General features: G+C 32.6%; 3 protein-coding genes across 6 annotated transcripts; all 3 read right to left on the reverse strand.

The window, feature by feature from the left end:
• Positions 1–1,522: 1,522 nt before the first annotated feature.
• On the reverse strand, positions 1,523–92,573 carry LOC108905346 (TGF-beta-activated kinase 1 and MAP3K7-binding protein 2). Of its 3 annotated transcripts, XM_018708175.1 has the most exons (6): positions 92,316–92,573; positions 63,981–65,272; positions 12,937–13,158; positions 8,840–9,070; positions 6,916–6,972; positions 1,523–2,015 (listed from the first exon to the last, which is right to left on the reverse strand). In XM_018708175.1, the coding sequence occupies exons 2-6, from the start codon at positions 65,251–65,253 to the stop codon at positions 1,990–1,992; spliced, it is 1,809 nt and encodes a 602-aa protein (XP_018563691.1). In that variant the 5' UTR covers positions 65,254–65,272; positions 92,316–92,573; the 3' UTR covers positions 1,523–1,989. The 3 variants fall into 3 exon arrangements, with proteins under 3 accessions (XP_018563691.1, XP_018563689.1, XP_018563687.1); XM_018708173.1 differs by lacking the exons at positions 1,523–2,015; positions 6,916–6,972 and having other exon boundaries at positions 8,132–9,070; positions 92,387–92,573; XM_018708171.1 differs by lacking the exons at positions 1,523–2,015; positions 6,916–6,972 and having other exon boundaries at positions 8,132–9,070.
• A 4,709-nt stretch (positions 92,574–97,282) lies between these two features.
• Positions 97,283–117,734, reverse strand: LOC108905348 (brefeldin A-inhibited guanine nucleotide-exchange protein 3). Of its 2 annotated transcripts, none has more exons than XM_018708178.1 (18): positions 117,518–117,734; positions 117,325–117,458; positions 110,199–110,499; positions 109,932–110,088; positions 109,676–109,882; positions 109,004–109,228; positions 108,720–108,950; positions 108,446–108,668; positions 108,271–108,390; positions 108,027–108,200; positions 107,794–107,977; positions 107,445–107,737; positions 105,027–105,168; positions 104,647–104,872; positions 104,203–104,452; positions 103,777–104,145; positions 101,131–103,722; positions 97,283–98,468 (listed from the first exon to the last, which is right to left on the reverse strand). In XM_018708178.1, the coding sequence occupies exons 1-18, from the start codon at positions 117,600–117,602 to the stop codon at positions 98,253–98,255; spliced, it is 6,129 nt and encodes a 2,042-aa protein (XP_018563694.1). In that variant the 5' UTR covers positions 117,603–117,734; the 3' UTR covers positions 97,283–98,252. The 2 variants fall into 2 exon arrangements, with proteins under 2 accessions (XP_018563694.1, XP_018563693.1); XM_018708177.1 differs by having other exon boundaries at positions 104,203–104,467.
• A 9,014-nt stretch (positions 117,735–126,748) lies between these two features.
• On the reverse strand, positions 126,749–144,075 carry LOC108905333 (TBC1 domain family member 16). Its single transcript, XM_023454639.1, has 8 exons — positions 143,504–144,075; positions 140,338–140,508; positions 139,527–139,696; positions 132,658–132,947; positions 132,394–132,596; positions 129,626–129,877; positions 129,391–129,572; positions 126,749–126,948 (listed from the first exon to the last, which is right to left on the reverse strand). Exons 1-8 carry the CDS (start codon positions 144,073–144,075, stop codon positions 126,749–126,751), a joined length of 2,040 nt encoding a protein of 679 aa, XP_023310407.1.
• Between the last annotated feature and the right edge of the window lie 104 nt (positions 144,076–144,179).

Raw genomic sequence — 144,179 nt, forward strand, 5'->3', positions numbered from 1 at the left:
ACATCTGAAATGAATTGTGCAAGCAGCAAACTTGGGTTCATTCTTAGGAACTCCAGGGGTTTTACATGCACATACTAGTATATTGTTCCTACTTTTTTATGCCTTCGTACAATCCAAACCTGAATATTGATATGGAATCCTGTCTATACCCAGAAAATTTTCATAGGTGTTTTTTAAAACATATTTCTCATTGAATCGACAGATATTTTCTCATCGGCTATAAATAATACCTAACAATTGTATATTGTATAATTTATAATTGTCTTTAATATATGTTTATAGATTTTATATTTTAATGTCGATGTATTAATTGTATTTAAAGTTGTTCAAACTATTTTTTTTTTTGTATTTAGCATTGTGTAATGTATTGTAACTATGTTGTTTGGTACCTACATTTCTAAAATAAAAAATAAAGTTGAAGTTTTTTATTTTGTTACTATTTCAGTATTAAAAAATGGGTGCCATATAGAAACAGTATTTCAAATTCAAAAAAGCCCCATAATTAATTAGTTAGATTTTCCTCCAATCGAACAAAATCTTTTCTTATAGGTATTTATGAAAAGTAGTTTTTTCATGCTCAACATTGAAAAAAATACGAAACAAGAAATTTATCTACACATTCTTATAAATTATTAATATAATATACAGAGTGTCCAGTAAGTAATGGATAACCTTTTAACCGTGGATGGGGGACCCTAAGGTAAATTGACTTTTGTTTTATTACAAAGTCCCTTAGTTTTTCAGTTTTTTCATTTTTTTTTTCAAAATTTCCGCCATAGGTATTTTATTGGTCACTACGGCCACAAGAGAATGTATTATCTTTCAGTTATTTTGCGTAATATTCTTGAATTGTGTCATTATCAGATGCTTATCAGAATTTTTAACTAGCAATAGTAGTTCCTGTTTAAAAAAATCTTCAACTTAAATTTTACGTTAGTCAGCGAAGATACAAACGAAAGCTCCGAAGGGCATTCATATAAGAAGGTGCAGAGCCTGCATCAGGGAAGGCAGCAGACAATTTGAACATTTACTGTAATTTTTAAATAAATTAAATAATTGAAAGATAATATGTTCTCTTGTGGCCGAATAGTGACCAATAAAGTAACCTATGGCGGAAATTTTGAAAAAAAAAAAAACTAAATAACTGAAAAACGAAGGGACTTTGTACTAAGACAAAAGTCGATTCTCTGAACGACCTTAGGATCACCCATCCATGGTTAAAAGGTTATCCATTATTTAACGGACACCCGATGTAGGTATCAACCAGGTTAAATGATCTTTTTTTTTAATAAATCTAGATATCTGTGATTGAAAATTTTAAACTTCTGAGGTCTGTAATTACTATTTTTCTATTTGAAATGAATTAAATGGATAATGGAGATGTTTTTTATGCTTAAATGAATGTTTAAAAAAGCACCAGAAAAATCAAACCCTCTGTAATCGAAAATAACTTCTAGTGATGTACAATTCCATCGTTTGGGTTGTAAAAGGAAATTGTGTAATAAATAAAGCAACAAGGTCCTTAAAGAAGCACTCAAGGTTTATTTGTGTACATTTTCTTGAATAATGCATAACGGTACAGCAACCTTAAGGAGGAATATTTTATTTTATAACTTTTATTTAAAAAATATATTTTAAAACAGTTAATGCAATGTTTTAATCAGCCAATTGGAATATGTGTTTTAATATTAAATTTCTCTAATCAACCTGTCAACAATTTTTCTAAATTAACACCTAATAAAAAATATAACGATCTCCCTACAAACGTAGGATTTTTCTTCATATGTATAAAATACTAATTTTCTATCAAAATAAGCACTTTTCTCTTTTATTATAAATTAAAGAAAATATATTTACAATCAATTTCTTAAGAATAAAAGTTTGGCCTGTACACAGTAGTGTGAGCAATTATAATGACTTAACAAATTTATAAATAAAATATAAAATTCAGCAGTTCAAGAATTTTCTATCAGTTTATATTCCTTCTACTTATAATACCCAAGAGTGTGTTATTCCTGAAAAACAAAAAAAGTATATTAAATAATATCAATTCAGTAAAATATTAAATTCTAGAATATAGGTGCTTACACAACTTATTCGGAAAATTTTAACCTGCTGTACAAATTTAACTAAGAAGTTGACTTCTTAAAAATACAACAGAAAACGAGAAAAAAATTATTAGTTACAATAATTCAAAATTATAAGGTAGAATAACCTGGTATGTAAGATAAAAACTGCTTAAAATACGTGAAAAAATGGAAAAAATAGCAGGCGCTGTCATAAGACTGCCAGTATAAGTTTTATTTCTGTCTGTAATGACCTGAAAGTACCATTAAGCACTACTGCATACAGACTGTCTCTTAAGACAAATGGTTCTTGCAAAATGATGATCAAACTGCCCAATTTACAACAGATGACTTGCGGTTAAGGATGAAGCGATTTTTATATTATTATATAATTGAATAACTAATCTTCATAATATGCACGTTTGGGCCTTTGAGAATTCTCACGCTACAGTTGGGGACCACTTCCAGCATCGTTTCTCTTGTTAATAAATGCCGTTCATCATGTCAAATAGAATGGATGATCACCAATATTTCTTCATCACCATTTGCCTATTCTTCTGGAAGGTGTGTCATTATCGGTGTGATTATGAATGTGGCTTTTACACAATAGTTCACCCCCACATTTTCATGTTTGTTAATTTTTAAATCAGATACAAAGAGATATGTTGGATTGAACTGGATTGGCCACCACAGGTCTAAATCCTCCAGATTTTTTGTAAAAATATTTCAAAAATGAAGTATATCATACTAAAGTACAAAATATTGACGAATTACGAGAATGCATCACAACAGTTGTTGATATGTCCGTCTCTTGAAACAATAGGAAAGTGGCATAAATGGAGAGCTGGTGTAACGAAATTGGACTTGACATGCTTGCAAGTCAATATACAAAATTGAATAGCTCCTGTAGAAAGTAATAATATGGTAATTCTGATAGATATAGAAGAGTACTAATTTTTCTAGTCTTCAATTATTGTAATCTTTAATTATTTTTGCCTTGTTTTGTGTTGGACTTTTATTATAATTTTTTTTACATGGTTAAAATTTTTGAGATCAGTTGTGATACACCTCGTATAAGAAATTTATCACATATTTCCACTTTTGAATGTTTGCTACATAATTATTTTAAACTATTACCAGTGGACTTGACCAACTCATGACTTGCAGATATAGAAACTAGTTTTGGGATTAGTTTCTAAATGCAAATGCAGTCATACTAATCTGAACAAAAGTCAGTATGCTAATGTTTTACGACTGAACAACTTGAATATAAAGTAGCTTGAACCAGATGAGAAAAATTATTTCAAGAGCTATGGATATACCGTTGACTATTGCTTTGGTATATACAAGGTATTCAGAAACGAATGTTCCATACTTATAAGCATATAAGGGTGATTCCTTAGGCGAAAATAAATCGATTTAAGTTAATATTTTGCTTTCTTAAAAAGTTAAGCGCCTTCAAAGATTTTTTATTTTTTTTTATAACAAGTCATTGTCCTGTTAATGTGGATTTATAACATAATTCAGAGATCTGCATCTCGTAGACGATAATTTTCAAGTAAATACCAGTTTATCTGTAAATCATAAAAAATATTTAATAAATCCTGATTTAGCAAAAAGGTAAGATTTAACTCTGGAATTTAGTCTCTGGAAGACTCCAAGTACTCAGTAAATGTGGAGGCTCACCATTTAAAGATGGAATGTGCCGAGGTAACTGGACTTGCTTTATTTTTGCTTAAAGATGCTTCTGAAGACCCTATATATTATGTTTTGGAATATGACTAAATTGTAAATTACACCAATTTTTCTCAGTTTTGTTACAAGGCGATTCATTTTTGAAATACTCAAAGAAATATGAACATATAAGCGAGGGTAGCGGTACTCATCGGATTTGCGTCGAAATAAAATGAGTATCAAAACAATACATTCAAAGTACTTCGAACTGATGTCTATAGTGTTAGGCAGTATGAGTTTTTTAATTAATGTGAACAATTTAATTAAGTATGCAGGCGAAGAACATTGACAGTACGAGGAAGGAGTACGGGTGATGAATGTAAATTATTTGATGTTTTACGGAACATCTTCGGAGAAAACAAATGAAGTGCAACTCCTCATTTGTGTATAAAATCTACTGACATTTATGGTTTTCCTCACAAAGTAAAAGTGACAATTTCTGTTCAACAACTGGCAATCTGTGAAATGTGCTGTCATCGTTGCCACTTTATTTGCACAGCTATTAACGCTGCATTTGTATATTCTTTTTTTATATATTCATTTTCACTACACATAACTATTTTGCATTCGTAATTTACAAATAAGTAATTGTATCTATTTTGATACTCTTTTATTTCGATGCAAATCCGCTGAATAATGGTCCTACCCATCACTTAACCCTCGATTAAGACTTTCTAAATACCAAATTGTTGAATATATGATAATACTTTTACTGATAACATTGTTTTTTATGTTCATTTATTATCTAATCACATCATTTTTGTTAGTTACAAAACCTGTTAAGTATGTAAAACGTTGAAATAAAAACTTGCGTTAAGATTATAGCAAAGAAAAAAATAAAAGAACAGCATTATACGTACCTTTTGAACAAGAATTTCACGTTGCATGCAAAAATTCTTAGTAATTTGAAGAAATTTACATTTTGAGCTGAATAAATTAAAATTAATTATAATTCAATTTCTTAGATTTAAGTAGCTTTTTTTATTCTTCAGGATTTTTGCCTATTGAAACTAAAGTGGATACTTTTTTAACAATTTTGCTTAAAAAATGGTATATATTTTGTTATACAGGGTGTTTCATAATGATGTGCAAATATTTTAAGCAGGGGCTTAAAAAATAATTTTAGTGGGGGTACTTCCAATACATTTACCATTCAACTAGTTGTTAACGTGCCAAAATTCAAATTTCTAAGTTTAACCGTTTTCTTGAAAAAAAATAGTATGACAATTTTTTTGGCCATTTTTAGATTTGAATATTTTCTAAGGGGAGGCTCAAATGAAAAAAATATATTTGAAGTACCTCCCCTAAGATTACTTTCTAAACACCTCCTAAAAATATTTGTACATCATTATGAAACACCCTGTATATCATTCACTCATTAATAATGAAAAAAAAAAGTGAGATTCTAATTAAATTACAGTTTAACTTTAACTTTTCATTACTATTTTTGCAATTTGCAAATAGTCCAGACAGTATCTGTTTCAAAAAGTCCATCATATTTGGGTGAATCGTATATCCACGGAGATTTTTGGCTTTTTGGCTTTCAAATATCACTAGAAATGAAAATTTTTCTATACGCATAAAAAAAACGGGCTTAACTTTTGACGGCACAATATGTTCAAAAAATTCGAAAAATGTCATATTTATTTATGTATCTTTTCAAGAGTTGATTTTAGGCGAAAATGGAAGAGGAAAAAAATGTTTGTAATTAAATTTTGTACAAAATATGACTAGTTACAAATCGAACGAATCATGATTATTATTGTAAAAATCGAAGAAATCGCCAAAAATGGGGTTAAAAAGCATTACTCTTTGGAGAATTTTTTTGGGGCCTTTAAATTGGGTATAGCACCTTCATACCTGGCTCAAGAAAACTTCATGTTATGTAGAATCATCACACCAAATTTCATCAAAATAAGTTTGATAGATTTTGCATAATAATTTTGCAATCCAAATTTTGAGAAAAAATTTGCAAAATTTCAAAATTTTGCACAGCAAAAACCAAGGCCCTTAGATACTTGAAAATTTAATCAGATATAGAATGGGTCTCAAGCTTTCAAACGCTTTTTGAAAATTCGAATCCGTCAATTAGGAGAGCTCTGGCGCTTGTTTAAACATTGGTCGAATTTTTGTACTTATAAACAATTAGAATAACTTTGTGAATATTCAATCAAATCAAATTTTTTAAGAATGGTTTTAAATGTTCTTGGGAACACGCTTCTTTAAAAAAAAAACAGATCGATTGGTCAATTAGTTACGTAGTTATAGCCGATCAAAGTTAACCGTCATTTACCTAAACGTACTGGGACATCCGGGAAAATTTTTCGAAAACTAGGTACCTTTGGTATTCCGAGTACTTACCAGGTCTAAGTTTGCAATACTTTTCTTCATTGGCAACCTTCTTTAAAACGTGTTTAAAGTTATTTATGCAATTGAGAAATTCAAGAAAATCGTACAGGTGGTGGTGGTGGGGGAAGCAGGGAGCGCGGCCGCTTCGGCCCGCTCGAAATTGAATCGGCGAGTTCAAAACCGTGACGCGCTTAAAAATTAATATCTCACAATCAGCTTCTAGAGGTCCGATTTTGATCTTTTTTAAATTGATGTCTCGCGATTTAAAAAAAAACAATTAGCGTATTTTCAAATGCCTATCGTTAATAAATATTGGTCTTTCAACAGTACGATAATTATCTATCTTTAAACTTCCTTTAATTATCAACTTTATATTTTTATTGTATCAGAGGTAAGTGCATAAACTTATATACTGTTTATCAAAGATCAAAAACAAATTTATTTAAATATTCTAAAATTGTCTAAAAACAATTATTTTTAAAATATGTCGAAAATTAGTAGTATAATGAGTTAATTTCTCATTTGCTTATATTTTAAACAACAAATAATATTTGAATTAGAAAAAATTTCAGTTCTAGTGATATTTGAAAGCCAAAAAGCCAAAAATCTCCGTGGATATACGATTCACCTAAACCAAAACAGATGCCGCCTAGTCTAAAAAGAAAAAAAAACACATGCAATGTTAATGACAATGGCAATTTATGATATCACGGTTTTAGTAAAAGGGAAAACACGGAATCACAACATTGAGCAAACAATATCTTACGTCTTGATAATCTGGGTGTAACATGAATGTGAATATTATCTCCTGGAGACGCAGAAACTACAAAAATAAAAAATATAAGGTTAATTTGGTAACGTTTATTTAAAACAAACTCAACAACACATACATAGTATAAATCCATGTAAATTTAATTTTCATTTGTAAATAATTTAAGGTCTGCCAGATTCTAAGATTAATTTGCAGATTCACAATTTGTTAGCTGTAGGCAGCTTAATACAAATGAGACTCCTAGCTTGAAAATAACAAATAGAATCTAGCTTGTTTCCTGTTGGAAATCTTTTGATGCATATTTATACAAATTGGGTTTAATTTCTTTTATTTTTGTTATCACAGACATTTTTTTTAAGGAAATTTTATATTTGTGTCAATTTATAAAAAGTTTTATCAAAATATAATTTCAAAACCTGTTAATTATTGCTTTTTAATTTTTATTACAAATGACTGTAAAATATTGTCATCAAAAATCTGTTTTTTGGAAATATGTCTACGTTTAAAACTATGGAATACTTTGGACTATTCATATTTTTATTATCATAATAAGGCATAGTTCTAGTCTTATAAGAAAGTATGCTGTAAGTGTTTATATTACCATATTTCAGTTTCATATTGTAGGTATTTTTTTTATACAGGGTGTTTGTAAATAAGTGCGAAATATTTTAGGGAGTGGTTGCTGAAGTTATTTTGTAAAAAAAGTTCATATAAACGTAGATCGAAATATGCTTATTCGTTTCCGAGATACAGTGTTTAAATTTTAATTTTCTATTTATTTTTATTAATTATTTCAAAGAGTTGTAAAGATATTGACTTGAAATTTAACGCGTTGGAAGGATAAATGTGCATTTTTTTGGGGTGTAAAAAAATGGTACACCACTGACTTTTTCCCGTTTTGATATTTTTTTAGAAATCCACAATCAATTTTGAATGAAATTGGTCTCTTCAATTTTTTTCGTAGGATGCACCGTTTTTTGGGAAAAAAATAAAACATATTTTATTGTAGGTTTTGTTTAAATGCACATTTATCCCTCCAAAGCGTTTTTCAAATTTCGAGTTAATATCTTTATGTCACAAATAATTAAAAAGAAGAAATAAAAAAATAAAATTTAAACTGTATCTCGGAAAAAAGCATATTTCAACCTATGTTTATATGAACTTTTTTTTACAAAGTAACTTCAGCAACCACACCTAAAATATTTCGCACTTATTTACAAACACCCTATATATCATATTTGTTTTGTAAACATGTGTTCAAAAACAATCTATAATAAAAATAATAAACTCTCTATCTAGTACAAAACTGTTACATAAGCACTTAATCATTTATAGTATTTTACCTTTATAAATATATCAATTCCAAATTTAGATGATCAGGGTTATGTTTCATACCCTGAACATCGTTACGGTCTTATGTAATTTTACTAATTTTTATTCGTGAATGAGCAACATTTCACCGCTCCAATTGTCCATTTGTGATCCCTAGATATAATAGAAATCCACAAATACACAAGTTTTCTGTCAACGTAATCTCTACAGAATAGAGACTGAGACAGTATAATTGTTTAGAACTCTATTTAAAAAGTAACTATTATTTATCGGTGTGTTTGTCTATTAATCACTGTATTGCTAATTAAATTTTGATTAGCATTTCCTAGGTATTCATTTAATCTATTGGGGGCCGAATGGCTATTAACTACATGCCCGGGCAAACTCAAGGGATGCCCGGAATGGTCCAAAACAAATCCTAGGGGTCTAGTTAGCGACAAGCCGGCATTGCTAATGTTATTACTGACGTTATTAGGAACACTGTAGCTCAGAGATCTAGCTGCTTGATTAAAGTCAAAGTTGTTATTGTTAAGCATTCGGATGGTGTCAAAACTGAGGTTACGGTTAAAAGCCTCGTGTTTCGTACCGTGTACTATTCGGGGCATTTCGCACTGCTCACATTTATCCAAATCTGGATGGTTCAGGAATGTACATACACCGCAATTCCACTTGGGGCCCTCTATTTCCGGATGGGGGAGCAATGTGGGTCCCTGGTAGTACAGTCTTCTTCTGGTGGGTTGCCTCGTTCGCACTATTGGCACGTCTGCGGTCAAAGGTCCTTGCTGACCTGTGTATATGTTTTGATAGAACTCTTCCTCTAAAAAAATGTTAATTTTTAATAATCATGTTCAAAACAGTGGCAAATGTTCTGCTTTGCAGGTATTGGCGTTATTTTGTGACAATACTGACAATAGGGAGTTTTTGCATAAGATATTAGGGAGATTTTAAGCCACTTATTTGAACAACGTTAAACGTTATCCGTTATACTGATCATGCGCAGTAGTTCGAAAATAAACGATAACTTTAATAACCGATAACGTTGTCCCTAATTTAAGTTGGAATTACGCTAATACGCGTACCGGTATACACACCATTGCCAAATGTAACAGTTATCTTATTTACAGGGAAGATATGCTTATTAATTTTGTTAATTATTAATTAATATATTCTATACATACATTATAAGTACACGCTTTCTGTTTGCGACTGTAGGTTGTATATTACGTTTTATATATAAGATATCCGACAAAATTTTCTCAATAAAGTATATAACTTGGCAACGCCAAATTTTTACGTCTAATTACTATTTCAATATTATTTTCCAGAGCAGCCATAATATGTACATGTAATCAAATACTTGATGTAATTAAAGTGGTAGCGTGTATCGATAACATAAAAGTGAGGTTCTATGCCTTGAATAATATTAATAATACAGGTTATATGTTACGTTTACGGTTAACGGAATTGTCAAGGTAAATCCTGGTATAAAAACTGAATTAACGAAATATTTGGGCCCTTATTTTTCATTAACTGCGCATGATCAGTATTACGTTTAACGAATAACGTTCCATACATTTTAGGTGGCCTAAAATCTCCCTATTTACGAATACGATAAACGTTAAAAACACGTGACTGAATACCGTATTGACAAATAGCGTGTACTGAATGCTTCCAGTTTTTGCATATCGTGTCGTTTATTCGCAATGGTAAAGCGTGTCCTAACCTCAATTCTGACGGTTATGCTTTCATTTGATACTTTTGCGGTAAAAGGCAGTCGGCAAGTGAAAGAAAAATGGATGGATTATTATTCGTACACAAAATTACTATCCTAAATGCACGGTAAACTAATACCGTAATCTGGGTTGGATATCGGAATAACGTAACGATAAACGCCAACGGTAACTGTCGCACATGCGCAATGCCCTCTCACGTGACTTTATCGTTTACGGTATTCTTAAAACCGATATGCAAAAACTCCCTAGTGAATTGATCGTAGTTAAACCGCAGATAGGCGAGGAAAAGCGAGTTCAATACTCGTAAAACCACAGATAAATGAGTTAAACCTCAGATAGACGGAGGAAAGCGAGCTCAATACTCGTAAAACCACAGAAAAGCGATTTAGGCGGGGAAAGCGAATTCAGCTTGCTTGTGGTTTAACGAGTATAGGAAATTGAACCAAGTCTCAAAAATAACTATAAAATATTATATTTTGGTAGAGAAGGCATGATTTTGTATAAAATAAATTTTGTTTGATAAAAAAAGAAATAAGCTACAAAACAAGATACTTCAACACAACGGCTTATACCTTGTAAACATCGTTCTTTGGGCTAATAAATTTTCAGAGCCTGTACTTAAAAAGTTGTAAGTGTACCAGAAAACAAGCACTACTTATTTTGCATAGACGCTGCTTTGTATAGACAAGCCTTAAAAGTTTATTGTTCAAAAGAACGATGTTTATGTGTTTAAGCCAACATGTGTAAGCGTATTGTTTTGGTGTGTATTTAAACAATTTAAAACATAAATGAATTTTTTTAACAAAAAACTTTTTATAAAACCGGATATTCGTTAAGGTTCTGCTCGGGACGCCACTGGATTTAACAAATCTAATCAAGTTAGGATTAAATTAGCCTCTTAACACTATAAGTAACACTGCAAAATTACTACAAAATTGGGTAAAGGGTGTTTAAGATATTTACGAAATAGTAAATTATTTTTTTACAAAAGTTTCTTGAAAACGAAGCATCTGCGGACCAATGTTTATATGGTCTTTTTGTCTTAAAATCACTCAAATAATTGTCTGTTGAATTTATTGTACATACTTAATTAACACCCTGTATAATAAAATTTTGCGGTTACTGATAAATTGAACGAGTTACACAAAACAAAGTGCCCAAAGCAGCCAATGTTTGAATAATGTAAAAAATATATTAAAATGTGACAAAAAACAAATAAAATTAGAAGACTCAAACTTTTTGTTTTTTTTTTAATGTTAGACATATTGAATAACCACTGTTTATCTTAATGAATGTCATAAATCATCACAAAGTAGGTAATCTAATTTTACCACATTTTTCTTGTGAATTGGGTTTTAGCTTTTTTGTGTAAATTTATATTTAGTTATGACATTTACATCTACCAAAGATAAGTTATCTCATAACTATAATACATTTATCTTTATTACGTACAAAAATAAATACATTTATGCTCACTCTGAGGGAATAAGCAGAATCCTGATAGGAAATAGATAATACACTTTGTTGATAATTTGAATATTTCATCTCAAAATGCATGAAATGTGATATTAACAAATATGAATCTATCTGGTTTATATTTTCTTCTGCACAAAGGCAGGTAAGTTAGGCACTATTTTTTTCTTCTACTGTAGTTTTTTACTAATGAAATACATATACAAAACGATTTTAAAATATGAGCCCAAAAGAAATCAAGTGACATAAAAAGTAGTTATCTGTAATTATCTATTTATGTGACATACTTTTGTTACTTTTTTATTTAAAATATCTTTTTCTTTTTAGCTTGACAAGAATTAAAAACTCAATTAAATTACAGTTTTATTGATACTGCCAAAAACAAATATTTTTTTAAGTGAGTAACTGCAAAACGACTTACAAGATCCAAATGTAATTCGGCATAGAAAAACAGTTTTTTTTTTCCACATCGGCAGAGATGCAAAGTTAACTGATTGTTTATTTTATCTAAAAAACTTGTTCGTAACTTTTTTGGAAAAATATTTCTTTATGAAGGATTATGAGGTTGTGGGTACACATGTTCGCATGTGACCCATTTTTAAGTACAACATCAAGAGTGCCAGCGAGACGCCGGCGCCGCCCGGACGCACCAGGTTTCCGGAAGACGACCTCGGCAGATTGGCGCCAAAATCCAGGTACTTCTGCGAGCGACTCCAGCCAAGAGGGACTCTCCAGCAAAAATTCGAACCGACAACACCTCTTTTTCCACAAGTTTAGTTTTCAATAAAAATACTTGTACATTTGTACCGTTGAGAAAGCGTTTTATTTATGCTGTACAGCGAAAGCAACCCTCAAGGTACACAAACAATATGTTTTTTTGTGATATTTGAAATGCTATTTTAGAAAAATTTTTACTTTGCGACAAAATTGGCCATATGTTTTCAAGCTTATTAAAAAAAAACACGTGCTTCGAAAATCGTAAGTATCATATGGAATGCATTCAAATTATGTTGATATTATATCGATTAAAATAAGATGATAAATTATTGATAAGAATGTTGTCGCTAAACTCAATTGACTTCGGGTTAGGAATGAACATATTTCTTTATTAACTCAAATTCTTCAAGTTCTTAAATATGACATAAGATAGACCTAGCTCTACTTTTCTTACAATCTATTGCCTTATATTTTAATTGCTTTCATGTACCTATCAACAGAATTTAAAAATCTATAGTAGGTATTTTTCGAAATCTAATTTATCACAAGAAAACATTTTTCTAAAAATGACGAGTACTTTTTAAACTTAATTATCTCATGCATCTCCACCACTGTATAAAAGAGAAATACTACAGTTGTATGAGATTACTGCAACTTATTTCTATCTAACGAAATGTAGGTACCGAATTTTATTTGGAATTATATCTTGTGTTAAAGAATAGGTGTTTGGCTTTAGGTTCTATTTCTAAATTAAACTTACCACCCTTATCTGCTAGAGCCAGTTGTTCACATTGACATCTGAGATGTTTGATTTCCATCAAAAGTTGCTTCTCCACTTCAGCGTCAATCGTGCGTTCCCTTTTTAGTCTATTTTTCTCTAAATCAGCAATTTCTTGCTTCATAATCACCAATTTGGCTTTTTCAGTTTTCAGTTCTATTCTCAACCTCTCTATACGAGCTTGTTGTTTTAATATCACAGGCGCTGAAAAAAAAAACAACTTTAAATTTTGGGTTAGGGCAAATTTTTACCTGAAATTATATATATGTAAGTATTACGTCATATACGTTATATGGTGAAGAAATCTAAATTGAAATCCTAAAATTTGTTTACGGAGGTCTTCCGTTGTGTTCCTCTTAATTAAAATATCACTGTTGTGCAGGAAGTGACTGTCGGTTTCATAAACTAAATCTTATATATCCCCAGAGAAGAAAATCTAGAGCACTGTATTTCCAGATAGGTTTAGTTTTATTTGGTTTACAAATTTGAATCAGTTTAATTACTCTTCATAATTTGATAAGCTTGTAACTTCAGAAGAATAAAGTCGGCCAACCACTGGTTAGTTTTTTAGTCTTAGACCTGATTGTGAGTCTGTTTCCAAAATGTTACACTATGGAACACCTTGTATAGTATAAAAATTGAGTTATTAAATTAAAAATTTTATAGATGTCAATGTTTTATAAACTAAACGTAGTTTATTAATCCTTTGAAAACAAGATGATTGATATTTTAGATTAAAAAATATTTTAAAAAACAACTAGGTATCTTGATATTTACTTCATATACATCTTTTTTATAAATATTTTCAACCTTGTAATATTAGTGGCACAAACTGGAAGAAATCATTAGGTAATACAGCGAATACGAAGAGAATAAAAATTTTATTATCCATGTTAAAAGCAATCGAGAATGCCGTCATCATAATTAAGACACAGAAAATTGTTTTGGCCAAAGGCAACAACACCTGTTTTTACCAATTTTATAGACCGTATATTATTGCCTGTATTATGCGATTTAGTAATCAGTATTTTAGCTATTTCATTTCATTGCATAACACCCTAGGACACGTTAGAGGGCACGGCAAAAGAAAATAAATAAACAATAATAAAAACAAATTAAACATTTTGATGGAATCCAAACGTCGAACCCAAACGTTTATTTATAAACCCTTGACCTTGATCCGGGATAGTTCAGTTTATAATAGCAGAAATACAGTAAATAACATGAGCAGTACCTTGATTACAATTCTGAGATCGCATTTTTTTTTGTATTCCAATTGTTTCACTAATAACAGCAACAGCGATACTATTTACACTGTACCGCCTATAACACACGTCTTTTATTAGCTCCGATTTAAAAAATACTCCGTGTTAAAAGATAGACCGTAAATTGTTGGGAACTAATGATAAAACTGATAAAACTGATAACCGCGCGTCTTACTGATAATAAAATCTTTTCGTGATCAAATCACAACACCTATATGCGTTATTTAAATTTTTTAACTGGATTAGGGTTTTCGTGTTAATTAACGATAATTTTATTTACTGTTGGAAAAGTGGAGCTGAATTTCAATAATAATTTTATAGTCAAAATCATAAGATCCACTTCTTATTTGTGGAAGGGCGAAATGGGCGTTGACTATTAGACGCCTTCATTATAGCCATCCTTGTCTATCACATGGATTTCTATGGCTTACTTTATCGCTCTCACGTAACTTCTGATAGACTATCTGTACTTTCCTACACTGTATATTTAAATTATTTTGTAGGTTTATCTAATATAAGCAAGACATTAAAATATATTATTTTCTGAATTCCAAACTGGAAAAATGAATCTTTGTCATAAGTGTAAAAATATTGCTTAATTCGGACCTGTCCAAAGTATGCGCGGTCAGATTACCTCGCACACTCCACTTCCCCGCAATTTGCATTCACTCGTACCCGTTGGAATTAGATACAGCCAGTCTAGGTGGTCTATGGTCAAAATACTTCTTCTGTATTATTGTGGTCTTACTGTATAACATTTTTATAATTTAGCTGGATTCTCTTTTGTGTTAATGACATTTTCTTCAATAACATGACAAAAGTTCCACCATCGAATGCATGAATATTTTCACAAATTCAATATCTAGTATTATATTTTTCAGACGTAAATAACTCTTAAATAAATCATTATTTAGAAATTTATAAAAAGAAAGTCAAATTATCCAATCTAGTCTCTAAGTGGAAATGACACAACTGGTTAATTTAACATATTTTAAAAAATTCATATTCAAAAGTTAGTTTTCAACTAGTAATAATTAAAACGTAGCGCGGGAAAACACAAGAAGCCATGTTGTGACGTCATACCACATATTAGTGGCTAGTCCACATACTTCATTGATCTCGCGTACATCATATCGTTCCCTTTCTTACATAATGAACATAACTGATTATTGCTATTTTTTGCTAGATATATACTACCGTATACAGGGTCATTCAGTCTAATATTATTAGTTTTAACCATGTATTCGGAAGGTCAAATAAAGATCGAAAAAAAATTACTTGACCTTTTAAAAAATAAAGAAATAATCAACAGGGAACGTGTCGGCCGGCGGATTACAAAGCGTTCGACCGTTGAAGCGAAACAGCTGATTGTCGTCTTGAACTTTGTAATTGATTTCAAAATCAAAGTGCTGCAGATCCCAATTTTATTAACAAATTGCTATGGACAAATGAGCGAGTGTTTTTTTAGCCATGCCTAAATTGGTAGGTAGCAGCAATAAGCAAGAAGTCACTAGGTATACGTACTACAAACTGAATAATTAATTGAACATAATACTAAAAACTCATATTCAATTGTAAAATGGTGAAAATTATTTTCGTTGTCATTCACTACGGATTAAAAACATGTTAAAAGCTAGGTTAATGACCGAATATTACGGTAGATCAAGATTCACTCCATAAACCTTTATGGGTCAGCGGTCAACAGCGGGCCGGATAATGATTTGAAAAATGTTTTTATCTGCAATTATTATTATTTTTTATCTCATATTCATATTCTCCCCTATCTTCCTTTAAACGTTTTGTCTGAATCACCATGTATGAGAACATGTAAAGGCGTAACTGAGTTTTGTCATTTCTATTAAATACGTCTGTACCTGAGAAAGGGTACAATATGATATATGTATCTAAATAAACAAAATAAATATAAATTAACGAACGTAATTAAAAAATAAACGTCAAAAAAAGATTGATTTTTCGAAACGTTAAATAGAATTGTTGACCATAGAAGGGGACAAGCGTCAATATGTGATTTGTTCGGAAGAGGAAACAGATTTTGACAACTTAGTGTTTGATCAGAACTTCAGAACGAATCGCATACGTGATGCAGAAAGGGAATAAGTGGCGTGTAACTTGTCCCGTTCATCTATTGTTCTTCATAAATGATTACAAGCCACGGAACCAGTAATTTAATTTCCTTCGCGTTGGCAAATAAATTTCGGTAGAAATAGAACAATAAGATCAAGATTACATTAAAACACAATATACCTGTTTCAACGGCTATGATTGGTGTAATTTTTCACGAGATTCCATTCAACCAACTAGCGATCCCATTATCTCGAGCATAGACATAAAGGTTTATCATTGTTCATTGGAAACGAATCATTAATATTGGTGCCGCCAAAATTTGGGGAATTTTCGTTACCAATACCAATCATGCATTGTTGGGTTGCCTGAGCTCGGAGGTCACGTGGCTTGCAAACATTTTTGAAGGCTCTGTATAAGTGTGTATACTACATGATAAGTGCTTTATCTTATAGTTCAGTTACATTAATCCTACAGATTCCATATTTGCAACCATAGGAGTGATTTTTAAACCTTATTTGCAGGAATATAATTTTTCAGTAAAATTGACTTGTATTGTGTGATATAGTGATGCGTATTTTTTACTTATTTACTATTTTCAGTGTACGATATTTAGTTAAGTAAAAATTTGAATAAAACAACCCTTAACTGATTCTTTTGGCACAAAGGTCGCATATATGCGTCGGCGTCGCGTCGAGCCATTCCAGTGGTGTGGTCGTTACAAATATTGGATGAACTAATCATTATTTATCACACTTAATATTCAAGATATCGACCTGATTTTTTTCACCTCATATTTCAGGTTTACGAAAAAAGTAAAAACAAGTTATAAATTGCTAGGAGGATGCTGCACATGTCCACTGAAAAATAGACCGTAGGTCTAATATTAGTTAAGTATTTCACATTTTATTCACGCTTTAGGTCCAATACTTTGTTGTCAGTATTTCACTAATGATTATAATCTTATAGATAAATGCCAATATTCTGAGTTAGGACTTAGTTAACTAATCCGTCTTATAAAATACAATACAGACTGTTCATAATCATCATCATCTGATTACCGATACTCAAAATATTAGCCCCAAATACTGAAATAAACATAAGTGTTATTTAATCGATGACTCACATTCGGTTTCTTGTACCAAATTTGCCTAAGTAGTTCTTATAACTGATAATACTTATATCTTAACAATTCATCTCTATTATTGTCTTGAGATTGATTTAACGTTTGACACTACCTGTTGTGACTCATTCTGTTGTGCCAGTAGTATTTTATTATACTTAAAAAACATATTTAATTCACAGAGTACATTCCTCTCAGTAGTATATGTCGGCATTACTCTTGCAACCACTTATAAACACCGGCGCTACTTCGTAGCCACTAGAGGAACTATTACGTCGATGGAATGTTGAAGGTATTTAGGTATTTAGGTATTTAGTTTTAGCCTGTGTGTGAAAGACCATTATTTTCTAACTTTTGTAAACACTTTCTTATATGGTCATGTCTGGTAAAAAGTAAACTGATAGGATAGAGGAACCCACAAGGGAACACCCTTGTGAACGGAACAAAACTGAAAACTCGGAAAGCAACCGCATCATTCAATTGATGAAACAACCATAGCCGTGTGGTTTTTATTATTATTATTATTGTTTTAACAGAAAAGTAGTGAACAGGTTGCTAGGGCTAATAGTGGCGGACCGTTAGTTCCCATTTTATAACTTGTGTAACTGCTCCCATATTTTGTAATAACTAATGTCAGGTCACCCGTTCATTATTGGCAATGGAGCATACCAATCCCCATGACCAGCACGTGTCTCCGACATATGTACAGTGTAGGAAAGTACCGATGGTCTATCAGAAGTTACGTGAGAGCGATAAAGTAAGCCATAGAAATCCATGCGATAGAGAAGGATGGCTATAATGAAGGCCTCTCATAGTCACCGCCCGTTTCGCCCTTCCGCAAATAAGATCCACTTCTTATTTGTGGAAGGGCGAAATGGGCGTTGACTATTAGACGCCTTCATTATAGCCATCCTTGTTTATCACATGGATTTCTTTGGCTTACTTTATCGCTCTCACGTAACTTCTGATAGACCCTCGGTACTTTCCTACACTGTATATATGGTGACCATTTTCTACAGTTAATTTAATTTCAGAGATCCAGTAATGGCTTACTTACATTAACAATGTTACGCAGAATTTTGTAGGTTCACATTTTATAATTTCCAGCTCCTTAAATTATCCTTACATAATGAAATTTTTTAGCACAGATTTCCGAGGCTTTTCCAACTAGTGAAAACTGGGATTGTATATTGGATAATTTTTCACAGAATGTGTAAATTATATGTTGCCAATTATAGATGACCTGAAGAAAATACATATATGTATAACTATTAAAAAAAAACTGAGAATTCTTTACATCTGAAGCATATAGTACGATATAGGGTTACTACTTTTGTTTCATTAAAAAGTTAAGGGCCTCTAATTTTTTTATTCCATTCCTTCTCAGATAATTGTGTTACTTTTTTGATATCTCTTTAAAATTTTGAATAGGAAAGTTTTAATTCTTACCTATAGTGTTGATGTCGTTAAGAGAACCTGAAACAATCTTTTGTTTTTTTTTATCATATGGGTAGTGACTTTATTGTCTTGTAGCGTTACTTCAGTTACTATAAAAAATGTTTACTCGTTATTAAAGTGCATCATTTCAAAGAAAAGTCTATTTCAATTGTCTGCCATAGTTGTCAGTTATGCTTTAAGTAACAGTATTTGAAGACTTCTAATTTAAATGCGTTATCCGTTTGTTAAAGGACCCCCACTGTCTTTATGAAAATGTGGGCTTCGTCAAATTGGCTGAAATTGTGGCAGCAAATATATTTCTCTGGAAGAATGCATTTTGTTATCATGCAACAAATATACCTCTTTCACAGTAAATTAAAAGAGGTTTCACAAAACACTTCTGTTTTCTCAAAATTTGTCTCATTTTCAGCCGCCTAAGAAACCCCTGTAAACCGAATTTCAGTTTTTTTTTGAAGGGCCATATTTTTTTGTTGAAGCAAAATAGCACTTGAGTAACTTGAATTCCGGACACTTTGTGTAAACAATTTGTGATGAGGATTTTAATATCTTCAAATAAATTAAGCTACATACCATTGTGTGCATTTTCTATAAGATGTTTGTAAAATAAGTTATTTTATAAGGTATATGGTTAGAAAAATCAGAGTGGCTTATATATTAGACGAAAATTGTACCAAACTGACAAAGTTAATATAGACAATAACATTTACCAATTTAGGTCAACAAGTTCAATTGATTTAAGCAATTTAACTTAGTAAAAACTTATTAAACTGTAATTTTTTTAGATTTTATTTTATTTCTAAAATTCACTAATCACTTTATAGCGCGTTTTGCTAAAATTTCACTACATGAGTCAAACTACAAAATTACATGATTGATGTCATCACAAAACAATGAATTAACTTTATTTCATTCGTTTTGTTTGTTTGAAAAACACAGTTTCACAAATTCCGTTCATTCTAGCTAGACGTATCAATATTTTAAGGTTACAACCGAGATAAATTTATTTTGATAACAGATAATTACTTAAGTACTTTACTCTATAAGAATTAAGTTGATAAACCTGCATCGACGACCTGCCGAATTTATTTCTCTTTAGCAATAAAATTATTATATCTAGTTATATCTAGTATCACAATATCACGAATAATAATCATTGTATTATAAAGTTTAAACTGCGTTATAACTTTTGATTAATTTTTTGTAAATAGCTCTAGAAAGTAGCATAAATAGTACTGACGCCTAATTCATACCACAAGATATTCGTTTCTGCTCATCCATATCTATCCGCATAGTGACTTACATTAGTGATATTTTTTTCAAAAACCAACCTTTCAGACAAGATGCTAACTGATGATATGGCGAGAACAAATACTCTATGATTTACACGCCTCAACAAATATTGGATTACACTACCCTAATAGCAGGTAAACAATTACTAACAAATAATTATCCAAAATGAAATATGAACATGATATGTCTAAATGAAAACGAAACAGTCATTTTCAGGAACTGAGATTTTAGATTAAAGGGGGACATTCTTAGCTGGTATTTTTGACTCCGCCACTTTCACCCCCAAGCAACGGTAAGCATCACCCCAAAATATTTAAATGGCATTGGGGGTTGAGTAATATTTCTTTTGAAAGCTCTTACAATTCTCTTTACAACAGACTTTAAATTTTATAATTCCGCCCAATACTTTGAAAAAAAATTACATTTTAATATTTAAATTATATTTAGTTGCTTACTTACTACTTAGTTGATTAAATGTTCAAACTGATGACCGCCCGCTTCCATACAAGAATAAAGATATTGTTCGAAACGTTCGCGCACATTCCGAAGAATTTCCGGAATGATTCGACGGCATTCGTCGACAATTCTTTGGCACAAATCTTCCAGCGAAGCTGGCTGTGTTTTATAGATTTTACTTTTTAGGTATCCCCACAAAAAGAAACCAAGGGGCGAAAAATCCGGTGATTGTGGAGGCCACTCAATGCTGCCTCTTCTTTCAATCCAATTCCGTAGAAAACGTTGGTCCACATACTCACGGACAATTAACGCATAATGCGGAAGAGCACCGTCCTGTTGAAAAGTCAAATAATCTTCATCATACTCTGGAACATTTTCAATAATATCAGTCAAGGCAGGGTCAATAGCGTCTTCCAGTAATTGCAAATACATTTGGCCAGTCAAATTACCAGGTAGAAAAAAAGGACCCACCAGCCGGTCACCGAAAATTCCAGCCCATACATTTAATTTTTCCGGTTGCTGTGTATGCACCTCGTGAAAAACTCTTGGGTTTGAATCGGACCAATAGCGGCAATTGTGACGATTTACCGTCCCGTTCAAGAAAAAACTGCATTCATCAGAAAAACAGATGTTAAAAAGGAACTGTGGATCGTTCCCTGCTCGCTCACTCATTATTTCGCAAAATTGCAAACGGCGGTCATAATCATCCTCATGAAGTTCCTGGACTAAATGTATTTTGTATGGATGGAATTTATTCTTCTTCAAAATGGTTTGTATGCTAGTTCGATTGATCCCAGACACAGATGCCAGCTGCCTCGTACTTAATGTAGGATCAAGATGAACTTGTCCCAAAACTGCAACTTCACTAGCTTCATTAACTATAGGTTTTTCAATTTCTCGTTTTTTATTGGCTACGTTCCCTGTCTCTTGAAATTTTTTTACTAACTCTAGAACATACTTCCTCCTGACATGTCGATCTTGATGTTGTTCATTAAATAGCTGAGCTGTTCTATTCGCACATTTATTGTTCATAAAGTAAAGCGAAATGATATCTACCCTTTCCGCAATGGAATAAACCATAGTGTTTAATTTTCAAAAACACAATTAAATAAACTACCAACCAACGCTTCCAAATAATACTAGAAAATAATTTGGAATCCACTAATTTTACGTTCATTGTGTGTGTATAGCATTCATTTCTGTTTTTTACAATTGTTTTTTTTTACGAAAGTGATAACAAATCGCCAAAAACCAATGAAACGCAAGAAATACTAAATTTATACCATTGGCGTACTGAACTCGAATGACTGTCATTTTTACCGTTACTAATTGTTTGTACATAAGTTTCAACTTTAAAATCAAAATTCTTAATAAGTATTGGACGGAATTATAAAATTTAAAGTCTGCTGTACAGAGAATTGTAAGAGCTTTCAAAAGAAATATTACTCAACCCCCATTACCATTTAAATATTTTGTGCTGATGTTTACTCTTGCTTGGGGGTGAAAGTGGCGGAGTCAAAAATACCAGCAAAGAATGTCCCCCTTTAATCTAATATCGACGGGTCTGAGCGTTTTTCTACAATCTTGACGCAGTTCCTGAAAATGGCTCTGTTTCGTTTTCATTTGGCCACCCTGTATAATTAATTCAAAAACACATGTACCTACTTGATATACCTACTGAAATCGTTAAATAATACAATCTCTCAAAGAAACATCCAATATTCTTGCTATCACCTTTGACAAAGATTATTCACATAAAAAACAGCTCTTACAAAGATATCTTTTGTTTCCACATATTTCTTAAGATTATTTTATCAGCCAGCTTCCCTTCTCGTTACAAATATTAACAGAAAAAAATATATAAAAATCGAACTTTAAGAAAAAGATGATACTTTTAACGGACAATGTCAAAAGCTATGATTTTTTTTTTAAATTTATTTTTTGAATTATATTTAGAGACATCATCTTTAATTTTGATTTTGGATAATTATTTGTAACGTACTGTATCAGCAGTTAGTAGCTTGTCTGTGAGGATAGTCTTCTGGTATCGAATAACATTGTTTGATTTCATTTGATGAGACGTTTTAGAAATTATTCTTTTGAATTAGCTTGAATTAACTTAATTCTTTTAAAATAAAGTAAAACTAAATGTTGGTACATTGAAAATTTAACATACCAGTTCAAAGTTTTATGGTGAATTATTATTGAATGACATTGTCCATGTAATTTTTTCGAAATGTGTTGAGCATTGTGCATGTGCAAGTGTCTCACAATAATTTCTTGTCAATATCCCAAAAATGTTTCAAATTGTAGGAATTTTAAAAAAGATTCTGATTGGAGGCCCATATGTAGAATATATTCTATTCCAAGCAAAGTTTGCATATTTTTTTTGCTTATTTTTATCCCCTATGTACTTCTGTGTGGGACATCCTCTATAATTAATTATCCTCTTAGTTATCAAAAATAGCAAGGAAATGTAGAATTTAGCTTTCCGAATTTGGCAACGCTGTCCACCGGAGTGGGTGTACACCGTTCACCTTGAACTAAGCACAGAACATAGCTGGGAGGTGGGAACGATTACTCGTGGAATTATATCGGCTAAAAACATCGTTCTCGTAAAAGCCAATTGCGAAAATCAAATTAAACCCAGGTAAAATAATTGAGACGCAAAACACCTAAAAATTTTGATTAGACACTGCTGTCTATCAACGTCCTAAACTGATTAATAACCAAAGTAATTATTTTTCAGGCCAAAATTTAGGTTTTATTTAAATGGACGAGGATTGTTTCCAATGTTTCAATAAAGTTGCGAATGTGCGTCAAGCCTAATAATATTTTGAAAATTAACGTTTATAAAAGGAACATATCCAAATTTCTCAACGTAATATTTTTACTTACAGTATTCGGACTTTGCAAAATTCCACACGTCATACAGAGACATGCACATGGTTGTGAAATACATACATCCAGTGAAAATATTCTGCTAAATGTTGAACCGGTGTTGCTTACGCAGATATACTCGGCACATTGTATGAAGGCTAAGGTTATTTTACCACTGCTGGATATTAAGAGTAAATAATTATTAAATATTCACAAACAAGATTTGCCAGGGTCGGCTCTACAAAAATATTTGCAATATATGAATAAAATAATGTTTTCTTACGTGTCGCACTGGGAATTTTCATTATATAATCCTGCATTACAAGGATTGTTTGTTGATTAAATATAATATATATACACGACAAATACATTCCTCTATAAAAATACTACTGGTAAATACATATGTGTCTAATTGTTAATTTCATGTTGTTTAATTAAAGGTTTTTTCTTTAGGAAGTTTTCAAAAATATGATTCTGTCCAGGAAACACCGTTAAATTGTTTTACAATGTCGGTTTTTTTTTTCTAGAAAATTATAATACAATCTTATAGGTATCACGTATGGTTATGCAACGTCAGTGAATGTCGGAAAAACCCAGAATTTAGGTGCCACTCGTCAAGGTTTTCCTTATTTTTTATAAACACTTGGTAATATTTTTGATCCCATTAAATAACTTTACAACTTTCAGTATATGATTTATTTGCTTTATTGTTATAAGTATTAAAAGTATAGCATGTGAAGGTTATTCACATAAAATTTTGCCCTTCTTTTTTACTTTCGTAAAAATATGTGAATAACCCTCTACAGGGTTTCCTATCCAAGTTTTTCAGAAAAATTTTTGAAAAAAGAACAATTAAACGATGGCATATGCGACCTCTAGGGATAAATTATATTTTTGTAAATGATGCAGCCTATATTTTTAAATTCTATAATACAAATATATCATATACGAGTATTTGCTTTAGAAGTTTTTTTTGTAGATAAGACTTAATTAATATCGACACTATCGATATTCCAATCTACAAATGCAATATTAAATTGTAATCAAACGATAACAGTTAAATTCAAATACGTATTTAAAAAAATTATATACATTTCAGTTTGAAATACCTAGATAACTTCAGGCAGCCCTGTATTTGGGGCGGAAAGTGAATCTTTCCTCACAAGAAATTTAATAACTCCATATTTTGAAAAAAAAAAGATTACAATGAAGAGAAACTAAACAAAGTGTTATCAGTGGAACTAAATCTTTCAAAATACCATATATAGAACTTTTCCCAATGTCAAAAATAAAGAAATTACCGAGACGTCATTCTCGATGGGAAGTTTTGCATACATCTGGTGTCCCAAAAAAAAAACAAAATCCATCTAGATTGTTTTGATGTTAATTTTCTGCAAGATGCCGAATTAGATATACAGGGTGATCCATTAACGGTACGGAGCGGTATAAGAAACTAGACGTGCTACGTTTATGGGGAAAACATCTATTAACAAATACGGCCAAAAGAAATTGATTTAAAATATTTTCAAGTTTGTAACTTCACCGCTAGGGGGAGCAACTGCTATAGGGTTACAGAAAGTTATCGATTTTTCTAAATTTTGTTTATATAACCATAGCAACGCCAGTATGAAGGACGCCATCTTGAAATTTTTAAATTATCATAACTTCTAAATGCCTTAATCGATTTCAGGAAACGACGGCTCATTTTAACGAACTATTAATAAAATTTATTTTTATGATATGGAAATAAAAATATTATTTTCCTGCGCAACGGCAGATGACGGTAATTTGAAAAAGTTTGTAATTGTCTCGGTTTACTAAAAAAATTAAATGCAACGATATAGGTTTTTTTCATGGCTTGATAAACCATTACTAAGGAAAACAAATATACAAATCGAAGGTCGATATTTTTTTTCGTTTCCAAATTATTGCTAAAACAGTTGTGCTAAAACATCCTCCTTTATTAAGTTCTCTAAATAACATTGACATATTCCAAGCCAAAAAAAAAATTGTAAAACTATACCAAGCTTTAAAAAAGTACTTGCAATATTTAGATTTTTTTTTTTGATAACTGCATTGTTTCATTTTCTTTATTAATTCCAAATATCTGAGTAGTTATAAAGATTACTGTTTCCATAACGAGGCAGGCTATGCCCTATGACAATAGACAACTGAAAAATTATGTCAAATGTGACAGCTCTTGCTACGTGCAAAATTAGTGTTATTTGTGTTGGAAAAATATTTTAAATCCATTTCTTTTGGTCGTATTTAACAGATTTTTTACCCCATAATCGTAGCACGTCTAGTTTCCTATATACAGCCGCTTCGTACCGTTAATGCATCACCCTGTATTGTGAAGACGACATATACTTTTTATTAATTTACTAAATTATTTTAAATTTTTATTCATAGAATTTTTAATGTATTTTTCAGAATTTTTTGGTTCAAATTTAAGAAATACTTACGTCATTAGTAAAAAAGAATTTTAGAATTTTTAAATGGTTGTTACCTTTTCCATGTGACGTACATATTTAAAAAATATATATTTACTACCTTAAAACAAAAATGTATTTATTCCAAGTAGAAAAATAGGTACTAAAGACTTAGGATCCGATTTTTTCCGTATTATATTTCAAGCACAAGTACTGTATTTTTTCTGAAATGTTAACGAACCTAAATAAAAAATATATAGGTCATGCCTTATCAACAGATTTAATAACAAAGGGGAGCTTTATCTAAATTCTGATATATTTATTTTACCGATAAGTACATCAATATATCATTAAGATAAATATTATGTAGAACGCAATTCCTGGTATTCCATACATGAATGTTTTTTTTTAGGTAATATTTTTTAAAAGGTTCTACATAATATCTAGATATCGGAAACCTTGTGGCGATAATCAAATAAATAAACAGTAGTAATCTATATTATGCTGGTAAGCGGCAATACATGTTGTAGTAGCGGAAATAGGCTAAATCTATAGAGAAGCCGTGTGCCGCTCTATGCTCATAATACACAATGCTACTGACTGTCATAATAACACGGGAAATACACTCGACCAAGCATAGCGTCAAACTCACTCACGAACAAACGACAATGAAATGCTATGTCCCTCAGCAAAAAACCTGGATTGATCACCGGCCGCTAAATACGTATGGAATAAATTGATCGATGCGAAGCTTGTTTGAATAAAATTACGTAAAAGAGAATCCGGCCTACCGCCAACCCTGTACTATATTGCAACCTCCCTAACATTTCCGATCTCTAATAGTATCTAATGGTATCTCCAGCTAACCTCAACACTTTCTTATAATATATTATTTTTTAGATCTTTTTGTAAAATGCATTAGAATTTAGTTTTGATAATCAAATTTTCAAAAGTTTTACTTATAATAATTATCATATAATATCAGGTTTCAATTTTAAATTTTAACGCTCTTAACATCTACACGTAATTCCCCTAGAAAATCATGACCTTTGTGTTTTTTTTTTAACAATCATCAAATGAACGTGATCTACGTTACGAGAAATTGGGAACCCCTGATATAGTGTCAACATACTAGCAGCAATTGATATGAACAAATAACAACCACTATTAGGTATAATACTCTTACGTATTATTGGTTACCAGATCTTATACTTTTCCAAAAACAAGCTTTATTTTTCCAAAAATAATGAAACAGATAAATAAAACAATTTAATTAAGCGAAATAGTAAAATTGAAAAGTGAATTTTGTAGCAAATCTTTTATACAGTTGTGTATCTGCCAAATGGTATAAATTCAATAATAAATAAATGGGGGCGTGTATTTTTTTTCAACAAAATCTTTATATACCAACACCCTGCATATTATTCAACTTTTGGATTCTTCAGAAAATTCTATCATATTTCATGTACAATATCCTATACCTATCTTCAACTGTTTCTGAAATATTAAGTGTTTTCAAATTTATTTCAAAAATTAACATTAAAAAAAGAAAATTACTTGATTACAGAAATTCGCTACTTATTTCCCATTTAGCTCTTGATAATGAGAAAGTAAGTAAAAACCATTTCAGGGTTCCTTCTTACTGATATGAAATTAAAAAAAACTAAAAATAGTTTTGTTTACTTTTGTTTAAACACCTGGCCTTAGCAACGTGTTGTCTGCCTGCATGACAGTAGTTGTTAGTGTTATAGTCGTTTAAATTTCTTTAACTGCATACCAGAAAAATGGTTCATTTAATAGAAATGCACAAAATAACAATTCTACAGATGATTGATTATGGAGATAACACACAGACACAAATAGAAGTTGTTCGCTTATTTCATGAAAGATTTACAAATTTGCCGGCTATATCCTAAGGGACAATTAGTAAAATAGAAAAGTAGTTTTCTTGCTTTTTTACATTGTCAATAAATACGCAGTGTTACTTATTAGTTTTTGAGTGTGTCAAATAATTTTCTTTTTTTAATGTTAATTTTTGCAATAAATCTGAAAACACTTGAGATGTTTCCGAAACAGTTGAAGATAGATAATATATGACATTGTACTTACATGAAATATGTATAGAATTTTCTGAAGAATCCAAAAATTGAATAATATATATGTGGCATTTAAAATAAGAAAGTTGGTATTGACCACTGTTACATGACACACCCTGTATATTTTTATACAGGGTGTGTCATGGGTTTTTGTTGAAAAAATGCGCAACTAAAAATACCAATCGACGTGTCCGAGCGTTTTTTCGAACACGCTCCCATTTATTTATTATTGAATTTATTCCATTTGGCTGATACACACTGTATATTTGTAATATTTACAATTTAAAACTTTTGAAAAATGTATTCACAACTAATTATATACTATTTAAATTATTTTTGATTAACTAACTAGTCACAACAGCACCGTTTAATAATCATTCAATTTCGCTAATAGTAGTTCAGATGTAAATAAATAACAAACTGACCCCTGTCATAACATAACACAACACTGTAAATATTGCATTGTTGGTTGCATGATATTGCAACTCAATTTAAAAACAAATATTGTATCTCCGCCACTGCTATTTAGGCATGCAGGGTCACACACGTAGAAAATAATAAATATAAAAATAATTTTACTAACGCTTCAATTCGTGTGGTAATGACTATATGTGCACCTAATAATTTATTAGCTTATTTACCTATGTCGAAGCTCCAAGTCTCATACAAATTCATAAACATACTTGAAGGCAAAACTTTCGCGAATTCACTCGCGCTCACAGTGTCTCTACAAAACATGCGGTTCACTCTGCTGATTATTTTCAAGCCTTGCTGATAAACTATAAATTGCTAAACACAACCATACGCAATATGAGAAATTTAAAGTGTAGTTTGGTGTTACGTCCGATCAGTCTGGTTTTTCCTAGCAGCCATCAATGCGGTTGATGCCTAACATCAGTGCATAAATAAAAGATAAATAATGTAAAATTAACCCAACTTTGAATGTGAAATAAAAATGACTAAAAGCGAATAATACTTAATAAAATTGTTGTTGTTTTTCCAACAAATCACTTCTCGCCATTTTCTATAATCTCAGTCTATGCAATGTTCTTGTCTCTACAATATTTTGCTCCACAAACGATAAAATCAATAAACATTTTTGAATACTGTAAGATATACAGGGAAAGCAGGGAAACAGTCTCAGTATTTTCCACGGTGCATCCGATGGTAACCTTGACCTCGAGGTCAAGGTCAAGGTTCAAGTTCAGAGTCAATACAAGGTCAAATGTTGGTTTTTATTGATTTTTAACTACGGAATCAGAGGGAGTGACAGTCTTTGAGTAGATACCTGATCGTACTCCTTAGTGACTTTCATCTTGAAGTTAAGGTCGAAAGGACATGCCAGTCATATCGGTTTTTGGAGCAACCAATCCCTGTTTCGACGCTAGAATCGACGCTTGAAATACGAGAACGTAGAATTCTACATGTTATTATGATCTTAAACGTGACCTTAAGGTCAATGGTCAGGTAGAGGTCAAGTGATTATTCCGGCTGGCATTTTTTATTTTCGAAGATGAAATAGAACGGTCACAATTTTTTAGTGCTCGCAGATGGTCGAGTTAGCCTATGGGGAATGATTCGGCCATTCATGGCAAAATCGAAGATCAAGGTCACTAAGGAGTACCATCAGGTATCTACTCAAAGACTGTCACTTCTTCTGATTCCGTAGTTAAAAATAAAAAATTAAAGTAAAAATCAACATTTGACCTTGAACTAACCTTGATCATTGACCTTGACGTCACGGTCAATGTCATGTTCGGACGTAGAATTTTCTGCTCTTTCCATTTCCGTGGTCGAAAATGTGGGTCACCATTAAAAAAAGACTTGATCTTAATATGACCTTGAACTTTGAACTTGACCTCATGACCTCAAGGTCAAGGTTACCTTCGGATGCGCCGTGAAAAATGCTGTGACTTTTGTCCTCACGATTTATCCCAAAAATGCTTTCCCGCTTTTGACTAACCCTGTATAAAGTTTGTAATGGTAAAATTAATTGGTTTTTGTTATAAGCATCACAGTCACACTAGATACCAATAGTTTTATAGTAAAGTTACGGAACATGTGGCGCCATTTTATTTATAAAACTCGGAATGGCAATTATTGAAAGAATTAAATATTAGTGTTGGCAACTATCTTGTATTGACTACGTTCATAAGTTTCAAATTCAAATAGTTCAACGGATACTCTTTTAATACTAAAGATAATTTCAACAAAAATTATAAAACCTGGATATAGGGCTTTAAGTGATATTAGATCTCATTAGTTACATTTATAGATCCCTCAGTAATTATCACACCTCTTAGTAAATTTGTAATTTATGACAAAACAATCTTCAATTTTTGTTTATAGTGCTAGTCAAGGTATCGAAACTAAAGAATCTATCAACTGCAGTTCTAAACCGTCATTTGATTTTTTATCTCTGCAAAGGAAAAACATGAATAAAAATATACCTATGTAGAAGAAACTGCTGATCTGCTGTATAAAGTATGGATTATTTCTATAAATTTGATGGCTTCATTACAAAATTAAATTAGAAGATCGATGAATAAATCGAATGAAAAATTTGATACATGGTTAAGTTGAAAGCAGTTTTGTTTTCTACAACAAAAGAGGAACAATGAGAAACCTACGTTGACTGACGGATATTTGGTAGAATACAAGAAACAAATCGTTACTTCTCTTTTTCTACATTTGATGTGATAAAGGTGAAATTATAAAATAACATAGGAACAAAGGCATATACAGAAATGTAGTACATTATGCAATTGTTAGGTCAAATCTGAAGGACCCTAAACCAAATGGTGGGGGTCCTGACAGGCCATTACGGACTTAGGAGGCATTTAAGTCCTTGGGAGACATAGGGCCAAGTAGATTCGAGAGGGGTTAGAGGCAGACAGTAGCTAGATGATGGGTCGGTGGGGTAGGCAAAAAGGGTCCATTTGTGCCTTAATTGCCAGATTGGGGCTACTACTACATATGCAGCTGTAATCAATAGTAATATATCCGAAATTAAATTTTATTAGGTACATCTATACCATAAATTTTATAAAAGTTGTAGAAGTTCTTAACACTTTTTTAATTGAAACCGTAGGTAACAATGGGGACTAAAGAAGAAGTAATAAATTGATCGATTCAAAGGCTACAATCGTTTCATAATTCTATTCCCGCAGCTGTTCTATAAAATTTAATTGTTTTATAATAACGGCTACTTTTTCGAAATACTTATACCGGGTGATTCAGTTTGATTTTCGCGGCCTCGTATCCCTTTTGTTTTATCAAATAAACCCTATATATTTTTAAATCGCCGCTCAAACTCTATTAAATGACATTATTCGTCTCTATGGTAACATATGTCAAAATTGCTATAGTCAATTGTTTTTGTTCAAATGCCACACTATATTTTTTTATCAATTCTGGAAGATATCTTTTTTCTGCGTTCAGCTATATAAGGAAGTCTATAGTTTCATTAGAAATATTGTTAGAAAAACAGCAAAAAAGATGATCCCTATTTTCAGTAGCTTTATTCTGAAAAATGATAGCCAGCTGCGGAAACAATTGAATTTTGACGTTTCTAAATAACGGTGTGTCAAAATAATCCATCAGATAAAATTTTCGGAAAGTTAGCCATGAATTTGGCGGCAGGTGGAAGTTTTCAAAAGAAAATAAGAGTTTTTAAACCCAGAAGGGCAAGAGATGAAGAACATTCGATAAAGATGTTAAATGGCCTGTTAGATCTCTGGATCTCACTCTTTCTTTGCCCTTACGTAAATGATATTGACGACCTTAAAAACAGAATAAGAGTAGAGTGTAAAGAGGGAGTGATAAACAGAGCTATTCTGTGTTTGGAAGCAAATGTAGGTCATTTTGAACATTTGAAATAAGTATTGTTTTAAATTGTTATATTATTATCGTATTAAAAATAAAATATGATACTTTAAAAAACATAGTAGCTTGTTTCCGCAGCTGGCTATCATTTTTCAAAATAAAGATAAGAAATGTAGGGTTCATCTTTTTTGCTGTTTTTCTAACAATATTTCTAATGAAACTATAGAGTTCCTTATATAGCTGAACGCAGAAGAAAAATATCTTCCAGAATTGATAAAGAAATATATAGTGTACCATTTGAACAAAAACAGTTGACTATAGTAATTTTGACATATGTTACCATGGAGGCGATATAATAATGTCATTTAATAGAGTTTGAACGGCGATTTAAAAATATATAGGGTTTGTTATAGCTATTTGTTAAAATAAAAAAGATACAGGGCCGCGAATACCAAACTGAATCACCCGGTATGTATTCGGTATCGTCACATACTTGCGATAAACCTATACCAGTTTCATCTGTGTAGACAAAAGCGAAACGCTTTATATCTAGGTGTAATTAGAATATTGAAAAATTATATTATATATGAAGAAAATATATCTAATTTGATTAATTATTCAATAATTCCAAAGCATATACAGGGTATTCCACCTAAGAGGGATTCTTCTGTAACTACGTAACTGTAAATTTTATAAAAAAAATGGTTTTAATAAAAGTTGTCTGAAATCATCTGGGCCATGTAAAATTGATTGCCCTTTCAACTGATATAAGGTTGTCGATACTTATCTCTAAGAGTTTTCCAGAAAAATCATGTTGTTTTCTAATGTCCGAAAAAGTGGCTATGTAACAGCGCCAAGAAGATCTTGCAATTGTATTAGTACAACGTCGATACATAGGATTTTACAAAAGCACAGCACAGCACATTCTTATCGCATTCAATTACACCAAGAGTTACTAAAAGTAGACTTTAAGCGGAGACTGAAGTTTTGTTAGTGGGCAGTTGAGATGTTAAATCACGATGATGATTCTTTTAAACAGGTCATTTTCTCCGATAAGGCTACTTTTCATAAAAATGGTTTCGTTAATAGTCATAATTCCATTATTTTGACACAGTAAATCCTCACTAATTCCGGACATAGCCAACGATGGTATTTGAACGTGTGAGGAGCAATTTTGGACCATTCTTTTTTGAGAGATGAGAGAAGAATGTAGATGCAACATGATGGTGCTCCACCTCACAATACCGTTGCGGTTCGTCAGTTTTTACACGAAACGCAGTGAGTTGTCCTTCAAGGTGTCCAGATATGACAAGTTGCGACTTCTTTTTATGGGAATTTATAAAAAGCAAAGTTTACGTTACACCACCAACTACCACGGAAGATATATGGCAGCGCATTACAGTAGCATTTCAAGAAATTACGCTAGACATGCTGACCAATGTTGAAAACCGAATTCGTTTTTATATTAATCAAAATGGAGGACACTCGAGCAATTGATGTAAATCAGCGATTTAAGTATTCTTCTCCTTGTTGTGTTTCGAGTTTCAGTTTGTTTCGTTTTGCGTAAGTTTTTCAACTCGTAAGATTTTTTAATGTAGGTCTCAGTATTTCCGAGTCTGAATAACGTACACGTTTTGCTCACAGATGACAAGATTAGAGTAATTTATGCCAAAACGAACTATGAAAATTGCCGGTTTCTAACTCTTACTTTAGATGCTATCTAGCCTAGTGATCCCATAATTGATGACAAAACACTCTTAAAAAAATTTGTCGTTAACATAAACACAATCGGTGATCATTACTGATTACTAATCAGAGATTAGATATCACCTTACGAAATGACTGGAAAACTTTTATTTAATTGACGCTAAAAAACTGCTGAGTTGTGGTTGTTATGAACCGGTATAAACCCACTGCCTACGACTTGAAACTTATATGGATATTTCCGTTTTTTAGGTAGTAGTAAATTAACCACAAAGGAGCCAAGGACCACACGTCATAGCTAGTTTTCAACGCAAATATTAAAATAATTCATTACATATCCAAATCTCAAACTACTAGATTATATAACTGAAATATCTACCAAAATAAAAGCCTTTAACTTTTGGGATGACTTACCAAAAGCCTGAGTATGTATGTCTCACCTGGCACCAATATCATTAGAAATAGCCTAATCTTTATTAGAAACAAAGTAGCGACTGTAAAATTCTCGTTTCAATTTTTTAAATTGTTTATTTATATCATCTGTGACGTCAGTTACTTTTCAGCGGTTTTAAGGCTTATATAAAATTTATTAACCAGCACTGCATAAATATACAACGAAAAACCCATACGATACGCTTGGGTAACACATGTGGCTGCTTTAGTGGACAATATATTGTTTTGTATATTGTTTCTGTGGAGAGTAATTGGTATATTTGTTCTACAGGTAGCAGATGCCAAATCACAGTCCGAGCTACTGTTGTAACGGTTCAGTAAACCCTACCGCACAAACATGTTAATAATAAAAGAACGTTCAGTACATCAGGCAATGACTTGCTTGGCCCCTAGATAGATAAAATGATAAAGTGGATAATTATGAAATATCCGTCTCGGTTTATGTTTAAATACATTTAACTGTACGACGATCCCGAGTAAAAATAATATTCAGTAAAAAAATCAAGGTTCTATTTGAACAAGTCCAAACACGAAAAATAGTTCCAAGAGAGAAAACTTGGATTAAAAATATCTAGAACTGAAATACAAGGGGTAATTGAAGGGGTAAAAATTTTGTATAAGATGTATCTTAAGGATGGGACAAAGAAAGGTACACATAGTATAGTATACATATAGTTGGAGGAGAATTCAAAATTCATTCAAAAAGGAGAATACATGCCAACTTGGTTTGCAGGTTACAGTTGCCAATGGATGAACATTTTCTGGGCTGGTCTAGACGTTTCGTTTCGAGAGGCATATCTAAGTTCTATGATTGGTATTTATATTGTCTGTGTTCACTGATCCATGGCATCTCCGTGGATGGCTTGAAGTTTTATCAGTACATCCTCGTACAGATAAGTCATTGCCTGGTATTCCTTCTTTTCCTTAGTACTGAGGTATCCTTCTGATGACTCCTTAAATTTTCTGCCCGTGCATGTCCTTCAGAAGCAAATCGTAGACACTGTAGTTGCTTGCCAGTTGTTCTGGCTCTCAGTATGTTCGCCTTATAGACCTTTCGAAGGTAATAAATTGTTGTGGGTGTTGTTGAATTACCTAAAATAAGGTCCTTATTGAATGTGTTGGGTTCGATTCGTGCCTCTTTCTAATTTTTCTTAATTAGGTCGTTCTTGACATTGTAAACCAGGTGCTGTAGTAAGCCCACTTTGGATAAGTACTCCTCCAGAATAACAGTTGTCCAGAATAACAGTTGAATTTATATGTTTATATAAAATCACGTCATCACGTCTAGGATCTTACTATAGTAAGTAGTAGGGAGTAAGTGACTATAGTAAAGCATTCACAAAATATTCTAATATGCCTTTTGATTTTATTTTTGTCTTTTATCCTGTAGCTTGATTATCCAGAGTCCCAAAGCAGTGCGATCTATTCCGGGCTATTGTCATCTTGGTGTATGTTGACTCGATAAGTAGATTTATTCTTTGTAAAAACTTCAAATGCCCACTAGTTGAAATTCCCACACTTATTTCACATTACAGAGGTCATCATCATCATCATCATCATCATCATCATCATCATCATCATCATCGTTTCAAAATAATTTCAGATCACTTTTTGCAAGCTCATGTGCTTTTACATTTACTTCCAATGTCTTTATCTCTTGACACCCACGTCATCTTAACCGTATTGATGTTTAGCAATTGTAAACAACTCTAAACAGGTTTTGAGAGTACCTTTTTCCTCCATGACGCAAACTTAATGCCTTTACTGCAGCCTGATTATAAATATGTGGATAAGTATGCACTTATAGCGAAGATTTGCTCTTGGAAGTAAGTTTTGAGAAGTCAATTTACCACATTATCGGTTTTGACCGTGTGTAAACCATACTAGGCTCCATTTTTCTACTGTATATACTTCCTTTTACTTAATCGGAAGAATTTAGGATTTATAGGCTAACAAATAACAATAAAATAAATATGTATTATAACGTATTTTTTATATCTAAGGAAAGTAGACAAATCAAACAAATGATTTTATGATTAGCGTTTTGAGAACGAAACTATATTTTTTTTTAGAAAATTTAACTAATGCAATAGTATTAAATAATTAATATTGCAATGAGAAATAACTAATTACGACCCTAAAACTACTAAATTAAAAATTGTTTTCATTAAATCTGCACTACATATTTAAACAATCCCGATATACTCGTATATTTTTTCAAATGTAAATTCTAGTTGTAAACAGTTCTAAAAATACAATTTTTTCTAATTCGGTAGGTGAGTCCAAATCGAACGTGATCAAAGCAGGCTTTTATATTAAAACAAATATTTGGTGTATACCATTTGACCCGTTATGTATATGGATGGGAATAATAATAATAACAAACTGTGACTCACCGCCCATTTCATAATTAAAAATTCATCTAGCATCACCTGAGCAGTCAGGTGAAGGTAGGCCTGCGGTCGGTCAAAATCGCTGTACAGTGCCAACCAGTGGCGTCACACGACATCATTTAACTTTATCGAATTAAGGAATAAAACTTAGTAGCAAGATAGATTTTATTCAGCAGGCCTTGTTTGTTAAATACAAAGGTCAATATTTAAACCGAGGTTTTATTTCTAGAAGACGCATAAGATGATTTTGCAAAAATCCCCCTTAATAGATCTGGCAAGATAAAAGGTCCAACAAGAATAACGTTGCCTGCCTGCACATTTACCGACCATTTATCCAGAAATTTCGTTTGCCTATAAACAATCCCCATGCCTATATCAATTGACCAAAAATATGAATATTACGAAAGTGACTTAATTCGATTTCGAGCCTAAATGTAACAGCGCCCAACACCAAAATGTTTTTGCTAATGTTTTGGTTTATTCCATGTTGCTGTAAGAGCCACTAGCAAAACTTTGTGGGACTCGAAAATAAAATGGCAAAGAATTTGCCGCAATATTGTCCTAACTTCTTTTTGGCTCACAATCAGTTAAACTTGGCATTCTCTATTTTTTTTACAACCATGGAAGGTTGTAGCTTGCTTTTGAGTTATTTAGAAAATTGAATTTAAAAAATATTTTTATTTTGAGTGGTTCTACATACCGTTAAAAAAGAGCCCCTTCCCTAAGACCTCTATAGAAAGATTTTGTCATTTTAAAGAGATTTAAAACATTCGAGAAGGCATCCATAAAATGCACAAATAATTTTTGAAAGGACAAGATTGTATTTATAATAATCAGAGTCATCAACGCTAACCAAGCATAAACTTTCAACCTATTGCAGAACTTTTGGAAATGACCAACACGTATTACAAACTATTGCCAACTCCTAGTGGATCGAGATCTAACGAAATCGAACCTCACCACCAGCTTTAATGGTCTATATCCCATTAATCAGAAATGTCATCTCCCCCGCACAACTCCTTGACTTTGAGCTAGTCCTTGCGTTTGGAGGAGGCAATAAACATATTATTTTGTTTGTATTATTAGAAGACGACCGAATTAAAAAAATGGTGCAATGCATTCGGAAAATTTACAACGTGTCACCCAATTTTGAAAAGATTTATTTAAAAAAAATGGCGTGATTTAAATTTGTCAAAACAGACATAATAAATCACAGCAGGATTGCACCATGTGTTGCAATTGATAGGTAGATCTAAAAATATGTCCTTGCCTAAGGCGTCACACTCGGATTACTGTAAATAAGAATAAAAATTTGTTTTGCAATTTTTTTATACAAGGCAAGATAATTACAATCGGGAATGTCTAGAATCCAGAAATGATTTTGAAGAATGCAAACAAGATAAGATAAAGTAGATGTTTGTTTCTCGATATTGCCACACTGTCTGACTTCAATTAAAGTTTGTTGTTTTAATAACAATTAACATTTGTTGATATCAATCTGAATATAAATACATGGCATGAGAAGGCATTATCCCTCTTTTATAACAAGAATCAGTTTACAAAAATATTGAACAAAATTTACTTGACAAACTATATGTCGGCATCACCCTTGTAACCGCTTATGAATTCGTAGCCACTCGAGGAACTGTCGCCGTCGATGGAATTTTGAGGGCTTGTTTTTGTTTATGTTACAGAAATATTAGAGTACCAAATTGTTATTATCTCTTCAGGGTTAAGTTTTAGCCTGTGTATGAAAGATCATCATTATCTAACTTTTGTAAACACTTCCTTATATGGTCATGTTTGGTAAAAAGTAAACTGATAGGGTAGAAGAATGCACTGGGTAACGCCCCTGTGAACGGAACAAAACTGAAAGCCCGGGAAGCAACTGGATCATTTAATTGATGAAAACAACCATAGCGGTGTGGCTTTTATTATTATTATTATTATTATTATTGTTTTGATAGAAAAGTAGTGAACAGGATGCTAGGGCTGACAGTGGCGGACCGTTAGTTCCTATTTTATAACTTGTATAACAGCTCCCGTATTTGTAATAAATAGTGTCACGTCACCCCTATATTATTTCGATGGAGACAACGGAGTAAACTAATTTCCATGTCCACCAAGTGTCTCCGACATACGTTTGCATCTCCTTGAATTTTCTAGGCGTGTCAAAGGTTTTACTACTCCTTTTAGATTGTAGATGCTTTATAGTTTCTAAAATCATGAATGGTTCAGAAACTATTTGCAATTATCAAGAGCTTAATTGTGGTCAAGTAAATTAAATGTATTCAATGCAACGGTTTTTTTTTATTAACCAAGTCTACGTTCAATATATCACGTAAGAATAAAAATATTCAACAAGTTGTTGCAACAATTTAAGTAAGAGGAGCAGTTTTCTCCTTCTTATATTTTTTAATACACTGTTGTCCGCAACTAAAGCTAACAAATTACAATTCAACAAACAATTCGTCAAGTACTATTTCCTTGAAATTATGATAATGGTTAAAACTGAATGAGTTTGTCTTGTAAATGTGTTTTATCGAGCGTGACATAGGTGAGTAATGCCTTGAAGTGTTACGTGGTAAATAATTATTTAATCTACATATTTCTTTTCAGATAAGTGCAAAAAAGTTGATAATATGCGTGAAATATTTTACGAATGCCTCATTATTTTACGTTTTAAGTAAATTCATCTTTTATAACCCAAAAATAAAATAAAGTACAGACCGTTGGTAGCCACTGCATCTCTGTAAAAATATTTCATTGATTTAAGTATCAAAAACTAATTAGTGAACTTTCACTCCAAATAACTACGTAAACTACAAACAACTTATTGCATAATTCCTATGCGCAGTCTTAATGTAACAGGTACAATAATAAGTAGTAAATAAGTACCTATAGAATTAACAATGTGAATAGAGAACAATAGAGATTAATCACTCCATTTATTTACGAGTATTTGGCAATGAATCACCGCACTGTTGAGTGGAATGTACTCTTTAGGAAATGAAAATACATCGTTGACTGAGTTTTAGCAGAAAGGTATTTTTTGGAGCATTACAAGTTTTGGACAAGTTTTCATCAGAAATTGATCATCAGGTGAAAAGTAACATCAGCATACTTTTTCTGCAATATCAGGGAACGCTTGCCTAGGCATGTATAAAAATGTTTTATTTATTCCTAACTAATATATTTTTTAAATTATTTAAGTTACGTATCTCTTAATTGACTTAAGAATCTAATCATCCTTAGCTGTAATTCATTAAATATAATAAACATAGATTCTTTAAAAATTATTACAATTTAATAGTCATAAATATACAGGGTGTCCGGAACGGTCATGTCAAAAATGAAGGGGTATACAGGGGAGGTCAAAATAATAATTGTAGAATGTACTTCATAAAAAAAATTCCTATCGTGCTTCGTTGTGGAGTTATTCGCCTTCAAAGAAAGAAGTTTAAAAAACAAATTCCAAATATAATTATAGTCGTTACCATGACAACAATGAAATTTGGGCAATTAAAGTAACTAAAGTTTAAACTGATATTCAATATGCCTGCACAGGAGTAGGCGAAATTATAAATTTAAATATATACATCTTTGACAGTGTTGTTGTTGGTTGTAACCAATTTTTTTCGATAGTATTTGACCTTTTGATAAAAAGTTCTCACGGCCATAACGCCCAAAAAAGCCTCCTTGAAGGTCTGGTAATCGACGAGAGTTTGGATATATAAAAGATATGTCATTTCGCACAAGCTGTATCACCATACTTGATTATGGTAAACAAGGGTATTTGGGGGCGCTGATTACAAATCCAAGGTCAGCTAACCTCCATCATGTCATATTCAAGGTCATCTCAAAGTCAAATTGTGAAAAAACTATTAGAAAAATGGGAAAAGTAGGTACATAGGTTTTTTTTGAGGTCACTGAATACGAATATCGGGTTCGCTTTTACAAAAATGATAGTATCACATTTTTGACATGACCTTTCCGGTCATCCTGTATATAAAAACTACATATTTTCGATGAAGTAATGAATTTTATCAGCGTGATTTCGAAATCACCAATTTTAAGTAAAATTTCTATGGACTTTCTTTTAGAAAATAAACAATTTAAATAAAAAAAAACTACCTTTGATTGAGATGTCAAGAGATATCTGAATTTTAATTCTGATCATGGTACTAATATAATGAAAGACGTAAATTCAATATTTGTATGATAGAGCCAAATTGATTTCCTCGAAAGATTAAATTTTTAACAATGAACTGAAATTCATAAAAAAAATTATTAACTATAAATGATCATTATCCAGGGAATTTTGTTGATAGGGTTTTTAAGAATACCGAAAACGACACCACTACTGTAAACCAAAAAAAAAAAAAAAGAAAATTTCTTAAAACAATGAAAATTCCATTTGTATTGATGTATGATGAGATTAGATTTCAAATTTAATACTAGAACAACTTTCAGGCAGCTAGTATTTTACGGACTTTTTTGTCAAAACCACGCCCAAATAACTTTTCGAAAAACATTACAAATACGTATATATCTCAAAAGATGTTTGACGTAGATAAATGAAACTTGGTCTGGCCTTGGATTTATCTAAATAAAGATAAAAATTCACTGAGTTTGTATATAATTATACCAACCAAAGGCGGAGATACTGCGCGGTACCCTCATTAAGAAAATCCCAGTACTTCGACGCCACTGAGTAGTTCGAGTTATAATTGAAGAAGAAAATACCATTTTATTCATAAAATGAGTCATTTTCGAGTTCTTATTTCATAGACTAAAATAAGCTTACTATATAACTGAAAAAATAGATTCCTCTAAAATTATTCGTTTCATAAAAAATAACTGAAGGTAGATAGTACAAAAAACATTGGCGTAAAATTTTGAATTTTGTAAAAAGCGATTAGGAACAAATTTCGAAGCCACTGAATTTGTCCAAGTTTTAGTGAGTGCATTTTATTTGAAGGTGATAAAAAAGTTCTATAAGGTACATGTATTTGTGTAACGAGCAGTTTTAGAATTAATTTTAATTATTTCCACTGAGGGGAAAACTATAGGAATAATTTAGTCTACAAGCTTCGAATAATAGTGACTAATATTTAAATAGTACTTCCGAAATCAATTATAAAGATGAGTATTTTAGTGTACAAATTTTGGTTTTCCACTCACATTCAACGCATTTTAGATGAACAAAATAATAACCCGAAAATTGTTTTGTTTCTTGGTTTTTTAATGAAATGGAAGCGATATTTATTGAAATACAATTGTGAATCAAAGGAACTTACTGAACTTCTACCATAAGCAGTGATGTAAAATTCTGGCATTCTTATTAACGTTGTCTCCTAGTATCTCCGCCACTGGCTGTTATAACTGTATAAAAATCTGCCAGTCTGGGTTTTTCCGATCTACGTGAAACATTTTTCGAGATATTTGCGTATTTGTCTTATTTAAACAAGCTGCAACTTCCAAATGAAGCAACTCTACAGGGTGTTAGAAGTTTGACTGCCTTAATTTTAACAGACGATAGAATACATCAAAATAAACAAAAAAACCTTATACGACATGGGTCCTAAACTCAACCATTTCCGAGAAAAAAAATATCAGTCTCCAAATTGATGTACAAAAGATCGGTTCATTAAGGAATATTGACATAACTGCGTGTAGAGAATACCATAGAATATAATTCTAAAAAAATTATTAGCGTTGTAATAAATTTAAAATTCGATAAAATTCATATCGAGCAATGTGACAACGGCGCGGCGGTTTATTAACACGAGGTGTCCAGCATTACGCAATTCAGTGGGTATCTGGAATTGGACCGTGTCTGAGTGTTTTCTGCGAACCACTATTTCCTTCTTTTGAGGTGTTCTCCAGTGAAAACAGTGAAAATTGGATTCGAAAGTGTCGTGCGTGCATCGAAAATGGTGATGGATATTTTGAGCATATGTTGTAGTTTGTTTTGTACTTGTACATTTAAAAATTATCATATTTTGACCTTAACATTATTTGATAACATTTATGCTCCTTTATTTAAATACATTCTGTAACTGAGCGAAAACGTAATCAACGGGGATGTGAGTAATAAAGAATTTGCGAAAACACGCAAGAAAATAAAAATAGAGATTATATGATATTGAAAACAGATAAACCAACAAAATTTAAAATGTCAAACATGTTTTAAAAAAATTGGGATTGTTTAAAAGTTTGAGCGCTTTCGCTAGGTGAATCATAAACTTTTTGTTTTATTGAGCAATTTGCTCTTCATATTACGAATTTTCACTTTTATAATGCTGATAATGGTAAATTAACATTGTCAATAACAAATTTTGTGCATACTATAAGTTATTAAATAATAATATCGGAGTATTTACAAAGTAGTTTTTTTTTAAGATAGAGCTTATATTAGTAATCAATATTGTGACTTTGTGATGATGATTTAGTGATGTGTATTTTTTATTTCTCTACTTGTTTCAGTGTAAGGCTAGGCAAACAGTTTTATAAAATAACCCTTCACTGATCCTTTTGGCACAAGGGTTTATTTATTATTTAATTAACTTTTTTCCCCAGTAGCAAAGTATGCAAATAAACAGAGAAAGAATACAATACCTTGATCTATGTTCATACATGATCTTTGCATACAAAATTTTCCATCGAATGTGATTCTAAATATAATGACTACCGAAATTTCGGTCCTTTTCATATTTTTTTAGGAATTGTCGAAAATACAATGACAATATTTATAATTTGCAAGACACAGTAAATGTGAATGAACAATTCTGACAAGTAACAAGACGATCTCTAACTTCTACACCACCTTTATTCCGACAAGTTGACTATGACGTATCATATTCTTGTTAATTGAAATAGAAAAATTTTATTTTCGTTTCAGCCCACTAACCGACGACACCTATTAGTCCAGTTACTCAGGGTTTCTACCTCCGAATTCTTTATAACTGAACCAATTGACGTGAAATTTTGGCTGAATGTGGGGAATGCCTCAAGTAACAAAACTTATATAGTGCCGAAGTATGCTTTTGCCCTGGGGGTGGTTCCTACCCCTTCTTGGTGGTGGAAATTTTTACGCCCAAAATAACTACAGGAATCAATAGGGGAGTAAATTTTAAGTAACAAATGTCATATAAAGTAAAATACTTTCCGAGTAATTCGTCATTGAATATGTTGATTTTTTACTGAACAAGTGCTTGTTTTCGGACAGTTTCTTCCAAATAATTCTGAAACCATTGGATTTAACGAAAAAGTTGAAATGAACAAAAAAAAAAGGTAATAAAAAACAAATCTAATGGCATCATTTTGTTTTTCTCTAATTGCAATATGAACCGAGTTATGGATTTTTAAACATTATTATATGTTAACTAAAAACTAAATTGGAACCAGTTAACGTTAAATAACGCCAAAACCATAAATATTAGGAAAAAAACTATTTGAATCTTTTTTAAAGTACTTTGAAAAACCTTTAAAATGAGCTGTTTTAAAAATCTTTAGAATCAAAATTAACGGAAATAACATGTCTTATTTTTTTTAAGAAAAAAGTTATAAACAAATCAGTGCCTTTGGCGACATAATTAAAATTAAATGCAATCCATTTACAGATTTCTTCATTTATGTTCTAGGAATATGTTCTGGGTCTTTGGCTCACTTACAAAGCATGATTTCGAAAAAAGACTTAATTTTTGAAAATATTAATTTTTCAAATATTTTAAAAAACTTCGATTTTTACGCTGTAACTTAAAAATTAAAGGGTGTACGAAAAATATACAAGAGTAAAAAAATATAGCTTTATTTTTGCTGAAGATTTTGCTTTCTTTTTTATTCCTCTAAAATTAATATTAATCGAGATGTCGCCATTTTAAGTTAACATATGAATGAGAGAACCACCCTTTTCAAGCCCCTTAAACCCTTCAAACTTAAAAATGAAGGGCTTAAAAAAGATCAACTCAACAGTTCACGTAGCCCTTACAATTCCCTGCAAAATGAGAATTTGTGCGATTAAAAATCTTAAAAAGTAAGAAAGTTATCGTCAAAAAATAAACACGCGTATAGGTGATAATTTTATGAAAATTTAGGTCAAACAAGAATTTTGAAGCATTTAGATCTTTTTTTGTATATATACGTATTTAGTATGTGTATATTCGAATAAACCAGTACTATATTCTAATACACACTATACTACATACACGCGCACACACTACACACAATAATAATAATAAGAGAATAGCAGTGACGACGAATAATTATTTACATATAATTATAATGTTTTTTTTGTATTTATTAATATTAAAAAGGAAAATAAAAATTTATAAATGTAAGCGGTAATTTTTAAGGGTTGAAAAGTTGCAATCAATTCAAAAATATTTTATAAGAAGGGAATAAATGTTTATTTAATACGAATGCACATTTAAATTTTTCTACACTTTCAATAATATTTTTTCATTTTATTTTCGAAAGAAGGGGTATTTTTCAAGGGTTGAAAAGTTGCAATCGATAAAAAAGATTTTCTTAATCAAGAAATCAATTTTAATTTGCATTATTAAAACGTTTCAAGTTGACAAATTTTTTTATATTGGCCTTTAATAGCACGGTTCCAGCTAGTCTGCCCCCCAAAAAAAATCGTTCTTGGAGCCTCAAAGCCTAGGGCCTGCCACTCCCCTGCCACTGGCCCAAATCCTAAGTCCACAGGTATCCAAGCTGGCCAGGCGAACGCTGCGGATCAGGTGTTTTGGATTCCACCGGCTTCTAAAAATACACGCCACCTGCCCACGCATTGGCGAACCGTTATTTTCGATTCGACAAGGCCGTCGAGCGCTGCACATCTGAAACAATGTACGCGAATGTGTACCTCGAGGATCCGTACAGGAATGCTCGAACGTTGCATTCGATTATGCGGAACGATCCGTCAGAAATTTAATGGATCCCTCACGGTATTTAACTCACGCAACGGTGACATTTATGCTGGACTACTTAACGCCCCCGAGCGGCATAATGGAGCTGTCACGTTATTCAGATATGCAGTAAAATGTTATTGCTTTTATTGCATTCAGTTACCCTGTTGACCATTTAAATCCACGGTGGGTGTCCACACCAAATACCGCTAGCAGTGAGAAGTATCACCTGGTAGAAATCTAACGTCATCGATTATTATGTGGCACGGTATTTCGAAAACTGAGGACAAAGTTGATATTCTGAGTACAATCAATAAGATTTATTTATTTATTTATTTATTTGTCACCCAAAGGAATTATTACCTAATTACAGGGAAATACATATACATATACTAATGCTCGTTTCCACCAACTGCTTTAGGGATTCCTTAACGTTAGGGAAAGAATAAAAATGTCAGTGTTTCTAGGATTCAAGACGTCCAGAAGAAAATATATACAAAAAATTGCGCTGTTGTAAGCGTTGTCATTTCCTACTTACAAGTTTAAATTTTTTGGAAATCATTTCAGGATCTTATATATTTAAAATTTGGTAAATAATTTCTTCCAGAGTTGGTTGTAAGTGATAAATAATGCTGCTCCCATCCCGTCAGTAGGACGAAAACGTTCTGCATAACGGTACTATATTATCGTATCAAATTCGCCAATGTTTCTAATGCCAGCAATATTGCTACCAAAGAAGCGTATATGGCACAATTCCCGCAAAATAGGAATGTCAAGCACGGAAAACAGCTCCAATCGCATAAAAAAGAATTTCCAAACTTGCAAATTTCGCCGATCTTTCCAAGATCTCACACCAAACTCGCAGATGGCGCGATTGCCATCAGATCACTCCGGAACCATACTCCGAAAACGCAAAATTCGAAAAATCACTGATGTTTCGCTGTATCCATTGTCGAGCCATCCGAATAAGAAAATCAACGCCGAGAGTCATCCGTTCCATCCAACGAAGATGATAATATGTGCAATTCCTTTCTCCGAGGACATCGATGAGAACCAAGAGCGAAAAATTTATCGACACACTTTCGAAAAAAGATGAATAATTCTACATCCAAGGGATTTCAAATTGACACTCCCACAAGACCTTAGGGTCGGCATTGACACCACTAACAATAAGTTTCAGACCTGCAACTCCACAGGGTCGATTGTACTAATTAAAGGAGCGGTTTTTTCCAACCAGTTTGTGCTGACACTAAACCGGACGTACAACTGGCAACCAAGCGGGATCTACCCCAACGGTGATCGAACATCAACCCTAGGCTTTTACAGTTATTTAACCAGGACCCCGCGCCTGGCCAGAGCGTGCACTCGACAATAAAAAAGAATTAATAAATATCACATATCTGAAACCGCATTTACGAGTTATAATTTCTCTAAAAAAATTCCTAAACCGAGCACAACGCTCTCATACACAGCTATAAATCTCAAGCATCTAGAAAGCTTATCGTACCGGTGCTCCACGGCCACCGTACACAACAGCTCTTCTAAGCAGGTGCAAAGACAGTGATTTTTCAGTCCCTAGGGTGTCAGACTCGTAAGTGCTATACAGGGTACTAAAAAAAAACGTTAAACAAAAATAATTTCAGGTCAAATAAACTTTTACGCCAGGGTAAACTCAAAAAATTCTAACCGCAGGACACTTCCAAAGTAATATAAACTTTGATAAAAATAAGTTCCAGTGCTATCAGAGCTTCTTAGGTTGTACCAAGCACAAAATCACAATGACGAAGACCGTAAGCTTCCGTCTTTGACAATCACATACAAAGTATAGTCTTTCTGAAGTCAGTTGAACATGTATAAAAACGCCCAGCAATAAAATTTAATGAGTTTAATAGGCGTCCCTTATAAAATTTTCTGCTGCAGGTAAAAAATAATAATTTGTATATTATAATGTGTAGAAAAATTCTATTACTATGTTCATTTGGCCAACAACATATTTTAATTATTTATGTCCTCAAACATTTTTATATTGAAGGTAAATTTTGGTTATGATATCAAAAAACATTTACATTTCCATTAAAATATATTATTGCTAGGCATTGCTGCACTGCACTGCTAGGCAATTTGTCAACAACTGAAATTTATGGCCGAACGTCCAGTGCGGCTGTGTTTGTGCGCCGTTTGCCCGTCCGCGTTTTCTTCAACTGGCCGTATGCATTTCTACCGCCTCCACGTTTAGTTCGACCAGACCTGTATATGGGTATGGCTAAATAAATATGGGAACAATTTTTTCAATTACTTCAATTCCGAGTTGCTGCGTAGCGACCGAACCTGGTATATACTGCCTAGCTCTTTGGTCTTCAATTGAGATTGGATAGACTATACTTGAGAGAATCTTCACCAGCGAGCAGGTGTCTAACGCCTCGGCATCGAGGGTGAAAAAAAATATCTACGTCGATACGACCCTTGCAAAACCATTAAGCGAGTCTATGACCCTTTCATGACGGTGAAGGGAGTTGAATTCCACCGAGAACTACCTGAACAGAGCAAAATCCACGTCATGGCGCTCAGCGTGGGGCCATGACAGAAGAACGATAACCAACATATTTCAATCCGTGACATGGCACACAACGTGGGGTCATGGCGCTAGATGAACAAGAGACCTATTTAGAAACACGACAACAGTATCAGACCATTTTGTAATAACTGGTCACTAACTTATTCTAATTAAGAACATTTTAACACAATTTGTCACTAACACAGCAAAACTACACTTAGTTTTCAAACACTACTGACATCTCTCATAAAATTCCTATGTTGATACAGATTTATAATGAGTAATTATCGGCCTTAAAGGGTGTAATAATGTTCTTCAAAAAGTTTTACTGATTTTTTTTATTATTTATTTTTATACTCACAAATGCCAGATAAAACTATAACCCCACTTTCCATAACACTCTGTATAAGATTAGAACTTTACCTAGTTAACTGTTGTTGTCTATTGAAATAGCCTCATATACAGACTTCCGTTTTGGACCTAATCAACTGGTTTATGTATGATATTACTTTCTACATCACATAACTACTAGGTATATGACTCATAGAGTGTATTCAACTCTTAGATCAATGAAACCGATACTTTTGCGGTTATAAGAACATGCTAAGTACAATTCGCAGTGCTCTTAATCCAGAGAAAGAGACAACTTTGCTTCCTTTTTGCATCTTCCTGGTTGGATGTACATCAGAACTTTTCTAAGGAAAGAGACTTTAATTTTATTTCGGTACTATTTTAATATGGAGTTTAATATCTACTCATTTAATACACATCTTTAGAATCATCGTATCTTGGAACTTCATTCCATACTTTTCTCAGACTTGCACAGAATAAGGACTACAAAATATTACTTTTTAAAGAACTGTTAGTTGTTAAGAGCCACTAGACACATTAATGCATTATTCATATTTTTGCGTCCCACATAACATGTTTGCAAATTCCCAGTACTCAGTGTACAGAGCATTTCTTAATATCCAATCATTTAAATGTTAGGGAGTGTTGCGAACTTGAAAATTAACATTTCCTCTACCAAATAAAATCTAAAATTTGCAATGTGTATAAACATTGAGGATGACTCACATTGATTGTATACGCATACCTACTACATACATATGTTAATTTTCAGTTTTCGTTAAAATATATTTATTAATTTAATAATTTAAATTATATGCAAACAGAAAATATTTATTCGGTGAACGTATGTTTTTGAGGTAATCACCTATTACATTAGAAATTTATTTTCGTATTTACTATTTTCTTTTTTCATGATTGACGCTTGTTGCAGGGCATAGATTTGACAATTTGACAGAAAAGTATCCTGCTTTGCACCAATATTTATTTAATTTTTCCTAATCTGTAGTTTATAAGGTCTGTGCCTTAATTTGAAATATAACTGCTCCGTCGTCACTTTTTACTTCCTCCTCTATTCACGTGGTTACTAAATTTATAAAATTTTCTACATGATTTTATTATATTGGCCATAATATTAACACCAGTATTGAGATAATTTTAATTCTAAGCTTAACCATGTATTATTTATACACATCACATGTTTGTCACGACAAAAGTTCTGCAAAAGATAAAAGTTGAATCGATAAACAAACTCGTTGAATTTCTAATCGCAGAGTCGTAAAAGTTGCCACTCATTAGAGAACGTCCATAAAAATATGAGATAAATATTAAAGCATACAATATTTTCTAGGACGGTCAGAAAGTAACCCATAAAACTACATAAAACTGATTTACGATGAAGTCTTTATTACTACAGCTTAGTAAGGTTCGTCACCTTCGTCTTGGTTAAAAATTCTCATTTTGTTACAATGGTGTAAGAAAAGATTTAATATAATTTGCATTTCATCAACAATTATTTGACAAAAGTTATCAAAAAGAGTGTAAGACAAATTCTAAAATATAAAGAAGTAAGAAATATAAAGGTCAATCATTGACCTTATATACAGGGTGTCCCTAAAACTTTGGACAAAATTCTACCATATTATCCTGGGCCAAAATATGATGAATCCAAGTCGCCATAGTCCAAAATTTGATTAGACTTTTTTAGTTTTTCTTCATTAACTTCATTATTAATTAATTGTAGTAAGTACATAAAACTAGGTATGGGTGAGTTCTCTGGCATGAGAAATTGAAATCTGGTCTCAAATTTACTGTAAATTATTAGAGGGCGCCAACTGCAGTACTTTATATGCATTTAAATTGTCTTGGTGTATTGAATTTTTAATAAGAATTCAACGTTTGTTCTAAAAAAAAAGGTATAATTGGTAAATGTAGTTTTGAACAACCTTTTTTTTATATCTATATTTAAAGGTTTCATTTCCACTATATCCAGGCTTTGGATTAGTTCTAAAATTTTGTTTAGAAGCCAACGAGTCTACAACAATAAAAAATTTAAAGATTAATGTTCCAATAAAAAATAATTGTGAGGATGAGAAGAAAGAGAACTGGAGAAGAAAGTTATTTCATTTACTTAAGTAAATGTTCAAAGTGATCCTCGTTTTCATGGACATAAAGGAAACTATTCTCATAATCTCTCTTAAAATATGGACAGCGTTTTGTATTCGTCTCCACAACTCTTCCTTAGTTTTACTGAGTAAAGAGTATCATAGATTTTAAAGTTCCTCATTGAAAATAATCTAACTGTGTTAGGTCTAGTGAGCGTGGTGGTCAAGCGTCAAGAGCAAACTTAGGCATCTGGTGCTTGGCCTCAGATTTTCAAAACACGTTTCAAAATTTGTTCTTAAATTTCAGGAGTCCCAATCGTACGTCGACGTCCATAATTAGAAGTCACAGGAGCAAAGCTGCCAGTTTCTGGAAAACAGGGGTAAATGTCTCGTGACATAGTAAATAAATAAAAAGGTAAGGTAGATTTAATGAAATCTTTAAATCCAGATATCCAAAAAACGGCTGTTCAAAACGAGATTTACCAAGAATGTATACCTTTTTTTAGAAAAACGTCAAATAAGATTTTTTATTAAAAATTCAGTACAACGCACAAAAAAAGTTATTAAAATTCAAATGTACGTGAAGTACAGTAGGCGGAGCCATCTAATAATAATTTACATACATACTCGAAACCAGATTTCAATTTTTCGTGCCAGACAATTCCTCTATACTATGTTGTATTTATTTACTACAATAATGAAGTTACTGAAAAAACTAAGGCAAGTTGAATTAGATCATATTTTGGCCTAAGGAATACATGGCAGAATTTTTCTGAGTAAACTGAAATAAAACGTGATAGAAAACTAAAAAAATATACAAAAATCAAAACGAAACATTAAAAATTGACGTGGGTAGCTGTTATATTTTGGCCTCAATTTTTATGCGTTTTTGATGACCAAATACGCTTCGACAATTTTATTATATACACCACCTAAATAAAATTATATGACCGATGTAACTTTACATAAAGACGGACAAGCTGTCTTAAATACACCTGCCATCGCAAATAATTCAATGAAAAATCTTGGATTTATCCCAGTTTCCATATATATTGATTTTTTTCATTTAAGAACTCCACATTAAAAATCTGCAACACATGTTCGATTCTAAAAATGTTGAGAGCATGCCAAGAATTCTCAAAGTAGTTGAATAAATGCGATGGTACGGTAATTTGTCACTTTTCGCTCCCGCTGATAGCAGGATGGAGTAATTATTCTGATACGTCTTATTGGACGATATCCACCGCTATTCTCGTGGCTCTGTGCACGTAAAATATCTTGCGAAATCACGATGCACGTTTAATTTGTTCCGATATAATAAACATTTAATCATTTAATTGAAATTAAAGGACATCTTTAGCGAAGTGTTTTTTAAGAGATATATTGGCGAAAGATAAATAATTGATAGACCTTACACTATTACATCACTATTTAAGTATTACAATTATTTATGAACACATACAGGGTGTTTCATTAGGAGAGGCACAGCTTAACAGGTGATACGTAAAATCAAAATATGTCCAAACTTATTTAAAACGACCCCTAGAGGGTTGATTATATTATACAATATTACAATTGCATTGCCGAATACGAGGCCTGGTCAGAAAATAATCGAACTTTTTGAATTACGCGCTAATGGAGATATTTAGTGACATGCGGTTGGCAGCATTGCGTTGCGCATAACCTCCTCTATAGCGACATGTTCTTGGATTGTTGATATTTCATTCATTTTTCGTGATACGTGTTTCAGTGTTAACGGCGATTTTCAGGAACAACGATGCAAGGCAAAATTTTGCGTGAAATTAGGGAAAACTTTCACGGAAACGTTCCAACTTTTGAAACAACGTTACGGAGATGATGCTCTGGGTGGTTCGTATTGTTACGAATAGTTTTTACGATTTAAAAGAGGTCGTCTGTCAGTTGAAGATGATCCTCGACCAGGAAGGCTTTCGACTTCAACTGATGATTCCCGCATTCAGAAAGTCAAAGATCTGGTGCGTGCAAATCGCCAATTGACTGTCAAAGAAATTGCAGAAGAGGTTAGCATCTCGATTAAGTCAAGCCATGAAATTTTTACTGAAAAATTGAAAAGGTATTTTGAAAATGACTTGTGTGGTAACATCGGCGAGATATAAATCTACCATTGACACAAATTCAGCCTCGCATCTCGCTGCGTTCTGGTGATAATTGGTCAAATAGGCGCTAGAGCGGGTATTTTGCAAAATTGTTTTTTTCGAAAACTATTGCAGCTACCCTAGTGAAACAAAAACTGTTCGTTAGACAAAACATTAGTCTACATTATATATTTTTTATAGAATTTTTNAAAGGCACAGCTTAACAAGTGATACCTAAAATCAAAATATGTCCAAACTTATTTAAAACGACCCCTAGAGGGTTGATTATATTATACAATATTACAATTGCATTGCCGAATACGAGGCCTGGTCAGAAAATAATCGAACTTTTTGAATTACGCGCTAATGGAGATATTTAGTGACATGTGGTTGGCAGCATTGCGTTGCGCATAACCTCCTCTATAGCGACATGTTCTTGGATTATTGATATTTCATTCATTTTTCGTGATACGTGTTTCAGTGTTAACGGCGATTTTCTGGAACAACGATGCAACGCAAAATTTTGCGTGAAACTAGGGAAAACTTTCACGGAAACATTCCAACTTTTGAAACAACCTTACGGAGATGATGCTCTGGGTAGTTCGTATTGTTACGAATAGTTTTTACGATTTAAGAAAGGTCGTCAGTCAGTTGAAGATGATCCTCGATCAGGAAGACATTCGACTTCAACTGATGACTCCCGCATTCAGAGAGTCAAAGATCTAGTGCGTGCAAATCACCAATTGACTGTCAAAGAAATTGCAGAAGAGGTTAGCATCTCGATTAAGTCAAGCCATGAAATTTTGACTGAAAAATTGAACATGTATCGAGTTGCAGCAAAAGGGTCTAGCAGGATAAGATAAGGTCAGCGGCCCCAGAAAGGTATGTTGAAAATGACTTGTGTGGTAACGTCGGCGAGATATAAATCTACCATTGACACAAATTCAGCCCCGCATCCCGCTGCGTTCTGGTGATAATTGATCAAATAGGCGCTAGAGCGGGTATTTTGCAAAATTGTTTTTTTCGAAAACTATTGCAGCTACCCTAATGAAACAAAAACTGTTCGTTAGGCAAAACATTAGTCTACATTATATATTTTTTATAGAATTTTTCTGTCTTATTTACTATTAAAAAAAAATAAAAAAAAAATTTTCTAGATTTTATTCTTAGTTCACGCAGATGACCTGCTAATTTGTCTTTTTTTTAAATTCTATCATTTTTCGGATTACAATTAGGATTGAAATGAAACTAGTATACCATATGCATATGCTTTTCGGCTGTTAAATGTACTAAACATATCTTTATATTTTTAATTAAAAATGTTCTGTCATAAAGATGTTTTATAATAATCCTAGCCAAAGACATTCTTTTTCTCTCATAAAATGTCAATTTTGTATTCCACAAGAATTTCTGGTTTAACTGCCGTGCAATTCTTCCTAAGGGGAACTGAAATATAAACTGGACAAAGGACGATCTAATAATTTATAGGCCTAAGGACAAAAGTTAATGAGAAGTTAGTACTTATCATATGGATAATATAGAAAAACATAAAAACAACTTGGTTGGAATGTATGTATTTTAAAGTTTAATAGTGAAAAAGCATAAATATACACTGGTTAAGTTTGACTTAATCTATTGTGATGATCAGTAAATACATCAAAGTATTGTACAAACTGTCAAAAGTATAATTATATACATATAACAAGTATATATCTCTATAATACTTAGAAAAAGCTGTTTATATCTCCGAAGAGTAAATAAATATTATGTGAATGTTACAGAGGCCGTCATTATCCTATAACACCCTCGGTGCCTTCAAAATTTAAAGAACCCCACACCACATTAATGGAAAATCGGTCCAGTCGATTTTGCCGAAATTGCAGTATAGTTTTTGACTTTCTGATCAAAAGTTGTCATGGGCCCAAAGTGATCCTATGAATAGTTTAAGAGATAAAGAGGGGGGAAGTATGTGATTTTGGCCGTAGGACTGAGCAAGCTTCACGAAGTTTCAAGTTGATGGATTCAAAAACTGAGGCATGTAATGAATTTTGACCAGTAGGTACAATGCTTTTGGGATCGCTGAACCCGAATTCTTGGATAGCTTAGCTATTTAAGGTCACCTGGAAGTTAGGTAAAGGTTGTTTCAAGGTCAAACTGAAGAAAAGACGTATTGAATTTTGACCAGTGAGTGTATAGGTTTTTGGGTTCGCAAAATCTGAATATGGAGATGGCGTAACCCTAAAGGTCAACTTCAAATCAATTCAAGGTAATTTCAAGATCAAACTAAAGAAAAGGCTTGTATTGAATTTGAACCAGTGCGTTTTTTTTTGGGGGGGGGGCTTTTTTTTTGGGATTCGAGGATAGCTTAGCCATATAAGGTCACCTGGAAATCAAGTCAAGGTCATACATATGTATAGAAAATTTATAATGATTAATAAAGAAAAAAACTCGTGCTGTAATATTTTGTTATGTTCAGCTCCACGAAAATAACAAAAGTGTTGAATAAAAATTGATTATTTGAAATGAAACAGTACATCCATTCAAATTTTGGCCCTCACTCAACAAATCTGTCGGCAATAAACGACCTACACCTACAATAGATACTGTCATTATTGCAAAATGATGAAAAAGGAATCTGGCGAAGGTAATTAATTTTGACAGTAATGTAGTAGGAATATTTGGTGAAAATAGTTTTTTATAATGCGATCATTAAAAATATTGATTTGTTTGTTTATTGAAAATGGAATGTTTTCACTTAAGTTATTGAGAGTATGGTATTTTTTATGAGCGTGTGGCTTAAAAAATATGTTGAATATAAAAGAAAAGCAAACTGTCAAATTCGATGAATTCTGTTCGAAAAGCGAACTCGTTGTTTGCGAAACATCCAGTTGCCCATGATTTGTGTTTTTTAATTTTAGTAACGTAATTTATATTTATAACAGTCTCTCTTTACTTATACAGAATTCTGTTTGATATCGGTGACATCACGTGTCGAAGTAGAGGTACAATCAAATCTAGAATCAAACAGATATTTCTGCAGAATCCAAGCCAAGAAAATGTATGTTTTATTATTAACTTTATATAAATATTGGACTCATAAATTTTTATAAATCATAAATAAGCTATTAACATAAAGTAACACGGTCTTGGCAGTAGTAAGTAAAACTACGTCGTACGTTGAAAATGAGGTATTATTAAGAAAATTGTAACTACAAAAATGTTTAGTTTAGTAAAGAATTTTAATAGAGATCTCTAGATTAAACAGGGTGTTCCACATAAGAGGGATTCTTCTGTAACTCTGTAACTATAAAATTTATAAAAAAATGGTTTTAATAGAAGTTGTCTGGAATCATGTGGGCCATGTAAGGAAAATATTTTTAGCTTTACAGAGTGTTCCATTTCGCGTGGGCGCTACATAACTTTGTTATTTTAAATGGAACACCCTGTATGTTATTACTTTTTTGAATTTCTTGGTTAATATTAGCAAGAGGTTATTAAATGTACATGGTGTTTAAAACTTACCGTTTACGAGATAATCAGTTGTTTTTAAAAAAAAATCACTATTTCAGCTCTCTAAATGAGGTTAGATAGCGTCTAAACGGTAATAGTTAGAAACCTGCTACCCTATCTTGTCATCTGTGGGCAAAATGTGTACATTATTCAGACCCATATTAATTATCATGGGTGAATTCAAAATAGAATGCCCTTTCGACAGATATAAGGTTGTCCATACTTACCTCTATCAGTTTTCCAGAAAAATCATGAAGGTTCTTCTCTAAAGTCCGAAAAAGTAGCTATGTAACAGTGTTAAGTATGCCTTGCAATTAATTGTACAACGTCGATACAAAGGATTTTACAAAAGCACAGTACAGCACATCCTTATCGCATCCAATTACACTAAGAGTTACTAAAAGTAGACTTTCAGCGGAGACTGGAGCTTTGTCAGTGGGCATTTGAGATGTTAAATCACGATGATGATTTTTTTAAACGGGTCATATTCTCCGATGAGGCTACTTTTCATAAAAATGGTTTCGTTAATCACAATAATTGCCACAGTAAATGCTCACCAATTCCGGACAACTCATAGCCAACGATGGTCTTTGAACGTGTGGGGAGCAATTTTGGGAACCCATGTCATTGGACCATTTTTTTTGACTAGCATCTAACTGGAGCAGTTTATTTAAACTTTTTAACAAACACTGTGGAAGATTTGTTAGGCGATATTTCTTTAGCTACACTTCGAAGATGTGGAGGCAACATGATGGTGCTCCACGAAACTTTTCCCAACAGATGGATTGGGCGCGAGGAATCAGTTAGTTGGCCTTCAAGAATGATATGTGGCAGCGCATTACAGTAGCATTTCAAGAAATTACGCTAGACATGCTGACCAATGTTGCACACTCTTTTAAAAACCGAATTCGTTTGTGTATTAATCAAATTGGAGGATACTTCGAGCAATTGATGTAAATCAGCGGTGTAAGTATTCTTCTCCTTGTTGTGTTCCGAGTTTCAGTTTCGTTTTGCATTTTGTTTTAGTTGTTAGTGGTTTACTTTTGTTTGTCAAACCACTTTTTAAACATGCCAGTAAATATTAACACTGTCAGTCCCAGGTTTGATAAAATGTGAGAGAAAATTGGTTTTGCAAGGCCTTCTTGACGCTGTTACTTTTTCGTACTTCAAAAAAGAACCTGATATTTCTGGAAAACTGTTAAAGCTAAGTATGGACAACCTTATATCTGTCGAAAGGGCATTCAGTTTTGCATTCACCCATGACAATTAATATGGATCATTCCATTTGAAAAATAAAAGTTCTTCAACTCGTAAGATTATTAAATGTAGGTCTCAGTATTTTCGAGTCTGAAAAGATAAGTGTGTGCTAGAAACTTGTTCATCAAATGCTTATCTAACAGTTCCTGGGATCAAAACTAATTAACTGTAAGAACCAAAATTGTTGCGCATTAAAATTTGTGGATTATGATACCATTGACCCATCTCTTGAAAATTGAATTCAAGATCAAGAGAACTGATAAAACAATACACATTATCTACCAATCAGTCTACCAAGTTTGAATTTAAATTAAAAAGCCGTGGATGATTTTAAACAATTACCCGTAAATAAATTATTTTTAGCAAATTTGAGACGTCATTCCAACCTTTAATTATTCGGTTTAATGAAAATTGTAATGCGGATTAAAATTTTAGAGCAATGTACTATCCCATATGACGCAATATACTGCGCACAATTTTAAGTAGGAGGTTCAAAATATTCATGAAAGTAGTCATATGGTTTTTAATTCAGAGACAATTTATAATTTGTTTACATCTTCTCCTCCTTATAATTTTAGCTTCAAAATTGACAACGAAAATCTCCACTCACTCATTTCAAAACTCAAAAATTGTTCAGAAACCACTTTAAGCATAAAAAAATGAAAAACAGTTATCTTTAATGAAAAAAAAAGATAAAGGCATAAAAGGTAAGTGAAAAATAAATCCAGTCAAAATAGAAAAATTGTTATTGAAGTTTTACGTACGCACATCAGTATTACGTGATACTTTTCTGTTTCTAATCCATGCATAAATAAGTGCGTTGAAGTTTTATTATAAATGTAATAAACATCACTCGCTTATCAAACTCGCGCAAGTCCTACTATAATTTATGTTTAAATGCGTCTCGCAAATATGTAAATACAGACTCCTTTCTACAGAAATCTACTGGATTTTATAATGCAAATAAGTGAACATTCTCATCTTATCTTTATTCTGAAAAAATTATCGATGAATGAATGACAGCAAAGGAATAATATTTAATAAAGTTGAAGAACAGTTCTATTTAAGCAGGAGACAATGATTCTCTGAGTGTTTAGGTGTTTTAGAAATAGACCTGGCAACGAAAATGATGTCAAAAATAAGGCGACAGCTCCAATTTTTACATATCCAGCTCTTTATATTCATAACAAAGTACTCCTCTTAAAATTACTGTTCTCCGATATTTTAATCCAATTTAAAAATATCCACTTCGCGCTCGTTTTATCTGTGACATTAGACTTTGATATCATCAGGTGGTTTCAGAGAACGCAAGTTCCAAGAAATTTTTTTGGCACAAAGTGGCTTTAAAATAGCTACGAAATCGTGCTAAGGAGTTATTATTACTCTGAGAGTTATTTTTCTATTACACTACAAAAACAGTCCACGTTTCATAAAATAAATAATATGAATAAATTTACACAAACAAATTGTTTATCATCAATTTCCCTTGTTGTATTTCTTTGTATAATTTTTTTCCTAACATTAGGTTCTAATTAGGTATACCTAGATATTCCATTTTTATTTGTAATGGGGTCGTTTCCGTAAAAAAGTTTTATATTAAATGTTGTACTATATATGCCTCCATTTCATCAATTAATATCCATCTAGAGTTAGATTTAATGTCTGTAACCATAGTCTACATTTACCTGCAACATTGGAACATATTTTTTTACCTTTTAGAAAAACAGATTTTACAAGTAACTCTCTCATTTGTAGAAAAATGCATTCCTCCAAAATATTTTACTCACTGAATTTTTTTTACCTTTTTCTTAGTCTTATAAATTGTGAATATACATATTTTAGTTACCATGTTTGTTGATGCGTTCATGGGTTAATCCTATTTGTTTAAATAAATAAATATTTATAGTCACAAAAATAGTGAATTATGTGGAATTCACTATTTCATAGTTACTTTTTTAAAAAATTGTCGATTTTATAATATTATGTTGTTAAGTTGGCAGTGCTAACAACAGCCAATAATAGTGGCCAATCACTTAAGTGTAAATCTTCAGTACACTAAATTTAATCGCAAAGAAACGTTAAGGCAAATATCAATTCATTGACAAATCGAAAACTCAAACTGTTTACGTCTATCGGAATCATAGTGTTGATTGTATATTTACTGTTTTTGCAACTGTTAAAAAAGTATTATAATGCGTAAACACTCACAAATGTGTGACGCCGCACTATAATTCATTTGGACTTAGGTATGGACAAAATTAAGTAGCGCCTCGTAGAGAAAAGATAAAAAAAACAAAAAATATCGTTTTAAAGCTTAAGTGGAACAGAGTAAGGGAAAAATAATGACATTTCACCAGCACCGCATTTACACCCTCACAATTGAGCCCCAAAATTATAATTTTGGAAAAAATTTTTTTGCTCTCGTTTGAAAAAAAAATTCTCAAATGATACAATACATTTTTTTATAGTTTTTGAGATGAGGAATAAGTTGAAAACCCAATTTTTCAATTGAATATTTTAGTTTTCAATCGCAAATAACTCAAAAAGTATTGGTTTATCAAAAAATTGTATGACACATTTCTTGTTTCAAATTAGTTGCTCTATCGATTCCCGGGACTATTTTGACAAAATTTATTTTCTACCCTACAAAGGGGTAGAAACCACCCCCAGGGTAAAAATATAAATCAGCATGGGTGTATTTTGTTTCTTGAGCTATTCCCCACCTACTTTCCAAATTTCAAGCAAATCGATGCATAAGAGCGGAAATCAGAGTTAAAAACATCTTAAACTGAAATATTCGTAAATTTTTTTAGCTCAATTTAAACAATAGATGCTTATTCCTCATCTCAAAAACTATAAAAAAATGTTTATGTATCATTTAAAAAAAATTTTGCAAACGAGAGAGCAAAAAATGTAATTTTTTTTTCCAAAATTATAATTTTGGGGATCAATTTTGAGGGTGTAAATGGGGTGCTGGTGAAATGTGATTATTTTTCCCTTAATCTGTTCCACTTAAGCTTTAAAACGCCATTTTTGCGAGATTTCTTGTTTTTTTTTTTATCTTTTTTCTACGAGGCGCTACTTAATTTTGTCCATAACTAAGTCCAAATGAATTATAGTGCGCCGGAGGGATTTTTTTTTGTATGTATTTGAAAAATAATAGTTCCTTTGTGAACAAAATGATATACCGAATGATTCACAAATGGTGACCAAAAATGAAACCTCGTAGTCTTTGGTTCCTATAAAGTTTTTATCTAGGACGCTTCGTTAAAAAGATACAGGGTGTTAAACTTCAAAAATTATTTTTATTTTTTTTTAGTAATTTAAAAACTAGTACTTAGTTAAGTGAAATAATTTGAAATTGGGCACATGTATTTATGTAAACATTGATCAAAATCTGAGGGCTTTTCCTAAAATTTACATGCTCCAGTGGCGGAGATACAGGGTATCGGTGGCATATTTTTCTAAATAAAATAGTACGCCACTGCTGTACGGTAACAACCATATTTTCGGATTCGGCATTCAATTTTCTACAAATTACTACTTTAAAAAAAAAAACCTTGATTTTCGAGTAAAACTTAAAAAACGAACTGAGAACACACTTCGATATTCGAATATAATGCTTTTTGAAATTACATAGTGGGATGTATTAGCAACTTTGATATTCCTAGCCGTTTGAAGAAAGAATAAATAATGTTTTTCATCAGATTCAAGCAACAATAAATGGAGGTATTTTTGAGCATTTACTCAAATAAAATAATTAAAATGATGACTAATATTATTAATTTCTTTATTCGAATAAATAACTGAATGATTAGTGATTGTCATGTCATTTACGTAAAAGTGTTTTCAGTTGGTTTTTTATGTTTTACTCGAAAATAAGGCCTTTTTCGAAAAACATAAGAGTACAGTAATTTGTAGAAAATTGAAAGACGAATCCGAAAATATCATGGTTGTTGCCGTAAAGCAATGGCGTACTATTTTATTTATAAAAATATTTATTTATTTATTTATTTATTTTATTTATTTATGAAGTCCTTGCCACACAGGTATAAACCCAATTACAAAGCAAGATGAGAAGAAAATACAAGAAAAAGCACAAACACATCTTACATAAGTCAACAAAACAAGAAAATAGCAATAAAAAAGTTGAATAACACAGATTATGATGAAAAAAAAAAGAAAGAAAGAAAATGCCAGAGTTTTCAATGAATCAATGCTCTGCAAACAGCTGACAGAGTACTGCTAAAAATATCAAAATTTAATTGACTGTTACATACATCACACATTAAATATAACGGAGAGAATTTTAAAGCGTTCGTTCTCGGTGTAGGTAAATAAAAGACATTAAAATGCCTTTGAATTGTTCTGGGTACATACAAATTTAATCTTGATAAAATATCGGGACAATCAATAAGATTGTTAATTATCTTATACAATGTGATTAGCATAAAGTATTCTCTGCGATGTTTTAATGAAGAAAAGTTAAACCTCCTTAACAAGTAATCATGTGGAAAACCCTGCTCGGGATAAAAACCAACGCTTTTATATGTCAAATATTTCAAAAACTTCCGCTGTATTCCCTCCAATTTGGTATCGTAGACATCATAGCTCGGAGCCCAAACAACTGCCGCATATTCCAATTTAGATCTAACATATGATGTGTAAAGTATCTTAATTACATCACAATTTGAGAAATCACGTGTACATCGTACAATAAAACCAAATGATTTTAATGCCTCAGATATTACGGTATTTATGTGATGAGAAAAAGATAGTTTTGTGTCAAATAGGACACCTAGATCCCTAAACATATCTACCCTAGAAATACGATTGCCATTCAGTGAATAGTGATATGCAGTTGGCGCCTTTTTTTTAGTAAATGACATACTATTGCATTTGTTACTGTTTAATTGAAGCCCATTTGATATACACCATTCCCCAATCACCTCCAGATTTTTTTGAAGTTCAGTACAGTCCTGTATACATTCGACTCTTTTATACAATTTTACGTCGTCAGCGTACAACAAAAATTTTGCATTGAGTTTATGGACCTAACACGGAACCTTATGGCACGCCTGATACTGCAACATATCGAGTTGATTTAAAGCCACGAATCTCAACATATTGAGTACGACAATTAAGATAAGACTTAAACGACGCAATTAAGTCATTAGAGAGACCAAAACGTGAATGTTTATTGAGCAGAAGATGGTGATCTAAGCGGTCGAATACTTTAGTGAAATCAAGATATATAACATCAGTTTGATGACCATTATCTATTGATTCAGCAATGTCTTGCGTAACAGTCATGAGATTTGTTGCCGTAGACCTACCTTTGAAGAAACCATGCTGATACGGTGAGATTAGATTTTTTGTTAAAGAAAAAATGAATCATGAAGCAAAATCTCGAATACCTTGCAAAAATTACATATAATTGACACTGGTCGATAATTATTAACATCAGATCTGTCACCTTTTTTATATACATATAGGACTAAGTTTAGATGTTTTCCAAATATTAGGTAAGTATTGTTTTGGATTTTAGACAGAAATTAAACAACATTTGTAGAGGTTTGCTAAAAACAAACCTACAGTCGCGAATTAAAAACGAAGGCACAAGATCCGGTCCAGCTGTTAATTTGGGTTTCAACTTTTTCATAGCGCTTACTACTACTTGTTCTGAGAAAGACTGAATGTTAATAGTAGGCGTATAACAAACTTCATTTTGAAAAATCAAATTTATTGAGGTATCATGCGAAAACGACTGCATAAAAAAGTTCGCAAAATAATTTACAATTTCAGGTAGAGACGTGATTGTGTTAGTATTATAATTCATAGTAGTAGGTATGTTTGACAAATTCTTCTTTTTCTTTATAAATGCCCAGAATTGTTTTGGGTCATTTTTTATATCGCGTTCCGACTTTTTTATGAGTAAATTATAAGACTCCTTTATATCGGATTTTATTTTATTTCTCAACCTTTTAAAATTATCCAACTGCAAACCATCTCCAGTTATTTTAAATTTTGTATAGAAATTAGCTTTTTGTTTGATAGCACTAAATATATCACCGATGACCTGTATCTCCGCCACTGGAGCATGTAAATTTTAGGAAAAGACCTCAGATTTTGGACAATGTTTACATAAATACATGTGCCCAATTTCAAATTATTTCACTTACCTACCTACTAGTTTTTAAATTATTAAAAAAAAATTAAAAATAATTTTTGAAGTTTAACACCCTGTATCATTTTAACGAAGCGTCCTAGATAAAAACCTCATGGGAAAGCCTCCCCTTAAAATTCACCAAAGAATATGAGGTTTCATTTTTGGTCACCATTTGTGAATCACCCTGTATACTTTCGATTATTTCGGCGCTGGTTTTATTGTTGGGAATTATTACAAAAATCGTAAAATTCAATCAGTATGTTCCCCCTTGAGATATTACTTACATATTTGATCCTATGATGGTAGTTTTTCTGTATTTCGTACGCAATACAACAAATACATTTTCATTGATACTTGGTAGTTGCAAACGTCATGATATTCATACGAAGTGGTCTGATGAAAACAAAGTATTATGGTCGTATCAAAAATTTGTAAGAATTCGTAAGACCAGGACATAGACAGTGTACCGTACATATGTAAATATACCTACTTCTTTCTGGCGCTAAATTTTAAAATATAAATGTTAAACAGTATTTTGCCCAATTTACAGAACAAGTAAGTTTAATATCTAAATAAAAAATATTTGAGAGTACTTACGTTCTGAGGTTGCCGCCAAATCGTTCAAAGATCCAGCTCTCGTAGGCACGACTTCTTGCAGGGGCTCCTGAGGGTGGTAGCTCCTCGGCCTGGCCCTAACGGACGAAACGCTGCCCCCACCGGGTCCCACAGTGATTTGCAACCGGCTCTGAAGTCCCTTCTGCGAATCGAAACTACTCGTAGAATACGTTAGACTCGAATTCTGCGAGGTGATGTCTATGGGATCCTGTGGGGTGGAGGCCGGAGGCCTCAGGGTCAGATTGACGCTGGTGTAGCTCCTCGGCGACGTCGGTTGTTGCAGCCAGGGTTGCGTTGGCGTTAGCTGTGCCACAGAGGTGCGTTTGGACTGTGGTGGGCTCTGCACCAGCCCCACGGAACAATTCACGTTCAGGGAAAGGTTCACGTTGGGAGTGGGGCTTCCTAGCAGGGTGTCAGTCGTTTGGCTGGGTGTGGAGCACGTTTCCTTTTTCACTGCAGTCACTGAAGGACTCTCCTTTTTCAACTTTTCTTCCTGGCTTAACCGCCTTTGAGCGTCAGGGGATTTGATGTCCTCCTGCAACCGCTTTTGAGTGTCAGGAGACACCAGAGATGACCTTTCTAGCTTGGTAGGGGAGTTCTTTGAAAAACGCTTAGCACTTAGAGGCGATCGCGGGGGTTTATCACTCGTTAGGTTAGAGTTAAGCAATTTGTGAACGTCCTTGCACTTCTCGGAGAGTTGTATGTTGAACTTCCTCTTCTCCTCGTTGGCGTTCTCGAAGCTGTTGAAGGTTTCCGATTTGATGTCCAGGTGGTTGGGTCTCTTGGCGAGGCCGCCCTTTGGCGTTGGCGCACTAACTCCTTCGTTACAATTCGACACACTCGGTTTTACGATATTTCGGTTGAAATCACTTGCACTCTCGTTCATTTCGAATCGGTTTCGTTCGACGCGCGGTTGGTCAAGGTTTGCCTTTTCCGAAACTTTGCCAAAGGTAGATTGGGGGTGTGGGTGAACGTCTGCTCGGGTTGGGATGTCTTTCGGTTCTAGATTTTGGGTTAGGGAGGGTGATTCCAGCGGAGATTGAGGTCGTCCCATCTGCTCTTGGTTGTTCTCCGTTAAAGCGGCGTCTAGGAGGTCGATGATGTTGGACGTTTTGCCTTGCGCGTTGGACTGGATGTAGGAGGTGATGCAGGAGGTCACTATGTGATCGGGAATGGTTGGGAATTGTTGTTTCAGTTCATGGAAGAGCTGCATGACCTTCACAGACGACGACCTCCGTCTTCCTCCGGCGAACATGGCCGGCCATTATGGTTATCTGGAAGCCAAAAGTCAGTAAATCTTATTCCAATACAGACATGCAGGTTTCAAAACGTTATTCAGGATTGGTGCAACATAGTTCACAATGCAATTACAAATTTTAATGTTGGGAGTAAAACAAATTGTGGCAAAATATTCATTTCATGTTCTACAATAAAATTTCAAACATATAGTCTGTGCAACATGCAACAAGTCAGTATTTTCGTGGATCTTCAATAAATTCATTTTTTAAAAGTGTAACTAGCTCTACGCAATTTATAAAATAAATACTATTTTCATGTATATCATTAATAGAGTCCGCAAACCACTCGTACATTCCATGTCTTTATTTTGTTTCATATGCATAACAAAAATCATTTTTTCTAAAACAATTTTATTTAAGCAACTTGCCTTGATTGTAGTGTTTTGTTAACAATAGCCGCTGATCTGAGTTTATCCTATGTTTAGAAACTTGTTCTTCAAAATATATAATTCATATCAGATAAATCGACGCAGCTATATACTTCAGAAATTTGAAAAAAAAATGTTGTTAAATTGATAGGTAAAATGTCGGTTACCGTTTCCTTATACAGGGTGATTAAGTCATAATGTCATAATTTTGACCGCGTATTCGGAAGGCCTAATAGAGATAAAAAATCGAAAAAGAAATTTACTCTATCTTTTAAAAAATAAGCAAATTGCCCCTAACTTCCGTTAATTCGACGACACGGACTTAGACTTTTTACACAGAATCTTGCTATTGGTTTCAAAATTGAAGTGCAACGGATCCTAAATCTTTAATAACAAAGCTATGGATGAATGAGTGAGTGTTTTTTTTAGCCGTAGTGTCATTTTAAATAGGTAGATACCATACTCATTGAAAAGCAATAAGTCACACAATAAGTATACGTACTACAAACTGAATAATTAATTGAACATATGTAACAATCTTAAAATACTAAATTATATAACCTAACATTCGAAAACAATTATTATCCTAAGACACTTGTTTTTATTAACAAATAAATAATACTTGTTAATATTTTAAATATAAAAAAATATCTTATTCATTCCTGTGTCTAGCTAAAAAGCTGTCTTTATTGGATGTAGCTCAATAAGGATTAAAAAGGCATTAAAAGCTAGGTTAATGACCGCATATTATGGTAGGTCAAGATTCACTCTTCATAAATCTTTGTGGATCAGCAGTCAGAAACAGTCGGAAAAGGGGCTTAAACAATGATTTGAAAATATTTTTTTTCTGCGTAAATATGCATTTTAAATTTATTTTAATCGCGTATTTACATTCTACTCATTTTTCCCTATCTATAATGTTTAAAACTTGACCAAATTCATCTTGTCCTCAAGCTTCAGAAACGGTACCAGACTGGCACTGGAGTTAATTGTCTGCCTGAACGTGAAATCGATCATTAAATAGAATCATATACAGATAATCTATTATAGGAAAATCCCAAAAATATTTAAATATATGTATACTAAAACTTTCATTGAATAACTATATTTACCAGACCGAAGGATCCTGCTCTACTGTTAAAGTTTCTTGTCTTTGTCAGCGCTATTGACAAAGGACCCTGTTCTTGACCTACGCTCCTTACAGACAAGATGAATTTAGTCTATTTTTACGTTGTGTACAAAATATTCCCGCGCCTTAATCATTAATCACCTAAAGAAGAAATTTGCGACATTTATTGCGAAAGCTGTGTCTAGCAAAGAAATTATACTATTTAAAAAAATAATAAAGAAGACGGGTTATTTTTCTACTCTTAACATAATTTAATAAATAAGTAGTAAGTTTTTTTTATATATAACAAACTTTCAGGACTGACTTGTTTATCCAAATAAACATAAAACAGGAGTTTTTAATTAATTGCAATTAATTCAGAAGTAAAAGTCCAAAAGCTATAAAAAAGTTAGATGCTAAAGACAGGTGCAAAAAAGGTGAAAATCGATAAAGTTCTGCAAAAATTTATGTTCAAAGAAAACCTATAAGGGTAAAAAAGCTTTCGTCCAAATGTGTAAAAGAAGATTCATTGCTCAATCAATTTTTTTTTTTCGTTGACCCTCACACCCTCGTTATTCCGACTGTTTAGTTTTTATTCATATTTATACATAAATAAACGCACATTTTGTTAGTAATCGCTTTAGAAAGATACGTTACTTTTTATTCATTTATTTTTTATTTATTTTAACGAAAGTAATTTTAGAAGTTTGTCGCAATATCGCCCTTATACCGTGGATATTTTCCACAAGACAGAATGCGGTAAAAAATTTCAATAACGCACATAAAAATCATTACAGTTATTATATTTATCGGTACAGTATTTTTTCTGACATATTCTCAAATTGCTTTTAGGAAAACTTGCAGGCACACGCTTAATAGCAAAATATGTTCGCAATAAATGTCACAACTCTGTTACACATGCACATTCTCTCGAAATGTATCGGACAGGTACAAAAAATTTAATTTTCAGGAAAACAAATCTATTTTAAGTCGTGCAATAATGAAAATTTTATTCCATCCAAAATAAAAATGACTAAGGAAGTATTTGCGAAACGTGAAAAATGTTACATTAAAATGACGCTTGACAACATCGAGATAAATGTACAGTGGTAATGGAAAATGTTACGACCAGCGTACGTACATATTAATATATATTTAAATATTTCCTAAGGTATCTTTTTTAAGGAATTATCTCATAGAACTTGGCACGTTTGAAATTACAGCTGTGTTCTCACTGTTTCCAACATTTTATCTAATCCTGACAAAATTATAAATATTTGCACACACTTCTGCACGTAATGAATGTTCTTAGATATGTTTAACGTCCAAATAAACTTCCCCCATCTCGGTTTTTAGGGGATTTCATGATACTTGATAAAAATCGTGGTAGATACGGATAACAAATAAACTCTTAAATTCATAAAACTTGTACATAAATGATTACTTTGTTATATACGTGTGCTTTTTTAAGTACTACCTATGCTGAACTTCGTTTACATAAGTAATAACACTTAAACTCAATATTTTTTAAAGATGCAATTGAATATTTAGAAGACACGTGACCCTTGAGTTTAGGCAACCCAATATTGCATGTCTGGTACTGTCAACTAAAAATCTCTAAATCTACGCTCAAGATAATGCGATAGCTGATTGGTTGAATAGAATCTTGTGAAAATTACACCAATAATAAATACAATAACAATAAACCAAATGATTTATTATTGCTACATACGTAATTTTTTACTCAAGTCCCTTCCTGGAAAGTAACAAAATTGTTCGACCTTTATCTGTGGCGTAACAATTAGAGAGAACTTCTAGAATATCTTTTATAATAGATAATATTTTCAAATATTTTTAAGTGGCCAGGTGTGCCAAACAGATAAGGTAAAAAAATAAAATGACAGAATATTTAATGTTGTCTACTGTATTTGCCAAAATAGTATTTCAAACACTTTGATTTTATTTCATTGTCATAATTACATAAAAAATATTCTTAGAAATATTAGTTTTAGGGCTTTAGAATAATTAAGTATATTAGCATGTCATACGCGAAACATGCATTAAAAAAATTGAGTGCTTCGCGACCAAAACTAAGTCGTTGCCAACGTATAAAAATGGACACATATATTAATGCACTCTTTATATGAAACAGTAAAACACCTTCAAAAGAGACAATAATAAATGACATTTAACATCTTTTTTATTTCACCGACACAACGTAACTTTATTTGCAATCGTCGCTTTAATTTATATCCACGGCTATCTTTGCGGCTGATTTAAAATAATGAAACCTATTTTTACGTCCTTGTTGTATTTGTTATTTTCACATTATGTGTATTTATAGAACTGTTAATAAATCGAAAAAATATTTTTCGAGGATAAAATTTAAAACTGGGGTCACTCTCATCAATATATTTACCTGTGATTTAGTCCTGGTGCATAAACCAAAATATGATATTGCCTGAAATACAGAATTCATTTAGATTTTGGACAATATTCAACACGGGATTTTTTGAAATATTATGAAATCGTGTAAATATTCTCGGAATATCGTTGAATAACCCTTATTAGAACTTTTTAAAGCAAACTAGCCATATATTTTATGTAATCAACAAACTCCACTTAATAATAATTATTTAAATACAGAGATATATTTATTAATTTGGCGCCCAATTGAAAATTACACCATTTAGAGCAATAGGCAACTTATGATAATTTATTGTTTTATACAAACAACATAAATTTGTACAGCACTAACACTAACAGTGGCAAAAAAGTTAATTTCTTTAATGCTACAAATTAATTATAGATGTTTAATTAATTATGTACCTAAATATATAAATTTTGTCACGTGATCAAGAACGTATTGTGACGTCACTTAGTGCGACTCAAAACTGGCCGTCAGTCGTCAAGGCAGAGCGAATTCAACTGTTTCTAGACTATTGTTACTTATTATGTTAATGCACTGAAAAAAAGTATTTGGATCAAGTGAGCAGATAATTTTAAATGGAATTATTTGCCATAAATGTTATTTTGTTCTATTCAAATGTATATACTTTCGTCAACCTATGTGAAATATTTGCTGTAATCTATAATTTTTCTTGGAATGTATATTATTTGTAAATACATACGAAATATAATTTAATTCAAATCTTTTATAGTTTTGAAATTTATTATCTCGGACTTTAGCTACAATATCTCTTACAGTTCATCATAAACTACAAACATATTTGTTTCAAAACTACCAGTTCTTTAAAATATATATATTTAAAATTTAGTGTTAATGTAGGAATTATTCAAGACAAATGTTTCATTTTCTCGAATTTTTATCACACTAAATGACGTCACGAGTCACAAATTAGCGCGGCAGCAAACATCCGTTAATTAGTTATTAATTAATTAACAACATGTCAAGGGTTTCTAATATCTTCACTGCTTGAAACATTAAAAAAAATACATGTGCAAGTTGCCCAGGTAACTGTAGGTACATAATTGGATTGGAGACATTTCAACTGCAAATATTAAGAAAGGAGTAGGTATGAATAAATTATGATAATTTCTAATATTTTAACAAATTTTGGTCACTACTCCAGTACTACACAGACTAACAGAAAGTTGTCATGGTATAAAACTGGATATTTGTGGTTACTAGTGGATATACGAGGAAATTCAGAACACATTCGATTATTTATCAATTTGTTTCCTGGAAAGGAATCGATTTATTTCGCTTTTAAAAATAAAAGAGACACCTATAATATTTTCCCCAGTTTTTTGCTAGTATTAGTGGAATTATCAGCAAACTTCCAAGTTCCAAGTATTTTTGTAAATTATTTACTTATCTCTAAAAAAGTAATACCGTACTTTGTGCTGATTTTTCAAGTTCAACACAATATATTTCATTTGTTTTTCTTAATTATTTCGTTACTTTTATAGAGTCTCACCACCAAAATTGATACTGAATGTACACAGGTGTTCATTTAACAGCCGCTTTTGTTTCCAATACAGTAAGACGAAATTTGTTTTTTAAAATTGAACGTCCTATACACTTTCACATATTTCTATAAAATACTTTCTTATTTAGGGTTCTTACTAGGTTGACTTCTAGTAAGTCTATTTTTCTAATTAGGAAGATATTGCCAAAATTGCATGCGATTAGTATAAGAAGAATTAGTTCACTATACTCTGTTTGGAAATGAAAGATAGTAATAAAACCCCGAGATAAGAACCGGCCATGGGCGTGCTAATAAATAAAATAAAATTCGACTAACACCAACGCTAAACAAAATTTTAAGTGAACTTTCAGAGGACAACGATTTGCCAAAAATCAGTAGAAGCAAATTATGGGCCGTCTTACGAGAGTTGAATTTTTGCTGGGAAAAGCAGAACAGGAAGTCAGTTCTTATCGATAAAGATGAAATTATTTGTTGGCGAAGATCCTACTTAAGATCAATTAGAAAATTCCGTGACGAAGGGAGGAATATTTATTATCTAGACGAAACTTGGGTCAACGAGGGATATACTGTAACAAAAGTATGGCAAGATAAAAATGTAAAAAGTTTTCGACAAGCATTTTTGGATGGACTTTCAACAGGGTTCAAGGCACCTTCAGGTAAAGGGCGAAGATTAATAGTGACACATATAGGTAGTGCCAGTGGTTTTGTAGATGGCGGTTTACTTTTATTTGAATCTAAAAATACAGGTGACTATCACGAAGACATGAACGCAGATGTTTTCGAAGAGTATTTTACACAGATGTTGGATCTTATTCCTCCGGGGTCTGTAATTGTCATGGATAATGCCAGTTACCATTCACGGCAGACCGAGCGGACGCCTACGACTGCTTGGAGGAAAGCCGATATAATTCAATGGTTATCCGGAAAAAACATTTCTTTTGAAACAAATATGGTGAAAAAGGAACTTTTGACACTTGTCAATCTTAATAAAGATCAGAAAAAATATGTTATCGATGAAATGGCAACAAATCGCCAAATAACGGTACTACGGTTACCACCTTATCACTGTGAACTTAACCCAATCGAATTAGTCTGGGCGCAGGTAAAAGGAGATGTAGCGCGAAATAATACGACGTTTAAATTAAGTGACGTGAAAATTTTGTTAAAAAATTCCTTGGAACGAGTAACTGCAGATAACTGGCAAAGATGTATACATCATGTACAAAAAGAAGAGGAGAAAATGTGGGAACTCGATAATTTAATTGACGTTACTGTGGAACCTATCGTTATCAATCTAGGAGACGAAGATAATTCATCAGAATATTCAGAGGATGAATTTTAATATACCTACTTTTTTATTTTCTTTATTGTACATTTATACAACACTACATTTACTCACCATAATTTGAATTTTCAAAATACATATATTTTTGTGTGGAATAAAAGTCTATTCATTAAATTTAAATAAATATTTTGATAATAATATTGAATAATTTTATTTGAATTACTAAAAACCCTCTTAACCCGGTTATGATGCTTAAAGTAGCCTCATGTTTTGAAATGCTGTTTTTATATTGTTTACTTATAAGAGAAATGGACCGAGAAATTGAAGCGGCATAGACAAAGACGGATTGTCGGGGATTAAATTTTAGCTACCTGCTACAATTTAGTACAGTCCGATCGCACAAAGTTTTTTTAAAAGTAGACCTCATCTATACGGAAAATACATAATATAAAAATATTGAATATAAGCACCAGTACTACATTTATTTACGATTTGCATACATAATGAGCTTTTATTACTCTCTTTCATTTCTAAACAGACTTATAGAAACTAAAAAATCTCCCTTTAATACATGACATATTGACCACATTATTAAAGAAATTTTATCATTGACAAAAAAAGCAAATTTAGCTTATTTCTACGAAACACAGTATTCAGAAAATTTCTTGAAGCTTTGGTCCATATCATTTTTTTCTAAGTACAAACGTAAGTGAAACTCTTAAAAAATTTGTATTATTATTTTAGGTAAAGGCACTACACTAAATATCGGAATTAATAGACCACCCTAGTATGATCAACTTTAAGAGAATTGTAAGTTAACTTCAATTCATTAATTTTTAACTTTTACTACATTATATTTCTGTAAATGTTAATAGATATATTGTAATTTGATTATGGTTCGAATTTAACTTGGTAACCTATAAACAAACTGTGGATAAATTCAAATTTCACAAAACAGCAATTGAATCCTATTCGCCTCAAACCTCCCAAACTGGATTATTATGCGTTCAGCGTTTGCAAAACAAACACAAAAATAACTACCTCTATCCACCTACAATGAAAGTTCGTTACATTGCATTTTGTTTTTATGTACTGGTGATACCGCTGTAAGTCTGGATCCGAAAATTTTCAAATTTATTGTCAATTAAATGATGAAAAATATTCACGCAAATTTCAAGCACTCGAAAATGATGCTAAATGCAATTAATATAAAATATGATGATATAAATCATTAAGCGCAAGGCCAAAAAACATCTTCAATTAAATATGTCCTTTGATTGTCGAACGTAATGAATAAGTGGGTACCATAAATTATAGCTGTTATCGAAAATATGTTAAATGATCTCTACGGCACTTAGCTTCAACTTAAATTATTTATTTGATGGAATAATTCAATTAGATGATTGGAAAGATCAAAATAAATTTATCTCAAAATTGTTAACATCATCGAATTCTACAGAGTAAACCAAAGTATATACTCGAGAGTATGTGACAGTAGTACTTTTGATAGTAAAAAGGATTTGTGATATGAACATTTTTCTAAAGAATACAGAGTAATAAAGTTTCAATAAAAAATATGATACATGTCAATATGTGGTAATATTGGGTTCCTTAAACAATCAGTGGTGTAAATATGAACAGTGAATTAATATTGTAATAAAAGTACCAAGTAAAAATAATTCGTATTTTTCGTCAAATTTAAACGAAAAAAAATTATTTGTTTTTCTTACTTTTATCACACTTCGATATTTTTGTTTTGCAATAAATACAAGGCAAGTTGGTGGCAGATGTAGTGAAGACAAATCGCATTAGATACTGAAAATCATTTATTTGAAGATCTCTTTTAGTTAAAAATCATATTTTTTAAATTTATCTCTAAGTTCCTTGAATAGAGCACATTTTTTTAAATGTTCCTACACAAAACTATTTAATTTCGAATGTAAAATTCTGGTTGATGTTAAGTCGGACGCATCCTGTATAGACGATAACAATTTCTAAAATGAAGAAGTTTCTCAAAGTGCACCTCTTTGGATTAAAAATACTTTTACCTGACATACTGCGCTATATTCCACAATAAGATCCACTATACGTACACACAAATCACACAAAAATTTATTTGCATCAAAGTCAATATCACGTCTATCTCGACAAATTTACAGCCGTCGATTCGGAAGCGCGATAGTTCCCACTCTATCAGCGGCACATAAAATTTCAGAGAACAGAAAAACCTCCCGACGTCACCGCGACGTCACGACGCCGTCCGTCCGACTCAGCGTTGTTTCTGTTTTGTAATGTTTGCCTATAAAACAATTTGTCGCATGGAAATAGCCTTTGTTACTTATTAGCTGGCCTTCAAAAAAAAAAATAAATTCGCCCCGAAGGCCGGCGAGAAATGGCCCGGTTACTTTATAAATAATATCTCGCACATTCGAAATAAAATCGATGGTAGGTGTTAAAGCCAATTTTATATTCGTCGATAAAATATTGGTGTAGCTTTCTTGTAAATATGTTAAAAAGTAATCTTGGCAGAGTAGCAGGTAAACAGGTGTCGGATCGATCGAGGTGTGAATTTAAAACTACGTAGATTGAAAGTTTAAAAAATACATATTCCCTGCTAGTTGTGAAAATAGTAGGATCTCGCTCCTAAGGTCACCATGCCCGACACGTTTTCCACGCGCATTTGGCACGCAGCGGAATGCAACGCTTGACAATAAAAGAAACTCCTTATGCTGTTTGATTAAGTACACGCATGTGATTGTGGCTTGATATAATCCGTAATTTTAACGTGCCAAAATGAATAGTTAATATTTATCTAATTTTATAAGATGTTCGTGAATAAACCAGGAAAAATTGCATATCACTAATGAAACACACGTATGAAATAAATTAGCAAATTGTGTATACTTTGTATATTTATTACCCCAATATATTTCGCAAATGTTTCAAATTTCTAATTGTTTACATATCGCGAGACTAAGGTGCATATCTTAATCCCAACGATGAAACTACAATTCGAAAAGGGTTCGATATCTTTTTTTGTTATCAAGTTATTCGCAAATTAGTGAGCAAAAAATAAATGATAATAATGAATTAAGGAACACTACGCTAACGAAAAGACATTTAATTACCGAAACAAAATGCGTTTATAAAAGAACCCACGTAAATGAGTGAGTCAATAACAATCTTGAAAATAATAACAAAAGCAATAACAAACAGATATTGATATTTTATATAACGAAAGAACAATTAAATTTTAACAAAAGTAAAGATGTTTATTAAGTGGTCTAATTGCATATCATTATTTTCAATACAGGAATTTAATCTTCGCTGCGTGCTTAGGTAGGTTCTTTTATTAAACGCATTTTGTTTCAGTAATTAAATGTCTTTTTGTAAGCGTCGTGTTCCTCAATTCAACATCATTATTTATTTTTTCTCACTGATTTGCAAATTACTTGATAACAAAAAATTATATCGAAAAAAGAAGAACAATTTCTCATGGCCACTTTTTGCCCTCTATCGAATGGCATAATCAATTTTTATATGTAACGTTTCGTCTCTTCAGGACCATCATCAACTTCATTTTTTTAAATACGACCCTAGAAATTTNAAGTACCAAGTAAAAATAATTCGTATTTTTCGTCAAATTTAAACGAAAAAAAATTATTTGTTTTTCTTACTTTTATCACACTTCGATATTTTTGTTTTGCAATAAATACAAGGCAAGTTGGTGGCAGATGTAGTGAAGACAAATCGCATTAGATACTGAAAATCATTTATTTGAAGATCTCTTTTAGTTAAAAATCATATTTTTTAAATTTATCTCTAAGTTCCTTGAATAGAGCACATTTTTTTAAATGTTCCTACACAAAACTATTTAATTTCGAATGTAAAATTCTGGTTGATGTTAAGTCGGACGCATCCTGTATAGACGATAACAATTTCTAAAATGAAGAAGTTTCTCAAAGTGCACCTCTTTGGATTAAAAATACTTTTACCTGACATACTGCGCTATATTCCACAATAAGATCCACTATACGTACACACAAATCACACAAAAATTTATTTGCATCAAAGTCAATATCACGTCTATCTCGACAAATTTACAGCCGTCGATTCGGAAGCGCGATAGTTCCCACTCTATCAGCGGCACATAAAATTTCAGAGAACAGAAAAACCTCCCGACGTCACCGCGACGTCACGACGCCGTCCGTCCGACTCAGCGTTGTTTCTGTTTTGTAATGTTTGCCTATAAAACAATTTGTCGCATGGAAATAGCCTTTGTTACTTATTAGCTGGCCTTCAAAAAAAAAAATAAATTCGCCCCGAAGGCCGGCGAGAAATGGCCCGGTTACTTTATAAATAATATCTCGCACATTCGAAATAAAATCGATGGTAGGTGTTAAAGCCAATTTTATATTCGTCGATAAAATATTGGTGTAGCTTTCTTGTAAATATGTTAAAAAGTAATCTTGGCAGAGTAGCAGGTAAACAGGTGTCGGATCGATCGAGGTGTGAATTTAAAACTACGTAGATTGAAAGTTTAAAAAATACATATTCCCTGCTAGTTGTGAAAATAGTAGGATCTCGCTCCTAAGGTCACCATGCCCGACACGTTTTCCACGCGCATTTGGCACGCAGCGGAATGCAACGCTTGACAATAAAAGAAACTCCTTATGCTGTTTGATTAAGTACACGCATGTGATTGTGGCTTGATATAATCCGTAATTTTAACGTGCCAAAATGAATAGTTAATATTTATCTAATTTTATAAGATGTTCGTGAATAAACCAGGAAAAATTGCATATCACTAATGAAACACACGTATGAAATAAATTAGCAAATTGTGTATACTTTGTATATTTATTACCCCAATATATTTCGCAAATGTTTCAAATTTCTAATTGTTTACATATCGCGAGACTAAGGTGCATATCTTAATCCCAACGATGAAACTACAATTCGAAAAGGGTTCGATATCTTTTTTTGTTATCAAGTTATTCGCAAATTAGTGAGCAAAAAATAAATGATAATAATGAATTAAGGAACACTACGCTAACGAAAAGACATTTAATTACCGAAACAAAATGCGTTTATAAAAGAACCCACGTAAATGAGTGAGTCAATAACAATCTTGAAAATAATAACAAAAGCAATAACAAACAGATATTGATATTTTATATAACGAAAGAACAATTAAATTTTAACAAAAGTAAAGATGTTTATTAAGTGGTCTAATTGCATATCATTATTTTCAATACAGGAATTTAATCTTCGCTGCGTGCTTAGGTAGGTTCTTTTATTAAACGCATTTTGTTTCAGTAATTAAATGTCTTTTTGTAAGCGTCGTGTTCCTCAATTCAACATCATTATTTATTTTTTCTCACTGATTTGCAAATTACTTGATAACAAAAAATTATATCGAAAAAAGAAGAACAATTTCTCATGGCCACTTTTTGCCCTCTATCGAATGGCATAATCAATTTTTATATGTAACGTTTCGTCTCTTCAGGACCATCATCAACTTCATTTTTTTAAATACGACGCTAGAAATTTTATTACATTTTTTTGCAAGCCTTCATGACCCCAATACTGTACTGCCTCAGCCCGACCCAGATTCAGACGTTTTGTCTCGAAAAATTCATCTTCAGTGTATTCGTTCCAAATTTATCTAAATTTTTGATTTAGATTTCTTTGTTTATTAAATTATCGTACACTGTAAGTGGCACTAGACCCTGTGAAATCCATCTAGTTATTTAAACTATTACCTCCACGCATTAAAATAAAAAATTATTAGAGTTTTATTCTCGTGTCCATAGCTATTTCTAGGCTTCTCGAGTGCTCAAAATTCAAACAAATTCCGATCTATTTTTTTTCAGGATATTCATACAAATACGTCTATGACGTGCTCTTTCACAGTTGCGGTTACAGGTATAATAAATAATAATATTATGCAGATCTTCATTTTCAACCTTTACCAAAATGAAAATGTTTTTGAACATTTACTGAATATTTTTAAAGAATAATATTCAGTTGGCGTTTTGGTTGTTCATATGCATTTTTAAGAATTAATTTGTCATAATAAAATTAAAATTGTAATAATGTTTTGATTTTGACGCAACAACTTATTGAATTATGTATAACCAAGTGATGGTAATAGTTAATAATAATAAATTTATTGTAACTTGTAAATAACTAGATGGATTTCACAGGGTCTAACGACACTTACAGTGTACGATAATTCAATAAACAAAGAAATCTAAATTTAGATAAAGGAACGAATACACTGAAGATGAATTTTTCGAGACAAAACGTCTGAATCTAGTTCGGGCTGCGGCAGTACAATATTGGGGATCATGAAGGCTTGCAAAAAATGTAATAAAATTTCTAGGGTCGTATTTAAAAAAATTAAGTTGATGATGGTCCTGGAGAGACGAAACAATACATATAAAAATTGATTATGTTATTCGATAGAGGGCAAAAGTGGCTATGAGAAAGTGTTCTTCTTTTTTCAATATCACCTCAAACAAGGCTGAAATGAAACAAAAACGGATTTCCAAAATTTAGTTTTTTTTTCAAATATTTAGAGGCATAATGTTGGTCCCCTGATTACGCAACTTTGCCCCCATTTAAGTTGCTTCGTACCTCTTACCGTTTCCGAGATCCCTGTGGTGAGAAGCGAATTTGTAACAGCCTGTATACTAGATTTTGCGCGTTATATTTTGTCAAATTTTTCCGATGTTTTTTCAAGTGTTCTAAGGAAAAACACGTTTTTTCCGGCAATTTTGAACCTCAAACTTTATTAAATTTTGACTTTCTTTTCTCAACGTACGAAAATATCACACTTGTGAAATAGTTTCATATTTTTTATTAGAGACAATTTGGCGCTATTTAATGACAACAAAAAATCTCTTCCAAACGCACTTTAACTTCATTCATTGTATTTATCCTGCCAATTTTTGGCACAAACAACACTGAATATAATTGAGGAAATAACTCTACTGCCCAAACAACAATTAAATAAGTGATTTCAATGATTACTTACTATTTTTTTAGTAAATATGAGGTGCTTATAATGTTTACAGAGAGAACTATATACTAACAAAACAAAATAAAAATTGTTGAGCCAAGATAAATAATTGGTGACAGGAGTTAATATCTATATGCGTACAAGATTGCTTGAACTTTGCTGTTGATTTTTAGATTTATATTATCAGTAAAAGCCAATCACCCGTTATCATTTCCGTCACTTATTTGTTTTAGCTTAACGGCCATAACATTCTACGATAACGTGCAATGTCACAAATATCATAACACTCGTTACTACCTATTACTGGTTTTTAAATCTAATTTGCCGAGAGCGGTTTCCAACAAACAATTTTAACAAATTTCCGTCCATGTGTATAGGAGCAAGACTAGTCTAGCTATGCTATTAATTAATTAATTGATTTGTAGACAAGATTTTGTCTAGTCAATGTGATGGAAGGAACTAATATATATTTTTTATAAATATGGGTGTTAGATTGATATTAATTGTACATACATACCATCATCATCAATCAGGATACCATATTAAATTCTCAAATTCACAAAAGATGTACTGAATGACTGATGAGTGATGATAATCACGGTACTTGCTCAAAATTGACTACATTTTTAAATATTTCAGTAAGTACACCATTAAAATTCTATTGATTTATTCTATTCAATGTCCTACAACGTAGTAAAGCACATGGCATTTCATATTGAAATCAAGCGTTTATATCGACTTTAACATGCATAAATGACCATTTGATTTACTACTGACACAAAATTAAAAAAAGTTACGAGGCTCTAGCAAGTTTAATTTAGTGACATATTTTTATTTGTCTGGTATTTTTTCTAATCTACGAAAACGGAAATAGAAAACTTTTCAACGACTCGCCGAAGCCCCATGCGGCCCAATGTACTAAATGTCAGTTGAATTTATATTCATACGTAATATGTACGTCTTACATACGTACGTTGGGTGTATATTTGGCAAAAACACAGACAATTTAAAAATAATAAAGATACGTGTTGGTCGGTTCCTATTCCAATCCAAAAAATAACAGAAGCAATTTACACCAACACCGACATGCTACGATTATCAAGGAGACTAATGGAAAACACTTTTGCGGACCATGATCTGTTCTGAAATAACACACATCGAACAAGCACATATTTCTCGGAAATAGTTTTTAAATAAACAAGTTTTTTTAATATGTAGGTATCAGTAATAAGAGTATAGACAATTGTTAAAATACCCATACCAGCTCTTTCTATGTTGAAAAGTGTCTCCAGATCGTCAGTCATTGGTGTCAATGATAAATTAATTTCTCAACAGAAAATTGATAGTTTGGGAAACGATTTTGTTTGGTTAGTATTTTTATTCAGGAAAAATTAAGAAGGTTTTGAAAATCATAATGAAAATATTTTCTATGTTGATGAAGTCCCTTTTTGTACAAGATATCAAAAAAAGTCACTGGAAAAGGTAGTTTAAATTTCAAATTTATTTCTGTTTTCCAAATTTGTAAGTATGTAATCAGCCCACTGTGACTATTTCCTTTTCTCCATCCTGTGATTATTAGGAGAAAAAATTGAATTTATGTTAATGTCCCAAAATTGGCAACCATTGTGATTTTCCAAATCAGTGCTTTGTCAAATCGAAAGATGTCGAGGTAAGCCATTTATCTGGAAATGACCACGCACACAGTTAATGGGAGTCGGCAGCCCATCAAATTGTCTGAAAATGAAATATAGTTTGAGATGTCCTGATCAAAAGTTGTCAAGGGCCCAAGACCCAAAAATGCGTATTTATCGAGGTAAGGGACATTGAAAGTGGGCGAGTCCCATCGCGCTTATACATAGTGTTTTTCGTGTTCGCTTCTGGCACCTTCCTCTCGAAACAAAGAGAACATTTTTGAAGGAATAAGAAAGCAGGCGTAAAGAAAAAGCGGGCGCAAAGTTGAAAAAAGAATGTAAAATATGAAAAATGGATGTAAAGTAAAAAAGTTGTCGAGAAGCAAAAAAATCAGGAACAGCGAAAGAAAAAGACAAGCGCAAAGAAATAAGCGGACGTAAAGAAGAAGGGGATAGAAAGTAAGAAAAGCGGGCGGAAAGTAAAGAAGCGAGCGTAAAGTAAAAAAACATGGGTAATATAGAAACAAGCAGGTGTCTAAAATAGCATATGAATGTTACTAAATGCAGGCACAAAGAAAAAAGGTGGCGTAAAGAATAACAAGCGGGTGGAAAGCAAAGAAGCGGGAGTAAAGTAAAAAAAATGGCATATAGTAAAAGTAAACAGGCGTGTAGTAAAAACACGCAGACAGTAAGTAAGAACAGTAGGCGTAGAGAAAAATGCCTACAGAAAAAAGTTGGCGTATAAGCGGGCGTAAAGTAAAAAAAGCCAGCGTAATATACAAACGGGTGTATAATAAAAGAAACAGGACAAAAAATAACAGACGGAATGTAAAAATAAGCTGGCAAACAAGTGCGAGTGAAGAATAAAATAAATAAACTAAAAGAGCAGGTGCAGCAACTAAAAAACAGGAGCAAAGTAAAAAAGCGTAAAGAAAAAAGACAATGGAAGCATACAGAAGAGAAGAGCCATACGGCTTTCGGTAAAAAATGTATGAGCGAAAGGTCTCGCTTACTTTCAATGTTGCTTTATCTCGATAAGTATTCGTTTTTGGGTCTTGGGACAACTTTTGATCAGGACATGTCAAACTGTTTTAATTTTCAGAAAATTTGACGGGTTGCCGATTTTCATTAACTGTGTGTGGTCATTTGATATATTTATCAATATGAAATTAATTATGAATAACTTTTTTCAATATTTTTGTGTAATTTTTTCTATGAAAAAGGGACTTTACTAACACAGAAAAAATAATTACTTCTGACAATGTCTACTTAATTTTTGAGAAATGAACTACAACTGACTTTTTAATCATGCACTATTGTTTTTCAAAATTCCATAAAGATTAACTTCAAATTTTCAGTTATTTACTTGTTTCTCAACTGATACTCGTATAATGTATTATTCCTTTACAAAGATAAATTCAACTACCACTTTCTATCATTTCATGGCAGAGGACACCGTGTATAAGTTACCCCTCGCAAAACTATTTTTTTACGTTTTTGTTCTTTTCTCGTCTCCATCTGTGGACACACAGTACTAACTAACTAACTACTACTAACTAATGCAAAAAATTAAAGGGCCAAAAGAATTTTTCCGTGATTTTTGACAGACTGTACCTGTATTTAGGTGAAAAATGGTAGTATCGGAAATTAAAAAAAAGCATTCTAAGATTCTAGTTTTTAGGTTTTTCGGTCGAAATTTTTTAGGAGCTACAATTATCATGCAATTCTAAGAAACAGCGCAACAAATTTTTTTAATTTTTTTTTAGATTTTCTCAGATTTTTACCGTAAATAGCGTTTAAATTGACGGAAAAAAAACTTTTCAGAGAAGAAAAAGGGTAGTTTTGAAAAAAAACTGTTTTTTAAGTGATTACAGTCTGCACAAAAATTAATTAGAAAGTCTCAAAAAACGGTATGAATCGGGGTCGAAATCTGGTTTGTCATCAACTTTAATTTCAATTTAATTAAAAGTTGATGAACAGAAGCATAGGACGGAAAAGCCTAATCGTGTTAGAAACAATTGGATTTTGTTTTCTTCAATGTCCGGAAGCTTTTCCAAAAAAAAACAAAGAAAACTTCAAAAATTTCGAACATTTTTTCGAAAATTTTTCGAATTTTTTTTGGTTTAATCAATTTAAACGTTATTGGCGGTAAAAATGTGAAAAAACCTCAAAAAAAATTGCCTTCCATTTTAATCATGATTATGAAGTGTTTAAGCTCAAAAAACGTGACCCTTTAATTTTTTTCAAAAGTTTGCTGTTTGAAACAAAGAAACGGTTTGCTAGATCGAGATGCAACTTCACAGGGTTCTTCTGGGTATACTGAATTGTAAAAGTCATATTTAACATTAGTCATTCCGTGAATATTTCTAATTTAGCAGTTAATTTTCTAAAAAACCTATAAATTACCCTTTTTCCTGTTTTTTAAAATTCGTATAAAAGATGAAAAAAAAATCTGAAACATTGCGGCAGCATGTTATAGGAAATTTATTCCAGTTTTCGAAACTGCCCTTCAATTATCTGTACGACCATTTGTCGCCGAGATATCGATAATAATTAAAGACAAAAGGATCCTTTTCCATTAAAAGTCCGATATTTCGATGAAAAATGGTCGTGTCGAAATTAAAAAAAAAAAGAAAATTGGAGCTGAATAAACAAGCTATCTGGTCCGTGCAATAGCTTAGCTGAAAAAAATTTTTCCAAGTTCGTGAACTCAGAAAAAAAAATTTGTAAAATTTTTTTGTCGCGCTATTAAAATTACATGATAACCGTAACTCCTAAACAATTTCGACCGAAAGATCTAAAAACTTCAAGAGCTTCAAAATGATTTTTTTTAATTCCCGATACCCCCAAAAATCACGGAAAAATTTCGGAAATTTTTTTGACCCTTTACTTTTTGCATTAGTTTATACTGATTTGCGCTAAAAAACTTATAACTATGAAAAGAATATTACTTTTGTACTCATTAGCTACTTATTATTTAATGCAAAAATTATATGATGTTATTGAACTGAAAATTTCCACAACTTTAAAAAAAGATGACCCTGAGGCAGTGTCATTGGTTAAAGGCCGTTTAAAAAAATACTGGCGTGCGCTTGTAGGCTTTGACGTTTTAATAAATTGATTGGACCTAAAATAAAGGTAGGCCCACTGAAAACAATAAATCTGTACGAGCAAGGACAGGAGATCGCGAAATAGTTGGCTTGTTGGTGTATCTTTTATAAAATTACTGCACAACTTTTTTTATGATTGAAAATCGAGTCTTGCGTACAGAAATAAAAACTACTTTAAAAAAATACGAGTTTGACTACAAAGAGTGAAGATACAAGTTTTATATTACGTTCTTTATATAACAATCACCTTTTGGCATCTTTTCTCTCAGTTTATAATTTTTCTAATACACGCGCTTTGCCAAAAATTATCATTTTCAACTTCAAAATATGTTTTCCAACTTTATGGTCGTTTTTGATTAAACTGATGAGGTATTTCTTCGCATCGCAGATGAAATGTGCATATTATTCACAAACAATTAAGTAATTATCTAGGAACAGAAAGAAAATTAGGCAGATTTCTATTTAGATTTCATAAAACTGGTTCTTGGTAAAGCGTGTAAAAATATGAGCCGGTAAATGAAAAATTCTGACCTATTGACTGTGAATTCAGTCCAGAACATGAAAATTGCTTCAATTATTGTCACCTGTCAGTCCATACAGAAAAAAACATATACATTTTAAGAACTATTGGTGTGGAACAATTTGAATCAAATTCTAATCATTTTTCAAAATCTGTGTCAGCATGGATACCAAATTTTATCGGTGATCGGATATGACTGCCAATATTATGAGTTTTATTAATTATCCCCTATTAACAAAAAAATATGTGCGGACTGTGTTAATTATCTAGACACTTGCAAATGCGTAAGAATATTCCTTTAGAACTGACAACTGTTGATTGACGACCCCCAAACTAGCCAAAAAAATCAAAATATCCCGAACAATGGGTCGAGATACCAATTTGGCTATGGAAATTGTCAGGTAGTAATTGGTTGGTAACGTGTGCTAATTATTTATGATTTATTCAAAATTATAGCAAACTAGTATACGGAAAATCTTCAGATATTCTTTTTGGAAATAATAAAAGTTCAAAATAACATCATATCAAATTAAACAAATGAATATCGTCAAGGTGTCAAAAGTATACCGACTTTCTTTATTGGAAATATATACTCGGAATGAGGAACAAACTTTACAAAGTGTACCAAATGTTCCGCTGGGCGCAGGGGTGGTACGATCGAAGGCATCTGGGGGTGGTGGAAATGGGAAGGAATGAGCTGAATTTCTTCATTTTAGCTGTTTTTATAACACTCTGTCGATGTTGCGAACTTAGGATGAAAACAAAGTTTCCAATAAATATAGAGTACCTATTGGGTGAACTTATGTGTAGGGCGGCAAATCAATATATAGTCAAAGGCAATAAAAGTGAAAATTTGTAACAATGACTTGGTAAAGTATGGAAAAAAGTGGTATAAATATAATATACAGAATTGAATATTTTATGATTTTATCATTTTTGAGCTACAACGCGATTGTTAATTTTCTGAAAAATTGTTTAATATACATACTCTTGTGGAATGTACCGCCAAATCTATGTGGGACAAAATTCAAAAGAATATTTGTAGTTTCCTTTTAGTTTTTCAAACAGTTAAATACATTATTGAAAAAGAATATGCGATTAACTATTATTTACTCCATCTCATGGAAATAACAACGTACATAATTAAATTTAAAAAAAATTAGTATCAGAAATATTTTAATTGCCTTGATGCATGTGTTATTACAACAAATATTTTCTCTGTCGCTGTGAAATTCTTTATAAATCACTGTGTAAATTACTTCCTGTATTTACAACAAACGTCCTTAGCGGAATATCTGGCATACTTACCTAATTATGGGTGAGATTATTTATGACTTTTATATATGGCAAGTTCTCAAATAGTAATCTTAATGGCCACCGTACGACTTGATAGGGTTCATAATAAGATGCAGATTGGTATTTTTAATTCTAGGTCAGGCTAACTGTGCTGTAAATAATTTTATTCAAGATATTTGCAAGTTCATTATTCAAAACATGTTTCTTAAAGCTTCTGCTAAAAAGTTACAATATTAACTTTCCTCAAGAATGCAAATTGAAGAGGCGTGATAAAATGGGCATTATTTGAGAAATAACTAAGCAAGTTGAAAGTAATTATTTGCCAGAAATTGTCATAACACAGTAGCTTCAAAAATGTGTCAAATAATTGGTATTATTATTTAAATACTATTAACAATGGCAGTACAACATTGTAAAGATATCCAGTCCGGTGTAGATTAGGTGGCAGTGAAAAAGAGAGAATAAACCAGCGTTAATTCGACAATCTGTTAGTTATTGGATAAAACGAACCAATACAATATGAAGAGAGATTGCAATACCACAATTGGCGCCCAACATGGGGTGTAAGTTTTGCATAATGTGCTATTTTGTGTGAGCATTCCAGTCAGTGATTAATTATCCATCTATTGTATCATGTACATTCCGGTCGATTTTTATCTAACATGTCAGTAAATATAACCGCATCCACGATGGGTTAAGAAATGTTACAGAGCCTTACGACTAATACATATCATTCCAAAAGACAGCTAAGGAAACTTTTTCAATATTTCCGTATACAAGGAATATTTATGAACTTCTGAAGACAATGCTATGCCCCATGATTTAACAAGGTCAAGCTGCGATATAGTGGTAAAGTATTACATGTTCAATTTACTCTTTTGACGACTTGATTGAATGCATTTAGTTTTACATAACCTGCTCCCCAACCGTGAACTATTTTCCATAGAACAAGAAGATTATGAAAAAAACGGACATTTTGTGACTTCACCTTCCAATCTATCCAATTATACATGTCATACGACAGTTTATCGCGGCAGGTTTGGTGATTTAATCAAAACTCGTGAAGTTGAAGGTATTTTCTAAGAAATATAACTTATCTCTTCCCAATCTAGAACAATGGATCAGACAATTGATGCTCCAAGAAAACAATAAAGCAGCACAACTTCTACAAGGTCTATTTATATAATAAAAAAAGTGTCGAACAAATTCAGAAGTAATCTCACCTCCTTAGTCCCATGAATCAAAACTGTCCCAATAATATTTTTACAAAGCAGATACGTAAAAATAAATTGAATATAAACAAGTGTCCACTGAATTTAAATACTACAGCATTTTAGTACAATTTCCACTTTCATATTCATATGACGTATGACAAAAAACATAAACGCACTATTTGTTTAATAAATTATTAAGGCAAATCCATATAAACTAGAATTTTTTAATTTTTACTTTCACGCAAACAGAGAACTCGCAAGTTCGTTTTCAAGTTTCGTCTTTCAAATACCTCATTGACCTAATTACCGGAAAGCTGTCACATCTGCTGTTGGTAGTTATAACTTAAAAACAAAAGTTAACAGAGGACAAGAAAATATGCGTTCGTTTTGCCAGAAAAACAAGGTTCTTACCGTTCAACCGTATCAAAACAGAGCTTTGAATAAAAGTATGTCAGTGAACCGTTATGAATAGAAAAATATGTAAAAAAATACAAAAATGCCAAGGAACAACATGGTTTCAATCTCAGATAAATTCCTGTACCCGATGAAAATTAATTATTCTATCGATTTTTTACAGTAATTCTAGTATTCTTAAATAAAAAAAAAAACAAGGAATTTAAATTTATAGGAATGTTAAATTATTATTAAATATATTATTGTAACACCGCGAAACACATTTAAAAATTTAGAATAAAATTCTACTTAAAAATATAAATTTACCAAGAAAACAAAGCCAACAATTTCAATTATAACTCATTTTAAAAGTTAAAAATTGTATCTGATTTTTTATTACGATAAAGCACATTCGTATTCTAAAAGCACAAAGTAGTCCTTTCTTATATATGGATGAACTTATGGACTATCTAGAGGTCAGTTGCTTTAAGTGATAATATACTCGTTTCTAGTAGAGTCCGGTACTCTACTGGTTGACGTCATGATGTGTGGGTAATGTCCTTGTCAAAAGGAAGTTGCATTACACTTACAATTAGTACCTAGTAAAATTGTACGATCAATAATAAAGTATTTCTATGGAAGGAAGTAATATGTATTTAACTTACACTGAAATAATACTTAAATAATTTACCATAGTTTACCATAATTATAAATTAATGATAGGGTGTCTCGAATTTTAATCGCGAAAATTAAGGAACCGATAGAAATATAATGGCACTTTGAATCATTTCAAATTGTTAATTACAAGCTATACGCGGTCTGTTCAGGAAATTACTGAACTTTTTGATTAGGTACTAATGGAAATATTTAGCGATACCCGATTGGCAGCATAACCTCCTCTGTAACCACATGTTCTTGGATTGTTGATATCTCATTTAGTTTTCGACTTTGACTCCATTCTGAATATATGAAACCAATTTAGAGTTGACTTTTTCTCTAATATGTTGTTTCAATACTTTATTTGTTCAAAAGGTACTCAGAAAGATATTCCTTGAGATCTTTTCTTGAAAGCTTTGACGAATATAACTTTATACAGGGTGGCCAATTGAAAACGAAACAGAGCCATTTTCAGGAACTGCGTCAAGATTGTAGAAAAACGCTCAGATCCGTCAATTTTAGATTAAAGGGGGACATTCTTTGCTGGTATTTTTTACTCCGCCACTTTCACCCCCAAGCAAGGGTAAACATCACCCCAAAATATTTAAATGGCATTGGGGGTTGAGTAATATTTCCTTTGAAAGCTCTTACAATTCTCTTTACAACAGACTTTAAATTTTATAATTCCGCCCAATACTTTTTAAGAATTTTGATTTTAAAGTTGAAACTTATGTACAAACAATTAGTAACGGTAAAAATGTCAGTCATTCGAGTTAAGTACGCCAATGGTATAAATTTAGTATTTCTTGCGTTACATTGGTTTTTGGCGATTTGTTATCACTTTCGTAAAAAAAAACAATTGTAAAAAACAGAAATGAATGCTATACACACACAATGAACGTAAAATTAGTGGATTCCAAATTATTTTCTAGTATTATTTGGAAGCGTTGGTTGGTAGTTTATTTAATTGTGTTTTTGAAAATTAAACACTATGGTTTATTCCATTGCGGAAAGGGTAGATATCATTTCGCTTTACTTTATGAACAATAAATGTGCGAATAGAACAGCTCAGCTATTTAATGAACAACATCAAGATCGACATGTCAGGAGGAAGTATGTTCTAGAGTTAGTAAAAAAATTTCAAGAGACAGGGAACGTAGCCAATAAAAAACGAGAAATTGAAAAACCTATAGTTAATGAAGCTAGTGAAGTTGCAGTTTTGGGACAAGTTCATCTTGATCCTACATTAAGTACGAGGCAGCTGGCATCTGTGTCTGGGATCAATCGAACTAGCATACAAACCATTTTGAAGAAGAATAAATTCCATCCATACAAAATACATTTAGTCCAGGAACTTCATGAGGATGATTATGACCGCCGTTTGCAATTTTGCGAAATAATGAGTGAGCGAGCAGGGAACGATCCACAGTTCCTTTTTAACATCTGTTTTTCTGATGAATGCAGTTTTTTCTTGAACGGGACGGTAAATCGTCACAATTGCCGCTATTGGTCCGATTCAAACCCAAGAGTTTTCACGAGGTGCATACACAGCAATCCGAAAAATTAAATGTATGGGCTGGAATTTTCGGTAACCGGCTGGTGAGTCCTTTTTTTCTACCTGGTAATTTGACTGGCCGAATGTATTTACAATTACTGGAAAACGCTACTGACACTGACCCTGCCTTGACTGATATTATTGAAAATGTTCCAGAGTATGATGATGATCATTTGATTTTTCAACAGGACGCATTATGCGTTAATTGTCGTTTTCTACGGAATTGGATTGGGAGAAGAGGCAGCATTGAGTGGCCTTCACGATCACCGGATTTATCGCCCCTTGATTTCTTTTTGTGGGGATACCTATAAAGTAAAATCTATAAAACACAGCCAGCGTCGCTGGAAGATTTGCGTCAATTAATTATCGACGAATGCCCTCGAATCACTCCGGAAATGCTTCGGAATGTGCGTGAACGTTTCGAACAAAATCTTTATTCTTGTATGGAAGCGGGCGGTCATCAGTTTAAACATTTAATCAACTAAATAGTAAGTAAGCAACTAAACATAATTTAAATTTTAAAATGTAATTTTTTTTCAATGTATTGGGCAGAATTATAAAATTCAAAGTCTGTTGTAAAGGGAATTGTAAGAGCTTTCAAAAGAAATATTACTCAACCCCCCAATGCCATTTAAATATTTTGGGCTTGGAGGTGAAAGTGGCGGAGTAGAAAATACCAGCAAAGAATGTCCCCCTTTAATCTAAAATCGACGGGTCTGAGGGTTTTTCTACAATCTTGACACAGTTCCTGAAAATGGATCAGTTTCGTTTTCATTTGGCCACCCTGTATAGTAAAGTGACATGATTTTTACTTCCTCTGCTTTCGTGAATAAAATTCGATATACTGTGTATGTTACAGAGGTGTTTGCTATGATTTTTTATTTTAAATAACGCTTACTGAAGTTTCTGTTCAGTTTAAGCAAAAAATAATCATTAATTGAAATGTCTTAAATAAAGAGACAGATTACTAGTATGTACATGAATATGAAAGGATTAAAATATTTTTATTATTATAATTTACCTGTGTCCTGTGTCAAATTTTTTCGTTACTTTAAAGCTATTGAACTAATTATTTGACACAATACATCTAAGTATGCTAAGGAAATAAACCTCAGGTATTCACATAGTACTGAAATCAAAAATTATTATTAAATAATGTTCAAGGAAATTACGAGAGAAACTATCTCATATTCCTGTTTATAACATCAACATCACTGTGAATAAAAACTAACCCAAAATTCAATCTTGATACAATAATTAGTATAGTTCTGCATTTTGGGAGTTGCTTTTTTATTTTTAAAATAGCTAAAATAATATATAAAAAATATGTATGTCCGAAGTCAAAACAGAGTCAAATGTACAATAATATCTAATGAGATCTAATTATAGAGTTAATAATAGCTCTCAGGCGTTATTTGCACACGTATTTACTTAAATAATATCTCAGATATGGATGACCTCGAAAATATTGATACACGTATACATTATTCTGAAAATAATTATATGAATTATAAACCCACTAGACTTGAAAAATTACTTTTCAAGTTGCCATTAAAAAAAATTGTAGTATTTACGTCAGACATTAATTGGTCTTCCAATAAGTAACGGTTTCATTTCTAATATGCAATTTCTGTTTCTTGGAAGAATCTTGTAAAATATAGCATTGCCTACCCACAGACCGTAACAGGTATAAAATATAATAAATTTGTACCTAGTTTAATGTCGATGTAATAATAATTTACACACACTGAATATAGTCCATTTGTGGAGATTAGATATTTTTCCCTTCGCTATTCATCACAAACAAAAGACAATATGACAAGGTGTCAACATAACTCTATTTTTAATGTAACGTTTTGTTAAAATTCGGACAGGAATCTTCAGTTTTTCTGGTATGTTCCATTCGACTTAACCTCTAAGAACTATTGCTAAACAAAGACAATTTCGAAATAGTAACTGTTAATTTAACCAAAACCCTGAATTACAGAGTGCTAAAGGATGAAATATATTAAAAAAAAATAATCGTGAACTTATATAAATGAACTCAAAATACTTAAATTAAAAATAGAAACTAACAATGACAGGTAAGAGTGAACCAAAACTGAATAGGTATTCGGTTTATGAGACTTTCGTATAATGTAGGTAAATAAATTTAATGAAAAAAAAAACGAAAATAAGCCACTCACGTACCTAAGTAATGGTAAATGTTTGTATCACCTTATTTCTTTCCACTAAACTAAAATAAGTACGGCATTTTACGGACGGGGCTATGAAATTAACACTTAATTTGGGGCACTTGCAAATTGCTAATATTTTTATCTCCCAAATGTTTCAACAGAAATTTAGAAGTAAATATGCAAATTAGGGTAATTTAGATAAATACATACGTATTTATATATCATTAACGACAGTTAATACCACTTATTAAGTAATAAAGTTTCTACGAATGAAAGTTGTAAGAAATTAGTTTTTTCCATAATGGACTTGGTTATTCTGATAAAACTAGCCATTTCTGGCTAGCTCATTTTGAAACAAATAGCATTTATTTTGAAGTGGCCGACTGCTCAAGTTTTTGATAAACACATGATCGTCTAAAGACGAGAAAATATAGATATAAGTACAAAAATAAAACGAAATTTATATGTAGACGGTCTGGAAATAATCCTACATAAATTATATTAATGAAAACGACATAAAAATAAGATTTCGATTTCTCGTGAAAACTGTTACCACACCAAAAATTTTGCTTTTATTTTTTCAAGTTTTACGCGGGGGCGTCAAATTTGACGTCACACTTGACGTTTGGCATACCACAAATCTACGGTGGGCGATATTCAGGTGTAAAGTAAGTTTTATATTTCATTAAATAAGTGTTGATCCGTTGGACGGGCGAGATACTAACCATTATCAAAGCACAACACAAACACACAAAGGCAGGTTTTGATCAAACTCGATAAAAATACAAAAACGTACCAAATTCACATAACAAAACTGTTTTTGTTGCATGTATCCTATAAACAACACAACGACACTGATCACGACGATTAAAGTTACACTTAACTGTTATAGAATGCCTTAGTAATTGGGTATTTTATAAACAATAAAGGACAATATTTTTTAGAATTTACATGGCAACCTTTTATATCGTCTGTTATGGAAAACTGAGATTACGAACACAAATAGAACACAAACGTCACGTGAAAGTCGCAAATCGCAGAGCAGACGTCATCTACATGCAGCACTCGAAACGTACGAAAGCGGGTTTTTTCTCCTGAAGTTAGGCAACCGGCGTTACTTTTTGAATGGAACTCACTTTATGTTGTCATGTCGTCACATACATGTCAATACTGTGTAAAAGACACTTTAAACTGTCAATTATATTTAAATTGGTTATTATATATATTATATACAGGGTGAGTCAGAAAGAATGGGTCAACAGTAAACTGGAGATACTAGACACCAAAATATTATGTTTGAACTCATCATGCATTATACGAATGTCGCTGGTTTAAGAAATACAGGGTGTTTAAGATTTAAATTTTATTTTGAAATTTCTCAATAATTGGGAAAGTTTTAATAGCATGACTCTGAAAATTGGTACTATTGGGTTTTTTGGTGTGAGAATTATGAATTTGAAGCTTATTTTGACGTTGCTCCTAGAGGGCGCTAGTTTCGCCGTATTATTTAGGTAAATCAAAACATATTTTTTTTATCTGTTGACCTATGCTTCAGAAAAGTTAAAAATCTAAAAGAACGTTCAATTCTACATAAAAAGTGTACTTTTGTTTAGGTCACCTAACTTTATCGGTTTCTGAGTTATTTGCATTTAAAAGTTTCAATGTATTTTGTGGTGATTTTCTTTCAAGCGTCGATATTGCTATTTCTTTTCTAAGTAGGCTTGTGTCAAATTTTCATGTCAATAAATATTAGCGTATTTTGCATGCGTGTGATTTTATTATTCGTTCAAAATTGTTAGTTAGTGCTCAAAAAATGCCACGACATAATAATTTTTCAAACAGTGAGATGCGTGATATGATTTGTGTTTTTGCCCAGGCTAATTTTAATGGACATGCGGCGGCCCGAAGATATGAACACATGTACCCAAATAGATTGCAACCTAATTATAAACTATTTAGAAATCTTTACAACCGCTTAGGCGAATCTGGATCTTTTCGACCAAAAAGTAACCATGGTACTCCAAAATCGATCACAGTCGATGAAGAAGAGGAAATTTTAATTCGTGTTTCAGAAAATTCCGGTATGAGTACTCGTCGGTTAAGTGCGGCAACGGGGGTAAGCCAATCGTCCATTTGTAGAATTTTGAAAAAAGAAATGCTCCATCCATATCATTATACTCCGGTTCAGAAGTTATTGCCTCAAGATTTACCAGCTCGCCTACAATTTGCTCAGTTTGTACAAAATATGCAAATGGAATAGATTTCCTCAATAGGATTCTATTTACCGATGAGACGACATTTACTAGACGGGGAGTTTTCAATTGGAAGAATTTGTGGGATTCCGAAAATCCGCATGCTGTAAAAGAAAAACATTTTCACCATGAGTTTAAGGTGAATATTTGGTGGGGTTTAATTTCTGGTTTTTTCATAGGACCTTTTGAATTATCACCCAATTAACTGGATCTCATTATTTAAACTTCCTTCAACATAATTTAAATGAGCTTCTAGATGATGTACCACTCGCTTTAAGAGAGAGTATGTGGTTTATGCATGACGGTGCGCCACCACATTTTGCCTTGCCAGTGCGCCAGTATTTAAATGAACATTTTCCTCTTCGGTGGATTGGCCGTGGGAGTGAATTTTGTTGGCCACCGAGAAGTCCAGACTTAAACCCTCTGGACTTCTCAGTATGGTCAAACTTGAAGGATGTGGTGTATCGGGAAGAAATTAATTCTGTTGAGGAGTTGCAGAAAATACAAATAGCCGCGAATGCATTAAAAAATAATAGGGACATTTGGTTTAATATTCAGAGACATTTAAGGGAGTGTATAGTAAAATGTATTGAGGTAGGTGGTGGACACTTCCAGCATTTGATTTAAGGTTTGTTATTATTACTATCATCAATAATTGAGAATAAAAAATCACCACAAAATACATACATTGAAACTTTTAAATGCTAATAACTTAGAAACCGATAAAGTTAGGCGACCTAAACAAGAGTATATTTTTATGTAGAATTGAACGTTCTTTTAGATTTTTAACTTTTCTTAAGCATAGGTCAACAGATAAAAAAAATATGTTTTGATTTACCTAAATAATACGGCGAAACTAGCGCCCTCTAGGAGCAACGTCAAAATAAGCTTCAAATTCATAATTCTCACATCAAAAAACCCAATAGTACCAATTTTCAGAGTCATGCTATTAAAACTCTCCCAATTATTGAGAAATTTCAAAATAAAATTTAAACCTTAAACACCCTGTATTTCTTAAACCAGCGACATTCGTATAAGGCATGATGAGCTCAAACATAATATTTTGGTATCTAGTATCTCCAGCTTATTGTTGACCAATTCTTTCTGACTCACCCTGTATAACTACTACTGACATATATGTACAACTGTTACTTTAATACACTTGTCAACATTAAAAGACAGAACACCCTAGATAAATGATACTGCAGAATACTTTTGTAACTGTTATAGGGTCAGTAATGCACGTAATAGCATAGCCAAACTATAATTTAGTTCCTTCAAGCCGTGGAAGCATTTTTGCTTGGCCACCCAGAAGTCTGGACTTCAATCCTTTTGATTTTTGTATTTAGTGTCGAATAAAAGATATAGTTTACAAAGAATCTATTGGCTCGCGTGAAGAGTTGTGGCAAAGAATACAAATCGCTGCCAACGAAGTCAAACGCAATCCCAATATGTTGTTTCAAACTCGAAGATCTCTCAGAAAACGTTGTGTAAAGTGTATATGTCAACAGTGGATTCTTCGAACAATTACTTTAAATCATTATTACGTACTTATTTTATTTGTTTTATTGTTTATTGTTGCAATAACATGAAGAAACAGTTTGTTTCGCTTTTAATTTCTCGTATTATCAAAACATAGTGTTTTTTCTCGAAAACGGATTGAGGTACCGAAATGAAACAATGGTCTTCTATTCATTGCAATAGTTGTGGTCTTGTATCTGTTGGAGTAGAATAAACTTTACTTTTCAGATAACTCCAAACATAGAAGTCCAGGGGGTTTAGATATGGCAATCAGCCTGGTCAAGACACTGGATCGTCTTCACCATTAAGGTTGACATTGGCATTTGATCTTATACCTATCCATCGCCCCATATAATTTTCATTAAGCCATTCTTACATTATTCTCCCAGAATGACCAGGAGCACCATCCATTGTATCCAGCTATTTTGTGGTATATTTAATGGAACATTCTCTAATAATTCAAATAGATGCTTTTCTAGAAAGTTTAGAAATGACTGGGAATTTAGACGGGGTGGCTAGAAGAAAGGTCCACAAATTTTATTGCGAATTTTTCCGAGCCACACGTTCACAGAAAATTCGTGTTGAAAAGATCTTGTCCAAATTTCATGAGGATTTTCTTGTGACTAAATATGCAGATTGTGAAAATTCACTACCTCTCGCCTTTGGTAAATGTAAAAAAGCAGTGGCGTAGGTTTTTTTATATAAAAAAAGAGATGACCCACCTACCACTGGTTGTACCATTAGAGCTCATATTTTAGGGAATGCAAGCCCTACTATCATAGATTATTATCTATACAAATTTTATTGAGATCGATTCATAGATTTCTGAGATATAAACAAAAAATCAATTTTTTTAACAACTTTAACATTCTGTATCTCTAAAACAGGGCCGTTTCAGACCTATGTTTATAAGTTAAACAAATATTATTTTAAAGAGATCTACCTGCTCTCGGAGTTTCCTGCATAAAATCGGACCACCCTGTATACAGGCCATATTTGTATTAGTTTCCTCAGTTTGCACAATATTTTGGTTTATTTACTGACGTTGTTCAAGGAGTAAAGTCAATATTATCATAGAAGTGCTTGTATATACGGGGCATTCCATGCCAAATTGCCGTCGTGATCCGACGATTTTTAATTTTCCTGATTTTTTTATATTATTTAGTACCCATTTATAGCAGCTTTCACGAATGTTTTCAAATATTTTTATTTCAATGTCTCAAGAAGTTAAAAGCATTTGAATATTTTGGGTAAAAAATTTTCATATACTTGGCAAAAACTAAAGATATCATACACTTTTTTTTCATTTTTTCGTTTTAAGATGCAGTTTTATAAAAAAATATATAAAAATTATACATTTTTAGTTTTTAGGGGTGTTTTTTAATTTTTAAATAAAAAAAGTGCTTTTTGAAAGTCAAAAAAATTGTCATTCAATATGCAAATTTATGAGACAGGTTCCAGAGTGGGATCTTTTTTTATAAAAAGGGTGTATAATATCTTCATATGAAACCTAGGTTCGAAAACTATTAGAAAAAGGATGAAACCATGGATAGTGTGCTGTAAATGCATTTTTGAAGGAGCACCTCCATTTCAAAACGCTTCCTAGCTAGCACAAACTTTACTTCTGATCATTATGTTTGAAGACATAATGAAATTCAAATTTAATATAACGTATAGCATAGCATATTGAAAAATAATGCATCATTTGTATTTGATGGAGCTGTGCCTCAAAGTATACATACATTTTAAACAAATAAATTCGTATATTTGATAATTCAATTTATTTTTTATTTTATGTCCACACCTACTTGGAATTTTTAAGGAACGTGTTATCAGTAGGTATATTAAAATCTAGATAACCAGAGAACGCACTTTCTCAGTAAATTTTATTTTTACATAAATACATAGTTTTTCATAATTTCATTTGCTTAATTACATCATTTACAGTGAGAAAGGGCGGTTATATTTTAGAATTACATTCAGTTAGCCCAAAAAATTTATATTCCCCTAACGAATTTTACTTTAAAAAATTAAATAATGAGTGTGTACCACCCAGGACAAAAAAAAGCTCTACAAATATTATATCGATAAACTCTACAACGTTTTAAAAAATAGTAGTAGCATCTCTCCAATCGAAAAAAAGTGTTTATTAACGCTGGGTTGAATTTTTTGCAATCTAATTGAAAATTACGTAACGAAACGTTTCTCAGAATTTTATGTAAAATCCACTAGGAGAATAATCGAATTTACCAAATCATTTATTCCAGCTATTAGGTATAGATCAGCAATAGGCAAAACAATAGATACAAAATGTCTACCACAAAAACTTTGGCGCGTTATTTCAGTGTTTGGGAATAAGTAAACTGATATTTTTACGATAACACAGCCACAAAAAAAGTCCAAATCCAAGAGAGCCACACATCATTTCCGCAGGAATTCAATGCGCTGAACACAATCCTGTAAAATGTATCATTTTTGTAGTATCGACTTCAGCTCGTCGAATTCCTTCGGAAATAATATATGGCTCTCTTGGGTTTGGACTTTTTTTTGTGTGGCTGTGTAATCAACGTAATATGCGAGCTATGTTTAAAATAATAGCAAAGATTGAACTGGAACGTACCTAAATAAAATAAGTGAGTTACATTTATTCAAAGCATCTTTTGATGGACTTTACCAACTAAATATTTTATCGCAAAAAGAAGAGATATTATATTGTACATTTCATGTTATTATAAAAGTAAAATTTTCAATTTTGTGCAACCAAACACATTTCCAGTTCAATCCTGACCTTATCCCATAGAAATAAATATATGCTATGGTTTTCCATGGGTTCTGTAAATAACCTACATCTAGTTTTACTCCGCTAGACTGTTACACGGTTAAAAGCGTTTAATAATTGTCGTGATCTATGTAAGAAATATTCATCCTTTGAAGTAAAACCTCTGCCGCCTTTTTAATTTTCTCATCGGGAGCTCCAATTAGTAAAACTGCTCCTGATTTTAGTATAGTGGCCAAAGGGGACAATTTTTCGGATGGTAAACTACTTAGAAGTTCCAGGCAAGCCTCCATTGTTTCGATTCTTGTTGTTTTGTACGCCTCTGAATCCTAAAAACAATTACATAAGCTATAACTATACAGGGTGTCCGTTAGTAGGTCCATTTAGGCAAATTCATCTATATCCAAAATCGTTTCCTTTAACCGCTAGATGGCCTCAAACATTCTGAAAAATATTTTAGTTTTGTAATAATATCTAATACGCATTAAGGGACTTTTATTATTTTTGGGGTGTGGGCATTTACTGATTTTTAAACTTACAACTGCTAGAAAATTGCTGCATTATGGAAATATTTGTCTATGACTTTTTCCGTTCATCAGTAGTGACAAACATTTTTCAGTTGGTCGCTGATACTATTTTGTAGTTTTTTATCTCTTGTATAATTTTTATACCTATATTATGTTGTAACCTATACTGCAATACTTAATAAATTGCTGACTTTGTATTTGTATAACCGTCAAACCTTTGCAAAATCGAGAAATTGAATTGAACATGCCAAAATTGAACTGTTCCAAAATGTATGAGGTGCTACTTACATTAATTGTATGAATACAATGAAAGTAGAAGTGAAATTGTAAAACCTGGAAAATATTGTAATGTTTACAAACTATTAAAGATGTTCAAAAAAGAAAATAGTCGCCATTTTCTTGCATACAAAAATTTACTCTAACAAATTGACTGATGTACTGTCAAAATTTCATGACATTGAGACGAATTCAAGTGGAGTTATTAGCTTTGATTTGGTTCCGACAGAGAACGGTTCTAGGACGGTTCAAATTAGTTGACCATTCCATTCATAAGAACATATAAACCAAGACGTACTGACAATACACTTTGGTAACTATGTTGAACTGTTCTAGGACTGTCCGCTGACAGAACCAAAACAAGCCTATTGTGTCAAAGGGTACAAAAAATGAGCATCGAACAAAGAATTAATACTAAATTTTGTTTTAAACTTGGTCAAACTTTTTGTATTGATGAACCAAGTTTCTGGTGATGACTGTTTATCGCGTTCGTGCTTCATGAATGGTATACAGTGGCGGCTCGCCAGGTGATGCAAGTGACGCACTGCTTTACCTAAAATTTCCCTTTGGTTGTGCAATTTAAAATTATTTTTATTTTACATAAATTTTATAATTTAGGAAATCCTTCTCGCGAACGTCAGTTTTTCGCAAATGCAACTAGAAATTTCCAGATTCCTTTAAAGCCGTTTGACCTTGAAAGTTTGAAAATTTTTGCCTGTGGCGCTGTTTTTTCTTTTTAGTCAATCAATGAATGTGCTTTTTCCATTCTCAATGTCACGAGCCGCCACTGGTGGTATATGCGGTTTAAAAAGGATATAAATGATGTACAACATGTTGGCTAACCGAAATCCGTGATCACTGCAGATTCCATCAGAATTGTGTGGGAGTTCAACAAAGATCAGCCGAAACCTTCATTGAAAATCATGGAATTCGAATTGATCATCTCAAAAACATCAATTTATCACATTTTGGCCGAACATTTGGGCTACCGAAATGTATATGCACGGTTTAAAACATTGTGACGGGTGATGAAACGTGGTGTTTTCAATATGATCCAGAAACCAAACGCCCAAAAAATATCATTTAGAGAAAACAGAAGTGTAGACAATGTTGATTTACTTTTACAATTCCAACGGCATTATCCACAAAGAATTCGTTCCACAGGGCCAAACCGTGAATGCTACTATCTTGGCGTATTGAAGCGTTTGGTGCATTGTATTCGACCGATTTTTTTTTACTAAAAATGACATTTTAACTGTCAACCACTTCCCATATTCACCTGATTTGACACCGTGCGACTTTTACCTTTTCGGAAAAATGTATTTGCCATGAAAGGAAAGCATTTTGTGGACGTAGAAGCCATCCAAAAGGCTTGTACATGCTAAAGGACATCCCAGCCGAATTTAGACCCCACAGTGTATTGAGACATAAGGGGACTATTTTGAATAAAATAACTACCAAAAAAACTTATTATTCTTTTTTTTAAAGTCCTGTTTACTTTGGAACGCACCTGGTAGTTACTCTGAAATTGAGTATTTTAATGTACAAATTTTGATCAATGACTTTCCCCTCGTACCAGACCTTGTAAAGGTAACCTCATCAGTACATTTTTTTTTGCTGAAATTCATATTGCGGATTTGTTTATTTTGTACAAACTGGCACAAAGTTACAAATATTTCTGGATTTGGGTAAGAATATAAAAGTTGTTCCTTTAAAATTTCGTGAGTAGTACTTTTAGGAACTGCTAGTTATATTTTCTAGGCTTTCTAGGCATCACTCATTTTTGGGTTTTTCTCAGTCCTTCCCAAAATTCTTCCATGTTCCATCCCTGCAGTTATTGTTGCACAGTGACGTCCTAGATTTTAATTTATTCGTTGAAAACTACCGCTTTCGCGAAAGCGTTGCGTGATTAGAATATCTTTCTGAGTAGTCTGACACTTTCATGATCATAGCCTTGAGAAAATCCGTAAACTAAAAGCATATCTACTTGTTCGTTCTATGGCGTTGAAAAAAGAAGCAAAATATGATAAATAAATTTTGTACTTATCTAAACCACTCATTTACTGAAAATTGTATGAAAGACAAATAAATTTTTCAGATACTTTGAGGCTTTCTATTGACCAAACGTAGTAATTTCGGATATAGTGGATATATATGGTCTTGAGCTGTATATTATTATTATTCTTACCTTAAATATACTCATGGCTCTTTGCTGCTGAATTTCCGTTGGTACAGGCAATGGAGGAGGGATAATACTCGAAGTGAATGGGTTTAATTTTGGACCGTTATGGGCAGGAGATGGTTTTTTCAATTTACTATCATAGTTTATGTCTTCCTTTATCCAAAGATGGCAACTCTTTGATTTAGACAGATCATTCCCTTTATCGCAAGACATTATTATATTGTCGCTTGAAATTGTGGACTTCCTCATTTGCAATAAAGTGTTTTTGTCGTATTTAATAGAATTCAATTCAATCTTATACTTCTGGTAAATTATTTTACTGTTGTATTTGCCAGCCAATTCATTAGTTTCATCATCGGTGGAACTGTTCTCGTTTTTGTCTTTCTTGTGGATTATGTTTTCGTCCAAACTACAACTCTGTTGCAGTTTCGACTTCTTTACTTCTGTGGTTTCTACCAGTTTCTCGTCGTTCTTCAAATTGGGTAAGATATCCCGCTCTAAATAACTCTCTGAATCTGTACTCACGCTTAAATTATCGTTATCTTCGTCTTGTTTAAAGTCTGCCAATTTGAACGCTTTGGGATATGGTTCTGAAGACGGGGCAATATCGTCGTCACTTTCATCAGACACGTCGGGAATTACTAAAGTTAAATTAATGTAAGATTCGCATAATCTATCCCACTTCACTTGTAATTTCTTCAAGAAATCTTCTATGTAATCCAAGTCTGTTAAGCATTTACTTTTTTCTTCACGAGCTAGTATTTCTTTAAGACTTTTCGGGTCTATAGAGTACTTCTCTATGCCGTCTAAGCACAATTCTATCAACACTATTATTTGGACAACTTCTGATGTATTTGCTTGTGTATATAGATTCGCTGCTTTGTTCAAATTCCCCACTTTCTGAGTCAAAAATTTTAACCCAGGTCTAACGTCAAATTCTTTGGAACGCACATTGGAGATTTCTAAACATTTCAGTAATATATTAACATGTTTCGCATTAACCTTAGTTAAGATGCCTCTTAAACTGCAGGAATTGATTTGCAAAATGTTTAATATAGGGGTTATGTGATTCAAATTTTGTAACAACGCACTCGAAATAGTTTGTACCAGCATCTGATGGGCTAAGATGCCCACCACAAGGTTTCTGAATGGAACCCTAATGGTATATAAGTCTGGGTTCAGCATAGAGTTGGTGTCAAAAGGATATAGCAAGAACACGTAGGTTCTGTCATCTATTACAACTCCTTTGGTTACTTCACATTCGCAAGTTTTACCCTGACACTTGTGGCAGTATCTCTGCGATTGCATTAAGAATACCTGCTGAGCCAGCTCATATAGCCTTTCATTTTCCGACACGGAACTGTCTTTCCTAGCTGCTACTTTAACCGTAGCCAGGTCTCCATAGAAGCTATCCGAATTTTCCTTAAAAGCTAGGGTGAGCTGCTGTAAAGGGTGCAAACTAATGGTACAAGCTCGATGCAAAGCTACAACTAGTATTTCCCACTGGTGGACGGTTAAGACTTTCCCTGCACTTAAAATAATGTGTCGTATACAAGAAGTTCCTAGCCTAGCAATATTTTCAGAGGGCTGTGCTATACACTCTATCAGAATTAGTAAGAGTTGCTTTAGGGCTAATGTAGCTGCTGGGTTTTCGTTCTCTTCGGTTGGTTGGTTTTCGTGAAGGTGGTATAAGTAATCCACAACCAGTTCGCTAGCTAAACCGCAGCAGTGTTTGAAATTTTGCCATACTTCTCCAGGTTTCTGAACCTTCACGTTCTGTCTCAACCAATTTTGGACCATTGGTAAAAGAATGTGATTTATACAATAAAACCCAAAGTTGATTCCTGGGTTAACTATCAGGTCTCTGATTAATTTAAATAACGTTTCTACCACGAATGGTTGGTTTTTGGGAGCTGAAAGAATGGAAGCTGATGACAGTCCTTCCAAAAGAATGTAATATATTTTCAAAACCCCGCTCTGCTTGTCCATGTGAGCTAATGTGAGTTTTTCCGATTCACAGTTGTCAAAATCTGTCTGGGTAACTAATATCTCATAACTTATATTGTCAAAGATGGATTGGTTAAAATTAACGATTTCTGCGTTTTGTATAACAGAGTCTACGAGTTGTGGATTTGTGTCGATGTTCATTCTGTGGGTTAAATTAAAAGTAGGACATTTGGGCATGTTGTATATCATCGATAAAATTGCTGCGCAGTTTTGTAGCAACTTCAGAGATTCTATACACATATCGACAGGACCGATTAATAACTTGGAAGGAAATTCTGTTTCTTTGTCCAAAAATGACAGCGACTTTTTATCATTAGGTTGGTTCACGGTTTGAGCCACGTACTCTGACTGATTGTCGTCAAAGTTTGAATTCTTTATGTGCGACAAAAGGCATAATATGTAATCCAGAGCGGCATTAGCAAACACCAAAGTATTATCCGTAGATAAAAAGATTCTGAACACTTCCAAAATTGCAGCAGCGTTGTTCTTGGCGTTCGCTACTCTTAAAGTTCCAAACAGTGGCCGCCACCCTGAGCAGATCTCGATCCTATTGGCCTCGACGAACTCGCATAAGCAGGCAACTATTTGATCCTAAAAATGTAAGTGTGATGTTAAATATTTTATTAGTGTGCAATGTATAAGTACCTGAACGTCCATATCGCATAGTTCTAAGCACAACAAGTTCTCAAATGGTTTAATGAGTGCTTCGTTGAAGTGAAAATGTGGAAGTTCAGCTTGTTCGTTTAGTAGAGCTGTGACGGAGTCATGTATGCAAGTGACTGCCTTTTTGGAAATAGTTCTGTCTTTGTGACACGCCGCCTGCATGAAATGCGGACCGACTATGGACCAAACTTTCATGATGTGGATTAGAGGCCTACCAGATTTTATACATTTCAGCGTGACCTCGCCTATCCTGTGCAAAAGTAGGGTTGCGGGTGGTTTTTGTTGGATCTCCAAGTCTTTCTTCCACCACTTTTTCTGTTGTCTGGGTGATTCTTCATATCTTGTAAATAGCTGAAATTTATTTATCACTTTCTCTTCTTTTATTGTAGAAATACCTATGACTTTTACCTGAGTGTGTGATGCTTTGCACAGCTCATTCAGAAAACTGCACAATCCTGGCAAAGATAGACGTAGTGCAGCCGAGTGAAACAGCTCGTCTGCCTTTTGCGACAAAACGCAACAAACCTTAGCCGCGTAAACTCCCCTTAAGAGTCCTTGACCTTGAGCGTTGTTCGCTCCACTCTTTTCGACTATTTCTGCCACAGTGGCGTCGTTAGAAGAAGACTGGTCGGAGCAGTACGAAGTGTTGTGGAGGAAACTGTAGACATCCACGCTATAAAAGATTGGTAAATTTGGGGAAATTTTCAAAAGAGCGTTGAAAAAGAGAATAAAAACAATTTTGAACACATTTTAAATATTTGGAATTATGGAAGGTAATAGCTTTTAAGTTTCTTAACATTTTTGAAAATATATCGGTCAAATTAAAATAACCCCCTAGATTTGTACACATACCAAGTCTCCTCGTCATTGTTAGTTATATTGAAGCTCATATGCAGCTTCTCTTGAGGGTCGGAATACGTGGTCGAAGTTACTATATTATTTTGGGTGTTCTGAGCCACCATCAGTAACTGAGTGGATCCAGTTTTACTGAAAAGGGAATGTTCCAGACTTGCCACAGCAACACATGCACTGAAAACGTGTGGCCAGCATGCTGAACTGTGGCACCCGAGTTCCAATCCTAAAAAAGTTTTTGACTGCTGCATACCATTAAAATTTAATTAGAATTAATACAGTAGTATCTCTACCCCACATTCTAATCACAAGGAATAACCTGGGAGTCGAGGACCTGTGTGGAAGTGGAGGCGGTAAATTATTATTTACTATTTCAATACCTTTGGAAAGTAGGACATCTAGTGATAGAGCGTGCGATGCTAGTAACTTTGCGCCTTGGTTTTTGCACGATGAAGCAGACAACAAAGATAAAATGCTGCTACTTCTAGCTTGGAGCTTTAAGGTATTGCTTAAACTAGCAGCCTGGAACAAAAAGCATAGTATTCGAAAATATATACCCTGTTTTCTGATATTTAATAAGAACCTAGTCAAATTAAATGGTAACATTTATATCAATATGATTTATTTGATTCCATTTATATCTTTATTAAAGATGTATAGAGTAAAAAGGTAAATATATTCCTTCAAAGGGGCAATAGAGGACTTGAAAATAAACATTATGTAACCTGTGATCTAAACAGTAATATTTTCAAAATAAAATCAAAAACCATTCACTGCGGAAACGTGAATTCTGTGTAACGTATGGATTAGTATCTCACCAATATTGAGTATATGAGAATTCATTATCCGTCTTTTTTAAATCAGCATTCATTTGTAAAGCGTACTATGTATAAGTTGATTGGTGTGTCACTTGCTACCAAAATCAACGGCATACGCGGCTGAAAATCATTTGCCTTCAAAATCTGCACACGTTGTACATGATAAAGGTGCAGGAACCACTCCTGTAACACACACCACATAGTAGTGTTTGAAACACTTATTTCACGTACAATATCGCGAGTACTGCGGCTCTGGTTTTGCACAATTAAATGGGACAATGCAGGGTCGGCCTTAGTTTCGGGTAATAATTCATTCATTTTCTGGAACACATGGCGCTATAATAGGCCAGAAGTTGCTCACTGAAAATTGAATACTTTCGCGTCTTCTATTACCTCTTTGAAGGAACACATTTATTTCAAATACACCCTAAGTATTTTTTGTCATGTTTTTGTAGTTGGTACGGATTTTGAGAAAACGCAAATGTTTTGTTAAATGCAACTTTATTGTAAAAAGAATATGTGTAGATAAAATGCATTGTTTCAGAGACAATTAGATTTCTTATTTGCTACTTCAATTCTCAGATAAGTACAGATAAATACATATTTGAATATATATACTTTAGTCATTATCTTTTTTGCTAAATTTTCAAATTAAAGTTTTTGTATGATTTGGATATTTGGATATTGAAATGTCTGCGTTCAATGAGACATAGCGTTATGAATGTAATTCCACCAAACAACATCTAAAAGCTTATATCTCAATTAGCGTTGACTTTCGAGTTGAGATAAATCGATTTAAATATCGAAAAAGTTAAATATATACACATATTTAATACTAATTAAATTAAATACCTGCAAATTAAAATGCATATACAGGGTGTAAGAATTATGACTGCCATAACTTCAACATGAGATAGAGTAATCATAAATGAACAAAAAAGTTGTATATTACAGGGGCGTAAGATTAACAGTTTCCAAAATACAGCGAGTATTAAAATTGGCTGATGCACATCACGTGTGTACGCGGCAGACTTATCCTATGGAAAAAATGTAAACAACTATTATTGTGAAACATTTAGTAAATTTCAATTGTTATCGAGTTTTAAATAAATAAAATAAAATGTATATTTTGTAGTACGAAGATAGTGTCGTACTTAAATTTTAGCTCGAATTATGAATCCCTTAAAACAGGAACTTAACTTTTAATCAAATTATGAATTTGAGAAATATGTAATTAAAGTATCCAAAGATTCACGTCATCCAAACAATCATACGTATTAAAAATAATTTAGGGACTTACCAAAAAGCAAAATTCAGTAATTTTTAAACACACAAGTACAAAACAAACTATGCTCAAAATGCCTACCACCATTTTCGATGCACGCACGACACCTTCGAATCAAATTTTCGCGCACTCGCTGGAAAACACCTCAAGAAAAGGAAATAGTGGTACGCAAAAAACACTCCGACACGGTCCAACTCCAGATACCAACACCAACTGAATTGCGTATTGCTGGACAGCTTAGTACCTCGTGTTAACCGCCGCGCCGTTGTCACACTGCTCGATATGAATTTGATCGAATTTTAAAATACAACGCTAATTATTTTTTAGAATTAAGCATAAAGAGGTTAAAAAAAGTGATAAACATTGTATTTTATGATATTCTTTGCACGCAGTTATGTGAATATTCCTTAATTAATCGAATGTTTGTACATCAAGTTGGAGATTTTGATAATTTTTTCTCGGAAATGGTTGAGTTTAGGACCCACGTCATATAAAGTTTGGTTGTTTATTTGAATGTATTCTATCGTCTGTTAAAATTAAGGTAGTCAAACTTCTAACACCCTGTATTTACTGAAATACTAAAATAAATGTTTAAAATAAAACTAACTTTTGGTCAAGAATAATTTCATTTCTAAAACACCTTGTATATAAATTCCATATTATGAAGTAAAATAAACCCACTCTGCTTAACTTACTTTGTGTAATCCTTCCAAACTAGCCGTAATGATGTCATCACGTATCTTTTGTCTGTACCTTTGTCGCGCTCTCCTAGCGACCAATCTGCTGAGAGCAGAAGTGCCGCCTAGATGAGGCCTTTCCCCAAGAGGAGCCCCCAAAACGGACACGACAGAGTCCCAACAACAAGTTAGAACCCTCCTGGACAATTTAATCCCTGCATCTGCCTCAGCGCTGCTTTCTGGGGTGCCGTGAACTTTTTGAAGTTTCTGCCAGTCGGTCAGAAGTTGGGATGGACATAAACCGCCAACATCTTTTTTAAAAAGGGCATGGTTATATTACAGATAAATACATTTCTTTGCTCCTTACCTATTAGTAAATTAACCAAAGCGGGCTGATGTGAATTTTTCGGTTCGTATCCAGCTGCAAGCAGTAAGGATTTGGCCAAGACGTTCTGGTACAATTCACAAAGCCACGTAGCAGACACGTAGACTAGAACGCCGCTACCATGAATTTCCTCGACGAATTGAGCCTCTGTTATGGGCACAGAAACCTGTAATATATGGATTAAAAAGAACAGTTTTAAATCTGTTTATACTTACGTCTTTATTTTGATCATCATAATGGCCTGCTTGAACTAGTTTTAAATCTAATAACAATGCTGAGTAAGTGGCAAGATATACTCCATCAGCATTCATGATTGTAGCTATTTCGTAACTTTGTGCAGAGTTGTGTTGACAGCATTTAGAGGCAAATTCTTGTAACACCTCATCCACCTAAAAGGTTAAATAATTGAAAAACATACAAAAGTACATTCTTCCTCATTTGTGGATGTCTGAATATTACCTGTATAGATGACCTTAACGACATTAAATTTGGCAATAGTATATGCTGCAATGTCTTGACAAAATGTCTAGCATTATGCCTTTCTACATCTGTATTACATTCTTCTATTCCTGTTCTTCCCTGAGAATAAAAAAAGTGAATCATAACGTATGAAAGTTATTACAAGTTATTTTACCAAGTTGAGCGATTTTGGCAACTTATATAACTTTTGCAGCTGCTGGTTGGTCAAAAAACTATCATCGTCCATGATGCTGTCATCTGATAAGTTACCTTCTTCCTCAGGTCCTTCAGTAGCTCCAGAACAGTCAGTCTCCGAGCCTCCTTCTACATCAGGAATATTTCCCTCAATGCCACTACTATCCGAATCGCTCTGGTATTTCAGATTTGCCACCACGTCCCTGAAAAAAAACGATATAAACATCTGGTTTACAAATGATTGTTTCCTCTACCTATATGGCTTTGGTAACCTTGCCAAGGATTGATAAGTCAAAGGTCCGGTATAGTCGGCTTGTTCCACAGTCAGATATCTGGTATTGGTTAAGTCAGCAGCTTCTTGGTTCAGTCCCTCTCCTCTACATAGGGCTTCTAAAGAACCCAAAAGGGCCCCTACACATTCTACACTAGCCAATAGTACACTAGGATCAGCACATTGGGATGATTCTTCAATTGAGTCCATAATCCTAAAAAAGTAACATTGTTAGATGTCTAATGTAGTTGAGTTAAGTCATCATACAGTCTTATTATTGCCATGTCATCACCAGCGTGTCTATGAATTGGTCCACTCAGTAAAAGTAAATCAGCAAGTCTTCCAGGAGACCTCAGGAGTTCCCTGGCTGCTCTTAATGGTTCTAATCTTTTTGGAGGGCTTGGTAAGAGTAGCATTCTATGGAATAGAGCTTCTAACACTGGTCTCAGAGCTCGTTCTCTCCCCACTAGTCTAACTACTTGGATGCCGATGCTGTAATTTACATAACGATAAAATGTCAATATCAATTTTTCAGAAATTTAAGATCTTTGGATAGCTCCAAAACAGAAAGTAGAACAGAAGCTGGAGTAGCAAAGTTTAAGTTCTTATGGCAAAGAATTCATGGCCCAGCAGCCTTCTACTACACTATTCTTAGCAGCAGAAAGAGCTACACATCTTACTACTACACAGCTTACCTACATATCAGTCAGGCTGCAACAAAGACCTTAAACGCAGTGTGTCCAAAAATATCTAAGACTACTTAAATCATGAAGCATGAACTAAAACATCTATGAGAAAAAATGTAAATAGATAAAGAGAAAAACAGGGAAAGAAATTAAACCAAATAAAGCAGCAATAAAGATTTTCATAAGCAACTTATTTGACATTTGAACATTACTTGACAACTTGAAACTTAAAGAACTGAATGTATTTACTTACCTATATACAATTTTGGATTGACTTGTTGTTAAAGCTTGCCCAGACGTATCCCCGGGTGCTCCTAGCAGAGAAAGAAGAGCGGGACAGAAGCGTTGCCAAAGAAACGTGGTAAAGTGTATGTTGGAATGAACAGTATGTGGCAAAGTGTTCACAAGGGTCAAAAGACATTCCAGTAGGAACACTACTATGTCATTTGATTTTGGTAACCTAAAAGATTAATGTATTAAGTTTTGCATTGAATTGTGAAGATACGTACGATTTAGTTTCTTCCAATTTACTGCAAATATACTGCATCACGGGTATGGCTTCATTGAAACATGCCACTGTAGAAGTTTTTGTGTACACCATTTCAGCACTGCTTCCTGAATTTTTGTGCTTCTGTTGCTGCTGTAGAATTTCCTGGCATTCTTCATCTGTAAGGAAATTTGACTCAAGTTAGTAATACAAGTACCTAACTTTAAACTTATGCTTATAGTTAGTATGTTCGAACAGAAAAGTTTACATCATGATTGACATAATTTACCTAAAAATGTGCAGAAAGCTGTCAAAGTTTGAGAGGCAGCCGCTTGAGCCGCGGCTCTGACAGGTTGTGTTCCAGTTTCGTAGGCTTCTCCACATCTGCTGAGCAAGAGCATCACCAACCTCCCATTCAAGGCCCAACTCGCTGAACAAGCTAGGTTCAGGACCACCCGCAGTATATGGACTTGCGTATCTTCGCACTGGGACAGCATGGAAGAAGTTGCCAAGAGCAGTTGGGCTGGTAACCAAAGGGAATCGTCTTCTGGTTCTGTTCCTGATTGAAATCTTTCATCTCTTACTATTTTCTGAAAAAAATCTGTCTTGTGAACGAATGTAGCTTTCAAAATTATCTGGTACTGTCTTTGTTTCTCCAACTGGGCTTGTCCCGCTCTACTGTTATTCATGAAATCAACATCATGTAGATTTGTTGCAGTTAATTTGTTAAATGAAATTTAATTTAAAAATAAAGCAGATCTTAATAATTTTTATACTATTTTACAAATAATAGGGTACCTATTCAAATAAGGCAGAGCCACTAGAGTAATCAAATACAAAATATAGGTACAGTATTCATAAAAAATTTATTAATATTGAATATTTTGTATATTATGCATAAATAAATAAACTTTTAATTTAGGAAGAATTTCACTTTTCACATTCTTTTTAATTACTAAATATGTTTGTTCTATATAGAATTAATCATAATATTTCTTTTGGGGTTTGTGTTCTTTACAAGCTTCAAACTTTTCTAAATGAAGATGAAAATACATAAAACTTAATTTAATATTTTTCTTAATCATGATTGTTAGATATAATAAATGTAAAAGTTTATTCATTTCATTCGGTTTTACTGTCAGTATCATCGCCTGAATCAATAATGAACCTCTCTGTGCCTACTCTTATTGGAATGAAATCTGGAGATCGTGTTTTACCATTGAACAATCATATTTTGGCTTCTTTTAATCCAGTGGTTTGATTATGTTAGTGCTGCTGCATATTTCTACCATTCTGAGGTGGAGCACTATCTGGTTAAATCCACATATTATTGTGCACGACAACATAAATAAGTTATCTCCAAGTCGCTGAATCAGAGGAGGCCAAAATCCTCCTGTTCAATGGCCACCACAGTCCCCAGATTTTTTTTTGGTAGTGTGAAGAATATTGTTTTTGTTTGGCAATTAATAAATACTCTGTATTGAACAAACAAGTTTGACAGAACGAATGACACTGACACTGACACTGTGACATGTCACTTTTACTTGTATGAACTTTGGTATATTTTTTATTATAAGTATAAGACTTTTACACAATTTGTTGAGAATTACTTTATTCATTCAGCTTCAGAATACGGTCCAAAATGCTTTCATGTATGCTTTTACCCTTCTTTTTATTGGCTTTAAATGTTCTTATTGAAAATGTTTTGAACTCACGAATTACAAGTTAAGATTTCTAACTAAAAATGAAGATTTTCTAAGAGCGATAAAACAGTCACAAAGAAAATTGTGGACCTGAAAATTCAGTAGGAAAGTTTGGCAGGATAAAAGATCGTAGACCCAATTTTTCAAATGTTTTCTGAAGTGTTCAAGTCTACTTAGACATAACAATTCCAATGGAATAAATAGGTAACATCCATATCAAATTTGAAGTTAATTTCGAAAATCATAATATAATAAAACACTATTTTGAAAATTATATTTTAAAGAAGACATTTTTGTATAATAGTAAGCCCGGATTTTTCTGGGAGACTATAATAGAATTTATTTCACATAGAGATTAAGATTATTTATTTTCCCCCTTAAAAAAAGGTTTCATAACGAATATTTCGTCACTTTAGGCACAACTATTGCGTGTCTCTAAGTATTTATAGGATATGTTTACACCAATTTTAAAGTAACCCAAATTTGTTGGACAATTTATTATCACGTCCTGAAATAATAGTCTTCCTTTTCTCTTACACTATAACATCTGTTCAAAAAATAACCGAACTTTTTTAATTACGCGCAAATTGAGATATTTAGTGATATGCGGTTGGCAGCATTGCGTTGCGCATGGCCTCCTCTGTAGCACATGTTCTTGGATTGTTGATACGTCATTTAGTTTTCGTGATATTGTTATTTGAGTGCAAAGTGTTTAAGAGTTAGTGACGAATTTTGAAGTGTGCGATTTTCTAGAACGATGCACTGTAAAATTTTGTGTGATACTGGGGAAAACTTTCGCAGAAACATTTCAACTTCCGAAATAAGTGTACGCAAATAACGCTCTGGGTTGATCGCGATGTTACGTATGGTTTTCACAATTTCACGTTTTTCACGACCAGGAAAACCTTGGACTGTCAACTCCCATGTTCAAAGTCAAAGATCTGGTGCATGCAAATCGCCAATTAACTCAGAGAAATTGCAGAAGAGTTTAGCATCTCAGTTGAGTCATGCCATGAAATTTTGACTGAAAAATTAAACATGCATCGAGCAGCAACATTTTTTCCTCGTTTTGACCTTCTAATGATTTTGAAATGACCTTCAGATGTTCATAACGGTAAAAGTAATATTGAATTTAAACTCAGCAACCCTAAAAATATACGTATAGATTTTTTCAGATTTTTTATACCGATTTTCTCGATTAGACCTTTAAATGACCTTGATATGACCTTCAGATGTCCTTCAGGGGTGAAACTGAAAGCGTATTTTAACTCAGCTACTCCAAAAACATACGTATAAATTTTCTCAGATTTTTTAGACCATATTTCTCGATTTGACCTCCAAATGACCTTTATGCGACCTTTAGAAGTCTTTGAATGGTGAAAATAGTAGCGGCTTTGAACTCGGCTACCCCAAAAACATACGTATGAATTTTTTCAGATTTTTTAGACCATTTTTGGACATTTGACCTTCAAATGACCTTGAACCTGACGTGATGGAGCTTAGCCAACCTCGTATTCGGAATCAGCGATCCAAAAAACCTATAAGTACCCTGGTCAGGTCCGGTGATTATTCTTGGATCAAATGTTGACCTGTGATAATTAATAAAGTTTAAAAAAGTTCAGTTCGGTTATTTTCTGATTAGACCTCATATTTGCCTCTAACGATATCGATTCACGGATAACAAAGTATGCCAGAAGCCTACTTTAATTAACAATGGTTTGTTGCCGGGATGACTCAGTGCAATCATTATTTGCCGTTTGCCAAATACACAGGCTGACATTGTTATTGCGTGTAGTTTTCCCATTTCGTTGATGTGAGTAGAAAAAGATATCCATCATTTGTTATCAGTTCAAAAAGTACCAACTTAAATGGGAAATTATAAATAATTGTCAGGTGCAAGTTTCTAGAAATCGAATGAGCTTTGTGCAAGGTTATAAAAATCCGCATTGCGTTTTGCGCAATTCCAATACTGCTTATCAGTTTGCGGGTTATTTGTACAACGTTTCGTCTGGTCGCGTCTTCCTTCAGGCTGTGTTCTAAATACAAATTTCATATAAATCTAACATTTAAATCTAAATTAAATGAGAATAGTCAATAATTGGCCAATTTTTCATCCTCGGCATTTCATAGGTCTTCAAAATTTTTTAACTGAAATGGAAAATTTATAAATTTAAATCTTTAAATCTGTACAAGAAAATTAATCTGCACTGTAGGTCGATAAAATTTGAGATATGTGTTTTAAGTTAAAGTAATTAAAGCTACGAAGCTTAACATTTAAGAAAGGTAGACTTCTAAAGCAATTTTCCCAAAAAAACACCTATTGAAAACATCAACTAAAAAAATGGCAGCAAACCATGGATTATCAACAGAATCATCGCAACTGGTACATACATATAAAAGTGTTAATTTGTATTTGTTATTGTTACTGAATTTGTATATAGGAGCTTTACTTCAACTTTGGAAAGAAATTAAGACTATAATGAGGTTTCATCATTTTTACAATATTTTCACTTTTTTTACTCTTAAAATGTTTTATTACTTTAATATTTAGTTATGTAGGTCAATATACAGGGTGATTCAGAACTTATTAAGAAAAAAAAAATTGGACATAGAGGGGACGCTTACTTATACAATTTTGTAAAGAAAAAATCAAAAAGGGCAATTTGAAAATGATTTAAAAATACACTTCTGCACGACACTGGAAAGTGGTCCACTGTAAGACCTGACTTCGCACAAAGCAGCCGGCATGGCGGCAAAGTGTGATAAAAACGGACAAAAACAACTTTCGCAAGGAAAGAAATAAATAGAATTTTATAGCACCTATTATATCAGCAAATTCAACTGCGTTTGCCGCTATTGTTATTATTAATTAATACAATTAATTTGTGGTTTTAATTAATTAAAAAAATAATTTGACATACGACGTGTGTAAACACATTTGGGTCCGTCTTATTCCGTTTCTACGAACTAACACAAATGTTGTCTTGCTTCACAATAAATTAAAACGATATCCATCAACTCCGAGTTGCTATACACGCAAGCCATTTTTGACAATAACTACTAAAAAACTATTGTAAACGCCGCAGATAACGGGTAAATACTATCGCAACGACGATTGTAAATTCGGATTTCAGTATTCGGAGTCGCTGAGGCCACGTGGCTCTCCACGCGTATTGCGAATGACACTAGAGACTACAGGAGTCCAGCTATGTAATGGTTAAATGTACTACAACATCAATAATTTTTTTTCAGAAACTATAAGGATTTTACAACTTTTTTTTACGATGTTGACTTCATTTCTCATACTGCATCTATTACCAAAATTTTTTTGGAGAAGTTGTGAATCACCCTGTATATATTTAGTAACAGAAAGACTGTTTGTCCATATAGATTTCTTGTTTTCTCATATTTTTATTGTTATTTTATTTAAGCTTATTGTTATATGTTAATGTTTAATTTCGCAACAAGTGTTATTCCCTTTTTGGATATCTACTTCGTTTATTTACTTATTTCAAGTTTAAAGAAATTAATTTCTTCCACTTGAAGAATTTACTATAGGTACCCATAATTTGTTTTAGTGGAAATAAATAAATATCATAATAAAAANAAAGCGAAATCTACATATAACACAATATTTTCCCATTGTCTATTCACAAAAACAATAAAATCTGCCAAAAAAACCTAATAATCCACGGTAAACACAACGTTAAGCTTACTAAGGACGCAAATAATTAATGGCTGCCGACAGTCGTAAACAATAATAAACATCCAGCATAGAGCAGGTACTGCGCGCGCACCTTACCACATGTCTTTAGCCAATAGGAGGCTGAGTTCTCAAAATATTTACAGTAGAACAAAACAAACCAAGACAATGCACTGTCTATCCTTTCTGAGGTCGTTGGTTTGTCCATATAGATTTCTTGTTTTCTCATGTTTTTATTGTTATTTTATTTAAGCTTATTGTTAGTAGTTATATGTTAATATTTAATTTCGCAACAAGTGTTATTCACTTTTTGGATATCTACTTCGTTTATTTACTTGTATTTCAAGTTTAAAGAAATTAATTTCTTCCACTTTGATCGAAGAATTTACTGTAGGTACCCATAATTTGTTTTAGTGGAAATAAATAAACATCATAATAAAAAATAATAATAAATGAATTACGAATCTGATTGAGTCGATTTCCTTCTAAAAATATAGGCTCACTGAAGTTAAATTTTCAACACCATTTTTATTGTTTCTCTTTACTGTTAAAGCCAAGTTGATGTGCTATCTAGTCAATATTGGTTTCAGTCATGCTTGCCAAATGCTATTTGAATATTTTATTGTTCCCTCCTTTGTAGTCCTAAACTACAAATGTATCTCGTAGAATCGAAACTGCACCAATATATCCTCTAATGGATGTCTGTTTTGTAACTAAGTAATCATATATTTGTTCTGCACTTTACAGTTAGTTTATAAACTGAAAGAAATGGACTTATGAAACTGTTTCTCTAGAATAATATGTATAGCGCATATTAAAACTTTTATAACAAATATAGGTACAACTTTTATTTAAAAAAAACCACTCATCTTCATATTCATTATTCAATTACTTTAACTGGAATGCGGTTAGTACACCTTATGCGTCTATGAAATAAAGGTTATAATGAATTACTTATATTTTTATGTATTATAGGCTTTATGTTCCATTGTATAGTAGCGAAGATTTGTTATATAAAGATCATTATCCGAATCCGTATATAACAGCTGTATTAACAAAATAATGGTTATAATCGTAAAATTGTCGATAGTCCGCTGTGCGTAGACTATTACGCTTCTTCTTGTTGGATGAGTATAGGTACATATTTCGTCATGAACTTCATATAAGTATTTTAATTGTATAGGTTAGAACTTTCATTACGAATTATTACGAAATTATAGTTCTGTCTGTCAATTTATAAACGAAATAGTTGATAAATTAGAAATACGTATCTATAAATTTCTATAAATTTCAAAAGGTTGCCAAACTGAAACAATTATTGTTTGTAAAAAACACGATTGTCAACATGGAATATCTATATAGATATTTAATGTATAATTTAATAATTTTTAGCAAAAATATTTGATTTGATGGTTTTGTCTTGTAGGTAACAATTCTTACTGGCTTATAAAGTAGCGAAAGTGTAACATACTGTATATTGCTGGATTCGTAATTCAAAATATTATCCGGCGCTACTAAAATATACAAGGTTATTAAAAAATAATTCATGAACAAACAATTTATCTGATTGCGTGTTGTGATTCCATAGGACCTTTTGCCATAGCTCTACATTTTGTCTCATTTAAATTTCTTAACAGCAAAAGAGTACCTACATTGATATACAAATCAGAAAATTATGGCTCTCTCTGTACAATTTAAAACAGCGGAAGCTATCATGCAAATATTTCAGCTAAATTTACTCAATGATGGGTCACGTCCAACGAAATGACAAGATACAAATTCCCAACTTCCAGAGCGTATATGAAATTTATTTCCTATATGGCGTCACTTTGATAAGTGTTTTATACTCAAGTTGTGATTGCAGTGGAAAATGGGACAATCCTGTGGGTGTGAATATCTTTATTTGATATGTTTATTAGGTTTATTAGGTAATATGTTCCCCATTTATCATTTTTATTTATCTATATTTATTTGTAATGCGACATTGCTAGCGGTCTGTCAAAACTTACGTTCAACCCCGTTAAGGCCAAGGACACCAGTTTGCTCCTCTTGCTCTCCAGGGCCAACTTCAGCGGTAGAAAACACACGGACCTGAGTTCGTGAGAAGGACTTCTTAAAAGATTCTGTTGTGCCGATAATAGATCTACAAACAAGCGTAAACCATATTTTTTACGATTCTATAAAACAATAAGCATCCCTTACCGTGCGCTTCTTGTGCCCTCTGTTTCAAGTTGTTCAGTTTCGATCCCGTGGCTTCTTTCACTATATTTAACAGGAGGTCCTCCATTTTTATTGGAAATGTGTGTGTTTATGCCTAGACCATACTGGAGACTGACGTTTTTGCCGAATGCGCATTTTCCCCATTCGGAAAATCAATAAAACACATCCAAACGAAGCAACAAGTTGCAGTCGGAGCGTGTTTGGATATGAAAGCGGTAACATAATGGAGTGAGAACGGCCAGGCGTGCATGGTGTGTGACTGATATGATAAATTTACCACAGCCGGTTAGTTTTATCAAGCGTACTTGATTGGCTCTTTATGACTAGGTCTCTGAAGCGTGAGCAAACATTAAAGCTGACAGCGGTCACTTAACATTGTAAATTTAGTAATTTTTTTGGTAAATTCTGAAGTTACAAACCAAACACAAAAAAGATAACAGCTTCATTCAGTTTGATTCATATTCGGTTTTTAATAGATTCTGACTTATTCATAAATATACCAGGTTGCAATTTTTTTATAAATAAGCATTAATTTACGTGCTTATTACATTATTACACAATTCATCTCCGAAATCCTAGACAAACAGTCTCAGGCGGATGTCGTATGTCGAAGGCATTTGACAGACTTGATCATGGCATGCTGTTAAGGAAATTATTATCGTGTGGTTTGTCGTTAAACTTAATCAACCTGTTCACTTCTTATCTGATGGATAGAAAACAGTATGTCATGTTCTATGGTTTTAAATCTACTGAATACGTAGCTTCATCTGGAGTGCCTCAGGGAAGCAACTTGGGTCCTTTAGTATTTAATATTTTTATAAATGATATTGTTAGTGTATTAGATGTGCAATGCCTTCTTTATGCAGATGACCTGAAAATTTATTGTGAGATCCAATCTGAGGCTGACTGTGTTCGGTTATATGATAGCTTAAAACGTGTTGTAGAATGGTGCAGTTTAAATCATCTTGAGATCAATGTCGCAAAATGTAATGTAATGTCCTATTCCCTCAAAAAAGACCTAATCAGTTATGATTACAGGGTAAACGATATCGTCATTCAGAGCCCAGAAACTGTATCTGATTTAGGTGTAATATTTGACAAGCGTCTATCCTTCAATGCGCATATAGATAACATAGTTGCCAAGTCTAAACGTATGTATGGTTTTATAGCTCGATATAGTAGGGACTTTGCTAATCCTGTAACATTAAAAATCCTATATTACGCGTATGTAAGGACAAAGTTAGAGTATGCCTCTGTGGTATGGAATCCATATTATCAGACACAATCCGTCAAGCTGGAAGTTGTTCAAAGACGTTTCCTGCAACTGTTGTCTTTCAAATCTAATGGCATATACCCTGAGATTGGTATACCTCATGACTTTTTGCTTCAGAGACACTGTTTTAAAGGTTTAAGTGTTCGTAGGCAGTGCTATTCAACTATTTTCTTGTTTAGATTCTAACATTTTGCAAAAGTTAGGGTTAAACATTCCTAGGTTATTGTTACGCTATGTTGGTACATTCCATCTTCCTGTCCCTCGAACTGATGTTTTAAGCAAGTCTCCGTTATTTCAGTGTTGTACTAACTACAATTTAATAAGCAGCCAGCTTGATATATTTAACACAACCATTGCCGGTATTAAAAAAGTGTTTTTAGGTTAGTTCTTGTTTGTGTGTTATTTTATTTGCTGCGATTTAGGATATTTTCATTGTTACCTCATCCTGTATTAGTATATCAATTAGTATAAACTATTGGATGTTGTAATTTTTAAAATAAAATAAAATAAAATAGCGTGTATAGTACTCCAGTAAAAACAAAGGAAAATTGGATGTATAGAGTAAGGCAAGCATTTGAGCTTCTATCGCCGGATTCTATTAGAGCAGCGACTCACAAAAAATCGATCAGAAGGTGTGAAAAATGTTTAGGAGTTGAAAGAAGACATTTTGAACATTAATTAAAACATTTATTAAATTACGTAAACATTTATTAAAACCCCGCTCAAAACATGGAAATTGAACACCGGTCAATTTTATGAAACTTCGTATTTTGATAGTCCTCGTCATACTGATCAAAAGTCTCAATGAGCACGAAGCCCTACAATCCCTTCCAATCCCACAAAATCTCCCCCAAAGATCAAGGTAATGAACTTGACAGATTACAGGTCAATTGGCTTACCGTAATATTTCACTATTGTAGTCGAACCTACAGACACCTATACCATAACTAGACTTAAGACCATCTATGGGCACCGAGCCCTACAACCCCCACCAACCACCAAAACCCACCCCCAAAGGTCAGGGGGATGCACTTGACAGATTATCAATAAAACTACCGAAATATCTTACTACTGCAGTCGAACCTACAGCCAGGATGTCACATCCCACAAACAGCAAAACATCTTATGGCAGGTTTTGGTACTTTTTGTAAGTTAAGTTGTAGGTATTAAACAATAAGATGGGTGTAGGATGGAATACAAGATTAAACGGTTTCATAAGCTGTAAACAGGGATAAGTCATGTCAGGCTTCGATAAGAACTGAGCCAATTGACCTGTAATATGTCAAGTTCATTACCCTGATCTTTGGGGGTGGTTTTGGGGGGTTGGAAGGGGTTGTAGGGCTTCGTGCTCATTGAGACTTTTGATCAGCATGACAAGGACTATCAAAATATGAAGTTTCATAAAAATTGACCGGCGTTCAATTTCCATATGTTTTGTGCGGAGCAATTAAAAACCTGTGACAGTTGTCAATGTTGATTGTTACTTACCTGTCATGGCCAACCTAAAATGTGCGAAATAAATGGAAACGCCATTTTAGGAAAAGGAAAATGTTTATTCGTTAATAAAATGGAAAGGACTGGGTTTAGGTATAGGGAAACTTTAACAAAGTTACAGTCAAGCGCAGAATACGAGTACGTTAAAAATAATTGGAGGTTTTCATTTAAAAATTTCGAGGTTTCCTCATTTTCTGAACTTCAGATTCGATCATTTTTTTTATCACCTTGGAAAATTTTCACGTCAAATCAGATAAATTAGATCTTCCTCTACAAAATGTCCAATTCGCACAAAATAATAAACCTTTGTTTCGGGAAAACTAAATTTTTTTGACAGTCTGCATCTGTCAATTTTTGCCTAAAAATCAAAATATCTCAGAAACGGTGAATGCTAAGTATGGAGTGTGCTATATGTTTTCAACTTAAAAATAAATGCTCTTTCCAAAAATGTAATAATATACAGGGGGTTCCATTTAAAAAGAAAAGAATGTTGGTATTAACTTCCGGTATAACCGGAAGTACGATGACCTTGAAAACATTTTAACTTGGTAGGTCCAACAGCCTTATCCCACCACCACAATTTCAGAAAAATCCTCGAGCGGTTTCCCAGATATCCATCGATGAAAATACGGATATCAGTGACAATTTTAAAAAGAAGTCCTCTTGAAAAGTAATCTATTCTGTTCATTTCGGTTTTATAGTTGTCAAAGTGAAGTTACAAACGAGAAAAGAAACAAATTTTTTGAAAATTTACATTAATTATTGCAATGCATTAGGTATGTTCTTTCAATAATGTCTGAATAAGTAATTGTAATTTTTTCGGTAATTATTAATTAATAGTGATAAGACATAACACATTTTTAGCTATTGCGGGTGTAAATCAGTGTTGGTCGGTGTTTTAGTCCGCAGAGAAGTTGTTTCCTACATCATTAAGTTGGTGTCAAACCTCATCAAATCAGAATTTTAGGACTTGAATTACCTTAATACCTTTTAAAATAAAGTAAAAATTGAAAATTAAATGTTCAGCAAACAATTTAAAACTCGATGGAATCATTTATCAAAAAAGTTTCAAGTACACTAAAATCTGTATACAGGGTGTCCCGAAATTCATGCAACAAAATTTGGTCACAGATTATTAAGATAAATTTAAGGGACCCGTATTTTTTATTTTTGCCCAGTGGCCCCCTCTTTCGGAGTTACAGCCCCCTGAAGTTACAGCCCCCTGAAGTCCGCCCCTAAGAATAATATTTTTTTATATCTCAGAACCCTGTTGTACGAGAATCATTAAATTTGGTACACAGAGGTTTTATGACATGTGGAATCTGATAGTGCTACGTTTTTTGGCGGGGAACCCCCTTATGACAATTTTTCATGGGCCCCGTTGTATTTAGAGCTAAACAAATTTGGTCGCATATTTAAATTTCTTAAAAATTATCAGTCCACTAGAAAGCCATTAAATTTAGAAACTTTTTGTTTCTTTATACTTTTTTCGTAAAACGCGATATTTTGGAGAAAAATGTCAAAATGTGATCGAATGCATATTATGTGATTCGCCATTTTCCTCAAAAACATTGAATTTTACGAAACAAATATCAAGAGACAAAACAGTTTCTAAATGGCTTTCTAGTTAATTAATAATTTAAAAAAAAATCAAATTTGCGACCAAATTTTTCTGTTTCCAAAGACAGGGGGCCCACGAAAAAGTATCTTAAGGGGGTTTCTCGCCAAAAAACAAAACATGGTTTTGAGATATAAAAAATACTTCTTATGGGCAGATTTCAGGGGGCTGTAACTATAAATTTTGTAAAAAAACGTACAAAATATTCACTGGATAATTTTCATCGGGACTTTTTTAAGTTTCCATAAAATTGTTTTGGTTCTTTTAAGATCGGATCGTTTTCACCTAGAGGGAAATAAAACGCTTATACTTCGTGATAACATTTTTATTTTCAGAAATAAAGAATTAACAATACTAAAGTAGGGATTTATTTTTCATAAGTCTTATGTGCATTGTTCAAAACTGATATTTATGAAACATGCCGTATCTACCCTAGTTAGGTATATAAAATTATTATTTTTTCTTTACAATATTTCTTTTTAATGATAACCGCGTATATTTAAAGCAACCAACCTGCTGAGGGCCAAATGAGTCATTTCACGTGTCTCTTTTCTCAAAGAATTCTTACTGATATGTCACATAATTCATTTAGAATCACTCGTAGGTACTTCAGTTTGATGCAATTTCTAGATATAATAAGGAACGGACTCATTTGTCAACATCGACTCAATCATAGAGTGCTATCTTTTGTAAAATTCATGAAATTTCGCTAATTTACGTCTTATAATTAGATATAACAGAAGTTTTCAGCGCTCTCGGCATTGCCCATATTTTCTCATCCTTTTTACATTTACTGTGAACACTGCAATCGTCTTAGTTTAAGATAAATTCTATAAATAATTAGTAGGCTTAGTGCACGTGTAGAGTCTAACAGAGCCGGCCGGCGCGCGGCGTGGGGATCGGTGGCCTTCACAGCTGACACGCGTTTTGAACTGTTCAGTTATTTACGGAACCTTGTAGTAGTTGGTGTCTGCTGTAAATTGTATTCGCGGTGTGTATTTAAATAACTATTTATAAATAGTAATATAACTTACATTAACAACTATAACTTGGGGGGGGGGGGTAGAGTGAAATAAAATGCCAAAAGAGAAAAGAAATAGACGGGAATTATTTCAAATGTGGTTTGACAGTTATCCCGAAAGTTACAGGGACATACGTATTAAAGGAAATTACCTGTTTTGTACTGTGTGTGAACACATTATAAATTCTTGTTACAAAACTAAAGTGACAAGATATTCGAAGAGCCATGCCTCGTCCAGCGCTAAAGACTGTATTTTTCTATGAACTTGTAGACGCCTTTCTTTCAAGCAATATTCCATTAGACAAACTAGAGAACCCCTAGTTCCGTAATTCCGTAAATCGGAATCACATGGACTATCCCTAAATAAACAATTTGATATAATGGATGATGTACAAAAAAAATATATACGATGCCAATAATATACGCCCAGTCAGTAGTACGATAAAAGAAAAAATACAAAGAAAGTTGGAAAAAAATTCAGGATACACCATTTTGGAAAACATATGTAAAGTTTTATATATCATCAGTTACCAGCAAATATATTAATATATAGTTCATGCCTCAACAATTTATCATACTGTCCGTTGTCAATAGTCAACACAAGTTTAACTGCTTCCAATAAGTGGTGTCATTTAAATTTATATAGGTATATTATCCTCCACTTAGCCTTGCTTTTTGATAATAGTACTATGTTGGGACATATTTTCAGTAAACATATTAATATTTTCATTCGTAATCTGACTACGGTCCTATTAAACTCCGTGCCGCACTAAGCCTAATAATTACAGTTATATTTTAGTTGCAAAATATTAAAATATTTATGTACTAGACATTTTTAGTCACTCAGATTATATCAATAATGGTACACGTATGGTAGAAGAATTTATTATTGTTGAAGGAAAAATAAAATTTCCTAGATTTTTCATAAAATCTTCAGAAATTGATAGATTTTGTTATCATGCTGTAGTTATATTTTACTTCGCAGATTTGACATTTTTTACAGATTTTATTTTCTTGTAAAAGCCTATTAGCTTCTTATTTTCTTTGAAAAAAATACTTATATCTAAAAATATACTATATCCTCTCTTAATAATACAGCTAAAAGTAATATTTACTCGTAAAAAGTATAGGTAATATGGCCACACAAGAAAAGGATCATTTGGTACTTTTAAGTGACAAAAATATATATGTATTCTTACGGTGCAGATAAATATCTAACAATAGATCAAAAAATATATTAAAATATACATATGTTCATTACTAATATTCCATACAACATTCTACGATTCTACGATAGAAAGAAAATGCGTAACGAATTTCCGAAATAGGCCCAAAAATAGTTTTAATTTCTGCAACATCAAAACAAAATTTTATTTAGACTTTCCTACTTAACTTTTATGGTAGAATCTATTGGTAGCATTTGATTAATTAGTGAGTGAACACTTTGTATAAAAAAAAGAAAAAAAATTACATTTGAAAATAATATCGCGTATGTATTATTTATATTATTTTCCAAGAACTTATGCACTGGTACTATGTTTTATATTACATTATAAATTATAAATAAACATTAAAAAATATCCTTCATCCCCATACAAATTACGCTAAAATTCCATGTTACTACAAAGTGCAATAAAAAGACCTTATTTTATATAGGGCGTTTTTGAAAGGCGTTTTAATTTTGAATGTTTAGATTTGAAGTTATGAGATATTTGACAATGATTCTGAAATTAATGTTTCGAACTACCGCACGAAAATAGACCAGTGTTTCCCAACATTTTTGTCAAAAAAGCACATAAAAACAATAACAACGAACTTTGAACAAGATTTTCATTAAAGGAGATTGTCCTCAAAAGTCTGTACGACGTTATCGTAATAAGATACATACCAGACCCCGAAAATGTGTTTATCTCGTTCAGAGAAGTCATGAGCACGAAGAAGGAAGACTAAAAAATGCCGGATGAGCTGAGCCAAATCGTTTGTTGCAAATTCAGCAAACAATTCTCAATATTGCCGAAAAACAAGACCATCACCAGAAATTTTTCTCGTAAAATTAATCCTACAGCAAAATTTGCACGAAAACTAACTGTGTCTATATCAAATTTATCGTGTACAAGCATTGCAACTCGCATCAGACATAACTCACCAGTAAGGAGCATTTATCCTGTGCCGAATCTTGGATATAACAAGTACGATTCTGTGTCAGTAATACAGGGATAATATTCAACATTTATTGTAATTGGTAAGTTTAAAATTCACTTTCTCATTCAACGCCTGTCCAGAAGGTTACACACCAGTATTAAAATTTAAAATATTCATTATTTCATTAACATCTCACGTTTTTTGCAATATAAAAGTAAAGACAAAAACGGATGCGTTTTCCATTACTACGCACCTAGAACAATCTTTCCAGGACTGGATACAAGAAAAAACAAATTTTTTAAAATTCTTAATTGTAAGCTTTGTAAGGAGACGGTTTGTCAGTAAATATAAAACCGGTAATCTAACACCAGCCAAAAGCATTTTGTTAACATTGTCATATTGTATGTTTCATAAAAGTTAGCTAGAGCAAACCCGACACTATTCAGAGTAGTCGAAGTAATTTCAAGAATTATTCAAGAACTCGACCGGACAATTCGCTAAGTTTTACATAACCAAATGTCCAATTTAGTCCGGACCTATAAGACAAATGCAAGTTCTAAGAGAAAATTATTAGTTCCTTCGCCATACTGGAATGGGTCTTGAGAAACTACAGTCTTAGTGGACCCAAAAGAAATGATAGGGTTGGACCTCAACAAAAACAGATAATAGCTAATTTACTGCCCAGTTTACCTTACGACAGTTTGAATTAATACCGATATCTCTTGAAACATACAATAATCCTCAATCCCTCATAAAATTTCGCTAGAATCCCGCAGCCAGTAAATACTATAAAAGTCTGCCAACGTGGGAAAAGCAGGAATGCCGCGATCAGTATCAATCAAATGGAAAACTCCAAATTCAGACATCACTCAATCTCAAAGAAGTCCAAAGAATTTAAATCATTTAGTATCATTCCTCTAAGAATTGGTTATTATTAGTTAATTCATATTTTTAGGATAAAATCTGCATTATAAACATATTTCCTGTAAATATTTTATTTTTTGTACAATAAATTACTATGATATACTCCTTTTTTCATCATTACAGTAAATATTCGAAATTTTCTCAAAAACAAGACTTTACATGAGTATTTGCTTCTTACAAATAATTATTCATGCAACAATAAAGAACCCTACTTGAATTATTATATTTATAGCAAGTGATCCACAAACAAGTAACGTGATGTGAAACTCGTCCATTTCCCATAAAATTTATGGTCTTTGACAGACCGCCTTCTTCCCCTATACCATTCATAAATTACCTAGGTACTTTATTTCATTTTAATATAAATAGGCCGTTCTTAAAACTATAACTCCGTTTTCAAAAACACCCTATATAAGTTAACTAAATGACATACAACCTGCTGTACAACCTTCTAAACTACTAACTATAATTCCACACTTAAACAACCACTCCATTTATCGGTATAAAATTATGTTACAACCCAACATTAAATGCAAAAATAATTCTCATCTCTTAAGATACTTTACAGAATAGCAGCGAACCGTAAACAATTTGAAAATCAATTGTTGTTTTTTTCTCTCCTTTTTTACATCTCGTCTAAAGTAGGTATATCTACATGGAAACGTATTCTGTGTTAGGACATTTTACTACAGTTTTTTGTTGCTGCTTCACGCTGCTCTACCGCAACCATTGGCTTTTGTCTTAGTTTGTACAGTTGTTGCAAAAGCCTAGTTGGTCGTGGCCAACGCAGTACACGCGAGGACTGTGCGAGCTGTCCCATATCCCGGGGCCACACCTCGTGCACAGACCAGAAAGGGTGCAGGGTATTTCCCTCATTTGCCTGAACTGGTGCAGAAGGCCTCTAGCTTTTCGTGCTATTAGTTGGCCGTCCATATACATCGCTAAAAATAATATTAGAATCTGTTAAAGCAACTAGACAATGGCTAAGTGTAAATGGTGACCAACATGATGGTTGGTCGCCTTTACAGAAAAAAAAACAGGAAGAGCAAATAGGAAACCGCAGGCTGGGATCTTTATGAAATGGTGATATAAATACAGTCCGTACGATATTTGTTGAGAAAGAAAAAATAAGCCAATAAAGTTCTGTTATCGGAACTACTGTAACAATTAACTGCGACAGGGGCGTGCCTTGAAATTTTCCACCTCTGGTGTCGAATGCGGTTAATTCCAAGTAAGTGACGCAGGGGTCTTCTTGGAATTATGTCTCAACAAATAGCGTACGGACTATATTTGACTTAAAATTTTGTCTTAGTGACGTCATCGAAATTATTCACAATTTCCTAAATTTTATTGTACATTATATAAACCGAACTGATGGGCTAGGGGCAAAATCCACAGCGTTTTTTGTGAATATTTCTTTTCAAGTTTTATAATAAAATTTAAAAATTTAAAAAAGAGAAAATCGTAGAAAAAAAATTTACTCGACCTTTTAAAAATAAGCAAATTACCCCTTAACTCCCGTTAATTCGGCGCCCTACTTTGCATCATATTTCCCGACTGGGAACTCGCCGGCGCACCACAGAACGTTCGAACGTTGAAGCGAAACAGCTGATTTCCCCAGTCATCTTGAATTTTGCAATTGGTTTCAAAATCAAAGTGCAATGGATACCTATTCTATTAATAAAGTGCTATGGACGGTGATGAATAAGTGTTTCTTATAGGTGTACTGTCATTTTAAATCGGTAGGTACCATACTACTCTTTGAAAAGCAATAAATCACATAATAAGGTATACGTATTACAAACTGAATAATTAATTCAATATAATACAAACCCATATTCAATAATTATAAAACATAGTATAAAATACTAAACAATTATTATCCTTATACATTTGTTTTTATTAACAAATAAATAATACGTGTTAGTTGTAAAATGTAAAAAAATATCTTATTTATTCATGTGTCTAGGTAAAAAGCTCTATTTATTCGTTGTCGTTCGCGAATGATTAAAAACGCATTAAAAGGTAGGTTAATGACCGAATATTATGGTAGGTCAAGTTTTATTCTCGCTAGACCTTTGCGGGTCAGGATCGGTTCGAGAAGGGGTTTAAGTAATGATTTGATTTTTTTTTTCAGCTTTAAAAATTTTTTTAAACGGGTATTCGTATTTTACCCATTTTTCTCTATCTTCCCTTAAAACTATGGCTGAATTGTCCTATATAGGAAAAATATTCAAATTGGAATATAAAAAATTTGTATATTGGAGTCTCGTGATATGTTATGAGAGTATTTGAAAAGATGAAACACCCTATATATTTTTAGAGTTTCGAAACAATTACAAAATTTTGATATTTAACATTCTATTAAAATTTTGACAATAAAAGGATCTGTAAAAACCTTCGTACCTTTTATAATAAATTACATTATGTTAAATTAAGTCAAATATAGACATTGTAGAGGTTAAACCTACGAATTTTTGGAACGTGGGATTTTCTTTGGTTTTCAAGAATTTCTCGTAAAAGTCAAATTAACCTAGAATGTAACATAGTTCACTTAAAACTTTCCAATTCAATATCACTGAATGCTTTTTCACTAAAAATACTTATCCGAGAATTTTTATCACATCTTTGTACCACAAGCAATGATTCACATATGAATTCACACGAATTCACATATTGTCTGTAAAATGTTCTCCTTACGATTTCATAAAATTATTCAATTTCAAAATAAAGTACGTCGAGAGAAATTGATGAACGATTGATTGAAGAAATCGATTCAATGTTCTTACCATGTAGAATATTGGTATGCTAGAGACAATAATATATATAGTGATCAATTAAAAAATCGTCGTTTACAATTTTTTTATTAAAATGGAGACATCAAGTACACACACATAACTTTTAAAGTAACCATTCTAGAATCGTGACTAATATGGTACTAATTTTTATTTAAAAAAGCCAAAGAAAACACTAAATACACATCTAAAAAGTTGTAACTTTATCCCTGACAGCTGACAGTATATTAGATGAAAATATAGGGTGTTCAATTTAAAATAAATGAATTTTCGTGTATTAAAAGTGTAGTGGTCGTAACGACGGAATACTACTATATTATTTTTCCGCTATCAAATTTTTGAGAAAATTAATTAATATAAAGTTACGGTTGATTACGGTTACGGCGCAAATGCGGCCTGCGTAATAATAATATGCTGCCTCCTCTCCCGCACAAGCCTCCGATTTCTGGGCTAATTCTCGTAGTTAGAATGAGGAGTAGAGATATTATTATTATTTGAAATTGTTTAATCTAAAAGTAGCCTTGCAATTTTCCGAACTTCAATATACAATTAGTGATAGTGACTGATTACTCTGTATGAACCACCTACCAAGTGAACTGAAATGCAACAGCATCTCATCAGACCGTAAGTTTTGAGCAATAACGTCATCGGCGTACACCGATACAATAGCCAGACAAAGAAACAAGTGAAAGTAGTCGGTCAAGTAGTTTGCCCAACAAGCTTCCCACATTCTTAAAGCCACGCCTTCAGTGAATTCCCTCTTGAAACACCTAGAATAAATACAGTCAGCAATAACCCCACAAAGATATCAGATAATCTTTACAGAAGTATCCATCTGTGACAAAACAGAAGCTCCATTGCATCCTTATGTTTTTGGAGGTGTTCGTAGAATTTAGGTACCATTAGTTTGATGAGTTCTCTTAAGTACCTCAAGGATCTGTCCATGTCCCTGTCCGTCGGCGTCGCCACGAACACTGCTCTTTGCATGAGCCCAACGAAGCACCAGAATGCTGCTACTTCGTCCTTTAGTTCACAAAGAACTGGTGCCAGAAGGTCACTCATGCCTTGAGTATACCTAAAAAGGTTCTTAGTAAAGGTTTTCTCTGTCAATTGACTTTAAAATAATCATGAGTTTTGTTTAGGATTTTAACTATTGAATAAGGATGAATTTATATGATGATTAACATGAAACATGAACATTATGAAAATGTCCAAAACTAAACAAGTTATTAAAATGTTTACAACATTTTTCTCTGATCACTATTCAAACGGTTACAAAATCTACCAGAATGCTGCTGCTTCGTCATCCAGTTTGCAAATCACTGATCCAGAAGACCACACTTGCCTTGAGCGAACTACATACACAATTTGAATAATCAAGTTACTGAATAATTTGTATCAATACAAATATTTTTCTCTATTTTGTTAAGTGAAGACTTTGAATTTCACTTAGGATTTTTAATTTTCATCAATTATAAGTGAAAAACATTTGGTATTGTGTGACTTGTAACCTAGACTCGCATAAACCATAACCATAGGTAGATTGTAACCATAGACTCTTTCAATAATAATAATTTAATAACTTGTAAAATTACACTAAGAAAAATTGGACTCAATTTCACTCACCGATGTATCAATTTCTGGTCACACCATTTGAGTGAAATTTTCCTGAATTAGTATGAGTACTACTAAAATTTTATGAGTGAAACTATCAGTTTTAGTTCAAATACTATGAAAAATGTGTAAAATTATCAAAATGCCAAATATTGACTGAAAATGTACTCAACAAACAGATTTGAAAATGTTAACCACCAATATACTCAAAGACCATTTCTAGTAACTAAATTTTAGTTTAATGAGAAAATATTATAAACGTTTACTTGTAGGTTTATACAAATGTTGTATGTTATACAGGGTGGCTAAATGAAAACGAAACAGAGCCATTTTCACAAAAAGAAATCAAGGGCAATAAATCCGGTGATCGTGGAGGCCACTCAATGCTGCCTCTTTTCCCAGTCCAATTCGGTAGGAAACGTTGATCCAAATACTGACGGACAATTAACGCATAATGCGGAGGAGTACCGTCCTGTTGAAAAATCAAATTATCTTCATCATACTCTGGAAAATTTTCAATGATCTCAGTCAAGGCAAGGTCAATAGCGTCTTCCAGTAATTGCAAATGCATTTGGCCAGTCAAATTACCAGGAAGAAAAAAGGACCCTCCAGCCGGTCACCAAAAATTCCAGCCAATAGCGGCAATTGTGAGGATTTACCGTCCTGTTCAAGAAAAAACTGCATTCATCAGAAAAACAGATGTTAAAAAAGAACTGTGGATCGTTCCCTGCTCGCTCACTCATTATTTCGCAAAATTGCAAACGGCGGTCATAATCATCCTCATGAAGTTCCTGGACTAAATGTATTTTGTATGGATGGAATTTATTCTTCTTCAAAATGGTTTGTATGCTAGTTCGATTGATCCCAGACACAGATGCCAGCTGCCTCGTACTTAATGTAGGATCAAGATGAACTTGTCCCAAAACTGCAACTTCACTAGCTTCATTAACTATAGGTTTTTCAATTTCTCGTTTTTTATTGGCTACGTTCCCTGTCTCTTGAAATTTTTTTACTAACTCTAGAACATACTTCCTCCTGACATGTCGATCTTGATGTTGTTCATTAAATAGCTGAGCTGTTCTATTCGCACATTTATTGTTCATAAAGTAAAGCGAAATGATATCTACCCTTTCCGCAATGGAATAAACCATAGTGTTTAATTTTCAAAAACACAATTAAATAAACTACCAACCAACGCTTCCAAATAATACTAGAAAATAATTTGGAATCCACTAATTTTACGTTCATTGTGTGTGTATAGCATTCATTTCTGTTTTTTACAATTGTGTTTTTTTTACGAAAGTGATAACAAATCGCCAAAAACCAATGTAACGCAAGAAATACTAAATTTATACCATTGGCGTACTTAACTCGAATGACTGACATTTTTACCGTTACTAATTGTTTGTACATAAGTTTCAACTTTAAAATCAAAATTCTTAATAAGTATTGGGCGGAATTATAAAATTTAAAGTCTGTTGTAAAGAGAATTGTAAGAGCTTTCAAAAGAAATATTACTCAACCCCCAATGCCATTTAAATATTTTGGGGTGATGCTTACCCTTGCTTGGGGGTGAAAGTGGCGGAGTCAAAAATACCAGCAAAGAATGTCCCCCTTTAATCTAAAATCGACGGGTCTGAGCGTTTTTCTACAATCTTGACGCAGTTCCTGCAAATGGCTCTGTTTCGTTTTCATTTGGCCACCCTGTATATACGATTTAATAGAAAATGAAGTAAATACAGAACAAAATAATTCGAAACTGGTATATGAATGGTGGATCTAATGACGAATGATCTTAGTTGTAGACATTGTGCGGTTTCCATAAGTAAAAACCATTTACTGACTTTTACGCATAGGTGCCATCTCATTAAAAAGGTCATATTTTTCCATTAATTAACTCAAATTCTGTCCAAGTACCGTATAAACCTTGATATAAAAAATTACGTAAAATTTGGAGGAACTACTTAGTTTACTTACCCCAACCCTGGATTATAAACTGCATAGTTTAGCAGAATATTCTTCATCAACCCCACATTCCCATTGTTATCGCCAGCAAAAAATGGATTACCCCGATCAGTACGAATCACGTCCTTTTCCACAACGCTTTGTATTTTCCTTCTGAACTGATTCATTTGGTTTTCATTCAGATCTAACCTCCTCCTACTGATCTCTTCATATTCCTACAAATTCTCAGATGATTTTATGTACAACTTCAAACTCACAATAAAGAAATCAAGTTACCTGTCTTCGAATTTCGGCAATCTGAATCCTTTCATCGAACGTGCTGTGGTAGGGGTAAACGTGAAGCAAAAAAGGCCACACTTCTCTCCTAATGTTCCTGTCCATGCCTGAAAAGAATATGTACTTCCTGAGGGTCAGGTCGTCTTCCAGCTGGCCGATGTCATTGAATAAGCTCCTGAACACTTCTTCCGTCAACTTAGGCACTTGCCCTTCTTCTGGGTGCAGTTCTAATACGGAAACCTCTGGCCTGCATACCATGAAGTGCCTGTAGGGAAGGTTCTCTTCACATCCTGCAAAGGGTCAAGAGCTTATTCTACTGATTGTCGTTATTTCAACTTTTTTATTTTTTACCCCAATTTTAATATTTAAAAAAATATTGATTTCCATAGATCTGGACTTATGTATTTTACAAATTCATGAAACGATTCGATTTATAGAAATTATGCAAGAGTAGCTCTTTGCCTACATAATCTAGAGGTCAGTTATTTTGAAAAAAAATAAATAGGGTAAAAATAGAAAAAGTTAAGTAGGAAATATTGCGTCACCCCCTAAAAATACACATTATGTAAAATATTCTATGTGAATACTGTAAATTCGTATCGGCATGTTCCAATGTTTTAAAATATGAATAATCTTTAAGGATTTTTAAGGTATCTCAAAAAATATAATAGCCACCATTCCCTTTAAGGCTGGAGTTTTATAGATAAGAGATCACAGTTTTGGTATGACAAATGATAGGACAAAAAAATCCATCTAAACTGTAAAAACGTTGAAATACAAGGATTTCTTTAATTTTTCACATCGGAAAATGTACCTTTCCTGTTTTGTCGTGAATTTTGGAAAAAGTACTTAATAATCGCGATTAGTTCGTGTGTTAATCGTTCTCTAAAAGCATTCTGCAGGGTGTGATTATGTTTATAGCACCGTACGCAATTTTCTATGTATTCAACAGGCGTGCAAAGTTCAGAAAATGTAATAATAAACATGAGATCTAAAAATATGCTTGTAAATTGTCTTACACCCTTGAGAAAACTTGTATAACTGGTACAGTGAAGAGATATTGTTTCTAACTTACTTAGATTTTGAAAAACCTTCGTCAAATGACTGCTATATGTTCACTGAAAATTACGCATAAAAACAGATAAAAGATTTATGTAAATAGGTACCCTTATTTTTCATGTACTGTCCGTCCTAAAAGTATAGGGGACAATTTATGGCCACCCTGTATATTTCAATTAAATTTTTTTCTGTTTATATAAAAAATTCTTTTTGCCCTCGGTTGCTGTTTTCCTTAACTGTAATGTCACGTCACTATATTCCTACAGGGGTTATTTTTATTGTTATTCCCTGAATAATAAATCATCGACAACCCCCTTGACGATGCTTTCAATGTCAAGTTCGTGGAATTCGATCGTAGCTACGAAGTAAATTGTTAAATTTAGGTACTTTGATAAGGAAAAGAAAGACATTGTTAAAATTTGAATCAATAGGTAAGTACAAATATTTTCCGTTAACATTATTAAAAAAGATATAAATTTATTTAATAGTGTTTTACAATAAAAACTTTTTCAGAGATAATTACAAAATTTGTAAATGATGGGAACGTCAAAAAATGTAAAAATAACCATTATATAATAGTACATAATAGCTTTCTACATACAGACATTTTTCAAATGTATTTTAAATAATCGTATTTCAGGTTAGTTAATTTTATGTTGGAAAGCATAAGTTGAATTTATATAAGTTGTCTGTATTTCAGAAAACGTCAACTAATATATTCATAATGGTCAGTTCAACTTTAAAAAATGTGAAATGTTGACTCTGGTGCAAGAAGGCGATGAGAGCCAATAAATTGTTCAGAAGATGCAAAAAACATCAAGTTAATATTTTTGTTACATCATTTGACTAAATAACTGCAACGTTTACATCTGAGTTAGAGTGAAATATTTGTATTGCACCGGCAAAGGTTAAAATGAATTTCATTGTTCTTATTATGGCTTAAAGCAATACAGTTAATAAGTGGCGAATAGTAATAATAAATTAATGATTGTGTGAAGTATATTTGATACTTCTTGAATTACAAATGATGTTTTCTGAAATTATTTTACTTTTCTAAAACATAATAAACAAATCTTGAAATTGAATTGGCAAATTCTGAAATTGAATCAGCATTTTGTAAGATAAAGTAATATAAAATTAAATTTATTTGGAAGATATAGAAATGGCGTTTTCTGAAATTAAAGTAATCGTTTCTAAAATACAGCTGGAAAAATTTGATAGGCACATACTTATGTCAAAAATATTATTTCGTGATAAAAACTGTCTTATGTTTTTGTTCAACAGTAGATTTGCGAATGTTTTAAAATTGAAAGAGAATATAACGATATGAAATTAATTAAACAGAAAAAAGTGTGTTATTTGATTTGTCGCATTGTAGTCGTCACCATGGTAACCTCGCACCCAGCATGCTACCTTTGGATGTTTTGATGTTTCTTACGGAAATAACGTTCCATAACCCCTGGGGAAACATTATAACGCGATTTGGGTAACGTAACGTAGATACTACGAGAGTAAAGTCTATTTAATCCCTTGTGTAACGTGACTGCTACTCCGGCCTATATTTCACCGGGAGAAATGCACTCTACTCTCTTATTAAATAAAATGTACATCGACCTACATCGGAAAAACGCTTCTCTGGCACTAAAGTTTTAGTTCATACTCAAACTGACATACGTAATATCGTAATCATTTTTCCTATATAAAGCACGTGACCAGTAATTTTGTTTGGATTTTATTTCTTTCGTGTCATTCATATTGCTGACGCTTTAGGGATTTTTGGTTGACAGTACCAGCCCTGCAATGTTGGTTACCTAAGCTCGTGGCCTACGTGGCTTGTAATCATTTATTTAATCCGTATTTGCTTGTAAAATACTAAATTAACTTAATAGGCCAAGAAATATAGAATTAGACGCGACTTTTTGTTTCGGCAAGCTGAATTTATCACTATAGATGCTAAATATTATGTACAATAACATATTAGTTTCCACAGTCATAAAAATGGGGGAAAGATTGTTTACAGTATGGTTAATTGTATAATTTTTAAATAAATTCACGTTTTTCGCTTATATTTTTTTTCCGTTCATTTCCACGACAAACCAGACGATCCCGAGGATCTTCCTCGAATCGCACTGATTTTTTTCATGGTAGATTTCATAATAATACATTGAAATCTATCATTTTTTTTTAATTTCAAATTTGCAACCTGGAAATTTTTTTTATTTTTTAGCCTTGCAAAATGAAATATACGACGCACGAGCGTGATATAGTTATATATTATTACATATTCGGAAAGCTTATGAAAAGAGCTTCCACAAATAAAATATTTTTATCTGGGAAAGTACTCGGGTTGCCGATTATGACAGTATTTTTTTTGCCGCTACCAACGTAATTTGTTTAACAATAGGCCGTCAACTTTGATAGTCTGTAACTCCGTTGTTTTTCAACGAATCTTTATGATTTTTTTTAACTTAAAGCTCTTTTCATAAGCTCTCCGAATATGTAATAATATATAACTATGTCACGCTCGTGCGTTGTATATTTCATTTCGCAACTAAGGCTAAAAAATAAAAAAAATCCAGGTTGCAAATTTGAAATTAAAAAAAAATGATAGATTTCAATGTATTATTATGAAATCTACCATGAAAAAAATCAGTGCGATTGTGGAAGATCCTCGGGATCGTCCAGACTAATAATTAGTTAATTTGTTTATAAGGCCATAACTTGTAAACTATTCAACTTACCGATTCCAGATTTCGTGTGAGTTATTAGACAGTGATAAGGAATGAGAGGATGCGATGTCAAAACGTTCTGGTAATAATAACGCAGTTTATAAATGTTTAATTCAAAAGTCATAAATAAATTTCTTCTGCTTATAACTTTTGATATAATCAATATTTTTGACGCTCGAGTACTAACTTTGTAGGTCTTTTGAAGACGAAAAAAAGTACATTACTGTTTTCTCGTGGAAATGAACGGAAAAAAGTTATAACCGAAAAACGTGAATTTACTTAAAAATTATACAATTAACCAGCCTGTATACAATCTTCCCCTCGTTTTTATGACTGTGAAAACTAATATGTTATTGTACATAAAATTTAGCGTCTATATAAATTCAACTTGCCGAAACAAAAAGTCGCGAAATGGTCATTTCCCAGCTCTTTTTCCTAGCCTACTAGGGCAATATCTCCTCCCTCATTTTTCCTTCTCTTTCATTTCTATACTTCAAGCTTATACGTATGTTTCTTGCATTACAACCAGATAATTTAGATGCAAGTACGAATCTGGACTTTGAGCTTCGAGGGCAATTTAGAAGTTATCCCCAATATAATAGGTACTAAATGTATACTCTTTACAGCAATATATTTTTAAAATAAGTTTTTGCCAATTTGTAACAATGCATTAAATCTTTTTTTATTCCAGTTTTTTATTTTAGTAAGATGTCCCTAAAAAATATGCGACAGGAGTAAGTAAATAATCTTAAAATAGAACATATCAACGATAATTGTGGTAATTCACAATTTGGATAAATTTTGACATTGCAATAATATCAACGTAATAGAAATAGCAATAATTATTGATATAAGCAACTCGTTGTTCCGGAGTCTCATAAAAAATAGTATTATTTATAAAATTGCTATATCTGTATTTCGTTTTACGTTTGGTTTTATTGACATATCCATGTATTGGAATTAATAAAATTGAATTGAATTGATATAAATTTGATAGTTGTCGTCACGTAATATGAATATTGATTTGCTTATTTTGGATATCAAAGGATATGTTATAACTACTGTATTATTTGTAGTGATTCTCTGTTCAAAACTCACCACTGCCAAGGAACAACTAAGGACACATTTTAACATAAATCGACCCGGTCTTCTTTCTTAAATTTAACCCGTCTCAAACTTGTAAAAAAATGTTTAATTCGCATTTTTTTTTTATCCGCAATACCCTTGCATATTCCGTATCTATTTCAGTGCTAAAATTTAGGTGAAGGTAAAATATACGCATGAATTGCATCGCATGGTAATTATTCTGCCCTAAATGATAACCCTTATCTGCATAAGTATTGGAACTAGAACTTGATTAGGTGAGAACTATGCTAANGAAGCACTTGCGGACCGATGTTCATATGCACTTTTTTGCTTAAAATATGACAAGGAATCACCCCTTGAAATTAAAGTCATCACTTAAGATACACCCTGTATATCGTAATCATTTTTCCTATATAAAGCACGTGACCAGTAATTTTGTTTGGATTTTATTTCTTTCGTGTCATTCATATTGCTGACGCTTTAGGGATTTTTGGTTGACAGTACCAGCCCTGCAATGTTGGTTGCCTAAGCTCGTAATCTACGTGCCTTATAATCATTTATTTAATCCGTATTTGCTTGTAAAATACAAAATTAACTTAAATCAGCTGAATGGACATACAGTTCGTGGATCTAGAAACATGGAGGTCAATTTTAAACAGATTGCATACCTCAAATAATGTATACTTATAGCAACTTGAGATAACTTTTGAGATGCAAAGTGATCAGTATCTTTCTCTTTGAAGTCGTTTAAATGCTTTATCAAAAATTTTTCCATGGAGAACAAACTAAAACACTTAACCTTTCATATCTCATTATATCTCTTAAAAGTGTCTTACTCTTAAAATTAAAAAACAACACTCACCTTCGATTGTTGCCATAGGCAGCGTACACGAAAAACTTAAAAGTGGCTCACTTTTAAAATATTTTCAATCAAATGGTAGGTAGCTAGTAGCCTTAGTTTTTATATATAAATTGTTGGGAGTCAGTGGTGGGAATTAAGGCCAAATCTTAAAGAAAACACAGTAATTTTTTCTTTATCGACGTTACGTCACCAAGATGTAACAATAAAGGTGGCGAAACGTTGGCAAAGGAAAAATTACTTTCTTTGAGTTCTGGACTTAACTCCCACCATTGACTACCAACAACCTATATATTTAAGCCTAAACATTTTATTTTAGTTAATATGAAAATCTCGAGAAAATGTTTTTACACTAGTAAATGATTACCTGTGCTTCTATCGTAAGTTTCTAATATAATTTTACGTTTAGAGTCTTCAGTTTTATATATTTCTATAAAATAACGCATGTCAAAATTTTGGCCCAACGAGTATGGTGGCAAGTCCGTTCCTGACTTCCTTGACAGTGTAAAACAACTACCGTAGTATGGCTTTATGAGTCTTTGTGGTCTACATAAAATATTAAAATTTCATTAAATTATACCAGTCGGTTCAAAAGTTAGAACCGAAAAGATAAATAGCTGGGTACCCCTTTGGGGCTCTGTATCTCCGTTAAGGGGCACTTTAGGATTTTTTTTTATGACTAGGATTATTTTGACCTCCCCTATACACTCCCGAGAGTATGCCATATACTTACCAGACACCCTGTATATGTACTTCGTTTTACGTTTGGTTTTATTGACATATCCATGTATTGATTAACAATATTGACTGTACCATTTGTAGTGATTGTCTGTTCAAAACTCACCACTGCCAAGGAACAACTATGGTCACATTTTAACATTAAATCGAACCCATCTCCCTTGATTAAATTTTACCCGTCTCAAACTTGTAAAAAAAATGTTAAATTCGCATTTTTTATCAGCAGTACCCTTGCATATTCCGTATCTATTTCAGTTTGCTAAAATTTAGGTGAAGGTAAAATATACGCATGAATTGCATCGCATGGTAATTATTCTGCCCTAAATGATAACCCTTATCTGCATAAGTATTGGAACTAGAACTTGATTAAGCGAGGACTATGTTAAAATGAGCCTTACCTTTCGCGAATTTGATACTATGCAGTAAGGAATGCCACTGGTGCAAGACTTGGGCCAAGTGATCCAGGCCTCCGTGGTGGAAATGTAATATTTTGTACTGGGACTCTCTTGAAGCCACTACTAGTTGTCCACACGTGCAACTGTTATCGTTAAAAAACAACCTGAGGGACCTAAAAATGATCGTAGTGTAGAAATACTACATTTGGGTTTACAGCTGCTGAGCTTCCAAATAGTTATTAACCCAATATGTGCGATTGTCCATGTAAACATAGGAATCTACCTTCCTTGTTTTATCCAGAATTTTGTAAAAATACTCAATAATTGTGATTAATTCATGCGTTAATAGTAAACTTAGGATAACTGGTACAGTGAACAAATATCGTTTCTAACTTGCTTAGATTTTCTAAAACCCTGGACAAAAGACCGAAAATTACGCATAAAAATGCCCCACTTAACTAAAACCAACTAAAAACTAAAGATTTTTTCAACTTTAACGCCCTCTAGCTCCTAAACGAAGCAATTTGAACAGAAATTATATCGTCTAATTTTGACACGAGGAATCTGTGGTATTTCCATGTTCACGGAATATTCCGACACACTGTATAACTTTTAAAGGTGACAAAATTGAAACAAAATATAAGGATTTTTTTATCACGAAATGTTGCTTATGAAAAATGTGAGTCGTTAATTACGAACCACAGCTTCGTAAAATAAGACTAAAGTTTTCCGTAAACTTTTTGTAATACGTTGTACGTAAGAACTTGGTGAAAGAGGGATAAGTCACTAATACGATTTAGGGGTTGCTATTTACCTCATCTGGCTCAAATCTACGCTAAATCTCCTACACTTATGCGAATACTTGGTTGGTAGAACAGGGGAATTAGTGGCACTTTCAGGGAAGGCGAGATTGTGTTTTTGCATCAGGAACTCTGGGGTCGTTATCCAGTTTAGCTGGCTGTCCGTTGACGTCATCGATTCTGACCTGAAAATTGTTGCGATAGAAATAACAAAGCGGCTTACCGAGTTTGTTTCTTTTAAATCCTAATCATGTAAAAGGTTAATGTGGTAAAATGTGCTTTTGTTATTACATCATACAGAGAGAACTCCGCACGCACCTTATGGAAATTGGTCTTTCGGTGAAATTTCCTGAAAAATCGATACGTTGTCCCGTTTTTATCACTGAAAAATTAATTCACTATCAAATATAATTTTTTGATATATAATGTAGCTTGTTTAACAACGATTAGCATATATTTGATAGACATCTATGAAATGCATTACATTAGAGTAACTCGACGTGCGTATGGGGAGGTTGTCAAGTTGGATATTGCACATTATTTTGCCCTGTTTGTGTGTATGTGCACGCGTGGGTGTGTGTATTTTCAATAACACACGAAATTCCATATAATTTTTTTAATACACATGAATTTATCCAATTTTTATTTTTATCTCAAGGTCATCGACTTCCACAAGTATATTCTAATGATCCTCAACTGATTGAAGGTTAAGAAAACTATACAGGGTTATTCACTTTTTATTATTAGGACTTTAACCATCGATAGATCTCGTCAAAATAATGTCATTTTGAAGTATGCATTTTTTCTTCTAGAGATATAAGCTCTTGAAAAAACCTTTTTTTGTTTTTATTTATTTTTTCTTAAACTATGAAAGCCATTTGTTTTATATTTATTATGTACTAATGAAAAGCTCTAACGATTTTACAAATTATTATGAAAATAGATCAATCATAGGCGTCCGTAAGGGGCTCTAATAACCCTTATTTTTAATATAATTCTACTCCACTGGAAATTTTTCAATATTAATATATTTTTTTTCCATTGCTATTTATTCAACAGCAAAAAAAGTCTTTTATTATTTTTAAATGTAATACTTGGTTTTTGAGAAAAATGGCTTCTTATTGTAATAAGTAAATAAATAATATAATAAGTTAAGTTTATTTGGCTTAAACGATAATCTGATTCTTCTCATTAAATCCCATCTTTCTCAACGTGAACTATATGTTTCATACAACGGATTCAAATCTGAAAATTTTATAGCGACATCTGGAGTACCTCAAGGGTCAAAATTAGAGCCACTTCTCTTTTCTTTATTTATTTATTACGGCTACTTGAAGTTATTTCTCAGTGTATGAAGATTGTTTCATACTGCAAGAGTAGGTAGATCTTGTAAGTAGATGGTGTGAGAATAATAATCAATTACCTATTAACATAGAAAAGTGTAAGGTCTGCTCATTTACATCCATAAAAGAACCGTTAATATTTAGCTACACCCTTGAAAATGCGTTACTAGCACGTTGCGATAATGTTAAAGATTTAGGTGTAATATATGACAATAGACTATCCTTCACTGATCATATCAATGTAATTATAAATGCGGCTAATAGAACTTTGAGTTTCATAGTCAGAAATTCAAGTTCTTTTAATAATGTTACTGTATTGAAATGTCTGTTTTAATCACTAGTTCTTTCTAAATTAGAATATTGCAGCCTTACTACTCTTACTACCAGATACATACTAACAAGCTTGAAAAAGTTCAACATCGTTTTCTTAAATTTTTAAGCTTTCGAATTGATGGTTATTATCCAAATAGAGGATATGAACATAGGCTGATGTTAGATCGATTCAAAATGCAGTCTTTGCAGAATAGAAGAATACTCAATAGTTTATCTTTCCTATTTAAACATTTTCATACCAGTGTTGACTCAGCATATCTACTGTGTTCTTTCAATATACGAGTTCCTAGACATGGATCTCGTGCTGATTGCATGTTCTATTGTGGGAATGCTAAAACCAACATACTTCTTAAATCTCCCATCTATGTCATAGCAAATAATTATAATTTAATATATATGCAGTGCGATATAAACCACTGTACCATAATTTGTTATCTACAGCAACTGAATTTTTTAATTTAATAAATTTTAACTGATATTGTAGAAACTGGACGTAGTTTATATATCCATTTGTATTTATTTAGAACTATGATTTTTTATATTTTTAATGTTATACTTGAATGTCTATACTTTTTTGTCCTGTAATTGGAACATTTGTTCTGTTGGGTAATAAATGCATTATCATGTGAAATGGTTTTTTAAACAAAGAAGAAGATTTAGATACTATAGTCAACGACTTACCATTACTTCTAAGGAGAAATATGTGGATTCAGAAGATATCCTTTATTTGTGAGGTATTTCACAAATTTTTAGCAAATATATGCTAAGCATGGTAAACAAGCTACATTATATGTAAAAAAAATATAATTGAGAGTGAATCAATTTTTCACTGTTTTTTTACCCTTCTGTGGGTCCTACCGCCTCCAGATGGGCATTTGGAGTATCGTGGAGGAAATTCCACCGAAAGACCAATTTCCAAAAGGTGTGTGCAGGGTTCTTTTAATATGCAGGCTGGGCCGTAATTGTATGTCTCAAAGCATATTACGGTAACTACTGGTACTTGATCATCATTAGATCATCTTTAAACAATTATATCTTCGTAAGGAGTTGAACCTTATTCCTACTTAATTCTGACTTTTTATTTCAATTTGACTAAGAAATACCCTGTAGAAGTATGGCAGTCGAATTAAAAATATCCTGTATCAACAAAAAGAATGTATGATTCTTTAAAAATGAAAATAAAGTATTGTTTTATTTTGTCCAAGTAAATTGCAATAATTTTACTGTTCCTAATTAATGAATTGTATCACGAGTAAATCTATTTCCAGTACTGGATTAATTATAGCCTTTATCACTGGTATAATCTCATTTGCAGTATGACATATGACGTGCTGATAATAATAGCATGCCAGTCGAGAAATTTTATTTATGCATAAATTAGTGGCGCCTCTAGTGAAATTCATTGAACATTGGGCTGTAATTAAAATGAAAATCCCCATTATGCAAACTACTTTATTTTCCAATTTGAAGGATTAATTATCCTGTCCCAAGCCCACGCACTAACCTTGAAAACTCGAAATGCTCCCTGGGATCCTTGACGCTATCAGGCGTCTGTATGATTTCTATCTCAGGATTCGATATATCCACGTTGATGCTGATGCCCTGTTTGTCGCTATCCTCCGACCCCGAGGACTCCGAAGTGTCCAATCTATCCTTGTCGTCGTTATTCAAGAACGGGTTCGTGTTCTTCAGCTCGATCGTCAGAGGGCGTTCGACGAACTCGTTCGAGTCGTTCGAAGTCAGGCTCTCCAAGCTGGAACGGTTGGGACACTTCTTCAGCCCGTTCTGCAAGAAGACGGAGTTTTTCGCCAGTTCCACGTTGGGGATCCAGGTGAGGAACAAGGTGGGTCGCCTGGAGTCATTGTACTGGTCGATGAAGACCTTGGTGGTGATTGTCAGGTAGCCGGGATGGTGAAGGATGTCGGTCTCCTGTCTGACCACGGCCGGTGGGTGAACGCAGACGTTGTTCTTGCAGAACAGCACCTCGTTGTTTTCGTAGCGAATGTCTTTCCCCGCATCCATTTCGGGGCCCAGGATGTAAGTGGAAGCCCGGCGGATTATGTCAGTCAGGGGCATGTCTCTACTGAAACAACAGAGAAAACACATGGAAGCAAGTACAAAATAGTTATTACTAATATACAGGGTGTCTTGTAAATATACTCTCATACCCTCGAGAATGT

This window comes from Anoplophora glabripennis, unplaced genomic scaffold (genome assembly GCF_000390285.2).
Source record: "Anoplophora glabripennis isolate ALB-LARVAE unplaced genomic scaffold, Agla_2.0 scaffold328, whole genome shotgun sequence".
In the NCBI taxonomy this organism is placed as follows: domain Eukaryota; kingdom Metazoa; phylum Arthropoda; class Insecta; order Coleoptera; family Cerambycidae; genus Anoplophora; species Anoplophora glabripennis.

Coding starts and splice junctions, on each gene's coding strand:
- LOC108905346 (XM_018708173.1), bottom strand. CDS start 65,253: ATGTTCGCCGGAGGAAGACGGAGGTCGTCGTCTGTGAAGGTCATGCAG. Junction 13,159..63,980: donor TTTGGCGGCAACCTCAGAAC/GTAAGTACTCTC, acceptor TTTTTTTTTCAG/CGCCTGTGATATTAAAACAA. Junction 9,071..12,936: donor GGCTCTAGCAGATAAGGGTG/GTAAGTTTAATT, acceptor ACATTTTTTTAG/AGGAAGAGTTCTATCAAAAC.
- LOC108905348 (XM_018708177.1), bottom strand. CDS start 117,602: ATGGAGGACCTCCTGTTAAATATAGTGAAAGAAGCCACGGGATCGAAA. Junction 109,229..109,675: donor CAATCCAAAATTGTATATAG/GTAAGTAAATAC, acceptor TGTAAATTACAG/CATCGGCATCCAAGTAGTTA. Junction 108,951..109,003: donor GACATGGCAATAATAAGACT/GTATGATGACTT, acceptor TTACTTTTTTAG/GATTATGGACTCAATTGAAG.
- LOC108905333 (XM_023454639.1), bottom strand. CDS start 144,075: ATGCCCCTGACTGACATAATCCGCCGGGCTTCCACTTACATCCTGGGC. Junction 129,878..132,393: donor GTTTATAATCCAGGGTTGGG/GTAAGTAAACTA, acceptor GAACCTTTTTAG/GTATACTCAAGGCATGAGTG. Junction 126,949..129,390: donor GTTGCATTTCAGTTCACTTG/GTAGGTGGTTCA, acceptor TATTATTTTTAG/CGATGTATATGGACGGCCAA.